The 144,179-nt window shown below is 38.5% G+C and overlaps 4 protein-coding genes, 1 long non-coding RNA gene and 1 other non-coding gene across 7 annotated transcripts; 3 read left to right on the forward strand and 3 right to left on the reverse strand.

Moving 5' to 3' along the window:
* Positions 1–2,227: 2,227 nt before the first annotated feature.
* LOC140949811 (peripheral plasma membrane protein CASK-like) lies at positions 2,228–33,726 on the reverse strand. Its single transcript, XM_073398942.1, has 29 exons — positions 33,530–33,726; positions 33,211–33,323; positions 32,555–32,605; positions 29,637–29,691; positions 27,620–27,697; positions 24,382–24,454; positions 23,594–23,696; positions 22,891–22,974; positions 22,273–22,364; positions 21,500–21,622; positions 20,918–20,998; positions 20,543–20,582; positions 19,992–20,020; positions 19,145–19,187; positions 18,122–18,243; positions 17,442–17,528; positions 16,252–16,335; positions 15,479–15,661; positions 14,297–14,375; positions 12,906–12,991; positions 11,492–11,560; positions 10,378–10,574; positions 9,762–9,808; positions 9,271–9,339; positions 9,056–9,136; positions 8,841–8,921; positions 6,935–7,137; positions 6,156–6,272; positions 2,228–3,459 (listed from the first exon to the last, which is right to left on the reverse strand). Exons 1-29 carry the CDS (start codon positions 33,577–33,579, stop codon positions 3,283–3,285), a joined length of 2,697 nt encoding a protein of 898 aa, XP_073255043.1. The 5' UTR covers positions 33,580–33,726; the 3' UTR covers positions 2,228–3,282.
* On the reverse strand, positions 13,341–13,489 carry LOC140951359 (U12 minor spliceosomal RNA). Its single transcript, XR_012167277.1, has one exon. It is a non-coding gene; the product is annotated as a U12 minor spliceosomal RNA (small nuclear RNA).
* A 2,959-nt stretch (positions 33,727–36,685) lies between the features above and the next one.
* On the forward strand, positions 36,686–70,114 carry LOC140949840 (ubiquitin carboxyl-terminal hydrolase 25-like). Its single transcript, XM_073398980.1, has 24 exons — positions 36,686–36,835; positions 39,379–39,459; positions 40,605–40,676; positions 41,901–41,919; positions 42,057–42,104; positions 42,305–42,381; positions 43,074–43,105; positions 43,346–43,517; positions 44,335–44,412; positions 44,969–45,067; positions 46,667–46,723; positions 47,097–47,182; positions 49,218–49,276; positions 50,037–50,185; positions 51,333–51,460; positions 53,989–54,084; positions 54,305–54,603; positions 55,617–55,687; positions 57,079–57,424; positions 57,984–58,311; positions 58,804–58,876; positions 59,964–60,043; positions 61,344–61,666; positions 68,529–70,114. Exons 1-24 carry the CDS (start codon positions 36,803–36,805, stop codon positions 68,705–68,707), a joined length of 2,985 nt encoding a protein of 994 aa, XP_073255081.1. The 5' UTR covers positions 36,686–36,802; the 3' UTR covers positions 68,708–70,114.
* A 3,993-nt stretch (positions 70,115–74,107) lies between these two features.
* LOC140950173 (uncharacterized) lies at positions 74,108–93,212 on the forward strand. Of its 2 annotated transcripts, none has more exons than XR_012167154.1 (3): positions 74,108–74,634; positions 75,672–75,819; positions 90,685–93,212. It is a non-coding gene; the product is annotated as an uncharacterized lncRNA (long non-coding RNA). The 2 variants fall into 2 exon arrangements; XR_012167155.1 differs by having other exon boundaries at positions 74,108–74,574.
* An 8,278-nt stretch (positions 93,213–101,490) lies between these two features.
* Positions 101,491–117,014, reverse strand: LOC140949567 (uncharacterized). The gene is made up of 10 exons (XM_073398724.1): positions 116,903–117,014; positions 116,330–116,458; positions 114,954–114,982; positions 111,827–113,940; positions 110,370–110,573; positions 109,198–109,306; positions 107,795–107,847; positions 107,019–107,192; positions 104,921–106,662; positions 101,491–104,230 (listed from the first exon to the last, which is right to left on the reverse strand). The coding sequence occupies exons 2-10, from the start codon at positions 116,338–116,340 to the stop codon at positions 103,690–103,692; spliced, it is 4,977 nt and encodes a 1,658-aa protein (XP_073254825.1). The 5' UTR covers positions 116,341–116,458; positions 116,903–117,014; the 3' UTR covers positions 101,491–103,689.
* A 6,883-nt stretch (positions 117,015–123,897) lies between these two features.
* Positions 123,898–142,894, forward strand: LOC140950172 (transmembrane protein 145-like). The gene is made up of 18 exons (XM_073399369.1): positions 123,898–124,063; positions 124,168–124,242; positions 124,548–124,619; positions 127,425–127,551; positions 130,069–130,139; positions 132,857–132,932; positions 133,385–133,456; positions 133,979–134,047; positions 134,379–134,459; positions 134,961–135,039; positions 136,570–136,663; positions 137,829–137,903; positions 138,872–138,969; positions 139,401–139,460; positions 139,734–139,794; positions 140,167–140,226; positions 141,638–141,805; positions 142,760–142,894. Exons 1-18 carry the CDS (start codon positions 123,959–123,961, stop codon positions 142,856–142,858), a joined length of 1,542 nt encoding a protein of 513 aa, XP_073255470.1. The 5' UTR covers positions 123,898–123,958; the 3' UTR covers positions 142,859–142,894.
* Positions 142,895–144,179: the final 1,285 nt, after the last annotated feature.

Below are 144,179 nucleotides of genomic sequence, written 5' to 3' on the forward strand. Positions count from 1 at the left end.
TACTGTTCAAAAATCCCAAACTGTTACGAGTGCTACTTCATCACAGGCAACTGTGAATAGGTCATTTTCGAGTTCTAAAATCTCTTACTTTCAAAACGAGGTTAAGTGCAAGACCTTTCTTGTGAAAAGGAGTGTTATTTGCAGGAAAATAATTTTAAAAAAATCAGTTTCATGTCAATGGCTTCGCACCTAGCCTCGCTTTGAAACCGAGTGGCTTGGGGCAACTCGGAAATGGACTACGGATGATTCGACCATCGATCACACTACAACAGGTTTTTCGGGATCCGGGATTTGCCTTATTAGAAGGCCGGGATTCTACTGGGATCGAAAGTTTCCAAGGGATGTGGGATGCCGAAAGCAACCATCGGGGTTATGGGATTGAGCGAAGATTTGGGTCGGAATGACGGGATTGAGAGAAGATTAGGGTCGGGATGACGGGATTGAGCGAAGATTAGGGTCCAGATGACGGGATTGAGCGAAGATTTGGGTCGGGATGACGGGATTAAAAAACCCTATTGAGAGTCCTCACTGTAGTGCAACGCCTGTACTCTGGGGTGGGGAAGAGAGTTTTAAGACTCTACTTGTCTGTACTAGTTGCGTGAGTCGTCACTTTTTCCGTTGAGAATGATAACTACAGAAGAGAGTTGTCCAAAGACCAGAGCTTCTATTTGCAGGTTAGCTTATTTTGAGTAATAGTTTACTGGTAGCTTTATTACACCCAGCTCTTTATTTTCAATTCATTAACCGAAGTGTTCACTTCACATAATCAGATACATAATTCTTCAAAAAGGACATCCTCGAGAGCGTGGATTCGTATAGAGGCGGATGAAAGAATGAGTCAGCGATCAGGTTTTAAGTACTTTATTGCACCTGTACAAGTGTTCCTCTATAAAATTTCACCATTGCAAAATTGTACGACGCAAAGCAACTCCCCATCTCACTGCCCACCCTACTAATTTACATACCACAAGTAATACGACGATCTGTATTTAAGTGATTTAAGATATCTATTGTAGCTACTTTCTTATTTGACTACGAATACGCGATCAAGTACGAATACGATTTGGAATTTCAAGCCCGATTTGTACGCAATTTGTCATCTTCTGACTAGCTATAGAACATAGAGACGTAAGAGATAAAATTACTATGACAAGCGTTAATCTGAGGCGGATGAAACTTGTCGTGGTCCAATCTAAAAGTAAAATTCGCCCCCAAAAAAGCGCCAGCGGTAGGCTACACTACAAGTACAGTCGAACGCCGTTTGGCTAAACGGACACCCGCTTATTACGAACGCTTCGTTATTAGGGAAATTTTTGTCCCCGAGGTTCAGCGATTCGGATGGGAAGACGATGGACACTTTTTTCTTGCCCAGTCAAAAGATTCTCATAGAACACTTCACATGCGCCTGTAAAAATCACCTCCCCGATTAAATTCGTTTCATATCGTCTTCAAAACTCTACAGGAACATTTTTGGCATGGGTAAAGATGCTAAGTAATGAATTCAGCACAGAATTCAAATCAAAGGAGCATTTTCGTTTCTTGGAAACTGCCAACCTACCCCTCCCATAAGCCAACACTTAGGGCAAAATGTTGGCTTAGGGGAGGGGTAGGTGAGCAGTTTCCCAGAAACGTATGATGACTCCTAAATCAAGCAGCAATATCCTCCTGGCATAGCCCCTAAATAGGAAAATTTATCTTCCTCACTTATTTGAATTCGATTCGGCACATGTGAAATGCGACGTTAAAACCAGGCCAATCTTCGCTGATACCCTCCAGGTTTTCAAAGGAACAAAGTACAGGTACAAGCCACCCCTCCCACGGCCAAGCTGTAATAACCGAAGGAAATGTTTGTTTTGATTGGCTCATTCTCGTTCCAAGAACTGCGATCCTTTTGGTCAGCGCCGCTGATCTGAGAACAAGAAAGTGAATTGGCTCTCTAAATCCCACAGCTTTCCGGCAGTGCGCACGACTGCAAATAGGTTAAAAAGCCAAGGCAAAGGGGCGAGAACCAAGAGAGATTTGATTGATAAGAAGCTCTGCAAGGTCTAGCTGATCTTCTGCGACAAGGGCAATTCAAGCCCTACACCCATAGCCACGTTAAAAAAAAAAAATTATATTAATAAATATTGTGTCATGGGATTACACATATTTTAGCAAGGTTAAATCAACACGGTTTTCTGGGGCAGCTATAGCCATATAATAGTAACAAGAGAAAAAACGCATAACCCAACCTGAACGGAACTAATTTTTAGTCTTCATTTTGCTTCAAAATCACTCATTTAAGATACAAAACCAGTCTGCTGTATGTTTAGATTACATTAAGGTAGCTTAAAGCACCAAGTCAGCACCGAACTTATAGAATCTCTGACCCTATGTATAAGCGGAACCACGATTTATTTTTTATCCGTTATGATTTACCCGCAACAAACAGCAATCCCTTTTCAATTCTGCAATATCAGAAGGGCTAACTGATTTATAGTGCCCCTCGCAGCCGTTTTTGTCGCGTAACGAGGAACGTTGCGTGACTAGACAAAAAACTAACTAATTTACAGAGCAAAACGAAATCGTACGGTTTGTCTTACGCGAGTGAATTTGACATTTCCTTTCAATCCTCTTCTCTAAGAGAGAAGCAGTAATTCTAACATTCTAAAATATAGTGACAGCAAATAAACTGATATAAAACGCTTAGGAGAGCAGCAATATAGAAAATTGCTCTATGACAAAAATGTAAAAACAAACAAAAACAAGAGATGCAATACTACGTCTGCTTTTTCTTCTCCGCCAATAGATAGCATTATCTTGAATTGTTCAGCAGTTACATACATTTTGATTATTATTGAGTTCTGGCCCTCTTATAGTGGAGGTTCATGAGTCAGAGGGCGTGGTCAATACTCCACTCTGGCACCTACTCCCCCTTTTTAAAACACAGCGTGATTTCTTGGCGATGTGTGATCAGTGCGTGTGAAACGACGCGTAGTTCCATTGGTATAACTCCCCGTGAATTCAACGTTACAATGGCACCCGTACAATAGTCGTATTTTTTGCGTGAAGTGTGTATTCAAAGGAGTGAAGCTGATGTCAAAACAGCACTGCATTCATTTATCAGCACTGACATTACGTATAGATGAAGCAACTATACAAGTGACTCTGTCCAGATACTGGCTTAGGAGCGGGATTAGGACTAGTGACGTCACGTCTGTTTGTATTCGAGGACTACTCCATGTCAAGTTCGCATCACGTGACTTATCCCATGCGCGAACCTTTACAAGGGGTAGGGTGAGGCTAGTAGACCCAAGAAACTGGAACCCACTGGGGAGTAGTTCGTAGCTGCTCGAAAGAATTCTCTAGAAGGCGAATAGTATCATCGATGTCGTTGTTCACGATCGTGAGGTCGAACAAATGGCCATATTTCTGGCGAAGGTTATCCGACTCTTTAGCCAGCTTCTGGAGACTTTCATCCTGCAACAGAGAGCACTCCAAGTTAAAGCGGCTGCGTCACGACATTTTGAAAAATTCAAACAGTAGGAACTATGATTAAATTGAGTGAAACAAATACAAAAGGTTAAAAGAAGGTATAAATAACACCGCAAATAGAAAAGGAATTGTGGTTTTTGAAAAGTTTTTAGCCAGAACAGTTTTTCAAAGTTCACTTTTGTCGTCTGTAACGTTTATGCTTAGGAGACACAATAGCACAATAGTTAGCATGACACGTTGCTGCGTTTTGTCATTCGTAAGTAATTTCTCAAATTCCATAGCGAAAAAGGAGAGGACGCATAATTGAGATTTGACAAAAGAAAATAAACTAGCCAGCCACGACACGGCCCCCTTAAATAAGGCTTCCACATAAGAAGGTATCGTAGACTGCAAAACAGTCAAGCTTTTTTCCCTGAAAATCGGTAAAGAAATCGGTAAAGCGTAGCGCGAAGCGCGCGAGCCTCACACTTCAGGGCGGAAAAACGTTCTGCTTAAGCTTCTGCGCATCCCTTATGGCAGGCTCAAGGTGGGCTTGACTGTGTTTGTTTGTTGCTGGAGTTCTGAGTGAAATGCACGAGGTGAGAACGTTTGCTCCCTGTAAAGCATTTTTATTTGACATGTTTGCTTTTTTTTCGTCGCTTGAAAATTACTTTGGATTCAGAACAACCAATGTTAAAGGGAAAACGGATCATTCCGTCAGTCTAAGGTGGAATAAAAGGTTTTGACCATTTCTTAAGAGGCGAGTATTTTTCTGATTGTGCATCCGATTAATTTATTAGTTGATTTCGTTGGGTTCAATTAAAACCCGCTTGTATTCTTTTATTAGTAGTTACGGTTACTTTTTTTTACATCCCCAGATTTATTACCTTTGCAGAACCAGCTTTATCTTTGTCTTCAGTCAAAGAACCATATTGCTGTTATAACGCATCAGAGTGAACAAACTTGTGCGCTTATTAAACTTTCTCGGAAATAGAAGGCCAGCAAGCTTACTCAAGATCATTTTTCTGTTGCTCAAGTAATAATAGTCAGAGTTTTTTTCATTTTTCATTTCATAGTTTGGTTTTCCTGTGCACTCTGAGAGTTTTGTTCTTTATAAGAATCACTTTCTGTACGCAAATTGTCCTTTTCACTCGCTGTGAAGTAGAGAACGACAACTTCCGGCAGTGACTTCAAAACAATTGACTCTTTTCCGGTAAACAATTGCTGCAGCTTGATTTGACAGAGGGGAGCAAAACAAACCCTTATGTGCAATTTTCTGTATTTTCTAATGATCGGCTGAGTTTAATTTGCTTAAACGAAGACCCAGCATGGACCAGTCAAGCTTATTGAAAATAGCTACATGGTGAATCATGGCTTGGCTGCGAAGTTGCAACTGATCTTTTGCTTTTAGAGATCTTTAGGTAGGTTGTTTTCGTACAGAAAATTCATTTCTTCATTGTCAGCAAGAAGTTTTTGAAATAATGTAACTTTAACTTTGTTTGAAGGAAATCCTATTTACGCGTAGGTTTTTGATAGATGTTATGCGTGTTCAACTTGACAACACAAAGCAAAATTTATATATATCTGCGCGATACGAGCAAGTTTAAAAAAACTATAGTTGCCTTGAAACCGATTTTTGGGAAGATTTTACTAGATAAAGATTGACCTTTTTTCTGCCCACATATATCAACCCAATACCTTCTACATTGAGGATTTTGCTTATATTTTAGTGATCTGCGAAACTACGAGTGTCCGATCGAGCCAGGGTTTTAAAATATCAGCTCGAGTGCGACAAAGTTCAGTGACTTCAAACACATTGTGGGCAAGCGTTAATTTTTTTGGGCAAATCACTGTCGAAAGGTATGTTGTTTTTGTGTCCACAGTGGAGCTCCGGACCTTATATATCCAGGAACTTTCTTATATGAACACATTTTGTGAATGCATCTTGAAAAAAATCGGACCTACGCATGCACATTTCCAGTACAACGCAAGGAAATTAATGTCGTTAAAGTCCGTTTTACTATGAGGTATTCTTCGAGAAAATTAAGTAACGACAAGGTTATAACCACAGCTTGCAACTTTTGAAGACAAATTGCCTGTTCTTTCCAGGTTATGAGTGGAAACATTTTATTTTTAGGCAAAAAAAGTTTTGAAATCCCACCATTTTTTCAAACCCGGCCAGGGGATATGGGCAAAAAAGTTCACGCATGCTCATTACGTTTTTCCGCCCTGAAGCCTCACACTCCCCAGAAGGCAGATTAAGACGCCCTGCTCCCCAGTCTCCCTCTCCGTTTTCAGCCTCGCTCCAGACCTTTTGTTTGACTGTTCGCGCGTACTTCAATACGCAAAAAAAATACGGACTCTTTTGCGGTCTAGCTGTATGAGTATCGCGGGATGGAAACATATTTTTACCGAAATAAAGCCATCCTTTTATTTTCTTCATTCTGTATCTTAGAAGCCAGGGATGGCGCAATAGTGAGAGCAGTCGCCTCCCACCAAAGTGACCCGGGTTCAAATCCACACGTCGTCGTCATATGCTGGGTGAGTTTGTTGTTGGCTCTCCTCTTTGTTTCGAGACGTTTTTCTCCGGGTACTCCGGTATTCCAATTCCATCAGCAATGGTAGACGAATGTTTGCTTCTAAGTCCTTATTTATGTTATTGTGAGGTAGCTTGACTCAATTAATTTATATTATATACTTACAGCGACGTCTCCGTTCGGTGTGGATGGGCTCTTCATACCGTCGTTTGCAAGAATGGAGGGAGCGGAAATAAATACAACGTACGGAGAGAATTCAGCGGTGCGAAGAACCTTTAAAGCCTACAACAAAACAGAAAGGCCACTATTAAGTTAGACGTAGGAAGCCTTAAACCAAGGTAATTACTTCGGCGAGTTACAGCAGACATAGAGAATCCAGACAACCGTGCTTGGTACTCCTTGTTCAATACGCGGCGCGCGTGTCTCTTGGGAAGGAAGCACATATTTTCCATTACGCCTTGAACGGTTTTATTGCGCGCAAGTGTGGCACCTGGGGACAAGCCAGAAGGGTGCCAATGAGAACTTAATGCTTACCGCGGGAAAACGCGAGAAAGTAATTTACAGTTGGTTTTGTTTTTGCTTCTGATTCGCTGAAACACTGCGCGGCAGGATTTGAATTAATGATCTACAAATCTAGAGCACAATGCAACGAACGCTGAACCTAGCGTCAAGGACTCGACGCGTATAGATGGCTCTAGTGCACGAAACCAATTCCTTGTAAACACGAGATGGATCCGTTCTTTCACCGTACATCTCCCAAGAAAACACTACATATGCCTACTCTTACCACCCTCCTCCAATACAAGTCCAAATTCCCAGATTTTCACCCTTGTTGGGATCGATTGGAAGTAACTGATACAAGGTTTAACCGGAAATTGCTTTTGTACTTTTAAAAGAAACTGTGTTAGAAAGGGGTATTCTACAGAGATCGAGGGCCTCTTTACCTGGGGTTCTACGTCGAGTATGGCTGTGAGCCCCTTATTGAGATTGTCCCTTATGGTGTCTAGTTTAGTGCCATACATGGCTCCTTGGTGAGTTCCGTACTCGAGATACTTGTTAGCTTCTATGTCAGCTAGCATGTCTTCCGCTGCAACGAAGAAATAGTTCTTGCCATCCTCCTCTCCATCCTTGGGCTCACGAGTAGTATCTGACAGAAAGAGTTTCAAAGATTGATGACTTATGTCTCTTGATGCAATAAATATTGACCACCTGATTAACCCTTTTAGTTCTAATAGTGACTAACATCCAATTTCTCCCAATTATAACACTGCCTGATACAACCAACAGGTCATGAGAATGAATGGAATAATCACCTAAGATGAAATGTCTTTATTCTTGAGCAAAATAGAGTTTTAGATTCTAAGACGAGAACGACTACGAGAACAAGATTTCTCCAAAGACTGAGTAGTGCGCGCGCGAACCAACGTCATTTTGGCGGGAAAATGTGATAGCCATTGTTGTTCTACTTCGAGTTTTAGCGATAATGTCGGGGTGGCGAAAATAAGTTATCAAATAGTAGGAATTTTATGATTTAGAGAGTGGGAGATGGCTTTACCTCCTTCAACGGAAATAAGCGAACTAACTTTTGTGGTGAAAAATAGTACAATGATACTTCCCGGGGTGTCTATTTTAAGAGAATAGGCAAGAAAACGTAAAATTAAATGTCGTCCTCGAATCTAAAGCTCTATATCATCTCAAGCAGTACCACAAAAAATTTATGAATCTCACTGTGGAGAATATACAAGTTGTTGCTGGGGATTAAACTGTTAAGTGAAAGCCATTTTGCGGTACGTTCAAGTGATACTTCCCACAAAATTGTTTTAAGTCTAGGTCGACTTTATAAATGACCGAGAAATATTTCTCTGTGATTCGCTGGTTTATCATGGTGTTAGACTTTCCACTCACAAAGGACTGATGGACTCTTGCAAGTGGTTCTAATTTTTGAGTCTGAGTGACGAAATCCTACGTTGTGACCATTCAAATGAAACCTCTTTCACATGGTACTTTTTTTTTTATCATTTTACAAAATAACATTTAGAAACGACGAGTTTTTACTTTGGCCAGTTATCACTTATTTAGCCCGAACGGTAACTATTCAAATAGCATGGCTATAAAAGCCACTGAGCATTGCCATCCTGTAGTATTGTTTTTACGCTGTGTAAGACTGTTTAATATGCCAGCCTGTGGACTCGTCCACACGTATCCGGATATTTTTGTAAACGGAGATTTTTTTCTCCGTCTTCAAAACATATTCGCTCCCGCACAAAGCGTATTCGAATCGTTTTAAAACGCGAAAGCGCTAAAACGATGGAAATACTATAGCATACCTTACGGAGCATGCGTAAATCTCGTTCTATATGATGTATGACATCATGGTATTCGAAAATCTCCCTTTTCGTCCGTTCACGCGTAAACGAGAAGCCGGCGTTTTCAAAAATCTCCACAGTCTGGCGAGCGTTTTTGAAAAGATGCGTTTTCGGTGACCATTTTCCCCGGATACGTGTGGACGTGGGCTAAACCAGAGGGAAAGAATTTTCGTTTTCAAATAAAAACGGATACGTGTCGATGAGACCTGTATAGCCTTCGAACCGCGGAGTTATTTCCGGTTGCCGCTTCTGAGAAAGAGAAACGACGACCGGAAATACGTCTGCAGTTCGCAAGCTAGGGCTTGTAAGGCCTGGGTCAAACGTCAAACTTCAATGTGCCCAAACCTTACGCTAATGAGCTAGAACAATACATTTTGCTTAATAGCATTTAAGTTCGGTACCAAGCAACGTTCGACCTTTGACCTGGGTCTGAGAGACAAAACGAGGGAATCACAAAAGACGAGAATTTCTTTTTTATACTTACGAGGTATTGGATATGAAAATCTTTCTGGATATTTGTTAATAAGCGTGTTTTTAATATGTCTTCTCCCGACACCGTGCGCACCTGAAATGAAACAGCAAACCTTAAGGTGGATTTCCACTGTCGTGATATTTTTACGTGCGTAAATAAAATAGAGGCAACATATGGAAGGTCGCGCGTTAAGTTGAACCTCGCGTGGCCTTAATCATCCAACTTACCAAGAAGAACCAACGTTTTTCTTTTAAAGTAATCCAGCTTTATAACTTCCTCATAGGTCACAAGATCAAGCTGATCAAAAACTAAAAAAGAAAAGGGAAACAAAACTCGCTCATATCATGTTGACTCGCCATAACATAGTCCATTTAAGATATATTTGGTAAAAGGAACGCGACTTGAAGTCTCTTCAATCACATTGGTGTCAGTATGTACAGACCTGCGTTATGCTTAGCAACATATTTATCCCGGCTACTTTTCTTCTTCTTGCCGAACCACATACAAGTTGCTGAAATGGAGAACAAAGCAACAATCCATTAAATTATATTTCTGTGCTAACAACGAATGCACTTTTTCTGGTTTCCAACCAAATGTCGATAGCTAGGCGGCTGTAAGTAGATAGCTTGCCGAATTTGAATAAACCTGACCACAGAATATATACCGAAGTTATGAATATATGAAAATCATATACGAGAACTGCGGGGAACATAAAGAATATATACCTTTCAATATAAGCTTGATTTTTAGTGGTTTCACAAGGTTGGCTCCTCGCTTTTAAATGGAGACTTAAATTGACAGAGATGCGAGTTAAAGCAGATGTATTTTAGCGAAATTCTCATAAAAACGAGAGGATTAGTACTGCCGTAGTTAGCGTCGTCAGAGATCGGGAACAATTTGAAAGAAAACTAACTAAAACAAAAAACAACTCACCTCCATTTTGCTTTCTGGCTTTTTCCGCAGCTATACAAGAAATTCGCCTGAAAAAAAGAAAGAAGAGTTCACATGGTAAATCCTTAACAGCCACTCCAGTTTTTTTCAATCAAGATTTAAAACATTGCTCAACCCACACATTAATAGTCGTAACTATTGCAGCATTTGGTGTCCACGCCTTGTTAATTTCTTCTAAATTCTATGGTTAACGCAAAGGGGATAGAACTGTGTTCTCAATACAATCTTCTATAATCTTCTTTCATAAGCCTCCGTTTTGGGTCATTTAAATGTAGAAAGCAAAGCCAAAATATATTTAACAACAACGACAACAACAACAAGAAAACAACAACTACAATAACAAAAAACAAGCCAAAAAACGAAACGCACCAATGTAGAGGGGATCTAAAATGACATATTCTCCTTGAAGAAAAAAATACTGTAAAACGTAAAGAAATTGCACAAAAGTATCTCTTAATAAGAGTAATACTAGAGAATTAAAAAAAAAAAACGATTCGATATTTTGGGTCTTGATATTTTCAAAATTAAAATGACCTTTGAGTTTCTTTTCCAAACATTTAAGAAAATAATAAAAGGAATTGGTTCCGGACATACTCACCACTCTTGTAGTTCGGGCGACGGAGCAAGTCCCGCAAAGCCTTCATTATCACCCTCCTTGATGGCCTGCCACCAGTATGGGTCAGCTTTGCTGACAATCTGAATGATTTCCCCGCAGGTGAAGGATAAGCCGGCCTGCTGACACGGTATCAAGTCATCCCCTCGGGGATCGTAATCAAACAGGGCTCTAACATACACCTGAAACGAACAACAATAGCTTGGTATAGACACGTGACGTTAACTCAAGGGAAGACCGCTTTCCGCAACTGGAACACTGTCGTAAACAGTGTAGGCTTTCTAGAGAGCTTTAGATTCTAAGACGAGGGCGACTATGAGTCCGAGATTTTCACAATACTGAGTATTGCTCACGCGTGAACCAGCGTCATTTTGGCGGGTAAACGTGGTGGCCGACGTTATTCTACTACGAGTTTTAGCGAGAATGTCGTAGTGGCAGGAACAAGTTATCAAATATACGAAGTTTTATCATTTTGCTATCGGGAGGAGGCTTAACATCCTTTAGTGTAAATAACCATGCTAACTTTTTTGGTGAAAAAAAGTACAATGAAGCTTTCCGGGGTGCCTTATTTTTGAGAGCACGCGCAAAAACTTTAAGTTAAATCTCGCGCTCGTACTCGTTCTCCTCCTCAAATCTAAAGCTCTCTATTTCTAGCCTGTATAACTGGTGAAATTGATTTCGCGAGTGTGAGAGTTTTGGCGGCAAAGACGCCATCAAAAGGTCTCTTCCCCATTCCCCGCACGGCTTCGCAGCTCCTCTCCCATAACTTTGCTCGTGTTCACGATCCCACTAACTACGCAGGCAAGCTTATTTCCAAAGCATCATTCTCAGGCTGCGTTTTCTCTAGGGGAGGTTTTTCTGGATTTATAAATGTTGGCACACATTACTAAATCCGAGAACATTCATTCAAACCAACCACATCGGAACATTTTCATTTCGGACTCACGTTTCCGCGTGCAAATGGCAAAATGAATCGGGCACCAAAATGTTGAGGATTTGTCACGAATCAAATAACAAGACACCCAACCTTTATACAGCTTTGTTCTACCAAAATGTGCTTGTATTAGCAACAAAAACGAAGTCCGCACAGGTCTCTTACCTCAGAAACTTGATTAATATTTCTTGAACTGGGAACAATCTTAAAAGTGACATTCCCGCTCGCCTCGCGCTGCGAAGGAAAAAAAAAATAAAAAGAATAAAAATGAACAGGCGTAAATAAGTTATGTAAAGTACTTACGTCTACCAAAACTGGCATACTTGTATGTGTATGTTATGGGAACATTAAAAGTCATAAGCTGAGAACGCGTATGATAACAAACCGAATTGGACTCCACTCAGTCCTATTACCTTTATTAATCATTTGTGTCAATAACAAAATGCGAGAATCTCAGTCTTGGAATATTTATTAACGTAAATAAAAGTCACTGGACCAGTTAATTTCATCCATTTTTCTTTTCCAGTTGAAGCTGGACAGCTTACCTGGTCGCTATTTTTTCTATTGATTTTGATTGGTTATCATGTGCTCTGGAGTTTTACAGATTTCATCGGCTAGTGGCTTTTGCTACTTGATTTTCATTGGTTCTTTAAGTGTCCGACTTGACCTGTCTGATTACAAGCTCCTGATAATCGGACAGGTCAAATTGGACAGTGTTGGAGTTACAATAGCAAAATTAAGCTATAAATATGGGCTGTCAAGAACCAATCAGAATCAAGCATTCTGTTATTGACACAATAAATAATATCATTTTTATCAATGGAGATGTTATTAGTTTTAATTTGTTTTATTTTTAAATATTTCACCACTTGCCTAATGATTAATTCACTGCGTGGGTAAATTAAGTTATTGTGGTTGTTATTGTTGGTTAAAATGGTTGTGCACACGCTAAAATCAGGGGCGGATTCAGGATTTTTCTTGGGAGGGAGTGTACCATTAACTGACATGGTGACGAATACCAGTTGTATTAGAAAGCAGCAGGTCAAATCAGGGGGGGGGGGGAGTGCGCATACCCTACACCCTCCCCCTAGATCCGCCCCTGAAAATACGAGAAGATAACTGGGGCGAGTTAACTTTCGCAAAGACTTCTGGGACTGTTACCAGGGACAAGGAAAAAACTGGCCAATAGCTGACCGGCACGTCACCAGTAACCATCCCAGAAACAATTGCGAGACGCATTTCGTCTGCAGATCCCGCCTCGTTTCCAAAGAGGCGAAATCACTGTTAGCCTAGTTATACTACTACATAAGAAATTTCTGCAATCTGATTGGCTCAGAGCAGTGGTATTTCAGCTTAATTTGAAATACCTACATGTGAAAATTACAAACATTTTGCAGGTAGTAGTATAAACAAATAATAGCATGATTTGTACGTGATATTTGGCATAAATACCACTCGAGATATTTCAAAATTGTCTCAAATTTCACTCGCCTAACGGCGCGTATTCATGCCAAATATCACTACAAATCATGCTATTACCTATACTAATGACTACGTTGTTTCATTAGGCATCACTCACAAGAATGGCTTGTAGATTCTCCACTGACTTATCTGCCACGTTAATTCCATTGATTTCTCTAATCTCGTCACTAGGATGGAGAGTTCCTAAAACAAGAAAACGGAAGTTAAGCTTCCAGTAATAACACTAGTATTAAATTTAAGGCGAATCGACTGCTATCGTGTTGTGTCAATATCGACAATCGGCTGCAATGATGTATCGCTCATTCAAAAGTGGACGCTACCCGTGCACACACTTTCTAGCCGAAGGCAATAACACACCAGGTCAAAAACAGTATAAACGCTCGTGCCGGCTGACAGGAGGGCTATCAAGTTCGTTAAGCCTGCGTAGCAAGCGTTTTCGCGCGAGTTCGTCGAGAAAGTTGGAACGAAAGCATAGAAGAGGAATGAAGGTATATCCCGTTTTCGATCTTTTACGTTAATAGTGGGGTTTTGATGCGGAGGCCGCTACAACCCGGGCATCCCGCAGAAGTAAGCGGATCACCCGAGGGCAGCCTGCACCCCGTAAAAAATTGTAAGTGACACTTGCCACTAGATCTGGCGTCACCCAGATCGTTATTTTCCTTACTCATTAGTTTAAGGCAAGGGGCACTGTGGCCACAAATGATTACTTATACGAAATGCATACAGTACAATTGTGGGAGTCGATTTATAAATTATTCTTTATTTCTAGATACTCTAATACCTAAAGCAGAAATCATCTTTAGACTTTTCCCATGACATGCCCCTTGGTTATGTGTTTTTTTCACCATGATAAAAAACATACGCTCAGAAATTGAAAGGTTGCCCCCCAGAATACTTACTGCGCAAGCGCAATAGCGGATAACCTAAAGCGCGATTCAACGGAAGAAGACAATGTAATCAAGTAGGTATGATTTGTAACACATGTAAAATTCCGAAAAAACATCCCCTCCGTATGTGAGAATTGCCCTCACTTCAAATAAAATTGATAAAGCCTCTTTTTGTGAGAGAATGATTTCAAATAATGAAGCACTGTAACAACATGTAAACAAAAATGAACCGGTCCGTGAAAACGCTGTAAAAAGCCCAGTGTGCGAATTGATCGCTCTGGGTTGTGGGCTTCTCGTTCCGCACATAAATGTAGACGCTGCCCTAAGTTTATGACAGTGGCTCTAGTTACTTTAAAAGCGTTTGCCACATCCGCAAATTTACCGGGAAAGTATTCGGTATATATGTCGCCACCATTTCTAACTATTTCATCGACTAACAATGTTCCCAGATCATGTGTAAGTGCACAGCCCTTGGTAATGGTTCTAGCTATCTACCTTAGCCTTTCCATGAACGCGACAAAGCATCCTAGTAAACCGATGTAAAGAAGACTTCGGTGACTAAAATTTCGTGTGCTTTATTTTAGTTTTAGAAAATACAAACCTTGTCTGTGAATCATGCCACCGTGCATAATTCTCGCAACGATACAGCGTCCTTCTTCGTTCAGTTTTAGAGTGATACCCTGGAGAAAAAAATAAGTAAAAATACTTGAGCAAAATCAATGAATAAAAATATTTAAAAAAATAATCAATCATTAAACCAAAATTAGAAAACCCTACATCATAAGTCAACAGTTGCTATTTTTCTGCCGATCAATTTTAAGCATCATGAAAAAAAGCAAAAGTTATTGACACCTTTTTTAATACAGTTGACTCTCGCTAACTCGAACCAAAATCGATTTCCCCTAGATTTCTTTCATACATTTACTGTAATTTTACCCTCGGTAACTCGAAGTAATTTTTGTTTCCCTTCAGATCATTTGTATATAATCCTTCCCTCAATAACTCGAACCAAGTCTTAAGGGCGTGACAAGTCGAAAAAAAAACCAGTGTACTAAAGTCCGAAACATTGAAGAAACAAAACAATAAAAAAAAGTCAAAACAAGAATTCTTCGTGTCAATTCTTCGTTTTTACTTTTTTGTCACTCTGCCCGGTTCAAATTCAGTGTCCAAACAAGCTTTGTTCCTTAATTCCTTTTTCAAATATTAATCTATGTCTCTTGCTGCCCTTGAAGTGAAGTGTGCATGATACTTGCATTTCCTCCCATTCCGTTTGCTTATTTCCTTATTCCCGGTTATTTGCTTCGAAATCCCGATAACTCGAGCTTTTTTCGATTTCCCTAGAGGGCTCGAGTTTTCGGGAGTCGACTGTACATGGCTGAATCGGCGAGCGGGCAAGATGAAGCGAGCCCTGTTTTCCAATTGGCTACCGAGCGGGTAAGACAGGCTCATCTTACCCCCTCGGGATTTCCCGCGGTGGTCCAGCAAGAACAAGTTGTCTTTTTAGGCATATAATAAATCCCTTAATGACCAAGCTTGGTCGTTTTTTTAGCGTTGTTATCGACCACGCCTTTGTCTTGGTCAATAAAAAGGCAAAAAAGAACTTGGCCAATCAAAATTCAGCTATCTTGAACTCACGCTTGGTCAATAACGCACATATTTACTGAGGAATGAAATAAATCTCAACAAGTCAAATCAGGAAGAATGTTTTCGTGCTTAAAGATGGACCACTCAGTTCGCCTGTTCGGTTTACAACACACACATACAACTTACAGAGCAAACTTACCATCGGTTCATTGGGATGTTTGTGGAACTGTACCAGCCGCACCCGGGTTAGTTTTTCCGGCCGGTCTCCGACAGAGTCATCCATCTGTCTATTGTTATAGCCGGGGCTCCCTTCAGATTGATATGGATTCACTTCATCACTGGAAGAATTCTTCAGGACTTCATCATGTGCTTCAAGTAATGCCTAAAGGGAGAAAATGGATACTTAAAAAGTGGATTCAATCGCAGGATTGTGACGAAAGGGGAGGGGTAGGTGGTCAAATGATCCGTTGCAATGTACGCGTATTCCCTACTCCAGAAGGAAGCTTTACCATCGACGACGGCGACGGCAGCAAAAACGTCACTTTTAAAATAAATTCGCTGAAAATGTCAACTGTAAGCGAATCTCCCTTGATTTGTTGATTTCTTAGGAATCGCACTAAAGTTTAGAAAAAGAAAGAAATGTTCATCGTCGCTTGTTTATGTTCTCCATAAAACGTAAAATTAGGCATTTTTACGTCGTAGTCGAGCAGTGTCGGCAAGAAATGTACAAAAAGGTGTGATGCACGTGCAAAGTTTTTGTCTTGCTTAATAAACGCATTGCTTTTTTGACTTTCTCGTTTTGTCGCCGTCGTCGGTGCTACAGCTCCTTACTGTATTAGCGAGGTGCAATGGGTGCAAGTCGGCGCAATGATTTCTGGGTGGACAAGGACTGTTTCAGTCGGCCCACAGTAATTCTTGGCTGATTAAGCTCATAAAACATTAATGTTAATTTGGAACTTTTAAATGACTTACCGCGACATGTGGGTCCATCAAGATGTTTTGTAGCTCGTAACAATCGTCATCGTCTTCTGCTTTGTATTCGATCAGGTCAATAACCTGAAAAAAGAAGAAAAAAAAGATAACATTCAACATCTTAAAGAAAAGTTAACAAAGAAGAAATAAGAAAGTTATAAAAAAGGAAAAAGAAAACCCGATGAGAAGATCGTCCATAACAACGTGTACTGAAGGCATCGTCTGTACATGCTACGCATAATTAATTACTTTGGATTTGCTTCATCAATTCACGTTCCTACGAGCAAACCCTATTAAGGTCATTCATCTGAAATGGAATCTACAGGGAGATTTTTGTCAAACTTTCCCTCCGTGAAATTCAGTACATGTGGACTACAGAGATGAAATTAAAAAACGGGGGTCCCATGCAACCTATTGTGATATGGTGAGTGCAAATCACCCCCCCCCCCCGCCCTTCGAGTATTTGTTGTCAATTTATACTCGAGTTTTAGACTATAGTTATCTCTGCGACTATGGAATTTCAAAATTTTCCGGGGAAGCATGCCCCCAGATCCCCCCGGCCCAGTGAGCCTTGCCAATTCTTTGCCTGGGTGTCAAACTCAGTTGCCCTCCCGTTCAAAACCTTAAAGAAACCCGTGGGAGGTGAGTCGTACTAAACGTAGCTGGTCGGGTGCGGTTAGAGCGCCCCGCTCCGATAACTGTTTTCCCCGCTGTTTGTCCGGCGCTTTACAGCGAATTTGGCAAGTATAGTGGGCAGGTTGTATAAAGAGAGGATTTCAAACAGTGTACGATTATTGTACAGCAACCAAATCTCTCTAGCTAAGTTACTTAAAAAGATTCTCGCTAAGCAGATTTATAGGCTGACTTTACACCATTTTATCACACACTGAAACGGCAGAGAGCTTTATAAAACCAAGAAGAAACTCAGTTTAGCTTGACAATTTGCCTGAAGAAAGAGTTCTTGTAACAAACATTATCAAGCTTAGAAAGGTGTGCTTCCCGCTAACAAAACTACAGGAAATAGCTTGAGCCTTTCCAAAAAGTACGTTACAACCAAACTATACTCTACTATGATAAAATTGAGGAAGACACTGTCAAAAAAAGATCTTTTATGAGTGTCGTTGAAAAGTTTTTAAAAGGAACGCTTGTGTATAAATTCTGAAAAATACAAAAATTCGCAAAGTAATTACCTCTTTGGCGTCTTGTACGGCGCTGGGCGAGGATGATAGCGGACAAGTGCTGTTCTCATCAGTCCATTCTTGACTTCTATCATAAACCTGATGCATTACGGAAAGAAAGTCGAAGTAACAAGCTCACCTACGATATTGCCTCAACTTACACTGATATAATATGACAAGCGAAATCAATTATTAACCACTGGAATAAAACATTTGAATATCACTAAAAACCGCCAATCTAGAACTGATGAAATACTATTTGAAGACTCAACCCAAGTTGTAAACAGCACACGCCACGGTTTTCTGTGCAACGAGTTACAGAGCCTTTAATTCTCAGTAAACATATAAAACAGAAAACAAGTGACATCAATATTTTTTATCTATAAATACAGAAGAAGCGAATCGTGAAATTAAAACCTCAAATTACTGGTTCTGCTAACGAAAATGAAATATTTAAAAATTACTTTGCGAGCCAGTTATATTTGTGTTCTATTTGCCACTGGCATGTTAAAAAGCAATTTCATTTAATAGACATGATTAGGAAGCAATGCGTGACCTTATTAAGGGGTAAATGAAGAAAAACAGCTTAAGCTGGTTGTCTGTACAATTAGGAGAGAGCAAGACTTCAAATCACTGTAACCTTACTAAGTTGTAGTCAGAATTTCTACAAAGAAATCAACCAAGCTTCTCACCTCCAGTAATGCCTGTAGAGTTTGATGCTCGAAAAAGTTCTGTAAAAAGTTAACGTCGGCATCGCTAGCCCCGGTAAGGACTTGAATTTCTTCTAGTGAGTCAAGGAGCTGACCTATAGCCCCTGAAGAAAATAAAGAGCAGTACAGTTGGTTTCTATAGGCGAATCCTTGTTTGCATTTTTTACCTCATTAGCATAGGCTTATCATTATCTGATGAAGCTGATAACATGAAATTTCTGAATATATATATTTCAATTTCTGAATATATATCTTTCAATTTCTGAATATATATATTTCAATCATCTCTGAAAATTTGAGCCCAACATACCAGATAGTTTCGGGGAAATTCTCCTTGACAAAGAATGTATGAGCTCATTAACGTTTTGCCACCCAGTAATTTTGATAGTAGTTTTTAACTGCTGCAGCTGCTATTTTCTTTGTTACTGACTGCAAAGAGCTGAAACTGTCACAAACTGTATAAATCAACGAGCTCTTTTAATTTTTTAACCTAATTGGTATATACGGCTACATCTGCTCGTATGCTAATGAGGAAAATAGTAAGCAACGAAGTCACGATGAATCCACCTATAGAAGCACTGCAATTAATGTTAACGATCTCGCCTTGCGTGAAACCCACGTTACGTTACAGGTCACAGTCCATAGTTACACGTCACTTGAAACATAAAGTACTTCAATGACCTAAACTACAAGTAGTCCATCATCTTCCCCAGGGATTGCACAGCAAGTGAAATACGTGAGCGCGAGTAAAATTTTCACTCGCGCGGAAGGTGACACGCGTATCAGCTTCCTCGCGGGTAGCAATTTTCACGCTATGTCGAGCACTTCCCTTGCTCCACTACCACTGAGAAACAATAGGGACCATTCGTAGTCTAACATCGTCCCTTTCAGCAAACCTTTTGACCTAACATTTTATGACCCTACAAGATACTTTGAGATTATAAATGAAACGCTTCAAAACAGTTTTTTTATCACAGAATGGGGGAAAAATTCTCGAATCCGTACCTGATGCGGTAAGATCATCATCTTCGTATTCAAAAACATCATCCTAGGAAAAGACGGAATTTTAAGAGCAACTCTGTTAGCGCTAACAACATGGTGATTAAACTTGACGTCAGCATAAGCCAGAGACTGGCCACAAGTCTTTTGCGCGAGATTCATCGGATCCCCATCGGATCATTCTACGTTTCTGGGAAACTGCCCACCTACTCCTCCCCTAAGCCAACATTTTGCCCTAAGTGAGAAGTAAGTGTAATGTTGACTTAGGGGAGGGGTATGTGGGAAGTTTCCCAGAAACGTATGATGATGAAAACTGGGCCACACTAATTGTTTCGCAGCGGCCGATGGGTTGTTGAGGTCAGGCCATTACATTAACGTTGCCGCTGGTTGCTCGTGCTTCTAGCGTTTTTGTTCCCTACCCAGCCCTCCCTTTGGTAATTGTATGGTAAGTAGGCTAGGTTCCACTGGTAGCAGTGTGACGACGCCTGGGTGGATGCCACTCTCAGGGTTGTCAAGGTTACGCATCGGACTTGGCTGCAGTTCTTGGCCCCACAGCCTCTTAGTTTTGCCCCCACCCTCCCCCTCTCCACGCTCATCTGCTGATGAGGTTAAACCTTTAACCACCAATATCCGCATACAAATTCTCCCTACTGAGTCACTATACATTTTCTTAAAGAATAAGTTGAGAGAATTTGTTAAAAGATCAGATCATCTTTCCTTAGTTGATCTTTCTGTCAATTTTAACAACTTTATCACTTGATTATGTTCTGGAAATGTTAGGAGAAAATTGATGTTGGTCACTCTTGGGCCTAAGGGTAAACAGATGAACATGCAAATATGAATAATGAAATACCTGAGCCCCAACGACATCTCCATTAGCCACTAAAACGAAGAAAAAAAAAACATTGTATTTTTAAAATCCCCTCTGTCAATTATTTTATTTTGAATGATAGCCACTAAATTAAAGAAAAAAAAGAGCAACTGTACTATAACTTACAGACCATCATACCAAAGGTGCGATAATAACAGTAGGTCATCAGAAAATGTCTGACTAAAATTGGCCTAACAACATCTTCACTGTGGTCAGACAAGATGTCCAGACAAAGTCAGTACTGAAGATTATCACTTTGAATATGGTGAAATCTATCTTGAACATCTGTGGATTGTTGTACTAACAAAATTAGCTTAACACAGTGAATATGTGAAAGCAATCATTCTACAGTGTTGTGTTGGTTATTCACAATTTTTGTTAAAAATGTGTTATGCATCTTTAATTGCGTTTTTTGTGATGTCTGGCACCAAAAAGATGCCTTCGCCAGACATCTGTCCTTTCGAAAAATTATTTGCAGCTGTGTTATGCTATTGTTCAATAGACCTAAAAACTCTTAGATTTTTCAATCTTACTTGGAAATTTTCTGCTTGCAACAGCAGCCAAAATTGCCCCCTACAATGAAAGAAAAATCAGACTCATGTAATAAGCAGTGAAAACCAAACCCTCCCTTCTCTGAATAAAATCAAGAACAATGAAATGTGAGAAACCTTGCCCATCAGCATAGCACTTAGAAACGATTTTTCAAATAGAAGGATCTTACCACAGAATATCATTGTGATATAAGAGCAAGCCCCCTATTCTTCTGGGCTCCCCACCCTCTATCTTCCCCCATAATGGTGGTAGTAGTAGCAGGGGGGGGGGGGGTGGGGGGGGGAAGGCTGTTTGAAGTACCCTAGGATGCCCTCTAGCCATTCCCTTGTTGATTTTATCACAGACCTGCACATTACCTTTAACTTCCTTCTGGCATTAAACTTCTTCATTTCATCAACTGAATCTTGAAGGTGAATTCTTTGAGGAACTTCTCGATTCTATGTGAAAAAAAAAAATTGTTAAAAAAATTAGTACCTGGCCAAGTTAATATACCCATTATTTTTATAGTTACTTGACAAGGGACTCAGCAAAGAAATCACAACTGAGAATAATTCCTAAAACATTTATGTAAATTGTTGCAAAGTAACCACAGTTTTGCACACACCCATGTAAATTACATATACCGGGTACTTATCCTATCAGAAGCTTTAAAAGTAATGGCAAGAATTAACATATTACTTTTGCGTAATAATGTGCCAAGTCAAGAAGAGCAACTGGTTTCAGGGCTGAAACAAAAAGAATTGTACATGCTTCTGTTTCACCAATAATTGAAGGGGTGCAAGGAAAACCTACTAAAAAAAACATCTGTTAAATTTTTCCTTTGGTTTACAAGCAAACAGACAGCAATTTGGAAAGGGATTCTAAAAGTTTACTACAGGTTACATTTTTTCAGACACCCCTTCAACTACACTATTTTACTGTTGAAGTTATCTTTGTACCCTTAGCCATGGATGCTCTAGGGCTTCATGTGCCGTCAGTCGTTCATTCTGGTCATTAGCTAGCATCTTCTTCACTAGGTCCTTTGCTTCATCAGATATGTTGTCCCAGATTCTAGCTCTCATCTGTAGAATTCACAATATTAATAAGGAAGTGAGAATCAGCCTTTGCACTTGTTAATACTGTAACAGTCACCACGGTTTTCACCAGTTGGGTGCTTGTGGATACCCAGTTGGAGAAAAAATAGTGATTTTTTGGACATCTTTGTTTTTGAACTGCTAGGGGGATATTGGAGCTTGATGTCAACTAATCATTTCCTGGCTAAAAGTGTGACCATCACAACTGCCATTAATCATTTAGAATAATTATTATGTGACCACTCAGGAAGACAATTCTCAGACCTTGAATCCCTTACAGTGCATATTTTCCCCCTGTTACTAAAGCTCATCATGTTTCAAATACAAAATAACAAACACAATTTGATATAAAAAAGAAACCCAAATAGGGAAAACTGTGTTCCCAAAAATCCATAAGACTGGAAATGTATTGAGTCCAAGAGATCCTGGGTAAAATCTACAGTATTATATTACTGTCTACTGTAGTAAACTTGGTTTGAAAAAGCCAGATTTGATTTTGCTCATTATCAGCAGGTTTGTCACATGTGAGGTTTGATTTTTGACCCTGGCCTTACTGTACTCAATCTCATACACCCTCATAAAGTCAAATCTAGCAGACTCTACTGTCTAAAAGCCATGGTAGCAACTTAGTTACTCACCGTAGGAATCCCTTTTCGGATAGAGTCATATATTTTTTCCCCGGTGCCATGGAAAGGGAATGAACCACTAAGAAGAATGAACAGTATTACACCTAAAAGGGGACACAACATCAGTTTACATCATATAACTCTGGTTGTTTATAACACTCTTGAAAAGGAATGCATCATCAGTGCAATTATTTGTTTAACTGGTACATGTATTTATATCAATAGCACAGGAAATTCGATCTTTTTACCAGGAGTTTTCAAGGACCAGTTTTGTTTCTCCTTGGACAACCATTTAGATTAAAAGCCTACTTTCGGGGCATAATTTCTCACAAACAGAGCCGCCAACAATGTCATGACATGAAATAGTTCATGCACATGGGTATGGAAATTATCCATGTATGTACATATATGTACATACAGCTGCTTGTTACCTTGCCTGTGGAATGGACGTCTAGCAGAAATTCAGAAAAAATCAGGAATACTCAACCACAATTAAGACTGGGGAAAATTCAAAGATTTTTCTGGGACCTTAAAGAAATTCAAGGCCATGTCGTGGGCTTCCTTGGAAATTCAAGGACTTTCACATACATGTACCAGTATAACAAAAACATCAAAACAGAAAGTACTAACCACATCCCCAGACATCTGCAGGTTTTCCATACTGTTCCCTGTTAACAACTTCTGGCGACATGAAATGTGGGGTTCCTATTCGGCCTAAGATAAGAGATAAGTAAATGAATGTTAAATCCAGCAAACTCCAACATGGGACCACAACAGAATGGTTGTCATGCATAGTGAGCTTAATATGTGAATATGACCACTTTACCAGGTGTAATTTGATAAGTAGGTTGAGTATCATCGTCCTGGTGAATGTTGTCCTGAATAAACTGTTGTTGTAATGTTTCACTATTTATGTGAAACACTCTAGTTGGCTGTATTGTGCTGAACAGTTGTGATTTCATTTAGATCGCTGTGAAGCTTCAGAGAATTGCATGAATATCCTTGTTTCATAAACAACAACAACAACAACAACAACAACAACAAACATCCCTACAATTTCATTGGCCTAAAATTGTTAAAGTGCAAGAAAACCCTCATTATTACATTAATTTTCAAATTATTAATTTTTTAGAAACATTTTGGCACTCGAGTTGCCCAGAAGGTGATCTTGCAAAAGAATGCTTGATCTGCTGAATTCATAGTCTGAACATGATTTTCCTTCTGCAATATTGGTGAAAACCATGCGTACAGTTGTACTTCTGCTAACAAAAATAATAATACTAATAATAATAATAATAATAATAATAATAATAATAATTTCAATTATTCTTACCACTTGTTACATAGCCTTCTTCTCCAATTTCAGTGGCAATGCCAAAGTCAGCAATTTTGATTGGTGCCGAATTCTCCTTACTTGCTAAGAGAATGTTATGAGGCTGTAATGAGGAAAATTTAAACATTTTTTTCATTGTATATAATATATATCTTTTTATTTTGACTTACTGCATCAATTAGAGATTCCTTTAGCTCAGTTCATTACCACAACACAAGACAAAAAATAATCATGGAGGCTACAGAATGTGTGCAAAGAGCAGTTTAGCCTTAAACACTGTCAGTGGTCAACAAGCATCTAATTTCTCCTTAAATAAAAACAGAATTCTATTTTCTTCACTGTTTCGACTTGCATGAATTCAGTACTTGTCTTGTGAAAGGACTTTGGATAAGTCAATTAAGTAATGTAGTTAAAGCATACATTGTTGATCAACTAAATTGCTAAGAGGTCTCCCTAGCCTTACTTTTTAACAACTACAGGTAGAGCATCAGGGTGTTAATTAGGAGAATTCTCTGTTTACTACACAAAAATTCTCCAGCTAACATGTTATAGTCTATGACTATTTTTCTATTCAGACATGGAGCGTCTTTCAGAATATTCTCCTGTTGAGTTACACCTTTCACCTGCTACAAGAATTTTTTAGTGAAAACCCCGGAGCATGGCCAGTCAAGAGGTCCGCCATATTTGCATTTGGTATTTAACATTTCTCTTGATGATTTATTGATGTCATTAGAAAATAATTAATTGGGCCTTACAGGGTTAACTAATTATGTAGGGTGAAACTTTACCTTGAGGTCGCGATGAATAATTCTGTTTTCATGACAAAACGACAGAGCCTCAAGAACTTGTCTGAGGTAATGGCTGTAAAAATATACATGTATGGATACTGCTTTTAAAACAACAATAGCAAGGTTTATACTGTTTTAATACCATTGAACAGGGCTCGACTTTCAGAAAAAAATCTTGGGGCCAGCTGGCCTCTAAGTTTTCATTTTTGGTCGCCAGGACAAGTATTCTAGTCGCCAAAAATTATCTTCAAGAAAAAATAGCATACAATATACTTAAGGTCTCTTTAACCTCAACAAAATCTTCAATAAGTTACCTTCTACAAAACAGGCTACATAACCCCTACAATGGCACTTGTTATAAAATTCATTTTTACGTATTTATGTATTCCGTTACTGTTAAACTAAGGGATAGCTAACGGCTTTTCTAACGCTCTAACGGCTTGTCCCAACGCTCTAACGATTTGTTCCAACGGATTGCCCTGACGATCTAACGGTTGATTCTTAGCAGCTAACGGTTGATCAGTCTACTTGTAAGAGAAAATCACCAGTGATGAATTCGATTCGACGGAAGTCTTTTTTAAGACTTCCGTCAAAATTAATCGGGCAAATCGATCGCAGTTTTCAGCAGGTCCCTTGTTTGTCCGGGAATAAATTTTAGCGCATCGATTAACAATAATTCCTTTATGTCGAACATGTATCTAGATTGCGGACTCGATTGCAGATTAGTCTGATAAAAACTTAAGAGAACAAACGTCTATCTCGGGCTTCTTGTAAACTACTTTTTTATGCCAATTTATGTTGACATTTGAGCCCTTCGCGACAAAGCGTTACGTGACGACCCAAGTGAGAGCTTTGCTGCATTTTATTGACTTCTAATAAAGTATCGTTGAAGTCAGACTTCTTGAACAGACTTCTAGTCAAATCAACTTTTGCCCAAAAATACTGACGATCTGTTTCTTTGTTGTGAAGGAGACTTTCGATCATGTGCTAGGCAACGAGATAGATCATGTTTCACCGATGTTCATTTCTGAACATCAATGCAAATATGGAACGGCAAAGCGAATGTTTGCAGAGTTGTTTTTTCATAGCCCAAATGAGTTTTTTTCTAATACAAAAAATTTTTTTAACTGCAAGTGTATTTCATTTCCTGAAGCCTGAATAACTGTTTGAGGAAATTTACGCTTCAGTATTTACCTTAAGAGATTTTGGACGCCGCCCGCAGGTATGTGAGTTGACCGATGCTGTACGATGCGAACGGACATTAAAACGGGCAAAAATCGTGCGAAAGGAAGCCTTAAAACATCGGTTACAAGCTCTTACAGAATAATTTTTCTAAAGCGATGGTGTTACAGACCCACTAAAAGACAGTCTCCGTTGCCCGTTGGAACTTCTTCAACAGTGTATTTCAGTAGAAGATCGACGGACGATCTAACGGATACAGATGAGTTGCTAGCCTAAAGACTGAATTGCCAAACGCCTCCAACGATTTTTATTGATCTGTCTAACGGATGACTGACGGATAGCTAACGGTCTAACCATTTAACGGAGTATCGTTAGTGTACGTTTTCCCAAAGAAGGTCACAAATATCATGGGGGCCAGCCTGGCGACCAGGCGTGAAAAGTTAGTCGCCACTAAATAAAATCAAGTCGCATTGGCAACCCCAGGGGTCGCAACGTCGAGCCCTGATTATGAATTATATGACTTTTCATGACCATTTCAAATTATGCCTTTTTCCAGTTTTCCATGACCTTCAGTATAGCCTTCAAATTCAAAACTTTTTTAAATTACCGTCAGGGCTTCTGATCGGTTGTAGAAAAAAAGTCAAATTTCCAGGGATTTTCAGAGACAGATTTGCAGAAAAATTGGCTGATTTCGCGGGAATTTTGCAGAAATTTTCAAGGCTTGTTTCCCTGAAAAACGGTTGGTAAAAAACGGCCGATTTTGTGAGAACTTTCTGGGCAATTTAGCTAGAAATCAATCAATTTTGTGCTGATTTGACGAGCGTGTTTTTTAACAAATCTAATCATTTGCTATTTTAACGACAAAGTGCTCGAGAAATGAGCCAATGGCAAAGCTTTTAACATCATGACTAGTACCCAGTTTTTCATAACATAATTTACGCCTGGTAGTTTTGGGACGTTGTTCGCTCTATGTGTCGATGAAGTTTCAAGATAAATTTGCAAGATTATGGCAAGTAAACAGCCCCAATAGCAAAAGATAAGTTCCAAAAAATAATGTTGTATCGACATGTATTTGATAAGATTTCCAGCGAATTTCGCGGTTTTTATGCTTTTGTTGGTGAATTTCACAGCACCGCGACCACGCGAAATATCAGAAGCCCTGTGCAGTGCATTGATCCTTGTTTGAGGGTAATTTTTAAAATGTCTCAGTTCAACAGACAGAAAAGAAATGTGCCAGTTGTGCTGTTAAATGACTTGTCCTTATATTACTAACTCTTTGTCCTTGATTTGACATTTGCAGTGATTAATCTACCTTAACAAACTATAAATTTCCTTGACTTTCCAGGACCAACAATAAATTGATTAATTTCCATGACTTTCTTAATCTTTCTAAGCCTTGAAAATGAAATTTTCCAGGTCCTGAAAATCATGACCATGATTTCCCATGACGCTGTATAATACTCAATACTTAGTATGAGCTGATTGCAACACCAAACTAATGTATGTAACATCAGTCAAAAGTAATATTATTATTAAGTAAAATGTTATTTTCCTTTAATAGACCTTGTCACGGTTTTCGACACCATCTTGACGAGTAGGCAAACGCGTGAGAAATTACAGTGTTTGTATGAGAATCTAATGTCGAATAATTTCCGTAGAACGGCTGTTCTAAAAAAAATATGATTTGTAAAATAAAGCTTCACTCCCAAGGATTCTACTGGAAAAAACTGAGGGCATTACATGCACTGGAAGACCTAGAACCGCTTTTTAAAATTTTCTATACATTTGTCTGTAAGAAAGTCCCGGGAAAATTACAGACAAATGTATGGAAACTCTAATGCAAGCCTCTGGAGAAATTTAGGGACAGGTACGCCTCCAAAATTCTTTAGGATAATCCTTTGCTTGGTAGCTTTAATTTACAATTGATATTTTTTTCAGAACAGCCGTTTTACTGAAATTATTCGACATTAGATTCTCATACAAACACTGTAATTTCTTACGCGTTTGCCTACTTGTCAAGATGGCGTCGAAAACCGTGACAAGATCTATTACATACCTTGCCACAGCTTCACTGTAAACAAATCCAGCATTGACACGGTTGACAATTTCAAAACAAAGGTCAGCACCATCCAAGCTATAGAGCAGAATAAAGATTGAAAAAACATGATTTTTGAATCAAGTGCTTTGGCTGTACAAGTAGCTAATTTGGTGACTTCTGCTGCAATGTTGGTCCCTTAAATTGTTTCTACTTGTGGGTGGCAATTAAAGTTGTGGCAGCTTGGAGCTCTGCAAAGGCATTGGTTTTCATAATATTTCAGTTTTGTTATTATGTGCTGTACCTGTGATAGTCACTGAGGGGATTGCTCTATACACTTTAACTACGTAGTAATCAGACACAGTTTACAACTGTCAAAGGACAACGCTCACTTTTTTCTTTAAGATAATATAAACTACAGGTACAGAAACTGATGTTTGGTGAAAGGTTTAACTTATTGATCAGACAAAATGTAACAAAAGTTACAATAGACCACCATGGGAGAGGTGGGAAGGTAAATCGATGCCAGTAAGAGCTGCACAAGAATGATCGCGTACATGAACACAGCGTGCAAAGAAAGTTGTGTCCAATAGCCGGGAGCTAGTGGATGTTGCAATCAGGCTGGTGAATTCTGTTCTTAACTTGCCCGAAGGGCAAGTGAAGTTGTTTGGGAAATTCAAATTACAGAAGAACTGTAATCAATGTTGCCTGCGTGCAGACGTCTCCTATTTGCTTTGCTGCACGCGGAAAAGGGACGTCTGCGTAACGCCGTCGCTAATCGTGTTCCAGCGTCCCGCTGGCAGGGTATTCTATTTCGCATAAATTGTGAAATAATATCCGGTTAGAAATAAGAGTTGACAGGCCAAACAAAACATCATAAGCTAGTGATACGGGTGAAACGTGACCTTGAGAGTCGGCTTGAACAGGGGTTTTTCTTCTTTTCTCTCTCGCGCGAAGATTACAAGCACTACACAGTGCATGTAGCATTCTAACCTTTGACTGAGTAAATCTCATTTTTGCCGCGCTAAGTCTTCCATTTAGAGGTCATGAAGCAGGTTTGTTACATGCATACTGAGTAATCATTTCATGTGGTTTATGCTTCTGTGGGTGTTCCTGATAGGATTTGATTTCAGATGCAGTTGTAAAGGGTTTAAATTTTCTTGACCTCTGTTTGGTATGGCTAAATAAAGATTTTAGTTTCTTTGGCTGGCTTTCTCCGAAATGCCTGCCTCGTGCGAAGTTCACGTCGCTTTTGTAGTTTTCTCAGACACTGTTTACAAATATGATGTGATGTGTCGTGCACAGTAAATTGTAAAGAAATAATTTCCTCGTACACGTTAAATTTTCCGCGTCCCCGCACAAGATTTCGATCGCTCTGCTTTTCGATCGACGAAAAACACAGCACACAATCGCACATGTTTTGATTTGTTTTGGTTAGAAAACCCCGCTAACATAAATCATTTAAATCACCGCATACATTATCAGACCACATTCGATATCAACCAATCAGCGTTAAGTCAAACAATGCGCACTGTGTGTCAGCCTATCACAGCGTGTTCCCAAGATCTTGGGAACCCAGCAGGACGCTGGAACACGATTAGCGACGGCGTTACGCAGACGTCCGTTTTCCGCGTGCGACAAAGGAAATAGGAGACGTCTGCACGCAGGCAATAATCAATGCTGCCAATCAAAAATTTTGTTCGGCTACTTAAAATACTCTTGGGCTAGCACACACTAGCAACAACTTGCCCGAATGGCAAGCATGAAAACCGGCTTTCTTTGCACCCTGTGAACAACAAGAATTCAAAAGTACACAAAGCACACAGCACCAAGGATCACATCATTTCCTTGCATGGTAATCCTTTAATTACACATGATCACTAAGTTATCATAATTATCACAATATTATTATCCTCATAATCCCATGGCACAAATTGTTGTTATCAATAGTAGCGTGTACAATATGGAAAATGATGAAAGATATCATTAACTACTAAATTTAAGTTTAAAATAATAAATATTAAATGCTATTACTTACTACTCAAACACCATATACATATAGCCATCCATTGAGTAAGCGCCAAGCATGTCAACTGAAATAGATCATGGAAAAATGACTGTTATTTCAGACTGAGTTCTGATGAGTAGGTTTTGTGTCAGGCATTCTAGATGCAATTCCGAGAGAGACTGGAGCATACATTTTGACTACTGTGCTGATTGATTCACGCTTCCTTTGTTGGCTTTGTTCTTTTATTTCACTATGAAACAACAACAAAACCTAAGTTCATTTTTTACACCAAAGAGAATGGCAGGTGAACCTGAAAAGCATGAAGATGGGCTGGACAAGGATGGCAATGAAGCTGGAGAAGTCAATAGATAAGTCAATGAAATGACATTTTTAATAGCAAAAGTAGTTCAACAGAGTCAATTTTCAACAGAGTTAAACTTCTATTGCAAGAGCATTAAGAAAAACACTGCACTTCAAAGTGACAAAGACAAGTAATTGCTTGCATGCAATCACAAAATATCAAAATTGGTTAAGACCCAAAATACATTTCTGCATTTATATTTTTATAAACCCTTTGATATTAATGTAACTGGAAATAACTTATTACTATTATTATTACTATTATTATTATTATTATTATTATTATTATTGTTATTATTATTATTATTATTATTAGTAGTAGTAGTAGTAGTAGTAGTAGTAGTAGTATTACTATTACTTTCACTACTTTATTGACCTCAACTCAGTCCAGTCAGTCTCAGTCCATAAAAAAGAAAGATCTTGGCAAATAGGCCACTTGCACTAAGAAGTCACAAAACCAACGCTTTCTTTAAACAGTGAGTTGGAATCTTGCTGATGCCAAAAATTGACACAGCACATAAAATTAACTAAATATTATTACTATCTTACACCCGCAATTTGAGAGGAAATACATTTAAGGGAGATATTATATGGCACTTTGATTTTACAACAAAGTAGTATGATTTGTATTGGTTGTGATGTTGGAGAGCATACTCTTGCCCTCCAAAATAACGGCAAAAACTAGTTTTTGCTTGTATCTTTGTTAAACGTTTGATAGTTACACTCAGATTTGCTGTAAACGTTACCACATCATCTTTTCAACATTTTCCTTGACCTGAAAGTTCAAAATTTGTGTTCAAAAATGGGTAATTCATAATTTTGCACATCACATTTTGGTCACATGACCAGCTACAAACTTACTCATTTTTAAGAAAATAGTGCAGGTTTGAAAAAGCCATATCACTGTTATTTTGTTTAAGATATGACCCACTAATTTTTTTCGAAGGAAAAATCATATAACTTTCATTTTCATAAAAATGATGTCACATGAACTCTTAGTGCAATTGGCTTATATTCAGCCATCTCAAACTTATGCAAAAGTAAGCAAAAATAGATCAATAACTCTGATCACTTCATTTTTACTTTGTTCTTGTTGGTTTTTTTTTTGGTAGGGGTGGCAATTTATACAATCATTTAAACTCAAAATTATTGTCCCACAATTTAGTGTACAGGTACACACTGTACTATTGAGTCCTGAGAAATGTATGAATTTATAAATTACTTCCATAACATTGCACTCACAAATTTTTCAACTAAAAACATGATTGATATTCAGACCTTCACTAAGTTTTGTCACCTTTTATCATACAAGTATAATGTAAGTCATCTAGATGACAGTGGTATCAAGATATGTATCACGAAAATTGTTGTATTGTTACAGCAGCTCTGCCAGGAGGCACAGATTAATAACTTCCAATTGAATGTTCACAAAAATGATTTTAAAATCACAGCCTCAGATAAAGAAAAGAAAACTTACTTGACTCTGTTAACACTTATTTTAAATTTTGCAATCAATTTATTCTATATTTCACTAAGCTTCTGGCAGCCTCGTCCAACCAAAATATTGGGCAAAAACATTCACCCTACTTAGTTGTCCAATCACCCTTGCCTTTGGGTTTAGGCAATACAGACAAAAAGAGTTACGTTTAGTGAATGTGGAGATCTTCTCAACTACACAAGGCAACTGATAGATGTTTAAAATATGCCTCCATTGAAAAAATAGACTGAATGTAAAGATCTTCTCAATACAAGACAACTGACAGATTCACAATTAAATATGCCCGTATTGAAAAAAATAATTGAAAAATAATTAATTAATTTCTTTAGACCAATCACAACAACCCCTCATTCCGAAAAACATACGTAAAACAGGAAACATTTTATTTACTCAACAAGGAAATATATATTCAGCTACATTTGTAAAGGTAAGGTATGACATCCCACCTTCATAATATTTAGGAAAAAGTTTCTATGTATTTTTCTTGGAAGTTTCCAATATTATTTCAAACAAATAATTTTGTCAAAAAGCACTTTTTTTACAAATGAGTACTCTGTTAATTCAAAATAATGTCTTTTTTCTTTGGGTTAAAGGTTTTTTTGCCTTTATTCAGCTGCCAAAATTTATTATATGCAATAATTCCCTTATTCAATAAAATGAAACTTTTCGAATCTGAATGAAATAAACAATTTGCTCTATTTTTCCTGTTAGGTTGTGCAAAATTTGAGATCTTTACTTTGTGGTGAAAAAAGCGAACAAGAATTACAAGAAAACCAAACTAATTCTGTGACTTTTGTTGTTCTTTCGGCTGAAGAATATTTACTTGACTTCAATCCAGGAAAGACTTCAATTTTTAATTTGATATACTTTAACGCTATTCTTATCTTAATTATTTCTAGTGATAAAGCTAAGTTTTTAAATATAACAAGAATTTTTCTGGAGACTGCCACAGCCATAACTACTCATTATTCCATATTTACATAGTTAAGAATATGGTATTCCAATTAAAATTGCTGAAAATTACAAACAGTCTCAAATAGAATTACTATATGATTACAAATGTTATGTCAAGGGTATTTGATATCCATACCTATATGGGGATGGCGCAATTTCTGACAAATGCGGGCTTCCCTTTGTAAATCTGTGAAAACAACAATCACACATTGACAGAAATTATAAATGTGTTTGACTTTCGGTTCTTGAAATTTACACCACGAACGCTTGCTCGAAACGTTAGTCAAGCAGAAACACGCGAAGCGAAGCGGAAAACATCAGCATAAAAATATACCAGGTCGATCTCTGATTTGATAATCAACCTCTTCAACAATGATCTAATAACGGAGGAAAACAGGTCTACCTTCGCTGTGTCCAATATATCATAACAAAGAAGATCGAACGAAGCTTCCATCTGTTGGAATTATCGTGTTCTTTGTGGTTTGCCTATTCCTGTCCTAAGGGACTTTTGTAATTTATTCTCCTTGAGTGTTTATTTTACAACAACAAAAAAAGGCATAAGAGAAGTTATTTGCCTGCTATCTAACAGAAATCTGGCCGTATATTCACAGCATGATAGCAAGCAAACCCCTTCTATGTCGCAAGATTTTGTGACAGCTTTTGCGCACATGCAATATAAGGACGCATAGAACCAGTAATAAAAATCTTAATTGTCGAGAGTTAGCTTGTAAAAAATCAAACAGGCTTGTTCGAGGTTAAATATTACACTCATTATGAGATATAGTTTCCTACCTTCTTCTGTGAGGCCACTTGAAGAAGTCATCTTTGCCACATCTACAATTTTCACAGCACAAACTCGATCGCTCCTCTTGTCGAAACATCTTCGAATAACACTGAATGTACCTCTGCGACAACATTACAATTTTGAATTACTCGATCCAATTTATGACAGCAATACAAAATACAAACCATCAAAATAGTTAAACGAGAAGATAAGAAGTCATCAAAGCAAGATAATGCAAACAATCAAATCAAGGTGATTCGCAGTTTTGCTCACAACTAACAGCATACGACAGAACAGCTTTCGCGCACCACCGCGCGGTATACTAACTTTCCGATCTGTTCCTGCAACTCAAACCGTGGAGGAAAGCCTTTCTCCATGGCGGATTTGAAATCGCTTCTTTTGGAAGAAAAAATTCTCGCTGCCGAGTTTATGATCTTGCTGTTAATACCCTTTCAAACATGACTAAATATATATACATAAAATCAGACGGCCGGGCGAAAGTAGAGTGCCTTGCCCAGATCAGATGAAATGACCCACAACAGCTGGAAGCTTGGTTACTTAGCTCGGCTATAGCCGTGTAGCCGCCCCGCTTTTGAAGTGTTCATTCCGGATGGAGAGCCGGATGTTTGTGGGTGCAGAAGAGTCGACCGCAGAGGAATCAAAATGTATTTTTACAGCAGGAGTTCCTTGGATCCCGGTAGCGTGTATATTAAGCCTCCAAGCAACCGAATAACTCCTTTGTATCACGCAATCTTGGCTCGAGTAGGCGATGGGGGCACCCGAAACCCCCTATCACCCCCTATCTCAACGTTCCCTTATTCTCGGACTCCCACAGGGATCGCACCTACTCTTTATGTTTCCGCACGGGCTCTTCTTAAACATAGCACGAGTCGAGCACGGACCCAGCTTGATAAATAATTTCATTAGTATCGCCATTAGACAAAAGACACCGGAAAACAGAGAGCGCTAGTATGCGCTAGAGCGTTACGGATGATAGAGCCCATTCATTAGGGCACCAACCCCCTACGAAGGGTACGCTATTTTTTAACAATTTAGACCAAACAGGTTTATTTCAGATGAATTCTGATCTGCTCTAATGGCTTTCTAATTACCTGCTGTTGGGTAGGTGTTATCAATCGAAAATTGCACCAGTGGACAGGTTCGAAAGCCACCTTGCGAGCTGAGGTTTTTAGTCTTGCATGTCTTTTAGCGTTTACGGAGTCGTTCGCGTGACTTGTCTGTCAAGCCACATGCCACCAACGACTGCGTATGCAAGAGAGAAACCTCTGCTCGCAGGCTAGTCGAAAGCCAAAGAGGTCAAATTTTCTGTTGTGAATATTATTTATTCTTTTTTACAGTCTCTTTTCGTCCCTCAGAGTAACACAGCACCAATTACCTTTCTTTTATTTTTTTGTCTGTGTTTTGTTTTGTTTTGTTTTGTTTTTTTTTTTCAAGAAAATAATAATTAAAATTTAACTGGATGTCAAGACCTTTGTCCGCGCCCCCAGGGGCCTATTGCATCATAATATGCAAAGCCTTTTAACCCGGGTAACTGGCTCCTCGCGCTTAACATAAAATATTATCATTGAGCTGCCCAGCGAGCAGAGTCTCCTTCGATCTTCCTTATCTAGGAAGATCGGCGGAGACTCTGCTCGCAGGGAACCATTGAGCGGAATTGGCCAGAAAACTGGGGTCTATGCTCAACGCTACTGTCGTCAGTTTTTTTCTATTTTAATCAGGAGCCTCCTGTTTACCTCCTGTTTTAATTGATCACGTGACCTACTAAGAAAACAGATAAAACTGCACTGCAGTAAAGCAGGTGTGTCCTGATTTTAAAATTTTTAAAAACGCAGTTAAAAGACTCTATAGCCTGTAAAGACTAACTAGACGTGTTCTGCGCTGCTGCAAGACGCACCTCAAGTTTGACCTAGAAATCTGATCAAGCACAATTTTAAAATCATATATGACCAACCAAGGGTGGTGGATACTGCAGAGTTTTTATTTTTCTTTCTTATCAAACCATACGCACAGCAGTGGCACGGTCGTTTTATCCCTGGTATTACGAGAACGGACGTCTGGACCCGGGGGGGTACTTTAGGAATTTCTGGGTGGGGATGTGCCGCTGGGACCCTGGAACCCTTAACCTATACCAGAGCTAGTTCAGCTGAATTTTGCTACCCTATACTAGAGTAAACTCCCCCAAATCCCCCTATCCTAGAGTAGCTGTTTCCCTAGTCCAGATAAAATCTTCAACCAACTGATCAGCTTCCTGAAAAATGTACCCTTTTCTAGACCCAAACGCTCTGATTTATATACCCTATCTTAGAGTAAACTGCCTGAAAACCATACCCTTCGCAGCGGCACATACCTATATAGCCCATATATGGCAGTACCCGCCCCCCCCCCGGGCGTCTGCAGCTAGGGTGATGGATAAAGGTAATAGGGAGTGGCGGTCAAATTCGGTCTGTAATCGTCCGAGAAGCCGTGTCTAACAAAATCGGACGACCGCGAAGCGAGACTTGGCCGATTTGTTCTACAGACCGAATTGCACGACACGAAGTCCTGTTACCAATTCGTCATAACCGTTACAATTTCCGAGAAAATAAATGCATAGATCTTTTTTGGTGAAAGAGCATTTGAATACCAAATGTCCAAAATTCAGTGAAAATTAGGGAAAATATCACTGGCGAAGACTATGTCTAGCGTTACAAATTCGTCCATTTTGGAAAATCCCCAGTTTGGTAGGGTAAGTGTAGTTGTTGCTATGGTTTTTGTGATAACTTCTGTGATTGGTCGATTTAGCTGAGTGCCTTAATATGATTGGCTAATGTAACTGTCCGATTACAGGTGTCCGATTACAGCCAATTGTCCGATTACGCTGCCGGATTACAACCCTATTAGTGAAAGATAAAGCAGTTAATGCACCAATCAAATTTGAGGAAAAAGTATTGGTGATGATTAGTAATAGTAACAGGACTGAGTGGAGTCCAATTCGGTCTGTAATCATACGAGTGATTAACAAAATCGGACGACCGCGTAGCGGGAGTCCGATTTGTTTAATCACGAGTATGATTACAGACCGAATTGGACGACACGAGATTCTGTTACCAATTAATTATAACTTTAACAAAATTTGTGATATATAGGGCTCCTTTTAAATCAAAACACAAGAAATTCCAAGATTTTTTCGCTAGCTATGAAAAAAAAAAGCCCTTTAAGCGCGCGCGTGATGGCGCGTACTGTCCAATTACTTAGGCATGACGCGTACTGTCCTATTAAACTGTCCTATTAAGGCTGAAATCAGGGCAGTTGAGAACCAATCAGATTTGAGAATTTTGTTATAGTTATGATTAATGATGAAATCGCCCGTGGTCCTTCACTAGACTTTCTAAAAAAGCGCGTTTCTTGCATCCTTTCAGAGTGACTCACGGACTCCTCCCCTACACGCCATGAGTGTTTACTACCGATGCATTGTGGGTAATATTCTGTGACTAAAATGGCGGCTTCACGGACATTTCGAGCTAAAGTGATGAGAGTCCTTTTGACAGCGATGTGAATGGCCACAAGGCAGCGTTTTGCTGCCAACGATTTCTGACAGTTATGACCGTTGAACACCCCTCATCGGCTAAAAAGGTAATAGTTTCATTGACATGACTTTTTTTACAAAGTGGTAGTAAAAGTTAACAGCTTAAGCTTAATGTTGAGTAAGCTCGTAAGTCATTTTTAGTTTAGTCATTTAAAGTTGAGTTTACTATTAGTATATAATGACTTATAAAACACTAAACCTACATTATTTTGTCTTGCAAGAGAAGGGAGCTTTTTCCTCTCACATTTTTCTCCCGTCAGTATTTATAAAACCAATAACGAATGATTACGATCGATAAAAAAGCAACGTGTTCGGGTAGGTATTTAACCTCAAACAAAATTTGCACGTTTTACTACGTCTGTAATCTTAGTCTCTGATGATAATGAGAATCCAGTGAATGATCTTTTTCCGGCTGTCGTTGTAGTTATACTCTGCAGTTCTTTGTGCTTAGTGTAGACTCTGTCAAACTCGTATAAGGAAGTATGAACTCATGGCACAAGTGATTTCATTCATCCAAAGATTTGAAGTCTCTTTGGCCCTTTTCTCCTACCAACCAAATACCTGGGAAAAGAGGCCTCTGATAGCAGGGAAGGTTGCCTGATATTAAGAATTAGTGTTTAAATTCAGTCTCAGGAGATGGAAACAACTATCTCAGCAAAAAAAATTTCCAACAACATGTACCCTGCGAGCAGAGGTTTTTTGCGGCATGACTTTTAGCATTCACAAGGTAGTTTGCATCACTATACTTTGCGTAGTTGGTTTGTTTACGCCCCCAAGAGAAAACTCTGCAGCAAACCATCTGTGGTTTCCGTTGAATATGTGCCATGCCAGGAAGAAAATGTTTTTTAAGAGCATTATCTAGTACAAACAATAGAAAAAGCACATGACAACATGAAAAGCAAAGAAAAATCCTAGATTGTCTCAAAACCATCTCAACAATAATTGATCCAAAAACAGAAATTCTGCATCCTAGATATTTGAAAGAACCCTATTGTGTCAATTATTCAAGACTGAGATTATCTACAATGAAGGACAAAAGTGTTGAGACACTTCTGTAAAATGGCCCCTTTTTGAATAGTGGACTTACCTATCCCCTTCCTTGTCTACCTCCACCCCTTCCCCCTAAAATCAATGTTGTATTTTGGACCCTCAAGTCTTCCTTTTACTTCAGACAACATTGATTCGGGGGGTGAGGGGATTTATGGCGTTTAAAAGGAATGAAATAATAAATGAATTAAATGTTTGACAAAAGCACCCATTCTAAACAAGTGTGTCAAATACTTTTGTCCCTGATTGTAAGCCTTAATCTTTCTGCCAATTCCTAATGAATGAATTTTTTTTTTTTGCATTCAACTTTAGAAAAACAAAACTCCTAGTCTTGGGCTTTTTTTGAACAAGTTTGCATTTTCAATGTTAGTCCGCCTTTTCAGCACTCTGTTGAATTACTGGTACATCTTGGGCAGACCATGATCCTGTGCTAGGCAACAAAAATAGCTCACGTGCAGCTTGTTTATCTTCCTTTTTACCAACCATGTCGGCCGAGATGTTACACAGAATTTCAGTTAATGGAATAGAGGCCTTTTGCAGTGGTTGGTCACATGCTCAACTCTCTGTAAACACGAAAACAATTCTTTTTGTAAATTTCAGCCATATATCTCAAAAATAATGATTGCAACTGCCACCAAAAATTAAAAGGATGTTTTTGGGAAAAATAACTCTTGCTAGCCAATCACGCCTCAGTGGTTTTCCATACAAATCCTTGTAAAAAATTTTAACTGTCGTTGAATCTTTCCTGTGCACATCATGGGCTCAGATTGTCCTTAAGAAAATTTGAGCCCTGTAATGCTTAAGGGAAAGATTTTAGGACTGCTTGAAAATTTATCAAATAATTACAATGCGTGGATTTCGTAGATATCACTAAATTTTACTCCGTGGCATTTCTATGTACATCCAGTCTAAAGATACTCTATTCTTGAATGCACTCTGTAATCTATGAGTACTACTACAGTAGAAGCCTGATAACTTGAACTTCCTGCTAACTCGAACTAAGTCCATTTTCCCTTGGATTTCACCCCACTTTTCAGTCATTTTTTCTCAGATAACTCAAGCTCGGATAACTCGAATTCCCTCTTAACTCAAACTAAATTTCCTTTCCCTTGATAAAAACAGTCACTGAAAATTACCCTGATAACTTGAATTCTGGTTCTTGAAACTCTAAAAGGATGCCATTCCTTTAGCTCTTTTTGTATGTATAATCAGTAAAAACACTAATCTAATACCGGTTAACACTTAAAGCAATTTGATTTTGATTGGTGCAACGAACAGATCACGTTTTGTCAAAAAAAAAAGAGCTTAATCATGTTACCATTTCTGATAAAATAACTTGCACCGCAGAAGCACTCTACGCTGCCAGAAGTGCAGAAAAATTAGTGAGTATCAATTTTCAAAACTAAAAATTGAATTTTGCAAGCAACCCTGATAACTCGAATCCTTGCTAACTCAAACTGTTTTTCGTTTCCCTTCAAAATTACTGGGGTTCTGCTGTAGTTACAGTGAACATGTAGATAATGGCTATTTGCCTGTCATGCAGGTTATTGTTAATACTGAGGTGGTGAGTCAACTACAAGAAGCAACAGGTGCATCATATGAGGAGGCTAACCAAGCTTATATTGTAAGTTGTTTATAACAAGCTCAGAGGTGCCAACCTCTTCAGACCTGTAATCTGCAGAGTTTTCTTTTAACACTACTCCCCTGGTCTCTCTTAATCAGTTAAACCCATCGACAATAAATGAGCTTGGGGAATGGTGACTGATAAGGAAAGGTGGAGTCACTAGGAAAACTAAGCCGAATGCTTAGCATGTCCATGACAACCCTGTGAGTGGCTACCACCAGGCACTGTCACACTGAAATAAACAGTGGAACACATACTTACCATGCCAAAGGGATGGGTGGCCCATGGGTTAAATCAGTGAGAACTGCTCAGAAGTGAGAAACAAAATGCAGAATTATTATTACATTTAGATGCATTTAAATCCAATTTAAAGGAGTTAACAACTAAGAGTGCCTTAAGTGCCTGAGGTCAGCGGTCTTTGGCATGCGCATGCCCAGTAGCTGGTTACATCGATCATGTGATTCATCGGCGCGTTCAGTTTCCCTTCATGCTAGGTTCTGTCAGCCATTTTCTTCCCCTTCCGCCCTCCCCCTACGCTTTGTTGGTTTTTCTCCACTGATGTTTTTCAGTGTGATGGGTGCCTGTTCCTTTCCTTTGGTGTGGGGGCTCATGGTTGGGTTGTACTGTTGTGCCAGTCATGGGGGCATTATTTCAATCTAGGAGCTGGCTGTCAATAGTGGAAGCCCCTTGGTACACAAGGCACCAAACCTCCATCTTAGCGATGCAGTTATTAACCACATGTAACTCTTCGTACCCCCAATACTCACATGCTGAGGTTCAAAACAAGTGCCACATGAAGATACTGATGTAGTGACTCAAGGCTGTGCTCTTAGAAAAACTAAAGGGAGCCTTGTGAAATATAGAATGCCCAGCAGAGGGTTTCTACAAGAAAAAAAAAAGATTTCCTAGTTGTTTCAGAGCAAATGTAAGGCACCAAAGGCCACCGGGTGCTGTTAAAGCACAGCCATGAGACTCCAAAGGGTTATTATTGACAGAACTATCCTCTCCTGATGCCCTTCAGGCATCATGACACACTTTATATTGTCAAGTATTTCTGTGTGTGTGGAGTTTATAAGAGATTAATCTCAGTTAAAGCACCTGTGTCAAGTTTGTTTGTATGTCTAATCAATATTTAATTCTTGTAGGCTAGCAACCACAACTTTGATGAGGCCTTTGGTTTGTTGACTGATCGTCAAAACCATAATGGTTCATATAAGGTGTGTTCAGTAGACTACTTTTTTATTGATTGCATTTTTTTGTTGGTTCTCTTCTGTGCTCTGAGAGGTAGACTGTGCTTGGTTTGTATGTGTAATCAAATGGTGAGGAGTGAAATTAGGAAATAATTTCAAACATGTGTTGTCCAAATCCATTAGAATTTGGACAAAATGCAAGTAAAATTATTCCCTAATTTGACGAGCATACCATTTGATTGCCTATTAAAATATCATGGGTGACAAATTACGTGCGCAATTGTAAGGTTTTGACATTGTTCATAAAATTTATTATTGATTGAGAACTCCATGCAATGAACAGCTTAGAGCTTGAGACGGACTCCAATAGGAAATTGAGTAATTTTAATTTTCAGTGGAGCAAAACTTTGTACCAGAATAATTTAAACAATATGGCATTCTTTTTTACATTTTAGGGGCTATTTATGTAATGAGTTATCTTTAATAAAACACCAAAGAAAATTTCTTATGAGAGCCCAAGAAAATAGAATGTCAAATTTCACAAAGTGACATCTTACACATGAAATTTTCAGTCACACTATTTTTGAAAAATTTTCCTGTGTTTTCACAATTATTGTGAAATTTGACCAGCCTTGTACCTAGGCCAGTTCGCGCTATCCGAGTTACCAGAGAAGGCTGGGAACCAAGTGTGATAGCGCGAGGCGTCCTTGGCGAATTTTCCCGACAAGCTTGATAGGTGAGGTCACATATGAAATCGCTAAGGATGACTGGGACGAGACTGAAATTTGACATTTATTTTCTCAGGCTCCCAAGAGATATAGTCTTTGGTGTTTATTATTACATCTATAGCCCTTGAAAAAGTTAAAAAAGAATGTGATATTGTTTAAATTATTCTGGCACAAGGTTTTTGTCCAGTGAAAACAAAAATTTCTCAATTTGCTAAATAATAAATTTCATCTTAAATTTTGCCTTAAGCTCATAATTTTCAGAATTTTTTGACAAAATTCCTGATAGAATCCTTCTTGATGTGCTCTTTCATGGTTTAGGTTTTCTAAACCATCATTTAATGCCCTGACATTTTCATGCATAACAGTTTAAAACTTTGCTGCCGTCTCTATAGCACTGACACGTGGAAGGTTGCCATGGCAATTTTATAAATTGCACCTGTGAAGTTATAAATTAATGCTGAAATTTTGCACCAAAATTGTCACCCATGATATTAAATAGCATTATTTTCTTTATCTTTTGCAGGGTGAAGCTAACCAGACAGGTATGTGTCATGATGGGTAATATTAATTTTTCTTATAGACTATGCTTGCTTCTAACACCAATTTTCTCCCAATGGCATCAATATTTAATCAAGAGCAAATTTTATGAGAATTAATAAAATGAAGCTTTTTTGTTCAGGAACTCAAACATTTATAGGACCACAAAATGCTCCTGGTAAAACAGAAGGTGAGTGTGATAATTTTCTTTGTCTGTCAGATCAGCAAAATGAAAATGCCTCTAAGATGGTCAAATATAAAGCAATATGAAAATGACAAACAACCCAGTCTAATATGTAGTATTTTTATAACAATACTTTAAAACAAAAGGCTGAACAAAATTGGTCCTTAGACTAATATATAGTGTTTCATCCAAATGTTGATTTCCAGCGGATGTTATTGATCTGACAAAGGACAAGGATGATGACCTTGAGAAAGCCATTGCTCTCAGTCTACAGGAGGCACAGGTACACCAACTTTAATTGGGCAATCTTAGTGGAAAAAGCTGAAATGTTGTCTTTCATTTCAAATGTCTACATTGAGCTTTGTTTTGGCACAGAAAAAGAAATACTTACTCTTTGCTTTTTGTTAAAACTGGAGCAATAAAAATTATACAGTTAAACCTCCATGTGCTACCAGCTTTCATAAGTGACTGCCTTTGTAAAATGCCAAAATTTCTTGGTCAAAGCCTTATACTGGTAGTTGGAGCCTCTTGTAAAGACTGCCTCTTTTAAGTAGCGGCGACCGCTTCTGATGGTGACGACACATGTCCTGATCTTTATGTTGTTTGAAGGATGTGCCTCTTATTTGGGGGCTGTTCTTTTTAATATTTCTGTCCCTCAATATGACACTTATTCAGTGGGGGAAGGGAAGGGGGGCACTTTCTGGCTCATTGGAGGACAGCTCTCTTTACAGTAAATAAGGTTGATGACAATCAAGGCTGCACTGTAAGGGGGACTTCCAGGAGCCTTAAAATTCTAAGCTATGAATCAAAATCAGATGCACCTAGCATGCAAGTTATTGTGCCCAAATACCCCAAAAGGCAAAAGTAAGTCACCAGGAGCCTCTGAGTGTTGTTGTAGCAAAGCCTGGCTGCACAATGATGTACTGATTAATAAATTATATTTCATCTGTTGTATCGATATGGTTCATTTTCCAGGGAATCACTGTGGAAGAACAGGATATTAGCAGGTAGGGTGAAAATAGCAAAATGATACTGTAAGACATTATTTCCTCACTCTGAAATTAGAATAATAACTTCCTCATTTAGCTGGAAAAAATGTAAGACCTTTTGCACTTTTCTAAGTCTTCCTCAACCTGTACTATTTTGTAGGATTTTTATTTTCTGTGAAACCAAATACAGTCAAAAGTCAGTTTATTCAAATGTATTATTTTTGTTATCATTGTGAAACTGTGTGTGGTTTGTGGAAGGGTTTTGGAAGCAAGTTTAGCAGAAAACAAGTCAGGGCTGAAGCGAAAGAGAGGTGATCCCTGGGTCAGGTTTGTGGATCCTGTGAACCCATATGAGCGGCAAAGGCAGGATGGGTGTCCTGTGGGCCTCAAGAATGTTGGCAATACTTGTTGGTTTAGTGCTGTCATTCAGGTACAATCACTATTACTAATTTCTCTAAACTGGGGAAAATATTTTTATTAGTATATGTTAATGGAGATAAACATTATGAGGAGTGATGATGAGTAAAAAAATGAAAATGGCAAAAGTGTGACGTCTCGTTATCATGGTAGCAAAATTTCTGGATCACAACAATTAAAGGAGCTTAAGCAATGACGGCGGCCACAGCAACGAGATCAGTAAAAAAGCAATAGGCATAGAAAAACAATAACTTTGCATGTTCATCACACTTTATTGTACATTTTTCAGCTGTCGTTGCACGACTGCAATGGGAAACTTCCCAATTTTACGCACCTGTGTTATGGAGTATGTGAACATGACACAAAAATTTCCTTTTTCTTTTTCTAAACTTAGATATGGTCCTTTCGATTTCAACCCCAGGCAATTTAAAATTAAAATGGAACTGAATAACATCGATGAAGGTTGAAACAGTGCAAACTCACTTTTTAAGTGACAGTTTGTTGTCATCGAGAAGTTTCGCTACCTTGACAAGATGACGTAACGACTTCTTCTTTCTATTATACATGTAGGTGCTGATTACTGTCATGTAATCATGATAATGAATAAAAAAAATGGTATAATGAACAAAAAAACGGTACAATGACAATGGACTGCTGCAATGGCCTCTTTTTTGGAATGCAAATGCACTTGGAAAAAAACCCTTGACTGTTTTTGTGAACAAAACCTCAGTTATGCATTGCATCCCTTCAATTGGGTTAAAAAAGCCTCATTTTTCTTCACTGTCTTGTTTTAATTGCGTGTCTAATTATTGGTGTGCTGTTCTTAATAGTCGCTGTTTCATCTTCCTGTCTTCCGTCGACTTGTTCTGAATTATATTCCACTCACTGATCCCCCAGACAAACAAGAGGTGAGTTTTATTGCACCGACTTATTTAAACTAGCAAAATGTCCTTTATCACAAAGCTGACAAAGCTGATGCAATAATATAATATCGTATGATGACTCTTACTGATCAAACTTCTTGTACCTGGTCTTGATCTCAATGTGTGATTTACTTCTTGAGTGTGCTACTTTGTAATGGACATCCTTCTTCCTCTAATGGCTATCTAAAGCAATGCTCTTCGAAGAATTAGGAAATGAGTTTTATGCACAAGGAAAGTTTCTCAAGTCACCCATAAGCAAAGGGCTTTTGTGGACTTAAGAATGTAAGACCACATGTACGGTACTAGTATTTTACTAAGATCACCGAGATCACTAGATTATACTGAGTAATTTTTAATTTACTATTTTAAGGAAATTTCAATAGAAGACTCTGATTTTATTTTCAGCATCTTGATTTAGATTATTGTGTTTGTGGTTTATTTTGCCTTTTCTTTCCCATTGCCTTGTGTCAGAGAACAGTTACTGTGTGTCTGTTGTGTTGTGATTGATTTTGCTTTTCTTTCACAATGCTTTGTGTCTTAGGACAGTTATCGTGTATCCTTCATGACTGAGCTGCGAATTATATTTGCGTTGATGCTCGGAAGTAAAAGAAAATATGTTGATCCTACTAAGGCAGTGCAGGTATATTGTGTTTAGTGCTGTTTATAAACCTTCTCAGGGTGCAAAGAAAGTCAGTTTTATGGCTTGCCATTCAGGAAAGCTGTGGCTAGCATTTACTAGCCCAAAATTCATTTCAACTAGCCCCCAAAACTTTTTGATAAGCAGGATTGATTACACAGTTCTTCTGTAATTTGAACCCCTCAAAAAACTACACTTGCCCATGGAGCAAGGTAAGAACAGAATTCACTAGCCCAATAGCAAAATCCACTAGTCTTGAGCTATCAGACACTACTTTCTTTGCTCACTGCTTTTTTTAAGACTCATGTACAATCTGATCTCTCTTAATGGACACCTCCCTTAAAAAGGATACCTAGATATTAGTGTTGGTCCCAACTTTTACGTAAAAATGGTGTCTCAGAACTGGGCTGTGCTCTTATATAGGAGACGGGTTTGGCCCCTGGTTACTTAGTTTTGCCTTTGGGTGGACAAAATCTTAAAGCTGAGCTCCCTGAGTTTCAAAGGTATAGAGCTTTTGAGCTCCTGGTAATTTTTGTGTAAGCACGGTCTTGTAGAGAATGGGGAGCAGCTGACTGTATAGTAAAAGAGTAGGGTGGGTTATGGACATCTGTATAGTAGGATGACACCGTGAAGCTGAAGATGATAATGAAGTTCGTTGCTCATCAGAACAGCAATTGTCTATCATTATTAAATTAAAAGACTGTGTTGAGGCTGAATGAGGCTGAGTATCTTATAACGAATTATGGAGATCTCTGAGGGTGTTATCCGTCGAGGCTGTAGGCCGAGGCAGATAACACCCTCCGAGATCTCCATAATTCTTCATATGATATGAAAGCCGAATTCAATTAACTGTTTTATCATTCATCCCTAGTTTAAAAACATAACTAAAACATGCTTACCTCTATTGATGCTAAGGTCATCTTCAGTAGTGCACGTTTAGGATTGTTCAGCTCCGCAAATATTCTCCAAATAGCAGATGTCGCCCTTCGAGTTGTCTTCTTGCTGTTCTTGCCATGTTTTTAGCTATTATTTTGCCTAGTTCTTACACTTGAAATGAGTGAAATGTCTGCCTTTTTTGTTTTCACAACCAAAACAACTCAACCTCATCCCCTGGTCTTCTTGGTTAATGGTGCATTAACCTGCGAGAAGGCTGCAGTTTTGACGTCATTGGTTCATTAAATGCAAAATTCTTCCAAATTTGGTCTTTTCTTTTCACCAGTGTTTCCTTCTTATGTCCACCAGGCAAAAGTCAAGTAGAGTTGATTGACTGACTGACTTTTATTTGGTGACAAATTTCCCATCTCGTGGAGAAGTGATGATTGATATTAATATTTCTCTTGACATAATTATCTGCATAAAAGTCAAGTAAGCATGTACCCAAGGCCCCCAGGTAAAATGGATGACTTCTGACTTCACTAAGTCTTGTTTCTCAGAGGAGATTTCGTAATCAATGCACTAAATGGATCATTCTATCTTTAATGCAGTGTTCTATCATCTAACATTACTGTAGTCTATAGCCCTCAATTACCACATTAGGTATAAGAATAATTCTTATTAATTTCCTGTAGGATGGTATAGTAGTAATATATTCTTGGCTTTTAGATATTAAAGGAAGCACTGAAATACAATGGCAGTGAAAGCAACCCTGGCAATCAACAGGTATCTTGAGCTCTACTGATCAGAACTTATTGCAGCTAATCATTTCAAGTAACTTCCCCTATCTATCAGACCAACTTCCCATTTTAGCTTTATATTTTCAATAAGCCTCTCTCTGTCAGGTCTTCTCCCCTCAAAAAACTACGGAAGACACAGCAGCTTAGGTTGGGCCAGAATAACTATTAATAACCAAAGGTTAGGCATCTAGTCAATGGTCAAAATGCTCTTGCCTCAACGCTGACGCTCTGTATAACTTTCATGTGATAGAAGGTCAAAACACGTGATCAGATTACAATTTTTTCAAGGTACAAACTCGCTGATAAATTTGGCCAGAACCAGATCTCTTGCAGTAACGCTTCTGTTTACTTTCCACTAGGATGTGAGTGAGTTCACCCACAAGTTACTTGAATGGCTTGAAGACTCATTCAAAGAAAAGAAGACTAGCAGCTCTCCAGCAAAAAGGTATGTTGTTATTTTAAATCCAGTTGGTAATTTACCAAGTCATATGTAGAGAGCACAATCCATAAAACATCAGAGCTGCAAATAATTTTTTGGATGTTGTTGGAAGGATGTATGACTGGCTAATTTAGCATTTTGGTAAGACAAAACAAAAATCTAATCTGAGTCAATCAAGGGCACATTACAAATTGTGCAAAAAAATTGTTTGTTTCCTAATTTCAAACCCAGAGGGGCTGGGTACATGTCTGCTTATTATGGGATGAACAACGTAAGACCCACACGTTCAGAAAGAGTATAAATCTCAAGTTTGGTGTTTATCGGGCCTATCTGGCAAGCCATATATATCGTAATAAATTTTCAAGTTTTGAGCTGTATCTTGCTCAATATTGGACCAAACTTGAGATTTTCCCTTAACTTAATGTGCTCTTTCTGAATATGTGGGTCTTTTGTTGTGTATTGGTTTGAAATTAGGCAATAGTAGGCTTGGGATTCACAGGTAGACTGATTATTTCCATAATATTATAGGTGACGAATTACTCCTTAATTTTGGCGCGAAATTTCAGCGATAATTTGTAATTTCACATGTGAAATTACAAAATTGCCATGGCAACCTTCCGTACGTCTCAGTGTCAAGATGGCGATGCAATTTTAATATGCCGTGAATGAAGATGTCAGGGCACAAAATGACGCTTTAGAAAACCTGAACACACAAGAGAACATCAAGAAGGACTCTAAAAGGTATTTTGCCGAAAAAGTCTGAAAAATTCTGAACTTTACAAGCCAAATTTAAGGTCTAAACATTTGAGAGAGTGGAGTTCTCGATCGATATAGTCCAGGATAAACATGTCAAAAATCCAAGATTGCTAACGTAATTCGTCACCCATGATATTAATAGGTAATCAAAGGCTCGGGAAATTATAAGGATGTGGACAAAACGCGCATGAAATTATTCCCTAATTTCACTCGTCACCATTTGATTACACATACTTATTGTACATTGTACTCATTATCTGTCTTCTCATTGGCCAAGAGCCTACAGCTCATTTTGGAAATCAGTGCAACCTACAGATTAGTTAATTATCTACCAGCAGATAACTAACTAATCTGTAGGTTGTGCACGCAAAGCATGATTGCAAATAACAATTGTATCAATTCAGGTTCCTTGTGACAGTGTGTTTGTCATTATTTTCTTCAAAACAATGTATAATATTTAAAGCAATTATTTTTTATTTACTTATTTATTTTTTTCTTTTCCAATACAACTTTATTGAACATTCACAAAAGACAATCTACAACAAAACGAAAACTACAAGCAATTTAAAGCAATTATGGGAAGAGGTTTTTGTGATATCATAAATAATCAAGGCGACTCATCCTTCAGTTTGGCTGATAACACTTACCTCGACCTTGATTATTCCTGATATCACAGAAACCTCATCCAATAATTGTTTATAATTATATTCATGGCAACAATGTTATTTCACTGATACAACAGTTTACATGCAGTCAAGGTATTTTTAATTTGTCTTTTGGTTTTAATTAAACTTTGTCTGGACATCAGTCTGACCACAGTTAAGATTTTATTAGACATGGCCCAATTTTATTCGGACATTGTTGATGACTAGCTGTTATCTGCAGCTCTTTACAAAGGTTATTTAATATTTAATTGTACAAGTTCTGGGTATGAAGGCTTGAAATAATTCCTGTCCAGTAGTTTCCATTGCAATTGGATTGCCTGTGGGTGAGTAACTTCTGATGCTCAGTTGTCCAATGATCAAGGGTATGCCCAAGTCATCTAACTAGGCATAAAAGAGGACAAATTATCATTCAGTGACCTCTGGCCAGCAAGATTTGAGAATTGCATGACCAAAAAGGACAAGGTGGCTTTCAGGTTTTTGGCAATCCCTCGGTGCGGCAAGTCCAAATCGAAAAACGTTGTAATAAATAGAATTCAAGGTTAGCAGTTGCATTTGAGCTACTGTGGCTCTTGTCCAAATTTCTAAAATCTACCTTCTTTGTCTATTTTATTTTGGTATAGGCTTAATCCAGTGGTGGAACTATTTTTTGGCCAAGCCAATGTGGAAGGTGTTTATGAAGGTTAGCTCCTCTTGAATCTCTGTGTTATGCCTATCGAGGCAGAGTGCTCTTTTGGTTAGTGCATTGAACTTAAGGTCGTTGTTGTTGCCTTTAAAAAAACACTTTTCCCACCCTTTCTCTCCCCTCCCCAGATGTGAAAGTGGGTACTAGCATAACAATAAAATCAACTCTGGTTGGTGTGTGTGTGGGGGTGGGGGTGGGGGGGGGGGGGTTGGGTTAAGAAGGTACGTTCTTGTAGGCGTCTCATGCCGCAAATACCAGTTTAAATTCTGGTCATATGGTCACCCTGTGGCTACAGCATGCCACAGGTCACCAAAACTTAAGATTTTAATTTTTCATGCAGATATTTATTTATAGTGGTCGCCGAATTAAATGTTGAATATCATTCCCAAAAACATTTTAATAAAAGGGTTTAAGATTTCAGGCAAAGCGTCCTTTCATAACCATATCACTCCTAGACTAAGATTGGTGAGATGATTTTTGAACTTCTAACTTTTAAGTCTTAACACGAAGTCCCATGATGTTGCCACTCAATTGAACCCTCTTATCTTTGAATTTTTTTTTTATAGGAGTTTGCAAATTGAAATTAATAGTAGAATTTAATGTAAATTTTAGCTTTGACCATTATTAGGAGTGAATGTGTTAACTCATTATGAATAAATATTGAAGCAGTGTAGGCTAGACAGGAGTCTTTTCATGGACAATTTCGTAGTCAGGTTTGAACTTCTTTTCACCAGTGTTTCCTTCTTATGTCCACCAGGAAAAACCTTCAGCAAAAAGGAAACGTTTGGAGCGTTTCCTCTGCAAGTACAAGGCTACAGTGACTTGCATGACAGTTTAGAGGGAGCCATGGCTCAGGTGGAGATTGAACCGGTTGGTTCTGAAGGAACACATAAATCAGGACAAGAGGTACAACTAATTCAGCGCCTTGATCAAACGTAGCTTGAGAAAACAGCCGACTTTTCGCGACGCCGCCATTGATTTCCTCGCAAAATTACGTCTCAGGAACGTCTGCAAAAATTCCATGCTGATGTCGTCTTACTACCCGGATCTGGGGCTCGTTTCTCGAAAGGCCTGGTAACTTTTCGGGCCGAGAAAAGCTGTTTGATGTTTGCCGTGTTTGCATTCAAGATCAGAGTTTCAACAACTTTGAAAATGATACGATGAAACTATCAGTTAACGAAGCGAAATTGAACGGTTTGTGGGCAAGGAACTGTGCTACTATTCAACAGGTGTTGATTTCATATTTTGCCTTTGGACCCGAAAAGTTACCGACCCTTTCGAGGCACGGGCCTCTTGAACGTGCTTCTGATTGGATGAAGCAAATTCCCAACCAATCAGAAGTACAACCCAGATCTGGGTAGTAACACGTTACCAGTATGGAATTTCTGCGCTCTTTTCTCAGACGTCATTTCGCGGGGAAACCAGTGATGGCGTCGCGAAATGTCGCCTGGGTAAAACGGTTAGATTTTGTCAAAAAACGTAGAGGGTAAACCACGTTACATGTCCACCGCGGACGGTTTTGTTTTATTTAGTAGGATTTCGACATGATAAAAGAAATACCTCTCGCGGCTAGCTGTGCAAGTTTTGAGCTTCTTTTTGTTGCCAGGATTTCTTGCCCGAGTTCATCGTCATCCTTTCACAGGTTTATAACGAACCAATTCAACGACCTGCTCTCAGTTGGCTTGTTAGCTTAATTGGTAGAGCGCTGCACCGGTATAGCAGAGGTCAAGGGTTCGAATTCCGTACAAGCATGAATTTTTTTTTTCAGGCTTTCTTTTCGCAACTGCATAAGTTGCGTATATAACTGCGATGATCTTCCTTCAAATAATTAGATTGAGCATGTTGACAAATAGCGCCGACAGTAACACCATTTTCAGGAGGCTTTCCAGAGGTTGAAGAAATGAAAAGGTTACATTAATCTTTAAAGAGTGATAAAACAACCTTAGCTTTAAACTACTTTGCCCAGATTTTGCAATCGTTTGAAGGCGTTGAGCGTTACATGTCATCACAATTTACCTTTGTGAGTTAAGTTGTGAATATACTTTCACTCCAGCACTGGTTCACTGGCCTTCCCGTAGTACTCAAGTTCATGCTGTCAAGATTCTTGTTTAACCAATCAACTGGCCGAGCAGAGAAGATTCACGATAGGCTACTGTTTGACGGCGTGATCTATATGGATCGGTAAGATATGAATTATCAGAGGATATGTGATTGGCTCACAAATCTCCTTCCACATTTTCAACCAATCAGAAGTTGAAACAAACCCGCGCAGGCGTGCCCTGTGCGTACGCTTTTTCCGCGCTTGGCGCCGGCTGGCGAGTTCTGATTTATTGATTGGATATCACGCGTTTTACTATTGGTCAGAGGAAAAGACCTTCCAAAAAATACCATATACTCTTCATTCTTCAATGTGCAAGCTTAGCCTCACCTGGCTGCAATAATTCCGGAGACCTAAATTGATCCAATAATTCTTAAGTCCTTCTCTAGAGTGCGCGATATGAATTCAGGGTAACCAATTTTGGCTCTTAGGGACTGGTCAAAAAGTATGGGGGGGGGGGGGGGCCGGAGCAGAGAGGGGGTGGGTCATGAGGTTTTGAGCCTTGTGCAAGGGGTGGGTCGTGCAATTTTCAGCTACCCTTTGGGGGTGGGTCACCCTATTTTTTTACTAACTATTAACGAGACAGTTGACTACACTTGTTATAAAAAACACAGCCATCTGGAATTATTGCTAAAATACTCACAAACCTGTTGTGCGAGAAAATACAAAGGTTGACAGGCCGCACATCTATACGGGCGTGGAACCCTCCGTCAACCTTTTTTTTTTCGGCTCTAACGAGCATGTCCTTTAACGATTTTCCTTTTTTGTGAGGAAGTGATTAGTGGTTCTTTTAAAAGTTATTGAAGTTATAGTTGGTTTTGTATAAGATTCCATTTTTTCATTCAAGCTTCCTTTATAGTAGACACTGAGGGCTGGTATTGCGTCACGAATGGCAATATTTCTTTTTCCTCCTTGTTGTCTTGTTTTAGGAGTTTAGACTCCCTTTTGTGAATTTTATTTCTGATAGTAGGTTTTCTATCAAAGATAGGGGGCACCCAACGAGAATATGGTTCAAAACCACTCAAACATAGCATTGTTAAACGTATTTTAGTATTTAAACAGTAGATATAGGCATATTTTTATCCCCTCAAAATTTTTCATCTGTTCAGATCTCCTAGCTGAAAGTCTAGTGATACGAAAATTATAGGAATCAAAACTTACCTTTTCGAAAATTTCAGCCAGAAAAAAGGCTCCCGAAAATTCAAGGTGACCTTAAGGTCAAAATCCGTTAAAAATGGCCAATTATACCATTTTTTTAGATGTTCGAAAATCCTAGGAGGGGCAGACAAGCAAGAAATTTTACAACAAATATTCCGAAAATTCTAGATCTCAAATCGTCTCTTGAACAGATATTTTCCGAAAATTGACGTTGGGTGCCCCTGAAAGATTGTGGGTAGCCTCCGTCCGTCAAGCGTTTTTTTTTTTTTAAATTTGAATTATTTTCCTCAAAGGTTGTTTCAGAGGAGTTTTTTCATAGGATTCTTAAGGCTTCACCTTTGACAAATTCTTTTTTAATATTTGGAGGGTGACACGAGGTGAAATGTGTGTGCAAGAAGCTTTCCGTTTGTTTAAAATGTGTCTTTGCATCAAGGTTAGATTTTTCCTTGAATCTTGTGCCTTTGTATACAACCGTGCCTAAAAATGTAGTCTCAGTGTCAAATGTTTCGGCCGTGAATTCAACAGTTAGGTGATGTAAGGTTGCTTGTTCAATGAAGGCTTCGATGTCTGGTTTACTCATGTCCCATAGGGAAAAGATATCGTGTATGTGGCATTTCCAAACTGTTGTTCTAAAGACAGTTTTGCTTAGAGTTGTTGTGTCAATATATGTCATGAAAATATTGGCAAAGGAATCAAAACTGCTGTCTTTGTGCCCATTGCAGTTCCATGGTTTTGTAGGTAGTGCTTTCCACTGAAGTGGAAGAAATTTTCTCTGAGGATCGATTAATCTACGCATTTCCGGCAAGTAATGTGTAGGAATGGGTTGTCTTTGTAGAAATTTTCATATGCTTTGTGACAGATAATTTCAATATACCCTCGTTTTGCTGTATATTTGTGTCAAGACTCATAGCGTCCATTGAAACAAGAAATGTTCGGTTTTTCACATTCGTCTTTTCAGTGAAAGGTATGATTTCTGTGATTTTGATATTGCTTGTAGCAGTGGATCAACAAATTTTGTCAAGCACAGAACAAGGTTTTATTGGATTATTAAGAGGAAACCGAACATCCATGTTTTAACTAGGGGGTGGGTCATGCAATTTCCAACCTTGCTTTAGGGGTGGGTCAGTCATTTTTGTGCCAAAGGGAGGGGGTGGGTCAGGTGTTTTTTATCAACCACATTTCCAAATGCTCCGGCACCCCCCCCTCCCCATACTTTTTGACCAGTCCCTTACTCAACTTTATCAGTCATTTGAGGAACCTTCCGGCTTTGATGTAATTTGAAAAAATTTAATGTAATTAATGTAATTTTCTCAAAAACACAGGACTTGAACTACATTTTGCCCATTAAACAGTATTATGGTATTGTTTTTGAAAGCTCTATTTGTTTGGTTTTACGACACCGGATCTAAAACCGTTGCAATCCAAAAGGGTAGTGTTTAAATTTTTGTTCTAGGTACATGGAGGGAAACAAAGAAGTCACAAGAGCGCATAGAGAGGAAGTGAAGAAACTCAAAGAAAGAAGAGCTATGCTTAAAAGTAGCCTCGAAAAGTAAGTGCATGAAAAAAAGAATCCATATTACAGTTGTATACTGCGCAACATCAGTACACACGGGTCAGGGTTTCGTGCCCATGCAATCGTTTAACAGTGGGCGACGATTGCTTGATGCTCATTTTAAGCTTCGCAGTGGGTTTCCGCAGCATAGCTTTAATACATGTTAATGACGTTAATAGATGATGGCTTTTGTCAACCTATAAATTGCTTCCCGCAGATACCTCAAGTACGGACAAGGCTCCAAACGCTGTCCTATCCAAGACGTTCTAGAGAGTACCCTCACCTTTGTACATAGCACAGCCCCGGCCAGTGATGAGCTTAGCTCTGATGTGGATATGAAAACCCCCATGTCTGGCTCACCCACCCCGATGAATACCAATCAAGCTACCCCCTCGCCTTGCCCCTTGTCGGAGGTCCGGTGGAGCCCTGCTCCGCGTCACGTGACAGAAGCAGAAGTAGCCGTGTTAGAAGAGTGCTTACGGAGATGGCGGCGAGAAATGGAGCAAGATGTTAAAGGTAGCTAATAGAAGGCTAGCGTTCTGATTTTTTTAGTGAAATGTGATTAATGTGTAGTCTTTAATCAAGAAATGTTTTGGAAGGGGGTCTTTTGCACACCGCAAGTGGGTAGAATTACACATATGATAAGGCGTGCATTTCTTAAAAAACCCCCAGAGACATTTTACCCGAACACTATCTTTAAAGTCTATTATTTGCGACAAAAATTAAGTTCTAATTGTCCTTAGCATAGGAATAAACGTTAAGACGCAGCGAGACAAATTGGCCAAGTTGTAACTACATAGTAAGAACTGCACTTCAAATAGCTCATGAACTCATGATATCTTCGTGAACTTTAAGAAACCAAGGTCTTCAATTAGGGGTTCTCCGCAGTTGCAGCAGTCAAATTGCAATGCAGGCACTCTGATTGGCCTTAAAAATATACAGACAAACAATTCTCTTTAACACGGACACCAAAGAGCCAGAGCCAAGTGTTCGCTGGAGAAAGGTGTGCATAGAGGTGGGGGTTGTAATAAGTTCGTTATCTTTGAGGCCAAGAAAAGCGATTTTGTAGACTTGTCAACGTGGCGCCGTCATTAGGAACTCTGGAAGTGATATTATTGTTGCATTCCTATTTCCCTCCCCCACCCCCACTCCCTTAAAGGCCCACGCCCACCCCATGATGCATTGCATTTCATTTCATCAACCGGTCAGATTGCAATGATTAACAATGCAAGCTTTTCAGCGCAAAGCCCCTAAATTCTATAGATTTTTCACGCGCGGTTTCTGGTTCAATTTTGCATGCGACTAAAGCCGCTCCTCATCGCTCCCCGTCGTTGGGACATTTCGCGAGAGAGACTACCGTCTCTCTCTCGAATTGTCTCCAGGTTCCAGGTTCGACTCCGAAACATTCCGCCGCGCGCGAGACGCGATAAAAAACCTGTGATACACAAGGTATAGGATGGTTGGCTAATCCGAAATATGACACCGACGATAATCACTTAAGTAACTTGTTTTTCTTTTTTCCTTCAAAGATCTTAACGCTCATCTTCGAGATACAGAAGAAAAAATTTCCACAATTTATGACGATGCTAGTCTTAAAAAGGTGAGTACGTCCAGTAGCTGATGTCTCAAATGATAAAATGTGTACAATTCCTTTGATAAAGAGTTGAGTGTAGTGAATAAAAATTGCAGGACAGTCTACCCTAGCCTGATTTTGAATCTCAGCCGAAGAGGTCGAGTGCTGCTATCACCATGGTCGCCTGCGTAGCATGGCGGTTTTGTCGGGCGCACTACTGAGCGGCGAAGCGCCAAAAGCGCGCGCGTACGAGCGGAAAAATAAAAAAGCCCCCGCCCCAATCTCCTCGCAGTTCACTGCCCTTGCCCACCTTCGCCCAACTTGGCTTGTTTACGCGCCCGACCAAAACTTCCCGATTCAACGTTTATAAGACTCGTTGAAGAGTGAAAATTTTAACTCATGGATACGCGCAGAATTGACCACTCCAGAAAATACCATTACATACCACGATGCTCTTTGTTTGTCAAGCCAAATTTTGGATAAGCATTATTTTCAGTTTCTCTTGAGGCCATTTTAACTCCCAAGAGAAACTGAAGACAATGCTTATTCAAAATTTTGAAGTGACAAACAAAGAGCATTATGGTATGTTATGGTACTTCTGGAGTGGTCAATAGTAGCGAATTTTTGAAGGCACTCTAATAATAAGCAAATGAGTCACTCACTCATTTTTCTTGGCCAAGTTCGCTGCGATCAAAGATCATTCTGAGCGTGCGTCGTGCGCACTGTTTACATTGTGTTGAATTTTTAGCTTTTCACTACCAAATTTAGCCAAAAGCAAATTTCGACCAAATTGTGAAAAACAAATGCAGTAAAAACCCGCAACTAAGAACCTACATTTTTAGGAGTTAGCCTAAACAGGTTCTTATATAAATGGTAGTTAACAGAATTTTAGGCTACTTAGGTTCTTAAAATGGGTTCTTAATCGTGGAGAAAAAGTAGTTAGTATGCTTTGTAAGTCTACATATCTTGCACTCATTTTTCTTTAAAAAACATTTTTACAACAATGGCAGTCTGCTTTTTTTGCTTCAAATATGATTCTTGCAATGCAGCTGTAATGTACTGGTTTGATTTTAGAAAATAAGAACCTGTTTTAAATTTCTTAGGCTAAATAGGTTCTTGTTTAGAGGGAGTATAAATGACCAATTTTAGGCTAACAGGTTCTTAATTTTTAGGTTCTTAGTTGCGGGTTTTAACTGTAGCACCATGTGAAAGTACAGGCAGAGAGCTTTCATTTGAATGGTCACATCATAGGATTTCGTCCACAGACTCAAAAGTTAGAGTCACCTTACAAAACTCCATCAAGCACTATGGCAGTGAAAGGGTTAAGCTTTTCCAAGACAAAGAGGGTTTCTATTAAATTCAAGAGGGATACGCCATAGTCGTACTTTGATTAATCGAAATGTTTTGTTTCTATCCAGTTACCGTATCGCCTGCACGCCGTTCTTGTGCACGAAGGTCAAGCGTCCGGTGGCCATTACTGGGCCTACGTTCAAGACCCCAAACAGCAGCGATGGTGCAAATTCAATGACATCACTGTTAGCGAGGTTACTTGGGACGAAGTTTCCCGTGAGTCGTTGGGCGGTTATCGTCACGTGAGCGCCTATTGTCTCATGTACATTGACGCTCGGCGCGAAGGCTGTATCGGCGCCGGCAGTGCAATTCAGGAGCTGCCAGCGGATTTACAGGAGCTTGTTGATAAGGACAATGCTGTGTTTGAAAGTGAGTTGAGAGACTGGGACGAAAAGCAGCTGAATAAAGTTACAGGTAATTAAAGTTGTCATTTGATTTTATTCTTATGAAAGTTTCGTCTTCCAGTAAGCTTTCAATTAACTTTAATGCTTGATTAAACAGCGGTAATGCTTGTTTAATACTGATTCACTGACTACAGGCTATAGCACCAACAAATTGACCACAGCACGACCTACTTATTACGGACATTGTTTTTACCTCCCACGCTGGAGGCGAGATCGCCATTTCCTTGTGGAGTTCCGTCTGGCCGTTTGTAGGGCAAAGGCAGAACCTCCTTCCTTCCTTCCTTCCTTCCTCTTCCTTCCTTCCTTCCTTCGTCCACCCTTCCTACCTTCCTACCTTCCTCTGACTTCCTTCCTTCCTTTCATTAGCCCTTACGTGTCTTTTTTGACGTCTTTGTTATATTGGTTAAACCTTGTGTGAGTGTTTGGAATGATTTTTTTTTGTGTTTCGTTTAATTTGGTGGCCAGGACCTTGTGTCTGAATTGACTAAATTTCTCCGCAAAGTCACTTTGAGGCAAGCTGTCCGCTTGTATTTATCGTAGTTGACTGACTGATACACTTTACCACGCAGAATCTCAATGTAAAGCCATTGTCCCCAGGCCAGACATTATCGTCGATGCCGAGTCTGTACAAACGTCTGAAAATGACGAAGAATCCGCTCTTAACTCCTTGGCCGAAACTGCGAGGAGCCTGGGAGTGGAGGAAGCGCTGACACAGTGGTGCATTCAACAGCGGACCAGACTGGAGAGACTCTCGCGGGAGTACACACCCGAGTACCCTGGAGATGTGCGCCTGGAGCACTTCGGTATCTATCTGATGAAGTGCAAAGCTCCTGAACAGATGATCAGCGTGGCCATACTGGAGCAGATTGTAGACGATATCAGGACACAAGAAGAAACGTGAGTACCCGAAGAGGGACGGGACAAAATGGGAAGGAACGGGACGGGACAGAATGACATGTGTGGAAAGCACGGGATACAAAGAGAACAGGGGCCTGTTTCTCGAAAGTCCCGATAATGAACGAGCCCATAAAGCTGTTGTTGTTTACGTTCTTGATTTCGGAACCGAAAAGGTTTTTTTTTTTTTTTTTTTTTTTGGGGGGGGGGGGGGGTGGGGCGAAAAGGAACTAGACGAAGCTGCCCAGAGAAGTGAAACGATACTCTCAATTAACGATTACAGGGTTGATTTCAAGTTGCCGGGTAAATACAACAAGTAGAGGAGGAATTAAACAGCTAGGGATTTTTTTTGGTCTTGAATTTCTTCTGTTTTCCAATAAAAGTAGCCGGAGGAAATCCCCGGTCCCCGGCTCTTAGTGACGGCCCTGCCTGCCGATTACCTTATCTCCACCGACTTATATCTCCCCACTCCCATCTCCCGCGTTTTTATTTCAGTCTCCTGATGGTTAAGCAGAGTGGACAGAATCGATTGATTGCTGAGCAAGTATCATCTAATCTTGAATACCAGGTAATAATTCAGTTACTGACCAGGGTTTGGAAGTGTTAGAGCTTTTTGCACGTGACTACTGCTTGTCCTCATTTGTGTATTTGTTTTAAGATTCTAGCTAGGAAGTAAATGGACCAAACCAGTCGTTTACGTTTTGCTGTTTCTGGCACATTGCCCAACTGTGCGTAGATTCATTAAACCATTTAAATCGATAATTCTAAAGTTTTCCTATAAACTTTGAAAGTGTCAATAGCCAGTCGTTACGTCACTTGGAATTTATTACTTATAATTTCAAAGGTAACGAGTCGTGTGTTGCTTTTTCATGGGGTAATAATTCATTAGAATCTTTCCCAAAGGCTTTAGAGAATTTGACAGGCCATCTGACCAAGGCAAAAATGAAAATCTATACAAATCATAGTTTAAACAGCAAGAACCTGGTCACGGCTTGGAAGGATAGGATAGGTGGAGGCTGGGAAATGGTACATCCTCTCTTTGCCCGTCTCCCGCTCCCTTGTACCCCGTAAATCCTCTATTAAGCCCCCCTCTCTTTTAACCCCTTCCCACCTCTATTCAGGGGAAGAAAGTTAATAAGCCCCCCCCCCTCCCTCGTATCATTCTTCACTAAAAAATGTTGGAATGTATTAATTAATCACGACTGTAAAACTTCGAGTGGACTGATCCGGAATGGTTTACATCAACTGGAAGATCGGATTTGATTCTGATCCTCGGCCGCATGACCTCCAATTTCTTGTATTTGAGCTTTTCCACTTTGTATTATGGTTCTTTATCGAGAACTAACACAGTCGTTTTTGCTAAATTAAATAAACCCCCGTCTCTATTAAGCCCCCCTCAAATGTGTTTGAAATAAATAATCACTCGGGGGGCTTTATAGAGGATTTACGGTATTATGGTAGGATTATCAGCTTGTTCTTCCCAAGGCGTATGTAGGCTGTTTTTTTTTTTTTTTTCGATGAAAACACGTACATTTGTAAACCCGCCTTACTGGCTGCCGATTAACTAGGTAGCAAGGCTTGCATTTTCATTGTGTCTTTGCGAACAGTTTGTTGCATGTTATTGCGTCTTATCTCCTTGAATTCTATTCCTTTAGAGCTGGAAAGAAAAATACAGCCTGTTTATAAAAGTCAACTCCTGTTTCCTCACGGGACTTGAAAACCTACAGAACAACAAGTAAGTGAATAGCTTTACAGTTGACTAAAATAGGGACCTTAAACAACGACGACGGCAACGTGAACGAAAACGACAAAAAAGCAATAGGTTTAGATTGGCAAATCAATTTTGCACCTGCATCACGCTTTTTTGTTATTTCTTTGCCGTCACTGCACGACTACGGCGTGAAAATGACTGATTTCACGATTTGTCGAGGACGGGAACACAAGACAACAACTTTCCTTTTTTGTTCCTGCAATATGATGCAGTCCTTTAGAATTTAACTCCAAAAAAATCGCCAATATTTGACGAATTAAACGAGATGGAATAAGCGCGATAAAGTTTGAAGCAGCGCAAATTCATTTTTTAAGTGACGTTTCCATAGCCGTCGCGGTCGTTGTTGCTTAAGCTTCGTAGTAGAGACCTTTAGATTCTAAGACGAGTACGACTAGGAGTACGAGATTTTCTCAATACTAAGTATAGTGCGCGCGTGAACCAGCGTCATTTTGGCGGGAAAACGTGATAGCCGTCGTCATTCTACGCGAGTTTTCGCGCGAATGTCGTGGTGGCGAAAACAAGATATCAAAGTGAGAAGTTTTTTTCATTCTGGGATCGGTAGAGCGCGTAACCTCCTTCACTAAAGGTAACAATGCTAACTTTTCCAGTGAAAAATGGTAAAATGAAGCTTTCCGGGGAGTCTATATTTTGAGAAGACGCGAGAAAACTTCAAGTCAAATCTTGCACTCGCAGTAACAACCTGAGAACAGAGCCTTCTTTTGTGTCCTTGATCAAGGAGGAGAAAACGAGATTCTGCCTGAATCACTTCAAGCCTTTGAAGTCACCACAACCCCTACTTCTGGACCGGTCAATCTTGTTCTCTCTCGTCAAACTGATTTTTTTAATGGGAACATCTGTTTATTGATAATCCGATGGTCACTGTACCAAGTGCATGGCTGTTAGGCCTGGGTTCTAAACTGTATCCAAGCTACGTGCAGCGCATGCTCAACAAATATTTTAGTGGAAGTTGTGGAACTGTAAGCAAAAGATCCTAAACGTCTGACGCGCGAGGCGACACCGCTCTCTGTACACCTAGCGCCAGTTGTTCCAAAGCTGGATAGCGTTCTCCATCATTGGTACAACGGTCGCCTGGAACAGACTAGTGGCCGGTTAAGGTTTTTTCTTAGTCGATGCCCAATTTTAGATTTTCGGTCTCACTATCAACACAGTGTCGCAGATTTTTTTTTAAAGTCATTATGATTGCGTTAAGAGTTCATCTAGAAGAAGGACTCATCAAGATTCTGGTAAAAATCTAATGTTTCAGATATCGCGAAGCATTGCCATATTTGATGCACGCATGCAAACTCAATACCAAGCTTCTGGACGCTTCTAGCAACGTCGGCCAAGCCATGGACGAGCAACTGCTGACCCACTGGCGGCGCATTTGCTTTTCGCGTCTGAATGAGTTAGCGGTAGAAATGTTCAACAGTAGTGACTGGAAATCAGTGTGCAGGGGACTGGAACTAGTCAGTGAACTTGTCATACCTTGCATACCAAAGCTAATTGTCTCGGCCCAGGCTGCTGACGGTCTGGCCGTGGAGCAGGTCAGAAATTGCTGGTGTAACTTCCTCGCTTCTCCTCTTGACGGTAAGAAACCTGAAATTGTAAACATCTTAATATTTCACTCCCCTCTGGGCTTTTCAGGGATAATTTTTAACTCCGGTTGGGGGACTTTTGCCAGACTGCTTATGATACAGTTACAAGTAATGAGGAATGAGTGTTGATGACCACCTATGTGAGTGTGAATTTGCGAGAGAATACCACACCGAGGACTACCTCCCCAACTCTTTACAAGCAGGATTTATTATATGCGCAAGGGTTGTGAAACGGGGCCTACGGTTTATCGTCCTTGTCCGAGAAGACTAGAAAGTCTTACCGTTTGCAGATGTCATTACAAGGCAGCTCTTTAATAATATAAATAATAGCAATAATAATAATGGAAACTTTATTTGTGTTTTTGAATGTAGAATTGTAAATCTCGCTATGTATAGGCAATTTACAAATGCTGCTTGAGATTTGATTATTAAAAAGAAAACAAAAACAAAACAGAACAAAAGCCAAAAAAAACAAAAAAATCAAAATTGCATTAAGTCTGGGCTATCCCAGTTCCTTTTTCTACGACAAAAGATGTAGTATGTTGCTCTAATGGCTGTATTTATCATTTTCTTGATTATATAACGTTGCTGCTTTTTGTCAATGCCAATGTCATTCATCATGTCTAAGAACGTGGAGCATTCATAATAATGATAATAATAATAATAATAATAATAATAATAACAATAATAATAATAACAATAATAATAATAATAATACTAATAATACTAATAATGTTTATACAGGGAGCCCACTTTACAAAGACTGATATCCAGTGAGGCCCTGTACTGTAAAACAATAGAAAAAATAAATGATCTTAGGTAAATGAATACGTAATAGTAATAATAAGTAAAAAGTAAAGAACTAAAAACTTAACTAATATAAGCTACAGGTTAAAAATATTACAAAGTCAGATGGACTCCCATTTTTTTAGGGAAAATCCCTGGGGACGAGGTTGAGCTTTTAATGCACTGTTTAAAAAGAAGAAGAGAGTTAATTTCTTTAAAAGATGCGTCTAAAAAGTTCTATTCCTTAGCGCATCGTTAAAAAATTCTTTGCTTTCCGTAATTTCTTTTAACGAGAGGAAGACGGAAATCGTTCCTTCTTCTAGTGTTTGTCCTAAGATGTTTAAAGACCCTGAGTGTTGGTCCGGCCGATGTTTGAACCAGCGGCCTCCCGCTCGGCTTGGCAGACTGGCGCTTATGTCGGTCAACTGAGAAGGATTTTAGTCAAACCTTCGTAAAACGGACACCAAGGGGGAAAACCCAAGTGTCCGCCGGCATTACAGAGGTACACTCACCAGGATGTTGGAACCCCGGTTGGGTACGCAAGGGACTGGGTGGAGGTGTGCCACCGAGGCGCGCAAACCCCGACCCTGTTGAAGACAAAAGTTCCTCATTTCGCTACCCTGTTTAAGACAGGAGACACTACTTTCCGACCCTGATTTGCTTTGTTTTGCGTAGAGAATTAAGTAGTTTTTCACACTAAAATCGTGGAAATAGATGTTTAGGAAAAAAATTACAGTCGAACCTCTCGGTACGGACACCTCTCTATTACGGACAGTTTCCTATGTACCGACAAAATTCTCGTACATTTCCTCTAAAAAACCTTTATAATACGGACCCTCTCTAATACGGACAACGGACACAAAATCTCGGCCCTTGGGAGAAAATTCATACAAACTTAACCTCTCTATTACGGACACTCCGGGGCAAGGTGTCGATAATTTGTGGTATATGTACCATTTCCTGTCGGCACAAACATATGACACTTTATCAGTCAGCGATACCAATACCAGAACATGTTTTAGGCGAAGTCTTTCGTTTTGTTCCAAAATTCGTATGTACAGCATGTAACTGAGAAGTACAATAACATTAATCAATTTAGATTCAGAAATTAACAAGACACTGAGTTTTGGGCTTGATTTTACAGTCGAATCCCGGTAACTCGAACCCTCTATAACTCGAACCTCCCGCTAACTCGAAGCAATTTATATTTCCCTTCAGATCGTTTTCTATATCATTTTACCCTCAATAACTCGAACTCCCAACAACTCGAACTTTTTTCTATTTCCCTTGAAGGTTCGAATTATCGGGAGTCAACTGTACTTACTGAATACTGTAACCTGTCAGTGGGGTCTTAAAGTGACGTAATCATAGTGACCTCTCTAATACGGACACCTCGCTCTGTCCCTTCGGTGTCCCTATTATAGAGGTTCGACTTTATCGGTATTGCAAATGTAGTTGATGGGCTCCTGAGTCCGCTCATCGCAAGTCTTCACACTCTTTGAAAGGCTTCCAGTCCAAAAAGACACCATGTTCAAGACGCTTAATAGTGAAATTAAGACTCAAGACCTTAAAAACCATACCCTGTTCAGTGGCACATACCCGCATGGGCCAAATAAGGGAGTCCCCCCTTCCCCCGGGGATGGACCTCGCCTTATCTTTGGAGCTAAGTGAAGTGTCTGTAACAGAGATTTATCTGCATTAATTTCATAGAGTTTTCCCGCGTTAGTTAGATTTTTAACTGTGCATGTATCGTTTTGCCGAAAATCATCTGGCTGTTACGTTAGATCCATGGATTCGGATCTTGGATTATGTGGCGGAAGAAATCTAAAACGAGGACACTGTTTGGTTAGTGAGGGGGGAGGGGAAGGGAGAGGTCGGGGGGGTTTTGGCGCAATTGCTTCACCCCTCTTTATCCCCTTCTCCCTTCCCCTCACACCCACTGTCGGTACCCGGCGTCGAAAGTTAGTAGGGAGCTTAAGCAATAACGACGGCGATCAATTCGTCAAATGTTGGCAAATTTTTCTGGAGTTGAATTTTAAGGGACTGTATCGAAGTTCACAAAAAGGAAAGGAAAGTCGTTGTCTTGTGTTCATGTCCTCCATCAAGCGTGAATTTAGGCATTTTCACGTAGTCGTGCAGTGACAGGAACGAAATGTAGAAAAAAACGTGATGCACGTGCAGAGTTGTTGTTTTGCTAATCTATACCTTTTGCTTTTTTGCCGTTGTCGGTGACGTCGCCGTAGTCGTTGCTTTATCTCCCTAGTGTCTACATAACTTAAAGCGACAACCCAACGCTTTTGAGCGCAAACAACAGGGAAAATAGTCAATAGAGAGACTGTTCTTGGTCTAAAAGCTCAGTTTAATTAAGAGATCTCAGCAGTCCTTGTAAGTCCGTGAATTTCACCATGATCCTTGAAAAGTACTTGATATTTGCGGGTGGTTTCGAAGTGCCCCTATAATTTATTAAGTATTTTGTTTGCGTGCACTGTATAGCGTATTTTCTGACAAACGTAGCTTGAACGATGTTGTCCGTTCAGACGTACTTCGAAACTGTCATGAAAGAATGATGTTCTTAATTGTTGTTGAGGAAGTCTTGTGGCGTCCAAAAACTAGAACTCCGTAATAGTTATTTGCATCTGACTTCTCCTAACGATATCATTGCTCATTCAAACAGAACGGTTATGAGAATATAGAAACGATCACAGGAGCATCATAAAGAAAATGCGCGAAGGAGAGTGTGGAGAATTTATGTGTTGGTTAAAGCGCCTAAAGGATTAAAAACTCGTAATTTTGGATTGTCTAAAGTTGTACTAGAAATGGGTAAGAATGACAGCAACATTTGGGATGATTTAATTCAATTTGCGATAGTTTCCTCTGATTATTTGACCCACTCGCAGCGAAAGGAGAAAAGGTTTCAACTTTCGCTACTTCTCTATCTCACAATGCCCTTGAATTCCACCATGAATGGATCATCCTCAAAAAGTACTTCTATTTCTAAACAACCTTGAAGTTTGCAAGTGCTTTTTTTTTTGCTCTCATATCGTTGTTTGTAATCAAAATATTTATACTCGGCGCGTTGTTATCCTGTTTCCGTTTACTGTAATCCAATTTTCACTGATTCTTAGGCTATGTCTACCGCGTGTCTAGGCTATACCAGATAGCCTTGAGGCTTGCACGAAAGCCATATCGTATAGGGCTTTCTCACACATAAACCGTCAGAATGATGATTTCAGAGCAGTTTCTGTAACTGAGCGATGCTGCTCCGCACAGATCATGAGAGTAGATCGTCTAATATCAGAGAGGTTTCTGGTGCCAGTCTTCTTGTAATGTGAAGAGGCGTTCATACCAGGCTGGAAAATTTTTCATGTCGACGTGATAAGCTACCCGGCATGGTGTAAACATAGCCTCGGGCATTGCTGTTAAAGTTAGAAATGAATAGAAAATTCACGCGATGTTTTGCATTTCCCTGTTTTAGTTTGCATTACCGGCAATAGAACGTCGCGGTTAGCTCGAACTCCCACTAACTGGCGCTAATTTTACTCTCTCTTTTGGTCACTTTTTAAGTAAATTTTAACCCACTTGAACTCCCGCTAAGTTGAACTGTTTTTGTTTGCCTTGAAAGATCGATTTAGCGGAGTTGTACTGCATTACTACTAGTATTGGCCAAATACAACATTAAATTAAAATTCCATATTTATTTCGATAAAAGTGAAAGACATAAAGTGTATTGCAGTTTTCTTTTGCACGGTTCACGTAAAGATGCGACTTAAGACGAAACGCGATAAAAATTCCAAATACGATTTTGAATAAAGCGAAACACAATCATTGCCACCGAAAAGCGCTGCCAAAGAGATTTCATTAATGCACTACATTACATCGCTTGATAATCGGCTCTGGCTCTCCCCAATCGTCCTTTACTTTCGGTGAAAATCAGTAAGTCGACCATACGCTCGGCCGAAAATATCGCTCTCTGCATGCTGTTGGTCAGATCTAAAGGTCACGATTTTCAGACGCAGTTTTAGTCGTAGTCTCCATGTAATCCAGTTTGCGCGTAGTTGAAGTGCAGTTTCCGATTATGTCTGCGCTGTAGTTATAGGGGCGACGCCACGCTATTTGCTATCTTTTAGATAACTCAAAATGTGTCTTCGTGTCAATTAAATTCTAAAAATAAAAGGCATTGAAACTGTTTCCTGTCTTCTGTTGCCACGGATGGCAAAGATAGACATGGATTGAAACTTGAAACAATTGGGCCAACTTTTTCAAGTTTAATGCCATGACTGCATAAAATCACCCCCAGTGGTGCAGTGCAGATCCAGACCTTCAGATAAGGGGCTGCGGTCATCCAGACCCTGAGATAAAAGGGGAGTTGGGGGGGGGGGGGGTGGGGGGCGGAATCCAAAAAAATTATTTTCGGCCCTTCGGACCTCAGTCTGGTCTAAAAATGAGTGGGGAGGGGCCGAGCCCCTCCCCTGGATTCCTCACTGGGGTAAAGGCACTAACCAATGATTTCAGCACAGAATTGACCCAAAACAGCAACATCGGCCTCGTGACGTAGTCACTTTAAGTCCTACAACGATATATCTCGACGCAGCGTAGTTACTGATTTTCCGGTGAGTTGTAGTGCAATTTCCGAATATTGTCTGACAGAACGTGTAAGGCAGGGGATGATAAGAACTTGACGTTTTGTCAGCCAGTTTCCGTTAATCGCCTTACACAACAGTTTGGTGAGAGGTTAACTTGCTGAAATGCAGTTTCCGATTGTTGTTCGACATACGTTTTCAGCCAAAGATTGACGCATTGTAATCCGTTTTTCCCAAAGTAATACTTTGACGTGGTTTTTTTCTTTAAGGTAAAGACCATGTTATACAGAGGCTCTATGCCTTAACTCATACTCAGAATATAGGCGAAAAACTGATTCCTAACAACGATGCATATTTAATCAAATCAGATTTTAAAAAAAGAACAAGCAAGTATAAGCTATAGACTTGATGACTGGCTTTTAACACAGGGTTCGAGTACGTGATATTTTTTATCCCGGAAATATATTAAAATAAACATTTGGCTCTTTTCTTTTCTTGAGTGAAGACATGGCATTTGACGTTGGTTTTTACACTTTACACCTTGCTCTCTAAAGTAACCGGTTGTATGAAGTTGTTTAAGTTCTGTTGCATGGTCTGACTGATTTTGCGATTTTATCGATGTAGAGGATGGTATCTTTTACTTCTTTGAAGTGACACTAAAAACCGTGGAAATGCCTTGTGATGTAATCTGGTTTCCGGTAGTTGTCTGGTTCAGAGTTTCTAGACGCGTTGTTAATGACTTGTGAAGACAGCTGAATATTTGCACCCTCTAAGCGATAAATCGATCACAACATCATAGTAACATTAGGGCCATTTATACGAGGAAAAATAAGACGCGTCTTACGTAGGACGCGTCTTAAATAAGACGCGAACTTTCCGTCTAAACGGCACATTTCGAGGATTTCTAAAATAAGACGCGGCTTAGCTAAGACGCGTCTTATTTTAGAACAGCCTTACATAAGACGCGAACGCATAGTAGGCGTGGGTTAATTTTTGGCGCGCCACGTTGGATTGTCGTTGCTACGGGCAACATTCACATGAAAACGAGTCAAGAATAGAAATAGGACGCGAACCATTTATTCGAGCTGTTCTCGGCTTAGATAAGATATGCCCGTATAAATGGTACAGTTCGCGTCTTATTTAAGACGCGTCTTATTTTTTCTCGTATGAATGGCCCTATTGTCTCTATTGCCCGCGCTCCTTCCCTGAGGCGGACTGGACCAAGGCGGACCCGAGAGAGCGGCGAAATTCTAGCCTAATCTTCCAACTACTTGACATCCACTTTTATTGTTGTAAGATGTTGAAATGCTTAAACGTTGTCCCAGAATCCCGGCTCTTACTACTGTTGTTCTCCAAATGTTGAAACTGTTTGAACCACTTTCTCAACGGACCTGTTTTATGGTGGGGGTGTTTTGCCCCATCATCTACTTCTATGAACATTTGCTTTTGTTAGGGTGAATTTGACGTTTCCATTTTCATTTCTTCTAGATCGTCACCGCGCCAAGCTTGAGGAGTTTCTCCCCCAACTGCTTGACGTTCCAAGCGAATCGTGTCCTGAAATAAAACCGCCACCGATCATGCGCCCGCTCAGCTCTCGTGAACTTTGTGATCGTTTTGTACAAGCGATGGGACTTGTCAACGCAAACCAGGCTGTTTTTAAGACGTAGCAGTGCTGCCCGGAACACTTGCCAATACCTGTGAGGAACTCTTCGACACGTGGCCATGGTGTGCCAAGCGTTTTCTCTATGTTTTGCCCCCACGCACCTGTTCTTTGTCTCGTCACGCAACGCTGCCTTTGCAGAGGAGCGCTGCGTGATGAGATAAAGAGCGACCGCGTAGGAGACTCTCCATGTCGAAATTCGCCATTTTCACATAGACCATAACGCACCTAGTTTACCCCCCGAAATTTTGCATAACCATTAGAGAGGTTAAGCGTCACGTTTACGTCAAACGTCAAACGCGAATTTGTACCACGTGACCAAGTTTCCTCTTTACTTGTCGTTTACTCTTCATTATTTCTACAAATAATTTCGTAGTTTCACGCAATTTTTTATCCATAAGAATTGGTTTGAGCTGTTTTTCTATTTTGCGAAATTCTCAACTCGAATCTGACGTTTTCCGTTTGCCGTATTCTTGGTTTGCAACCACGTGACAAGGCGGCCATGTTGGGGGTCAAAACAAAAAAATATTTCCTCGAAGAATTTGCATGAAAATAGATTTTAGTTCCCAGAGGAGAGAAATGCTTTTGTTCTTGACCACCAACATGGCTGCCGTGACGTCACGTGCAAACCAGCAATACGTGAAGCTTAATCTGTCTATTGTAATTGATTTCTCTTGGGACGACTGTAATACCCAGGAGAATTTGGAAACAATAATGGTTATGCAAAATTGTGGGGGGTGAACAAGATGGATTATGATCCATGTGAAAAAGGTGAATGTCGAAATATCGACGAAGCATGGCGCAGGAAACAAGAGCAAATACTGAAAAGTCTCCGAAGCCGGCCGTTCAATTTTCGTAGTATCTGAAAATTCCCGAGCGAAATATGCAACGATAATTGGTTTATCTGTTTACCCCTCCCCCACCCAACCGTCTTTTGTGTACGCAGTGTCTACTCTACCAATTAATTGTTTTTTTTTTCTTTTTTCACATAGCCTTCGTAGCTCGCGGGATGGTTATGCGCTGGGTACTTCCTTGGCGGAGGGGCTTCGAGGAATTTTCAAGAGCGGAGAAGCTGTGAGTTGCTCCCAATCTTCTTGCAGCTCCGCTCCCGCCACCCCCTCCCCCACCCCAATTATAATAATAAAGACAGTACTCGCAGGCTAAACCCACCTGCTACGCACGCTATTTTTCATAGTTTAGCTTTCAAAGGTGCTTACACTGTACGTGTTCCCGTAAATGGCAAATGTGCTTCAGTACTGGCTGCGTTGGCCTTGAGTACACTGTTTTTTAAATTGTGCAGGTTTTTATGTACATACTGCAAAGTTTTGGAGAGTTGTATTTAAGAATTTTCAACAAAGCTCGTTTATTTGTAAATGGAATAAACTGCCTTCTCGTTTAAAAGAGGCCATGTGAATTCTCTATTTTCTAGTTTTTGTTGTTTTCTTTGTAACAACAACAATGATTAATTGAACCATCTGTTTATACTAAAAACTAATCTACTGTCTTCCCCGAAAAAAAAACTGGAAAGCTAAATATATTCTAGTAGACGAAACTTAGGCCCCGTCCTCAGGTATCCGAATACTTTTGAAAACGGAGATTTTTCTCTTTGTTTTCCAAAAAAAATACGCGTCCACACGTAGCGTATTCGAATGTCTTCGCTCCCGCACACGAAAACGCTAAAACTGTGAAAATACGATAGCATTACTTATGGAGCATGCGTTATGCTAGTAGTATATGATGTGAGATATCGTATTTGAAAAGCACTCTTTTTTTGTCCGACCACACGTAAACGAGAAGCCGGTGTTTTTAAAAGTCCCCACTCTGAAGATCAGTTTTGAACAGATGCGTCTTTGGTGACTCAACCGGATGAAAACATTACCCGCTTTCAAACAAAAAAGGAAACATCTAGACGGGGCCTTAGGCGCTCACTCATTACTTATCATTTTGGGCCGCACTTAACCCCCTTTGTCCTAGGAGTGACCAACATCAATTTTCTCACAACAATATCCATACATTACCAAGAGGAAACGGGATGAGAATTAATAAAATTATCACTTAAGGGAAAATGCTTTGATCTTTTATCAAATAGACCTTTTTACTTCCTATATTTTGTTTTCCCATTTTAGACCGCGCGTCGACCACGCGTTCCATCAAGGAAATTTTCCGCTTCTTTCTTTATAAATTATGCATACATATGCAGGTGGACAGGACGAGAACAGTTCTCTGGGGTATTGTTACGTGGTCCGAAACGAGAAATTAAAACAGGCAGAGATGAAAACGTCTATTTAGTCCAGTGATTCTTTAAAAAAAGAAGTATGGAGATCAGCCCGTGAAATTTGTAAGTGAATATTAGGGCTTAATTAAAGGGTTTAATTAACAATTATTCACCGAAAAGGAAGTAGCTGCGTGGTGAATATTTACCGAAACGCGAGTTGTATAGCTAGAACATTGTTCATGAAATTGAACGACAAGCTGATGTTGGGTTTTCAAAAAAATCAATCCTCTTTGCACGTTATATTAAGGAGCTATCAATTCGTGTACACTTCACGTGACTTGCTGAAAGCATGAATTAAAGGGGTGGTGGGGATGGCTGAGCTCATTATCGGGACTAATTTGTGAAATTGTTAATTCAGTTGGTCAGAAGAATTTTACATTTGTCAGGTAAAAGTCAGGGAATAGTCAGGGAATTTCAGAAACTTTCCGGCTGTGGCAAGCATGAGTTAACTTAACATCATCGTCCCCATGGCTTCTTGGTTTTCAAAATGGCAATTTGGAAAAAGGAGAAGAACCTGGGGACGAAGTTAGACTCGAAAACAGTCCGTATTTTTGCGTATTCAAGTACGCGCGAGCAGTCAAACAAAAGGTCTGGAACGAGGCTGAAAACGGAGAGTGAGACTGGGGAGAGACGCTATTAATACTCTTACGCCGCGCTTTACCAATTTCTTTACTTATTTTGAGAAAAAACCCGACTGTTTTGCAGTCTAGGACGAAGTCTGGTACCTCAACAATTCTTGCTGAGCAACCGTGTTGTACGATCATGCGCAGAACAAACGAATCTGCGTTTTGGCGAGCCAGCGCCAGACGCAAAGAAAAGAATAAAAACTGAACTCAGTAACCATCACATTCTCAATTTTTCGTTACGTTTACAAATTAAATTAACTAACGAATACACATTTGTACATTCTGCGCATGATCGTGGAAACTTTTCACAGTCGAGTGAATGATTTCACAACAAAAACCTCGCCTGTGAACGGACGTCGCCATTATAATTAATGGCCATCTGATCGTTTTGTCTCTTTTTTGCTATTGTTTCTGTGTCCTTAGTCAGAAGAGTCTAGGTCTCCATCTATGGCGGCTTGGGCCGTGGAGTGCTGTGTATGGCTGATAAACTAGAAACTGATCATTACATTTTGCCCTAAGTGAGAAGTAATTGTTAATGTTGGCTTATGGGAGGGGTAGGTGGGCAGTTTCCCAGAAACGTGTAATGATCCCTAGTAACTAGGGCAACATGCATTACACAGTAAAGAGGTCCACTCAACGTGTAAATAAAACCAACTGTTTTTTTTTTTTGCCGGATCTCTAACTTAGAGATGCTAATGCCAAACGTCACTTGAAGTGGGAATTAAAACAAAACTGAATGCATCGGCAAAGGGCTGATTTATTAAAAGCCAATATTTCGGCTAACAAAATGAACCTTTCCCAGGGCCTTAGCTACACTGGAAGAGAATACTATGACGGCTCCGGAGCCGACAGACAGTCGAGTGGTGCTGGATCTCTTGTAAGCTATTTAGACGGCAGGTCTGATTATTATCATTATTATTATTATTATTATTATTATTATTATTATTATTATTATTATTATTGTTATTGTTATTGTTATTGTTATTATTATTATTATTATTATTGTTATTTATGAAGAAGAAGAAGATATATAAATGAATGAATATTAGGGAAAATCGCTGGATTAATTTCATATTCCCCCTTCACTCTGTTCTACGTGAGAAAATAAAACCTATTTAACTCTTCCTAAAGTCAAGTGGATACCCCCCAAATCCTCCGACCCTCTGACCCCCACCCCAAAGGAACGGAAATAATGATTGGTCTTTTAGCATACCCTCATTTCGGTTTTCCTTAATTCAAGTGGTTCCCCCAAGATTTTCCGACAACCCTACCACCTCCTTGTAGAGTCGGAAACTAATGATTGGTCTTTGATTAAACCCCATTACTCTTTCTAAAATCAAGTGGTTTCCGAAGATTTTCTGACCACCTATAACCTGCGATCAGACGGGTCCTTCTTCGAATTCCCTTTCCCCATTCGCCGACTTTCGCGCCTTTCTCGAAAAAAAAAGAAGAAACGCCTGATCGCAAGTTAGACTACCTAATGTTGCGCCCACCACTTAAGAAAATAAAATCGTCTAATTCTTTTAAAAAACTAATTAAAGATTATGTTCAGCCGGAGAGATCAAGTTTATTACTGTCAGTAGTTCTCAGTTACCCATTATTTACTAAATGTGTTAAAAACCCATCTGCTATCTGTAATAGTTAAGTACATTTAGGGAATCTCCCCAGTAAAGCTCAAGAGAGCTTGCCGAGATCCCAGTGTAATTCATTTTAGGGTATAGAGGAGTTTATGACTTGCTACTCCAAGTTTTATGGTAAATCAAAATTGATACAGCAATTTGCCTGTATTTAAAAAACAAAAAATAATAATGACTGGCGTTTGGTCTTAAATAGCCAAAGCTTCAGATCAGGAAAACACAGGATCAGGAGTCTATTATCCATGAAAAGCGGCAAGACGTGTTTTTTTTTTGGCGATACCACTTGCAACAGTCTGCTGGTCACAGCACGATTGAGTAAACGCGGGTCATTTGTATCCTCCTTCACCCCTCCCTGTCTACGCCTTTTACGAGGGCTGAAGATTGTTTTGGTATTGTATAACTCAACGTCGAAATTAAGTGTCGCGGTACAATAACTTTTACATAAAATGGCGTGACATGACGTAAGGAGCGTGATTTAAGATTGTTATTATTCACGCTATGTTGATCTCATATTACGTAGGTGTCACGAAAAGCAAATACGCGTAGAATTTCTTTATATAGAGAGAAAACCAGTAATTAAACCTCCAAGAAACCCAAAACGTGTTATCTTTAAATGGAATCAACCCCATCAAACAATTACAGTCTCATTTTACATGGCGAGACTTCGAAAGAACGATTCTTTCTTGCTAGGAAAACGCTAAGTGGTAGCGGGCATCGCGTCTTCCTCACGCTTGTACTTAAGCAATCTTGGACCGGAAATCATTTTGTTTCACAGATATGCGTCACGATTTCTTAGCTCTGACATGTGCTTGAAAAGACCGGCTTTTACTAGACCGGTCTGTAATATCTCTTAGCAGAAATGGATTAGATAATGGAGCCGTGCGTAATACAATTATCAGAGCCAGAGGTTATAGGTTTGGATCTTTCAGACACAATGAGTCTGAGCAGCTAAAGAAGCTCGCTTTGTTCTTCATTTTTATCAATTTCTGTTTAGCTGCACTCTTGAATTTCGCCGTGACGTCTCGTGTAAATAATGTTGGACACCATATGAACTATCGGATTTCACCGTCTGAATAGCTAACCCTGACCGTCTGTAGTTTCACCAGGTACTTCGATCATTTTACCTGAGAATTTTCAAGCAGCCTCCATATGGAAGAAGCGCGTTCTCAACTCACGCTAAAGGCAACAGCATAGAAGTAATTGGCCCGAAATATTTGAATTACTTATTTACTTAAAATTTGCATAATTTCCAGCCTACACAGACAGTGTCATTTCCAACGGCTGATATAGCCCAAGGCTGTTGTTACGTGATGAGTAAGATTTTTTCGTACGACAGGTAAGAGGCTATGCTGTAACACGATAAAACTAAGAGAAAGACGAATACTCAACCAGCAAGGTAAAGCAACTCGGTTGATTTTTCTTTTTTTCCCCTTTCAAGTTACGACAGAGTTTTTTCATCCAGACGCAACGGTCGAATGTTCCGAATTTTCCCTTGCTTAAGCAAAACGTCATACTAAGTTGTCTTTTCTCTCTGTAGTGGAAAACAGCTTGTCGGCCAATACTTGAAAAGGTTTTGCTTTACGTTAGCGTGATAACTCACCACTGAAATGTACAACTTGGACGAGAAAACCAATTTACTGCACGTGCGTAAACAAGGAAACTGATTGCATATCGATCAAGTTTTCGGTGGACCGGATTTTAAATCTAAACAAGCTCGAAGCTAAAAGCATTGAAGATAATTGATCATAATTTTCATTAACTGGTATGCATTAGTAAGGTCTTTTCAATCTTTATTCTTTGATGTGTTAATCAATGTGATTTTGACCCACTGGCAAAGGGGCTCCGGTCGCATGCGCTGAAATAGAACACGATCAAGTCTGGTCAGCCTTCTCTTATCTGCCTGAGTACCAAGCTAGAAGACACCTTTGTATTCAACCTCTGTATCCTTTTGTACGCCAAACATTGGAAAATGAGTTACCAATGTTACAAGAGAGCTCTTGTCACATCTGGAATCACTTGCTCTGCTACAATTTGCCACTTAACATGAAAGATTGTGCATGACACAACTCTGTTCAGTGTTCTGCCAATGTGGTGATCTCATTGTTGCTCAGGTCCTAAACAAGTTGGCTTTATCTTAGTGTTGCTGTTCTAAATTGGAGGCAAAGAAGGCTGGAAGAGCTGGGTGCCATCTATTTGGCAGAAATTTTGGGCTTGACTAATCAAGTCTTAACCCACGACACAATTAGCTAACGAAGTCATTTTGCGTGTCTTCATCGTCTCCTTCCGTCTCCCTCTCTCGATCTCCTACTGACAGTTCTTACGAGGTCAACAGCTTTTTTTGTCGTTACCATCTCAAACTAAGACATACGTGTTTTCTCACTACATCTCCTTTTTTCAAACTTATGAACTAATGCACTTTTGTGTCTGCTGTAGATAAACAATACGGCCGACACGACCAGCCGATAGAGAACCGGTGCGGAGATGATGACTCGACAAGCACGCGATGGCGTGCTTGGACTTTCCACCGCTCTAAACAGGAGTTATATATACCTTCAGTTGTTGAGACTTGGAGAACAATTAGGTGAGTGTCATAACTCTTTTCTTCAATCGCATTACTCAGGCTCTCTGCAGCGTTTGTTGCTGTAAGACGGTTTAGTATTTGCATAACCCAACGTGAATGTCTGGCAAAGCACGCGGCGATGAGTCATTCTTCGTAAGACCTTATTGTAACTATCGACCCACTCGGTTTTTTCTGAAAGCTAAAGGAAGACAGTTTTCTTCATACCGTTTTTCGTCACCTTTACATTGACAATATGCCACGAATTCTCCATGAATCTGCCGTGATACTCTCGGAAGGGTACCTTGTTGTTGTGTCTCGGCCTGTCTAGCTTTTATGCAAAAGTTTCTTTCTGTATTCAACATCACGATCATTCAGCTCTGCCTAACGGCAGGAACTGTCGATGGGCACCCAGAATATCACCTATTTAAATCTAGGTTTGACTTTTCTACTGCATAAAGCAATTAGCTTTCTTATGTGACATGTATTTCTAAAAAAGAAAAGACACAAAAGAGTCTTGCCTCAGATAAATCGCCAGCGAGCTATTTCACAAAATGACGCCAATCTATTGTTACTTTTACCAGCTTGGCTTTGCAAAAGTTACATGGATCTCTTGTACGATTTAGTCCTATGAATTAGGATGAGCATCTCACATAACTAGATCCCAAAGATTTTTTTAGATGCATTGATTAGAACAGACTAATGGCAGCTTCTTGACTAGAGCAGAGATAACAATTTATCAACCCTTAGAGCTTCAATCAAAAGCTTCAATACACGATTTTCTAAATTTGTTAAAGCAAGTTTCAGTTTAGCACAAGGCTACATTAAAGCTTATTTTATCATAGAGCTGCAAGGTATGTTTTATATAACAAGGAAACTGTAATTATTGAAGAGACAACAGTTCAAAGACATTAGTCTTAAGTCCTCAGAAGTAAGATTTTTTTTACCTTTTTGAATTTTCTCATTGCATCTGTTATTTCTTGTCAATTTAAAATCATTTACTATATATCAGGGAGGGGTTTTTTCAGCTGAAGCAGGGCTACAAAATCACCAGACTTTCAGAATATCTGCATTAAGCTATAAGATCAGACAAAAATCGAATTGTAATTTAGACATAATCTATGTGAGTGCTACAGTTTAGCATAAGCCTTTGAAAAATCACAGCTCTCTCAAACACTTCACAGGAGAATAAGGTCATTGATTTCTTGCCCCAAAATCTGTTCCTGAGAGGCCTGCCTTACCTCCACTGCACAATGACCTACTTTTAACAGATTTCTTTTGTTTGTAGGCTCTCAAACAGCTAGCAAACTATTGTACCTTGTGGAGACCCAAGGACTTGTTACTTCGCGTTTCATTTCCCGAGGGCTTTTAATAATGTCAATTAGTTTTCCATCGCAGATCAAGTTGTTTTTTGTATCGTTTTTTTGACGAATTGAACGGAAATTCTTGTTAATTTAGGCAATCATGTTTTTCGACTCTTTGTTGAGTTTACATCCGGGAACTTTCGTCTCGTCTTTGCCCCACGTGGGGCGGGGTTTGTGTCTGATTAAAAGAGTGGTCACATACGAAGACGGCCGTTACGTTAATTTTAGCTTTAGGGAAGTGCACATTGCAGAACACGCTTTTCAGGTAACTAACGCTTCTTCTCCTTATTACGTTAACTCTGTCGGCCTTTTGGGGGCAAGAATTTCACCAAAAACCGTATAAGGAACTTTGTCTCAAGGTAGAATCCAATCTGAACCCACAAGAAACCTGTTAATATATTTTCTGTCGCGTTCTGTTTCTGCATTCTCTTTTCATGGTCAAAACCACAGCGATTGTGGCATGCGAAGATTACACGTGTTTGTCAGCACGGTATACTGCAAAGTTCATCTTAACTGGCCGATTTTCCAACATATTGAGAAGTTAAAATCGAAGTTCGTTTGGTACTTACTACAGCCCTATAACCCGGCAGGCTGGGATACTGAGTGTGTGTGTTTGTTCTTAAATAGCTGAGTGCTCGTCAAATTCATCGCTGCATAAGCACGATTTTTACCATAAAACGTTAAGTTTCAGTTATTTAACAGAAATATAAGAACGGAGAAAGCTTGATAGTTAAAGTTGGGCTTTCACTTTTATGCATGGAAAAGCCTTTACACGATGTAGTGTGATTGTGTTTACAATTTGTCTGGTTTTATAAGACACGCGACGCGCTAATAAGTCACGATATGATTTCCTTGTGCTTCGATTTTATGGAACCAAGAGAGAATGATGAACCAAATAATTGGCTCAATAAATCGAAAATATTTCATGTTTTAGTGAAGACATTACTTCAAATTTTCGTTAAAAGTCTGTTGTACTTTCAAGGCATGATCAATAAACTCAATCTCGACAATTAGCATAGAATTTTTTACTTTATTTCTTGTTTTAAAGAGTTGATATCCTACTTCTTTTCAGGAGTAAAGAATATAAACAAAATAGAAATATAAATAAAGAAAAAATACCTGCAATTCTAACAGTTACATCAGAAAAGAGATGAATTGCTATTCACTTACTAGTCTCTCTATGGGGCTTCCACCACAGGCCAGAAATTACAAGCCCATACCTTTGCTAAGAGGTAAACCATTTCTTTGAAAACTCACACAGTTTTTTTCTTCATCAAAACACGTAAAGGTTCCACATTTCTTCCCTTACTAAAAAAATCGAATGAGATGACCACAACTTCTTGGACAAGAAGAAGTTTAATTTACTGTCTAGCACATACACCTAAGCGTTTAGCAACCAGACTGTCGCGTAACTTCGAACACTGTCTTAAAATTTTTATCGGTTCGTGCAGAATATCGAGTTTATTCAAGTCTATACCAAAATTTAACTTCTTTAGGCAATTTTGAGTTAAAGAACGAAGTTTTATTGCATAGCTCCAGACCTAGTTATCAGGTTTGGGAAAGACATGTTTCTATCGACTAAGAAGAACTATCCTATTGCTGGCCCCAACACGAGTACAGTTTGGGAAGTTAAACGACACATTTTGAAATGTTTATTTTTTTTCACCCTCCATTTTCCGAGTCTTTGTTTTAATACTAACTTTAAAGATGATTTTGAAGCAAAATCTCGGGGTAACTATACTAATCTCTTCTCGACTCGAAAGCTTCCAGACACACCTCAAGAATACTGAATACAACCGAAGTTACATTTTTCAGTTTGAACTTGAGCAGAACTGTAAGCAAGAAAAAACTATTTTTTTTCTTGACTAAGGATTCTTGTTCTTCATCAAATTGTTCTATCTAAAAATAATTGTGCGCTTAAGAAACTCCAAATGGAAAATTATTGTTGTTTAATGGTTATTGAATTATAATTCTGGGGGTGATTTATATCTGAACACTTATCATTACAAGGACAACAATTCTTGGTCATCAAGCTCTAAGAACATACAGGAAGCCTTATGCAAAAGGACTGAATTACTATTTTTTTTATAAAAGGGAGCAAATTATTCTTTGCATCTTGAAAAAGGAATAGAGAGTGTAGCTTGTGATGTATGGTCGTCATCCTTTAATTTTATGGGCCCGGGATGCCTTCTCAACTCATTGAAAAAAGTCGACTACCAAAGCTACGTTCGGATAAAAAAGCGAAAATATTCTAAGGTTACTATGCGTTTCTTAGCCTTAAGTAATCATTTTACTACAGATCACAACCATTTAGAAATACAAGCACATGATTCTAGAGGAGATAAAATGTGAAAGATTTATTTTAACCCTTGTAAACACCTTTTAATCTTGAACATAAGGTTATTTCTCCGCTCGCCTGCTACCTCACTGAAGTCAAATAAACATCTTTATGTAGCGGATTTAGCTCAAAATGGCTATTCTCTTAGAGAGCTAGAGCGAGGGTTAGAATAGGCCGCCAGTACAAATAGTACTTAAGGCATTAGTTCTTACAGATGAAGAAAAAGATTGTAGCTGTGAGATCGATTTGGTGCAATTTTCAAAATGATCTTAGTTAGTTAACAAATGATCGTCAGAGAAACCAAACGTAGAAAGTACAAAATTTAATAGAATGTTATATGTATATTTTGTGATCTTTTGCTTCAGAACATGACATTATCGATTGCAATACAAAAATATAAAAATAGGGCAAAAATTTGCAGGTGCACTTGACACGCTTTGCTTGTGAATTAAACTTTGATTCAAGCCGAGCTATCCTCGGTTCAATCTTTATTCTAAATCGTTCCAAACATGTTTTAGTATAGTACATCTATCTAGGTAAAGTTCAAAAACTAAAACTGTAGGAAAAGAGCAGACTATATGCAAATGCAGTGACAAAATTACGATAGCGATTTTTTTTGTCAATCCTCAGTTCGAACACGTTGTGTAGTTGGTTAACTTAATTAATTAAGCACCAGAGTTATTTTCTTTACCAAACGTAAAGTTAAAGAAGAGGTTTTACAACATCAAGTATTTTTGTAAATTTTTTCATGCTTCCACTAGGTAATACGTGACTGGGCAAAAAGGATCATCAGAAAATATTCAATTTTATTTCGCTTTTGTCCGCACTGTACAGTTTGCTTTTCGGACAAATCTATCAGGATAGGGTTTGCATGTTCATGATAATTTAGCATCAGAGTTTGGCTTTAATCTTCCACCATATCAATTCTTGCAGGCAAAAAGGTGAAATGTAATTTTATTGACACACAACACTTGGATGATCAGAAACTGTCTACCTGCATGTTTAGCCAAGAGCGTTTCATTTACTATGCAAACAAGATTACTTTTCTGCTCTCCTTTCAAGACTCATTAAATCTTTTTTTTTCCCTGTTTCTGCTGTGAGTAAACTGTTAACATTTGATACAGTTTGTACATCAGAACTCTTTAGCTTTTATTGTGGTGAGTGAATGTGATTTTCTTTTACTGAGCAGTTAATTCCTGGGTCATTCAATTTTGTTCTGCTGTCAAGGTGTTTCTAACAATTGTATTTCTGGTCGAAAGCCTTGAGTGTGAATTTGCAAAGCTTTTCTTCCCAGCTGTGAGGTCTTTAATGCTGCACACGTTCTCGGTACTAACAAAGTAGAGTCCTCTTTGCGTTATGTACTATTCGTGTATTGTCTACTTGTCTAATACATCATGGAAAAGGAGACACGTTCTGCAAGCAGGGATCGGAGTGCTAGCATAAAACCTCTGAAAATGAAATCTTTATAATCGACGTAATACTTGAATTGTTTCAAATAACATCTTTCTGCCGGACCATTTATTTTTAATCTCTTTCTCCATAACAAATTATTCAAGAAGAATAGGAACTCCGAAGGCTCTCAGGAGAATAAGAAGGTGAATTTTTCGCAACTATAATCAAATAGCCTTAAAGAAATACAGAGTACTCTCAGTCCACCAATGAACTGGATTGTGAACACTAGAATTGAAAGAATATAATAGGACGTATTTAAAGTGTTCTGAAAAGGATTTAATGGTCTTTTAAAATTTTAAACAAGATGCTGCGATATTAAGTAAGAAAACAGTTTAAAATTTAGGTCACTACCTAGAAAGTTGTGAGATGTTTTGCAAATCATCGGAAGTTTTTTTTTTGATAACTACCATCATTTCGTCTCTTGAGAAAGTAAAATATCACAAAATTATCAAAACCAGAGACGAAATCGATCAGGTCAGAAAGATACCATCTCTGAGATAATTACAATTTCTCTACTGTCAAGTTTTTCTTCCACTTATATACACCACCATAATGGTTAAAAATTACATTTGATAAAAAGCAACCAAACAAAGAATCGATTCATTGTGCCAGTCTTTTAAAGCAGGTAAATTGAAGTCTTGTGTGCTTCGTATGAATATCCAACACAATTCAAGCCTAGTCTGCCTTGATAAGTCTCAAAACTGAGATTTTGTGTTCTCTACCCTCTAAGAAGAAGATTATAGGAGAAGTGATTATAATCATAATAGTAGTTATCTTATAACTAATGACGATGTATCTTCATTTATATGATATTATACACATCAAATGCTAATTCAAGTAAAAAACTCTTTTAACAACATTGAAGGTTGATTTACTGAAAGGAGCTATCAGAAAAATGTGCTTAAATACGGTTAAGACAATAGCCTAAAACATTTGCAGTAGGGAAGTGGCATGACAAAAGCCTAGCTGAAAAATAACTTATCTCCTAGCGAAATAAAGAGATTTTTAAGGTTGTCTTTTAGATTTCAGAGTTCACAGGGCCAGGGTTAAAACCTTAAAGTGACTGTTTATTGTTTTGTTCGGTTCTAAACACTTTTTCTAGCTTTGGATGCAAGGGGAGTATTTTTTAATTAATTCCTCTTCATTTTAATATTTACTAGCTGGCGAACTTTGAACCTTGTTAGCGAACTTTTTGTTACTAAAATTTGCCAGTTCAATTGTCCGCGATCCTTCAACTCTAAAGGATGCGTTTTCCATTCATATTCAAGCTATTTACAACCATCTCTTAAACGTACAAGTCGGAAGTGTTCGTTTTAATTTGTTTTCCTATTCTGGTTTGAGTTCAACAGTCCGGAACTAGGAGCTCACGCGACACGTGGGCTGGGATGGTCGGTTAGATATAACAGAGCGGTCACAAATAACGCAGCTACATTATTTAAGGCCAGAACTAGGAGAAGTCGACATTGCCGCACACACGTTTGAGGTATTTGGTGCCCAGCTTGATAATATAATCACCTTGTTTTCGCTTTTTAGTGTAAAAATCTCTCTGAAAGCTTTTAAAAAGCATAGAATTATTTGAATCGATATGACACCACCTAATAGAGCTTTTGTCGGGTTCTGTTTGCACAGTGTACTTTCCTGATGAACTGAGGCACTCACTTGGCTCGTAGCATGTGAACATTACACGTGTAAAAGCGTACGCGAAAAGCTTTTTTATCATTCGTCAAAGTTCATCCAAGTTAGCCACTTTTTTTACACTTCTGTGAGAATTCAAGAATTCAGGTAACCTCGGATTAAGCCATGAAATTACATACCGTAACAATTTTCCTGCCAAAGTGTTTCTCGAATCATGGGTGTGCAAGGTTGCTGTTTGAAGTTACAGCACCTTCACTTTTACGTAAATAAGTTTTATTCAAGAATTGGGTTTCAAGAGTACTGTTTACATTTAGCCGTATGTAAAAGCTTTTTACATTAGCTGCATGGTTTGAAACCCTAACTGCATGATTGTGTTTATAGTTCGTCTGGAGTTAGTTTCACACGCGACACGCAAGCGATTAAGGTCTTGCTTCTATTTCGATTGTGTGTAGCAAGAAAACTAAAAAAGCCTGGTATAAAAATCACTTACTGTTGGATACAGCAGGAAGATTTTTATCAAAATGTTTAATCAAATTTTACGACAGAATTTCATCAGTGCAGACAAACCACATGGTAAAGAAAGCCCGCTTCGTCAGTAATTGTAATGTATTGAATATTCAACTCTTGTTTGTATTCTTTTGGCGAAAATGTTTTAGCTTCTTGTCCTTTCAGAGATGAAGAAGAGAATTTAAAAAAGAATTAAAGACTTTTACAGAGGGAAAAACTATCAGCGGTGCACGATAGCGCTGCTTAAGAGATGTTCAGACCGGAGAGGATCTCAATTCTCAGACTAAAAAGATGGATAACTCCTTCGAAGAGATATGTTTCAGTCGAAGGAATGAAGGCTTTTAAATAAACCAATGTTTTAGCAAAAACTGTGTTAAGATTCTAAAAAACATAGCTTAAGCAATACTGAAAAAACAGTAACGATCATTCGCTTTGTACTATAATCGTTCAACAAGAACAATACTCAAAGGCGTCCGGCTCAGTGCTAAGAATCTCTTCGGAGGCTGTAAACAAGTCTTTTATATAGGTATGCCTTTCCAATCGATTCAGAAGTGTAGAAAAAATGGTTATTTACGGATATAATTATTAAGTTTTACTTTTTTAATTTAAAATTACGCATTTTGTTCTGAAAGCTTGAGGCTGAAACAAGTTGGCATAATAGGACTAGAGATCAGTATGAATCAACGCAAACACTGGACGAAGGATCTGAATTTTGATCATTCACAAACACGTGCTTTGAAAGTAAAACCACGTCGTTTTCTGCACAATTTTTTAATCTTTCCAGCTTCTTGATTCTTCGTCTACGTTGTTAGGCTAACTTTTAAGATGACTGTATGGAAGAAATGTAAGGCTATAAGTACCTTCTCGATCAAAATATTTTGTGCACTCTGAAGGAAAGCCAAAATGATGTAGTTCACCCAGTAGAATAGTTCACTAGTCTGGAACTATCACTTTAGACCTATATATAAATGTTCCACACTCCTTAATCACTAATTGAGGTTTTCACACTTGCTAAGAAACGAACTAAAATGCCTTTTGTATAAAAAAGAGAGAAAGATATTTTATTTTGTAAGCACACAACAGTTTGATGGCTCGATCTTCTGATTCCACTATTTGAACATGCAATGAGCAGCTGCACAATTTTAACTGCAACTTGCTATAACATCTTTAAGTTCATTTTGGAGGAAACATTTAATAGATAAAAAGGCTGTTCAAATTCGGATTTCCTCTCTTAAGGAAAAATGCAAATGATAAAGAAGGAGTTTCACGACTGAGCGTTCTGTGCTGTGTGTTTACTTTAGGAAATTGTGCCTCGCCTTTTCAGTACATTTTACCGGTAAAACACACACTTCGTTACTTCGTTTTCCATAAAAGAAGTTTTGCGGTTCTTTGAATCGTATCTGTGAGATCTTAGTAATCATTTTACTATATATTTCTACAGAGTAAGAATTAACAGTTTTGAGATACCAGCACTCAAATATAACAAGGCGAGATCAAAAGGAACCCTCGATCTCCTTGTGGCTGGAACACAACAAGTTTAAGTTGTACAGTTATTCATGTTTTGAGAACAAAATAAAAGGAAAAAAAAGGCCTTCAAAAATCTTTTACAAGCAAAGCTTCCTTTTGCATTGAAAGCAAGGATAAGAATTCGTAATTTTATGGAGGAAAGGTTACCAAATGTAAGACAAATAGCTAGAACTTAAGTCAAGAATTCAAATAATTAGTTATTGAGGGATCTCGTTTTTCTTCTCAGTTTTTGTAATAAATCAAAGCTCTTATAAAACGGACTATTTTAGTTGTTTGTCTATAAGCAAAACATTCTCTCGCTATAAGAAACTGGCCTTGTGAAGATCAGACGAAAAAGATCAAAGGCGATCAACTTTTGTTTGTCGGGAGGTGTGCTCTTGGCACAACCTTTAGTGATCATAAACGTGAGTTCAAGAGCAACTCTTGAATCTTTTTATAACTTGAACACAATGCAGTTTGCACAATTGTTTCGTTCATTTCTAAGCAAAAAAGAAGAAGAAGGAGAAGGAAGGGTTTCAGAAAATATCTACAAGCAAAGCTTTTCCCTGAATTGAAAGCAAGGAATGGTCTATTAATTTTGATTTTATGGAGAAAAGTAGCGTGTCATGCAAATGGTTCTGGATTCTAGAATAGAACTAAGTCTTCTTCTTAGTTTCTTCTCCTCTTCTTACAAATCAAAGGCTGGGTTTTATAAAGAACGTTACTTTAATAGTTTATCTATTAGCAATAAGTTGCTACAGCCGGAAAACTGGTCTTGGAAGACCAGACGAAAGAGATCAACGAGAAACTTTGATTCATTGTGTGCTCTTGGCACAACTTCTACTGATTATCAATAAGCATACCGAAATTGTATGTCTCATTCCTTTCGGGACCAGCAAAGTTGGAAATACTTCCATTGATCAGCAGAACCATATTATATATTTTACTAACATGATTGAGGTAAAAGAGTTGCAAGTATCATGCCTGATGACTCACTCGATTTCAACTGAGTTAGTTAAAGAGAAGTACTTTACATATAAATTTTTGGAACATAGGAGGGAGGTAGGTCAGAATGAAAATACCATTTCCTTCCTGTTTTTCTGCTCTTCGTAGAGAATGGGAAATGTTTTGATCAATTTTTTTCTTTGAAAGACCCACTCTCCCTGCTGGTAAGTTTCTTCCAAGTTATGTATATGTTGTGTTCCAAGCTAAAAAGGTGAATGTTACAATTTTTCCTACATAATTATTTTAAGCACTTCAAACTTGCTGTGGAATTTATAAATAAGAAATACCAAAATGTGACCATTTCGGCAAAGGAATTTTACAAAACAATCTCTTTTCATATTGTTTGTTGTGCTGTATAAGATACTACGACCCGCAGTCGCAAATATTGAACGCCGGAAAACCTCTTTGGAAAACAAAGCGACACCTACATGTACTCAGCAAAGCTTCGTTCTTTTAAGGTTGTTTATGCGACGTATAAGGTAGTTTTAGCGTTTGAATATATCGAAAGGACTTCAAAGCTGTTATCAAATGAATTTTTTTGGAAAGCAGTTTCGTTGGGGATGTGTCAATATTCCCTCTCCGTCTTCGGACCACACGCTTGCTATTGTCTTTCGCTGTCCGCGTAAAGACAAACGATATGTCACGCTTTTAAACAGGCTGTTTAGTAGTATTTCAATTCATAGGATGGTAATTTCCTGCCTTTAAAAAGGAGCTAAGGAAAATTTAACAGACTCTTGGTTGACCATTATGCCGGTTTTCGCCGTCAGTTAAGGTTAGTTCCGCGCTAATATGGCCGTGTGATATTTGCCCAGAGAATTTAAGATCAAATCTCAGTAAAAAAGAAAACGGACAACATTCAAGTCACTGTCTAGCCTAATTTCTGGCATTTTGCGGTTTCTCAATCATTATTTTTTCCGCTTTTCCTTCGTCCAAAAAATTTCATCATTGCGGAATAGTTAACCGGGATGAAAGCTACACTTGAGTGCAAAAACCGAGTCTCTCGATCCCGCACGCAAAAGAGATCAAGAATGGCACCTTGTATTACTTCTGGCGTAAAGAGCAGAGCTTTGTAGCTACTGTATATAGTCAAATTTGAGCGTTCATATGTGCTGGAGGTCCAGCTTGCTAAATACACGACAAGGTGAAAGTACTATTTGTCTGACGCTTGGAATACTACGCCGTTCAATGAAGGTTCTTTCAAGTATGGAACTGCAAGACCACGGTTACATGGGTTAAAATTGCCTTGCTCAGCAGCATTATTTCAGGTGTGAGACTAAAGGAATCGTAACAAAAAAGGTTAAATAAATCGTTTTTTTCAAATGAAAAACTTTTAGATTGAATATCGTGACAAGAATACAAGAGAGTTCGGTCATAAGAGCAAGATTCCCCAAAGCCTCAAACAATGTGTTCCGTCTCGGCGGTGTTTCTTTGCTAGCAGTGTAAAAACTGATCAAGTAGTTTCTTTCGATTTTTAAATATCTCTTATTTTAATGCGCATGTTTCTACTCTTTCCAAAGAGGGTAAATTGTTATAGTTTTGGAATACAAGAATGAAGTGAAGGGAAGCAAGAGGTTTCGTTCAGTCTCACAGATAACGTTCATGGGATAAGCTAGTTTAATTGACTATACCCACAAACCCTATGATTTATAAAATTTTGTTGCTGTTATCCTAGATAGAACTAATAAGCGTACAAACTAAATTAAAAGAAATCTTAGAGGACGAAGGAAGGTAGGCTAGATCATTTCATTGGTTACCTCGGTGCTAATGGTCTTTTTCAGAAAAAGAGGAGCCATTGTAATGCTGAATACATGTGGATTAATTTTAAAGGCCTCTATGAGAGCTCGGCGATTCCGGTGCACTAGATGCAAGCTTTCAAATGATACTGAAAACTATTATTCTATTATTTCGCCCCGAATAAGTAAAGTGATGTTGTATGTTCCTAATATTTTCAGGTCTAGTCTTTCTTTCGTTGGGAGCGTTCGTAGTAGTATAAGTTTGACAACCTTTGAACCTTAGCTATTGTCAAAATCTCGGTTGTAGTTACTAAAAACGTCACTAAACTTCGTTTGTTTACAACAAAAACCCTAGTCTAACCGTATTCACATGAACCTATAATGAATTTTCCATCAGCCTGTATTAGTTAATGCGTGAAAACATTTTTTCTCTAGTCGGGTCTCCAGTCTGCAAACTACACCCATATTACATGACATATAATGCTTCCTTGATACTTTTACCAAAAAAGGTGTGCTCAATTGCACGCCTGTTAACTTTTTCGCTTCTCAGACTCGATTTAGAGGCAGTAATATCCAAAGGCTGCTGCTCTGAGCACATTGTAAGCCGAGGTTAGTTATAATTTGTGTTGTATATGAACCATGTTTAATTTTTCTTTATATCGTTTGCTCAAGTCTGCGCACTTTCACATCGTTCAATTCAATGAGCTGTTGTTTCACAAAGGTTAAAACCGCCCTTTTCCCGTTGTTGATTGGGGATTTTTCGTCAAGGTCGAGCAATGTATATGAAGTTTTTCTAATAGGAAAAATTTGTCCTTAAATAGGTTTGTTTCGTTGAAACCGTTTCCCGAATTGATAGCTGAACCTTTGCATGAGATACTCGACAAGTTGCCATCATCGTGGCCTACTGTGGATCATATCCGAGTCAGTAAAATCGGTTTTCAAATGCTACGTGCATATGTAAAGAAAAATTTCAAGCTTTTGCTCGTTTTTCATTCCTTTTGCAGAATTAAAGTTTCGAAAATTTGTCAGTATTTTTGTATTGAAAAGTCGGTTAAAACACTGTGGATATTTTTAGTTGGTCTTAATTAAGCGACGGCACGCCTTATCTCGGTTTAATAGTTTGACACGGAAGCATTCATTTTTCAACAAAAGAAGTTGATCTTGGTGACTTCAAGTTTATGGCCTTATCAATAGAAGTACAAACTCGAATTGCCAAAGAAAACAACACATTAGTCTGCTTAATTTCGATATGAAACATGGTAAAACCTAGGGTGCATTTGTATATTCGAACTTAAATGCACGGCTTAATACAGTGGAACCTCGATATATTAAACGAAGTGCCAATGGACTGGCAATATTTGTTTGCTATAACGAAGTTTCGTTATATCGAGGTTTTTTTCCACATATTTTACTATTCCTGGGGTAAAGAAAATCGTTCGTTATACCGAGGACCTCGTTATATAGAGGTTCGTTATATCGACGTTCCACTGTACATAAATAACGCCCCGAATAAAGATCTTTTCTCAGTATGGCTTTGATAGCTTCCATAATTCACTCAAATTAAAAAGGTTAGTGCCACAGCTTTACCCAGCTGCTTAAGGCCTTTTAAAAGAACGCTTTTTATGGTTGGAATCAACATCGCCCGTTTTCTGCATTTTACAAATAACAGGTTTGAAGAAAAGAGAAACAAACTTACTTTCTATAGCACATTTAGCGAGCATATGATTATCTGAGGGAGTTTAACCCTCTGGACACTTTATTTTATGTGGTAAATAGTCTACATATGCGTAGCCATTACCGCTAGTTCACAGATATTCTTCGGGTAAAATTAGGGCAAAAGTTAAATACAAAATTTAAAATGTGGATTACTAACTGCAAAGACTATGAGTTAGCTATGATATAATAATTTAAAATACAATGTACCTTAACCAGAAATATGTTTTAATGACAAACGTTATAACAATTCTAAACCGTTCATTGCAATCCAATATTGAGCTGACATTCGAAGGGATAAACCTGTATTAAACAACTAGCGAAGGATACATCACAATATTTTATATCAGACTCAATACTAAATCATGCACTCAGCTGAAGAGGGTTATCTTTGTTATTCTCACTTGTATTTAGCTTTTTGTTTCTAGCACATTGTACGATAATTTTTTTTCGATAAAATATTGGAAGATTAGGTTTAAGAAGTTGGCGTAATTTTGTGTCAATTTGCAATCTGTTTCCATCCTGGCTGTCGAAAGTCAAAGACATACACCTGCACGGAGTTGAGAAGAGTTTAAAATAAAACCTAATGATTAGCGAGTAATGCCAAATAATCGCGACATAACTCCTTTGCACTTAGCAGTTTTAGCGCTCCACTCAATCTACCTTTCTCGCGTTTAACCTTTCACTCCCAAAAGTGTACAATGTAAAACTTTAACAAAATTTCCAAATCTCGTTTTGTTTAGTGTTGAAAAACAAATAGCAGAAAGTTAAAGTACTGTCTACGAGGTTTCCCTTTTAATTAATGGTTACAATATAGTTATAACCACAATTAAAAAGACCCGTTATTTCATTCAAAAGGCCATCATCTTCTCAAAGAATCAGTGAAGGTAGACCTAAAATCATGACAAAAGTCTTGAGACACTTTTGCATTTTGGGGACTTTTCCCAATTTACACAGGTCCAACCCCTCCCCTCACCCCACAAACAAAGTTGTTAGCCTGTATACAGAATGTCTTCCTACAATCATGGACAAAAGTCTCGAGACACGTTTGCTTTTGGGGGGCTTTTCCCAATTTACTCAGGTCCAACCCCTCAACTCACCCCACAAACGAAGTTGGTAGCCTGTATACAGAATGCTCTCTGAGTTTCAACTTTGTGTAGTCTGGGGGGAGGGAGAACTACAAGAACATTTCAAAAAGGATGTACTGTTTTATGAGGGAAGCCAGATATTACAGAAAAATATTAATACTGGATTACTGTCCCGAGGACTTCTGTCCATGATTGTAGGTTACGTTTGGTTTCAAAAACCTCTTTCACACTCAAGCAGCCTATTCAAGGCAAAGGGTGCAGATACTCTGCTTGCTTAGCTTCTCTTTGCGCCTTTCCACTATCTTAGAACCCCTGGATAAGGCTAGCATTCAAGTAATAATTTTATCTTTATAACCCGACAGTATTTAGAAAAAGTTAGGGCAATGAGAATGTCTTCACCCTGAATGAAACATTGCTGAGGCAAGAATTTGGAAAGATCTTTGAATTGAGGCTTCTCTGACCTTACTTATCTGACTTGCAGTTGAACTAAGTTTCTATAGATCCAAATTTAGTAGTAATTCTTGAACTTGTGATTTCTTTTCCAACAGGCAGGGAGTCATCGTAACTTGGCTAGGAAGTCGCAAAGTGGTTTAAAATTCTAGCAGCTCATGCGATCCCGTAGATCCGAACTTGTGGGTATTTTCTCCACAGGTTGGGCTCTACGGTCATATGTGCTGTAATATAACATGATGAGGAACATCTTTTCTTCGTTTTCAAACGAGTAAATGTCGTTTGTTGAGATGTAGACTGTCTGTAGACCAGCGCTGCTAGGACCAAGGGCACGAATAACTATAGTGGGGATCTGGGGGCATGTCAACACAGAAAAGGAAAGAGAGTAAATGCAGTAGACGTGGAAAGCGCCTCGCCTTGCCTTATGTTATAGCTATAGCTGTAATTATACAGTACTATGTATCCATTTTTAGTAGTTTCTTTGGTTATTTGTAAAACGGAGGAACTCTTTTTAAACCATGTCAGGGGGTATTTAGATATTATAGTATTCAGATTTATCCCACAATGGATTTTTTATTATTTTGTGTAGAAGCAATCAGAGTTCCCCCAAAGTAACACTCTTGCCTATCTCAATAAATTTGATCAGTCGTAAAGGAATTGAACATGAAGCGTAAAAAAATTTACTTTTGATTTACCTTCTACCATCAAATTTTCTCCCTTTCCAGAGCAATTTTTAAACATAACAACTCCATTTTCTTTCTCATTTAAAACATTCTAAGAACCATCCAAAAATTCGTTTCAAAAGTTTAGACGATCCGGCTTTAGAATGAAATGAATGGAATGGAAAAAATTATTTTTTTAGACTTATGCCATGAAATTCAATTTTAGGAATTTTTGGATGGACTTAAATCTCGGGAGAACAGTTGAGAGAAATATCCTTCTTTAATGCTCTTTTTGAAGTCGTAAAGTTGCTTAACCTTTTGTAAAACATACTACATCGTTGTCTTGCATTTCTAAAACGGGAGAAACTGTGATTGTCATTTTTACGGGTAAAACTTAGGAGAACGCTGAATGTGTTAAGATTCTGGATCATTTGGGCAATATATAGTCAGTGATGATTTGAACTACATCCATTACTGGGACTTTTTTCTTGAAACTTTTGATGACTGTCGTTATTCAATGTTTTAGTCCAGTGTTCTCCATTGAATAAACAGTAACACGTAATAATAAATCGCTGCTGAGGACTGTATGCTTGGCTACATGCCATTTGAAAAAATTGCTGTTTAATAGAACAATGCCTAAAATTTTCTTAACCTAAATGAGAAAAATTTTAAATCTTTTCATTTCCTTTTGTAGTGCTTGTAGAACATCCCACGTTTTGACAAATCTTCATATTTTAAAGGACCTTCAATGCAAATGAACAAAGTTACACGATTTCGTGAATAAGGATTTTTTTTATGATTTAAAGGCAAATTTGCAATAAAAACACCTGCAAAAAAATAGTGATAACTTGTAACTTTGTTTCAAAGCATCGCATGCGTAGTCAGATGTAGAGACTTAATTAGTTTGGAAGTGTTAATGTGGTTAAGTAAATACAGTAAAAACCCGCGACTAACCCGCATTTTCCTAAGTTAGCCTCAACAGGTACTTACATTACTTACATTAACCTTTTCACTGCCAGAGAGGATGATGGAGTTTTGTAAGGCGACTCTAACTTTTGAGTCTACGGACGAAATCCTGTGATGTGACCATTCAAATGAAAGCTCTCTGCCTGCACTTACACATGGTGCTATTTGTTTGTCAAAATTTTAGAAATTGAAATTTGGAATTTTGGTCGAAATTTGCCTTTGGCCCCATTTGGCAGTGAAAGGGTTAATGTTAATTAGCACAAATTTAGGCTATTTAGGTTCTTAAATATAGGGTCTTATTTTCTGAAGAAAAAAATAAATTGTAGCTAAGAGCATTTAGTGGTATTCAGCTTATTCCTTATAGGAAAACTGCAGAGAGGATCCTGAGTAGTGACTTATCATATTTGCCCAGTTGTACAGAATTTTTTCAATATACTAGATTTTAGAAAATAAGGACCTGTTTCAAATTTTAGGCTAAACAGGTTCTTGTATAGAGGGGTTAATTATCCTGACAGGTTCTTAGTCGCGGGTTTCTACTGTGTTACATTTTTTTCGGAATCGCGAAATAAAGAAATGACAAGAAATACAAAGACAAACTGCAAAAATTGGTTGCCAGTGTGAAAACGGATGGAGGTACTTAACGTTCCATGCATTGTACTATACTAATGTGTTCTTAAAAATATACTGTGGTTGTTGTAAAATATGGGCTTTCACTGAACAGGTAAAACAGTTATAAAGGTATTTTCAAGTCAGACTTTGACATCGATCACTCGTTTTCCGGTTTATTACCACTATCCTGTACTAGACGCTTAGAGCAGGTTGACTAGAAATGTTTCACTAACTATTCAATTGGTGATATTTTCTGCAGCAACAAAACAGTACAGTTGCTTCCATTGTATGAGAAATGGGAAGGTATAGTAGGTTACGATTTTCCATTGTGATGAATGCCAGCCTGTCTTGTGAATCGTAAGGCAAAGTGTGATTGTTAGATTCTGTATCGCAAGTTTTTAAATAAATATGTGAATTTTTTAACTATTCGTGTCGTGTTTTGCTTATCGTAAGTAAGGAATTCCTGATATCTTTACCGGATCATTTTACGTTCCTGGGAAACTGCCCACCTACCCCTCCCCTAAGCCAACATTTTGCCCTAAGTGAGCTTCTAAGTGAGAAGAAAGTGTTAATGCTGGCTTAGAGGAGGGGTAGGTGTGCAGTTACCCAGAAACGTATGATGTCTTTACGTTCCTTTAGAAGGAAAAGGAAATGGCCTGTCTAATATGATGTTTGTTGCCTGCGTCCCCTAAGAAGTAGACTGCTTGCAATCTGTCTTTTTCATGTCTAAAAACTGCCGCAGAAGGAAGCAAAAAAAGCGAACGCAACAACGTTTTATGCGAGTGGTAAGCATCGAAGCCGTGGTTTGTTACTGGCCTCGAGTTTTGCGGGTGCTTGCCGCTTACCTATCGTGCTTCTTTTTTGCTTCGCTCCACAGATTTTGGAGCAAAAGCGAGACTGGTCGCAATGGGTTATCTTCAGGCGTAAAACAGGATCCCTCATCACCCTCATGATTCGTGTCTGTTACGTAGCGGTGGCTACTGGACCTTATTTCAACTTTTCGTTTTCATCCAGGAAAGGTCCTAAGACTTTTCCAAAAAAGGAATCTTTTCTCCGGGTACTCCAGTTTTCCCCTCTCCTCAGAAAACATAATTTCCAAATTTTAATTCAACCAGGAATATGGTAGAATTCTTTCGAGGTTGTTATTATTTAAGTATTAATGGAATGAAAATATTGAGGTCTTCGTCTATCAGAACGTATAACAGGGTCAGGTGATATGACGCGTGATCAAAAATTAAAAATAAAGGAAGTTGGTGAATCGGTGGCGAATGTTTTTTGTGTGATTAGATAAAATTGCGTTTCTGATAAAAGAGGCCATTGAAATGACATTTTACGTCACGATTTTTTTTCTGTGTACCAAATTTTGGTTCAGTTACACCCTCTTTACCAAAGTGAACGCTAACGAACCATTTTTCCCATTCACCTTCAATTTCAGGTCTTAAATTGAACTTCTTGTAATGAAAATTTGAGAGGAAAATGAAATTTTTTGAAGCCAATGAAAAGGCGTCATTTTTAAAAATCATTTAAAACAGATCTCCAGCGCGGTTTGCTCTCTGCTCTGTGCAAAATTTGGGCAGCTCTTTGGCTCACCTTCCTTCACAGTGAACACTGTACACAATGACTTAGCTTCAAGCTAAGCTTTTACCAAAAAGTACGCGGGAAACATGAAATTTTGAAGGGTGTGGTGAATCGAACCTCCAGCCTCGTCCCCAGGGCGCTTTCCGCGCCCCACTTCCAAAGCCAGGAAAAAGCGCCCTGGGGACGAGGTTGTGGAACATCGATATAACGAACCTCTATGTAACGAAGTCCTCGGCGTAACGAACGCGTTTCTGTACCCTAGTGAAAGCAAAACATGTGAAAAAGAACCTTGATATAACGAAACTTCGTTTTATTATTTAGCGAACATTTTGCCAATCTCTTTGCCCTCCGTCATATCGAGGTTCCACTGTCGTAAGGTTCTGTTTCCAGCATCATGGATATCAAATGTGTTTCTTATGTAACTGTTAAAAAGAGGAAAGCAATGTGACTGAGCTATAAATAGGGCGATATTCTTTGCTTGTTTATTATTAGATTTCTGTCATCATTGCGCGTTTCAGGTATATATGATACATTATTTAATACTCAACCTGCTTTTGTTGAAGCAAAACAATTCAGGAGCTCCTTCTTTAACTGAAATTTAAGAGAACTTCAAAATATTTGTTTAGTAAATTAGCAGAGAGATTATAGGAAACTACAGGGATGTTTCAAGAGGAGGAGACCAAACTCAGGTTACAAATAAACGATCAACGTGACAAATTTAGGCTAAATTTTTCAAAACACACAAATCAGCGTAGCTCTAACGCTCAAAACAAAATCAAAATATATCTTTATTCTACATATCAACAGCACATGCACAGTAATGCAACTGAAACAGTACTATTTCTTTTCTTATACTATTTGTGATCGTTATAGATTATCAAAACAGTGAAATTCCTAAATGCATTTCATACATGTTTCTAGATCTGTTTTAATCCCCTTGTCTGATCAAAAGATTTTTTACGGTCTCAATCAGATTTCACACATTACAAGCAAACATAACTGTTCCGTTAATTCGGGTGGACCGAAATGGCACCTTCTTAAACCAAAGATCAACCTTTGATGAAGTTAAATGAAACATTCCTTAAGTACGTTAGATTTTAAAGCCGGTTGTTAAATCTAATACCTTGTGCTATTTAAAGCACTCCAAGTTATTTGAGGAAAGTTATAAATTCAAGGCTGTAACCTATTTTAGTTGCTGTTAGTGAAATCTCTTCTTATAATAGTTGATGAAATATTTACCAAACATCATGAGTCATAGATATGAATTGCCTGACTTGTTTCTTTACTAATTCAGCGTCATATGGTCTTTGTAGGATTGGCTTAAGGCGATTTAGGTGAGCTATTGTTCCGGCCCCTCAGATCAACGGGTGTATGTTACGTTGGCTAGCCGTTTACTATTTTAAGTGACGTTAAGCTATTTAAAGCAACCTCGAGGAACAATATCGCTTTTTTCTAACAAATGTTTGAATACCCAAGAGTAATCTTAAATAAATTGTTCTAAAATTATATATACTCCATCTTCTTGACTGCTCACTGAATTCAAGAGCCAGAATGTAACGGAAGAGGTATTGGTTACTCGGCGAAAACTGACCTCGATGAGGCCGGAAGTGGTTGCGGGCGGGCGAGGAGAGCGGTGCCTGTCATTCATATACATGGGACGGGGATGCTCCTGAAAAAAACTTAAGATACCGTTCCAGACCTAGACTACGAGCAGTCTCTCTTTTTTCTTGGTCCATCGAGCAAAACGCGCGAGACATGCAAATGACCACGCGGGTTTACTGAAGGCGCGAGACAGGAGAGGCACGAAAAAAGAGAGACTCTCTTTTTTCTTCTCGGGCTGCCGCCCTCGTTTCTCGAAACTCGCGGCTTCGCCACTCGACGCTCGCGCGCGTGTGCACTCCCCTCACTAAATCTAAAGAAAAAGAGCAGTCTATTTGAGACCAGACAGCCCTAAAGGGATGTAGTAATTTCTAGTTGCGATAAAGAGGTTGTCATTGGGTATTTTTTCTTTTTTTCTTTCCCTTTCGGCCTTGCCCTTCCCATTTTTCTTGAACAGTCCTAGGCAATACCTTCTTGAATCGAAATATTGTCCTTCCATCGTGGAAATCCTAAAATCCTAAACGAGATAAAGTACATTCCGGTCATTCCCGCTCCTTTTATGTGTGGGTCCCCTCCCCTAGTGTAATGACCTCGTTCTCATAGAGAGATCACTTCCTCGAGCTATTGCAGTTATCTATATAATTCACTGAGTACTTGAATTTTGCAATTGGTCTCGGCTTTCAACAAAATAAGCGGAATCTTTTCCCGGGAATCTTTTGCCATGTTTGCAGCGACCGTTACTAATACTGAAGACTTATTTATAAACGGCCTCTTTAAAAAAAATACACAGACTGATTCCAATCATGTTAAGCTCTTTGTAAAACCTAAGATCACTTAACACCCGTACGACCTCTTTATTCATTTTTATCATTGTTGTCTGTTTCGCATTTTTAGACTCCTGGCACCAAAAGAGGCGGGGCACGTGTAAATTCTTCGATTTAAGGTGGCCTGAACCTATTTATATGCGCGTTGGTTATGCCAGTTTTTGAATCGCGTTTTGCGGCAGGAATGATTTAACCGATTTCCATGATGTTTGCTATCCTAAACAAAGAATGGTCGAACTTTAAGAAAATGTCATTTATTTTCTTGTAGGTATGAAAGCGTTTGAGATATCGGCACATGTTTAAAATCTCGTTTTCACAAAAAATGTCAATAATTTCGAAACCCTAGGACGGATTTTTCTCTAACTTCGGCAAAAAAGCCTCGGAGCTCTTTAGTTTTTTATCTGCAAGTTTGAAGTTAATCGTGACCGTAGACCTCGCTGCACAAATAGCTGGTCAAATTTAACCTTAAAATGCAACGCTAATACATTTGTGAAAGTTGACGCACGAATAGAGGGAAACTCTCGGCGGACTATCTCCTATCCGCAAGGGTATTCTTGCCCAAAACTTCAGTTGCAAGAAACTGAGTAATCAGAAACATACAGCGAATACAGTTCGTAATGCAAGAAGAACAACTTTATTCTGAATGCTGGGCAAGAGAAAATTATTTCTGTTTATCAAACTTACTTTCTGTTTGTCCCTCTCTTTTCGAAACCAATCTTAAAGAGGCAAATTATATTATCTACGAAAAACTCTCAAGAGTTTTTAGCGTCGCAGGATTCCGTTCAGCGAGGAGAAGTAAATCCACCAACTCCAGTACTTCTAACCGTCCATTTTTCAGCTGCACTGAAAGCCCTTGTACTTGGTAATTTATTCAAAGTTTTTAGACTTGACATCACATTCGCACGGGACGTTTGCCACTTGGGGATAAAGATGAAGAAAATATGACAATCGTCTTGTTCTTTTCATTATCCCCAACGGCAAAATACCCGTGCGAATGTGATGGCAAATCTTTCAAACTTGAATAAATTACCTAATACAAGGATTTTCGTTGCAGCTGAAAACTGCAACTGGAGTTGGTGGCTTTATTTCTTCTCAAGACGGGAACCTTCACCCTGAACCTTCAGTGCTAAAAACTGGTAAGAGATTTCCGTAGATGTTATTTTGTGCTTTGTTGAGATTTTTTGCGAAAAGAGAAGGGAAAATACACAGTAACTTTGATAAATAGAAGTTATTTAATCTTGCCCCGCATTCAGCATAAAGTTGTTCTTCTTGTATTGCCAACTGTATTCGCCGTAGGTTTCTGATTACTCAATTTCTTGCAACTGAAGCTTCGGGCAAGAATACCCTTGCAGATAGGAGATAGTCCGTCGGCAGTTGTCCTCTATTTATGTGTCAACTTTCACAAAATGTGTTAGCGTTGCATTTTAAGATTAAATTTGTGCAGCGAGTTCTACGGTCACGATTGACTTCAAACTTGCAGATATAAAACTAAAGAGCTCTGAGGCTTATTTGCCGAAGTTAGAGAAAAATCTGTCCAAGGGTTTCGAAATTATTGACATTTTTTTGTAAAAACAAGATTTTGAACATATGCTGATATCTCAAATGTTTTTATTCCTATACGAAAATAAATAACATTTTTTTAAAGTTCGACCATTCTTTATTAGGGTTGCAAAAAATCATTGAAATCGTTTAAATCATTCCTGCCGAAAAACCCGACTCAAAAACATAACCAACGCGCAAATAAATAGGTTCGGGCCACCTTAAAACGCGGGGAAGGTGATATCATGATGACGAAAAGCTATCCGATAAATGGTCGGGCGACGCAAGTCGTTATCGTGCCGGCGCGGTTGACCGAGAGGGATTGGTGCACTAAGTTCTAGTCCTCATTCCTGAATATTTACTTCCGTCTCGGTGGGTTCCAGGCCTCGCTCCTAATTGTTAACTGCCGCGACGGACCGAATATTGGTGTTCACACTGCACAAAAGTATGACACAAACCCTAACCGATTGTTGAAGCGTTGGATAGCGCTATCCACCGAATAAATCACTGGCGAGTGCAACATTGGCGAGTAGCAGAACGAAAATATAATCCAGTAGTAGAGTCATGGAAGTATTAAATGAAAGAAACCCTTTGAAAGAGATGTTTGTCTACTCCAACTAAACCTCCCGCAAAAAATAGCAACATTCGCCTCTCGGAGACAGCGTACCAGCACAAAGGAACGAGGAAGAAGTGCAAGAAAAAATCAAGCCGTCATAATTCAGTGACAGCGGCAGTGTCTAATGTACAAACCACATCGCAAGCCCTGACCAAAGTCGAAAACAAGCGACATTTCTAAGCAGAGTCCCAGTCCACTGCATCACACCTTTTTGCTCGGACGCGCTCGTTTCACCGCCCAACCTTTATCCGCCCTGGTGTTGGCCGAAGGCCGAAGCCTCGAGAAAAACTCCACTTTTCGCGCGGGTCACTATAAAAACTTGATAGAAACCGTAAACCTCGCTAGAAAAGTCTCTGGCACCCAGGGTACTGAAGCCGGGGCCGGGTTGAGATAATCCAGGTTAGTGCCAGAATTGAATTCAGATGTGAAAACTTAAAAAAGAAAATCCAGGTTAATCATTTTTTTCTTCATTTCGATGCCTGGATGCTCTTAAAATAATAGAGAAAATTATCCCAGAAACAAATTTTCAACAAAAGAAAAAGAAACCCGAATTAAAATCTCACAAAATATAAAATGTCAGCAAGTCCACAGCGACAAACCGTTGAGTGGTGCCGAATCTCCCAGTTTTAGACCTGGATCAGTACAATAATAACTTGTAGAAATATAAAACGGCAAACTAATCCTTACGGCAAGGCGATGAAGAAGTAAACAGAAGAATAAAACAAAAAATATATATATTCAAACAAATTTGCCAATATTTCGGTTTGAAAGACAAACCTTCTTCAGGGGCTAAAAGAAAAAAAAAACGTGAAGCCAAAACTCAAACAAACACGACGTCTGTACTTTTTTCTGTATTATTTTACTGGGTAAAACTCTATCATCAAGTATAAATCTACTACGACCAGAATACTTTACGTTTTTCCTTTCACATTTATATTTGGTAATCCCAGGGAGCATTAAATGACAAAAGCCCTAATTCGCACAAGAAAACAAAACCCTGAAGGATTCTGGTCGTAGTAGTAAAATGACGTCATCGTGCAAGTGGCCTATTGGGAAGGCATTGTGTCCAATTGCATTATGGGACTGTTTGGTTAAAACTGTCCCCAGTTTCCTGCGCAACTTCGTAATAGCCAATAAAAGAAGTGAAAGTGTTCCCCAGAACAGTCCCCAGAGCCCCATAATGCAATTTGACATAAAACTGACGTATATTCAGGTTTAACGAAGAAAACACCCCTCTACTTTGGACATCTTGAAACATTTTTCGTACCCTAATTTTGTCCTTCACCTGTCAAGAGAACATAATAAGACACACAGGGAGTATAGGGGCGTTGGTCGGGATATCTTCATTTCAAAAACGTCTTCCGGTTCCGGGAGTCAATCATTTTACCGGAAACTGTTTTCGCATGGTCGACATAGTTTCTAAAAATACCTTTTTTAACTCAGATAGGCTCCCTCTGTTCTATTATGATCTCTTGACTTGTGTACTTTTTACAAGGAAAGACAAAGCTGCTTCAGTTTAACGTATAAGTTGCTATGGTCACAATAAGGTAAATTGCTCTTGTGCATAGAAAACTTGACGAGGTAAAAAGGGTTTGTTGTTCCTAAATTTAGCCACAAAAAACACAAACAAAGTTCAAAAGTCAGTGTACTCGGATATAAAACGGTAGAAAAAAAATAAAAAAGCGATAAAGCATATAAAGCATAGAAAGATAAATAATGCTTACAAACCAGTTTGGCACAAGAGCGAATCACCTGGAAATGCGAGATTCCCCTAGTTTCTTATACACACCCAAGACTAGAGAAGGAACTTAGTATTAAAATGCAAATACAAAGATTTCTTCTAAAGTCACTAAGTTAATTACATTTTAGTTTTTGGAGACTCGAAAGCAGCGATTGGCCAATAAAAAATTTAGATGCCCTTATCACTCTTTTCTGAAACCTCGAATTATGGCTTGGTCACGCCATCTTAGATGATTTGCGCGTAAGGTGTGGTTAGTCACGCAATAAGAATCAGTGTCAACGGCTGAAATCCTATTAAGTGTTTTCAAAAAAGACTTCAAGTACCTGAATTATTCAAACCAAGGCAGTAAAGTACAGAGTGGCACGGTTTCCCAAAATGGGACTATTGCGTTTGGAAAAACCAAGATACGTGACCAAGCAAACCAAAGACGTCATCGCGAGTAGAATAGTAGAGAGCTTTCAAGACCACCACGACAAAGGCAGTTAAAACATCACTGATAAAGATAATTCGCTTCCTTTCAGGTTTCATCAGTTTGTTAAATGAAGACGAATTTTGCACAAGTTAAATTCTTAAAAAAATGCACCCACGTTAGAGCGAAGAAAGGAAAATTCGTCGTCCTGCGGCCACGTCCTCTAATTCCTATACGCCACGTGTTCATCTCCCATAATGCACCTTATCTGCCCCCCTAAAATTTTGTTTTTCATTTCTCCTGGGTGTTACAGCCGTCCCAAGAGAAACTGAAAACAATGCTTACGCAAAATTTAGGGGGGGGGGGGGGGGGAGCAAATAAGGTGCATTATGGGAGATATGCAAGTTGCGTATAGAACGTCACACAAAGTTGACATTAGGTTAAGTTGCGTTACATTTGGACGACAAAAAACGTGTACAAAAACGTGTGATGCACGTAGAGAGTTCTCCTTTTTATTGTCGTCTTTATAACGTTGTCTTTGCTATTGTCGGCGTCTTCATAAGCTCCCTAGTATTTGTTTTAAACGCATAACTCCTTAAACACCTGTATCAATAAATTCCCCTACGGCTTTTTTTCACTGCCACTCAGGTTTGAAATGGATATTATCCTTAAGCTCTACACTATCAACGTTAAAAAGACTTAAACCATGATATATACAGCTGCCATAAAATCACTCTATACCCTTCTCAACACTATCTTACAACTATACAGAACGTTAACTCAATAAATAGGTACACTACTACTATTAAACTGCCGCGCTCACATCGAAACGCGTCCGACACAATCTCGTACTTTGCCGAAGTTTTCCGATGACATCTCAAGCCTCTCGCTCGGACCTAATCGTCGGAATTGAACTCCACGACAGCGATAAAACACGAATCGATATGGCGGGGTTGCTCTTTTCAAATAACTTACAAAACAAAACAACATAAGTATTACCTTTTTTTATAAATACTGCTTATAAACCAAAAAGCAAACTCGAGTTTCTAAAAGAGTCTGTTAAGAAACTCTTATATACACTATAAACCCTCACGCAACACTTTGATGAAAGTCTGATATTTCCAAGTTAATTAGAGACCTTTCGTACTACTTCGAGTACGAGATTTTGACCCAGCGTCATATTTTGGCGGGAAAATGCGATAGCCATCGTCATTCCACTACGAGCGGAAACAAGTTATTATTCATCATTTTGGGATAGGGCGGGCTTAACCTCTTCTACAAAAATAACCGCGCCAACTTTTCTGGTAAACATAAGTTCAATAAACCTTTCCGGGATATCCTTTTTCTGAGAATACGCAAAAAAACTTAGTTAAATCTCGTCATCGTAGTCGTCCTCGAAACTAAAGGTCTCCATTATCTTTCAAGACTTAAACAACGTTTGTTTTTATTTTTAGATTCCCAACACCCCTCTATTCTACTTTACAAAAATGCGCTGCTGTATAATGCAATGCCGTCTAATATTTTTTCCAGAGCTCTGTTGTATTTGTCAGACCACTCTCGGTCCGAACGAACCGATGACCGGAAAAATTACAGCGCAACTTGACTCGTAAACGTGCGCGCGTTCCTTAAAATTACCCAAATTGTCGGGCACGAAGAGTATTTGGGACATCTATGAAACACGCGTTACCTCACCTTCTGGAAAATCCTCGGTTTTCGGAAATTTCGTGACCTAGTTATCGCGCATAAAGTCAAATTATCAAGAAAAATGTAGAATTTAAGCGCATATCTCTACATGTAAAGAAAAATTTTACACGCCCAAAAGGAATGTCGAAGAGTAAACTCTCGACAACAAGAAGCAAAATGATTAGTAACATTCTTGTCTCCCTTGAGAGAAAGTTTTAACATAAGATAAATTTCATCACTCAACTGGCAAATTGTGAGAACTTCGACTCTACTCGCTTCCAGTTACTAGAATAAAAGTTATCTGAAACAAGTTTTAAGAAAATCATAGAAATGTGCCACGCGACCTAAACATGTGTAGCAAATTGAAGGTTTCTCGCCAAGTACCATTGCAAAACCTTCTTGCAAACGGATTTTAACTGAGCTTTTCTTTCACTTTAACGGAATCTTTTCGTCGAGCAGTGGAATAAAGAACAAACTTACATTTTAGTAACATTTTATCGGCACGATTTATTTTAACTTCAGCGGGCTTTTTCGCTATTTTGCAGCGTTCAAAACTTTCTTTGACACAGAAGGAAATCTCAAAACATCACTTGGGTAGAAAAGAACAACCCAAGACATTACAGTAACCTGTAAACGAGTAAATCGCTGAGGATGGACGATCGATGTCAAAATGGTTTGCAATGGAGAAACTTGACGAAATAACGTTTTAAATGTTCAAGATATTTATGCTACGACTTAGCTCCTTTTAACAGCGTTTAAACATAACTGTACTTTTTTCTTATATAAACTCCATGAATACCATGGTTTCCATTGCAAGCCGGCCATATTGAATGCAAGCTTGGTGAATGGAATGCTCTTTAACTACGAAAAAAGCGTCTTACTTGTTAACCCCGCCATTATGCATAATCTTCTGTCTAACTTCACGAATCTTCAATTGCAAAGCTGCTTTCGTCGGGAACAGATCTGAAAAGCGCTGTTGAAACACTGAGGTGACGCCATCAGACGGGAAATACCCGTGTTCCTGGAAAAGCTGAAGCACCACTCCCCGTCGCTGATCTATTGGCTTCTTGTGAGCGGACATTGTAGGACTGCTTGGTTCTTGCTGGCGTGAATCCCCTTTGTCATCTTTAAGGACCTCTGTCAGTCCATTGCCATGTTCCAAAGAGGCCACTTCTGCCAGCGCTTCAAGACTCGGCATACTACTTGCTCTGATTCCCACCGTACGGCTAGCATCACAACCTAAACTATTCTCAGACGTCTGTCCACTTCCATCCGATGGGTGTGGTCCACCCGTTGTTACAGGACCTCGCCTGTTGATGGATCCTCCGTTATGGCTCTCCCGTGTGCCGTGGCGTTGCTGAGGAGAGTATTCAGGAAGTTCAGCAAACTGCCTCTCAAAATTGACCTTCGATAGAACCCTAAGAAAATGAACAATCAAATCTTGTTATCTTAATTTCAGTCCCATAGCGGTAATGGGTTTTCTCTACTGCTTAACCCTAATTTAGTGAGTCGAAAAAGCATGATAAACAGCATCACAGGAAAAGTGCCTCTTAGAAGCTTTCAACTGAATGGTTACAAAAAAATCACGTTAGGCCAGGAAATCAAATCACTCGTAGACTCGTCCCCCGGATGTGAGAGAACCATGGCAACGAGGTTGATAAAGAGTGACCTTTGGCGAGAGAAGTGGACACATTTGAATAACCAACTAGCAGAGAAGTGCATAAATGAAGAATTCTTTATAGTGTCTTCTCGATTTGGATTTTTCAAAGAGTCTTTGAAAAACCCAAATCCAGATTCTTGAATTCTCTACTAGAATCCGTAAATGGATTGAAAATTTTAAAGAGTGGATTTATATCGTCAAAACTTTTAAGACTGAGATAGGATAAGTTAGGGTATTCGGTTAAGGACACAAAAAAGAGCATCTGGCCACACGGCTTCTTGTGAAGACACGACGCCATCCAAATTGTTGTCACGCTGGAGAATCATTTGGACTTTTTGTTAGTTCACCTTCAAATCAAATCCTGGTAATTTGAGATCAAGAGTCTAATCTAGATTTTTCCGAAGAACTGAACCCTGAGTTTAAATAGACTCTAAGAACGAACACTTACTCTTCCATTCCGTCAGCTATGAATCTTTTCAGTATAGGTTTGACGTACACTTGACCTTTAGATGCACTATCCTCTAGACACAGCTGGGTTGTCTGTGCATCCACAGTCTGGTTCTGTTCGGCTTTCATGGCCTGTCTGTTGGTATTAATAGCCCCTGTGTGATCTCCATCACTGGAAGGTAGAGTTCTTGGCGAAGTAGTTGGAGCAGCATGGTTGTCGTTTGGATAACATGGTTTTGCCAATATTTTCACTCCTTTAGGGGACAGCTGGGAGGTGTTAGATGCAGCAAATCTTGGTGAAATTGGCTGGGTAGTTGGTTTTGGTGACACAGGGTGTGGTCTGATTGAAGGCCCTTGGTTGACTGGCTTTCCAGGGCTTTGCAAGGGTGCAGGAATAATGCCCTGGTGTACACCAAGTGACGCAGGGTTTACGTTATAATACCCCAAACCTCCAGGTGAGAAGGGTCCTTGCTTTGCATTTGAATGTCCCATTACTAACCCTGAAAGGGGCGGAGGCTTCTTTGCGAGCAGCACTCGTCCAGCTGATTTGTCCCCGGTGGGAGATGCAGCCATCGGTGGGGGCGACAGAAGTGGCGCAATAGGCTTCTGCTGCTTCCCTTTGGTGCTTGGTGACAGAACAGGAGTAGCCTTTACAGACTGGTGAAATGGAGGAATGTTATGAGTGGCCACAGACACTGTTAGAGGTGCCAAGGGCGCGGGCATAGAGCCCGGAGACCATGATGACTGCTGACCAACGGCAGAGGCCGTGGAAACTGAACTAGCCACTTGTGGGGTTGTAACAGTATTAAGTGGCCCTGATGGTGTGCTTGCAACACTCTGGTGTTGAAATGGGAATCTTGAAACTGGGGTACTTTCTCCGAATTGGCTGGAGCTAACTACAGACCGTCCATGGCTGCCCGCTTTGTATGAGGGACTGTTGGGTTTCACTTGAAATGCCATCGCTGGATAATCTGTCGGGTTGCCTCTTGCAGCTACAGTGACCCCAGGCAAAGGTTTTGTGACATAACTGGAAAATGGCGCCGACTGTGACGAAGCTGACGAGCTCAACACGGTCTTCAAAGAACTGTCTGAACCAGGTGAAGAATGCAAAGTGGTACCACTAGATGACGGCTGGCTTGGTCTAAAGACAGATCCAGTAGGCTGAAAGTAGCCACTTACAGTGAGCCCAGGAGAGTTACTCTTTGTTGTTGGCAATTTTGGACGGACAAACTGACCACTCAATGAAACTGCTCTGTCAACTTTGTCACTAGAATTACTTTTGCTCGAGAAGGGCAAACCTTTGGGTGCCCTGAAGCCAAAATCTACCATTTTGGAGAGTGGCCTGCAAGTACTGTCTGCCTGTTCACGAGAATGGACTTTGCCAAGCATTTGCTCGTACATATTGGGAGTTACTGCCCTCTTTGGGGGGAATGCAATGGGTGAGTATCTGATCTTGCCAATGTCCGGCGTTTGACTCCGTCTCACTGTAAATGGAACGGGGGAGAATTTTTGCTGTGGAAACACCCTGTTCGTAAGTTCTTCATCGTCCGAGTCATCAGACTCTTTGTCATTAACGTCAATGTTTTCATTACACATCAGCTCTTCTGAGCCAATATCGTCATCTTCTGACTCACTGAACGTATCATTAGTGTCTTGTTCAGATGTGGTGGGTCTTTCCTCAGATAATACTGGTCTGCTATCAGTTACAGTGGACACTTCTCCATTGTCAAGCTCAGAACACATCTAAAAATAAGATGGAATATAATATTATTACAGGGCTCAAAATAACGTCTGGTCAACGTACAATGTCCGGCCAGAATGGTGACTTGACTGGCCAAAAACTTCACTTGCTGGTCATGTTGACCGATCACACACACTCTTGTTCTTGAACGAATAGAAAAATCCTCACCTGTAAGTCATCTTAGGCTATCTTTGGTTAAGTTTTAAGTTCACAGGCTGTCATTACTTCTTTTCGTTATTTTGACCGGTCAGAAACAAGACTTGACCGAGCAAAAATTTCTTTGGCTGGTCATTGTGTCCTTTCAACTGAAGAAACATTTGAAGAAAATTATTTTCAGCTTTGTCAGTGGCTCAGTTACCTGTGCAAGTTCTAAGAGTGAGTGTTGTGTTGGAGGCGAAGGCTGTGGTGTAAATGGCCGAGGCACATCCTTTAGACACGATTCCTGTTGGTGTGCAGGAGTGCTCTGAGAGCGTTTATTTCTTAGCATTGGTTTTGCATCCGTGGTTACATCGCAGTCATTATCAAAGACACCCTAGGAATAGAACATACGTTCATCTTCAAAAAGGGCTATTTAATATTAGTGAAATCTCCTGTAAGCAACCAGACTAAATTCAAAGATTTAGTAGCTGCAAGAGGTGGTGACTTACGAGGATCAAACCACAGGAATCACTTTTGAGAGAAGGTCCCTACTCATCTACTTTTTGAAACACAATTTGTTGCAAACAAATGGGCTTTTCGTAATAGTTGGCAACGTGATCAACTTTCTGTAAACACAAAACAACTATTTTTGGAAAAATGATTTAGCAGGAACTGAATTAGTATATGAAAATTACAGTGTAGCTAACGCGTAAATTTTCAGCCACTTATCCCAAAAGTAAGGATTACAACAAAATTAGAAGGATTTGTGTAGGAAAAACAACTCTTAACACACCATGCAGTCATGGTGATGGGTTTTCCGTACAAATCCTTGTAAATTTAAATATTTTCAAACTGTCGTAGGCTAAGAAAAAAAAGAATTTTCACCACACATAATACAACAAAACAACTATAATTAGTGTGGTTTATACGTTAACTGGTTTAGTGTTATGGTCACCACAGTAGACTATTCACACCAAAAAAGCAACAAAAACATACCTCTTGCTCTTCACTGCCCACTGTGACATCAGCGTGAAATTCAATACCATCACCTGATGACAAAAGACAGAAAAGAAGGTTGGTTTAGGTGGAAATTCATCCCAACGGAAAAACAAACTGGCTCCTGGTCAAGAGATTTGTGGTTCCTTGTATCCAGCTGGTCAGTTTTAATGGTAATAAGACTGAGTGGAGTCCACTTGGGTCTGTAATCATACGAGTATGAATAAGAAGCGATTTTGATAGACTTTTCTAACTTTTTCATCCAACAACCATATGGATGATTAACAAAATCGGATGACAACATAGTGGGAGTCCGATTTGTTCCATCACGAGTATGATCACAGACAGAATCGGACAAAACGAAGTTCTATCTATAACTATAACAAAAGTAATTTTTGGGATGTTTTTGCCCTCTAGAAAATAAAAAACAAAAAATTCCAAGAGTTTTCTCGCTAGCATTTGAATGTGTGCACGCGATGGCGAGTACTGTCCAATTACATAGACATGACGCATGCTGTCCTATTACACTGTCCTATTAGTGCTGAAATCAGGACAGTTGATAGCCAATCAGATTTGGAAATTTTGTTATAGTTATGATTAATACTATTATAGTATGACAAATCACTGTGATATTTTTTGACATACAGTAAAATACAGCATTCTCAAATCCTTGGTTTTTTCAAAACTCCTGAAAATTCAAATCTAACTTCCCTTGACCACTCAAACACTATAATTTTACCCCCAATTTTTCAAACCTCTTGATAATTCACACCAATTTGCTTTCCCCATGGTGGTTTGAAAAATCAGGATTCCATTAAGTTCTGTATATCTCAGACAACATCAGTACCTAGCTATATACTGTCACAGACCTCCTGGTGGCAATAAAAACTACCATCTGAGAGATGTTGATACTTTATTATACATAAGTACAGTCAAAGTTATGTACTACAAGCAACCATCTAAAGTGCTAATTACTAAAGATTTACAGGTCTCTTACCAGTGCTGGATCAAAAGAGAGGTCTCTTACCAGAGCCTTAACAAGTCTCTTACAAGAGGTCTCTTACGAGTCTCTTTGAGAGTACAGGGAGGCCCTGCCAGGGGGGGTCCCATGTCTCCCGTCTGAATTTTAAAACGTCTCGTGTCGGTGTTGATAAATGCTTGTCGCTTATTGTCGGCTTTGCCGTCACTGTCGCAATTTGGCCCAGGGAGGTTGTCTGTTGTGGCGATTTCATTTTATGCGCTGTCGCTTGTTGGAATTTACCCTGGCAGGCCCTCTACAAGGAGGTCTCTCAGGAGAGCTGGATCAAAATGTCTACGTGGTGTAATAATTACTTTTCTTTTTACTTTTACTTTTTCTCATCTTGAAATTATAGTCGAATCATTAAAAATAGATGACAACATACTCATTGAATCAGCAGACTCCGTTACATCTGAACCTTTTCTTGGGGATTTTTTCCTGTCTTTTTGGCACCACTTCCAGTGTGGATAAGTCCTGAAGTGCTCCTCTTTGACCTGAGAAAAAAAATACTGGTACAATGAGACCATATTGGGGTAAAACTGTGACAAGTGATGTGGCCTTTAAACAGCGACATAAGAGTACTAGATGAAATGGTGACAAACGACATGAACATGGGTTGAATAGGTGAATCTTTGCTGACGTCATTGCTAATATTTGTCCTCATTAGCATACAACTTAACTCATAGAAGCCATGGTGGTATGTATGAAATAAATGCAAAAGTTGAAAGAGCTGATTAAGTTGAGCAATTTAAGCAATTTTCAGCTCTTTGCAAGCAATATTGAAGGAAATATCAGCTATCAAAAACTGCGAATTTGCTGTGTGTTGAAAAAGGAAAATTTTGAGTTTTTAGAAGAGAATTTCTCCGAGACCATTTGCTGTATTGGGCTCAAATTTTCAGAGATAACTGATTATGCCCTTTCAATATTCAGAGTTTTTATTCTATTAGTGTCATCATACAGTGATATGCATATGTTAATGAAGCAAAAAGTGTCAACAAAGATTTGCCTATACAGACAAAGACATGGCCCACTCTTCAAAACACGAAATGACTGTCTTTGAAATTTAGATGAGGGACATACATACACCCCCTTAGGGCCAGGGGCCTCTACAATGGAAACTATACACACCTTACATGTAAAATAAACTAACAGCTATTACTATAGGAAGCTCTTTTTAAATATCACTCTGAGAAGGGCAAAGGGCGAAAAATTGCATGTATTAAATCCCAAGCTCAATTTTAATTTGTGCAACAGAAAAGCTTAAGGGGACATTCCTTTGGAACAATGACGAGGAAGCCTGAACTGGAAGCCTGGGGCTTATATGGGATCCAGGCTCCCTTCTAGATTAGTTAAAGTCAAGACAAAACATTACAGAAAAGATGACGTGATTTTACAAAAAATAAACTACAGTATAAACTAGGATACAGGAAAAGAGAAGAATAATAAAACTTAATATACAAAAATTACTTACAAAAATAGGATGATATATTTTAATTAGAATATTTTGATAAAAGTTCACATTTAAGGGAATTTTTAAAATTTAACAATGAGGCCCACCTGTGCTGCAAGATCTACATATTTCTGCTTGTCTTTTGGGCTCAGGTTGTACCACCATTCACCAAGTATCTTGCTCACTGTTCTGTTGTCTTGGTGGGGGTGTTTCTGATGGACAAGGGCTCGGTGACGTTTGCTGAAGATCATAAAGGCATTCATTGGCCGGCGGATGTGTTCTTTCTCTTGTTTTGCCTGATTCCCAGTGGCCTGAAAAAAAAAATATTGAACTCAAAAAATTTATATTAAATTAAACTCATCTACAGAGACGAGCATGGGGGGAGGTGCCTAGGAGGCCGGTGGAGCCACGAACAGCAGGCGAATGCAATGCATAACCTTGACAATTTCCCTGTGAGTGGCATTTACATACCCAGGCACCTTCAAACTGCCAACCAGTAAGACCTAATTAATATCCTTAAGACCTGCCAACCCCTGATAAAGGAAAATATGGAGACTCACAAGTAAAAATCTGGAGATTCTAAAAAAAGTAGTGAAATTCTTTTTTTTCCTGATCATTTCCATTGGAGGGTGAGGGAGGGGGGGGGGGAGGCATCTCTGTGATGCATGTTTGGGTTTTAACCCCTTTGGTGTTTGTCTTACAAAGGTTTGAATTCAGCATATATACAAAGTGCCACTGCATACGAGATGTTATCAGGGATTGAAAATTGACCCATTTTCACCAACCCCCACCCCCCTCCCCCCTGTAACCACCTGTGCGGATCCTAATCCCATGTATAACCCATATATACAGTGGTCATCAACACCTAATTTACAGGCTGTACAAAGTAAACGGCAGGGCTGAAAATGATTTTCTCTCTTGAAAGGACATAACAAATTGTCCGACTTAAGACACCATCTTGGTCGGACAAAACAAAATTTTGGTCAGACATCACCAAGAAAAGGTTGAACTTTATATCGGGTAAAACAGAGGACATACTACACTTATGCTGTTTCGTGACTTTGAGATGGTCCTAACATGTCCTAAGATTTACTCAAGGTAGTCAAGATTCTTAGTCTTCCTTACCATAAAATGATTTATGATAAAAAAAAATTATCCGGATATTATGTCTAAACACAGGTGGGATTTAGTCAGACACTATGCAAATTTTGGTCGGCCAATGTCCAAAGACCGACTGTTACTTGCAGGGGGAAGAAATCTTTTAGAACATACCCAAATAAGCAGGGGTTTAATTAACTGCTTATTTCTTTTTGACTTATTCAATATCAAACTATAGTTCCCGAAAATATCCTACCCTTCCATGTGGAAGATTTCCCACTTAGGTTTAATTAGTAACACATTGTTTTAAATTTTTGAATCGTTGAAAGCACCCCACCCCCCACCCCCCAATACCTAGCCTAGGTTTTTGGAACCCCTTCTTTAGAGAGAAAAAGAGAGTATGGATATTTTCTAGAACTTATCATATATATTTTTAGAAAACGGTTATTATTTCAAGATTGCTTACCACTGTTTTGGCAGCAGGCTTTCCATCGCTACTAACAGAGACAGAGCGAGCTCTTTTTCTTGTATTTGGCCCAGTAATTATTGTATTGCCAGTTCCATTCCTTAATTCTCCTGCTGATGAATTATCTTCTCCATCGGCAGTCTTTAGTGGCAGCAAATTTCCACCACTTTCCAATCCATTTGCCTGATTTAAAATATTTTTTTGTACTTCCAGCTGTGAGTTTGAAATGTTACTAGTGCTTGTTTGAGTCAAACTGCCTGCAGGAACATTGATCAGTTGTGGGACTAAACACTGCCATGGGAAGACAGCTATCTGAATGGTATTTACTTGCACTGGTGGAAGCTGAGCCATGGTAATTATTTCAGTTGAATCAGCATTGTGCTGATCAGTCTGAGTATTTTTAACCTCTGTGCATGCGGCTTTTAACTTCTCATCATCTTTTGACTCAACAATGTCCTTAACAGCATCAGCATTAGAAGCCATTTGTTGATCTTCATCATTTCTTTCATCAGCTGTTTTTTCATTATCTTGGGATTTTTTATTCGATTCTTGTGAAAATGGCACAAATGTGCTGTTTGACGTTACCGGCAGAGGTTGGGTGGGTATCGGTGAGTACATGACTCTGCCTGTTTTATCTCTAGGAGGTGTAATGGCAGAAGGTGCTGGGAGTGACACAGGACAAAATGTCCGCTTTCCTGATATTGCAGGAGGGGTGCGAGGTATAGGAGAAAATGAACGATAGGCTGAGCCAGCTGGAGGAGATATGGGTGAGAATGTTCTTTTTGTCGGGGTGATAGGAGAAAGTAGAGGAACGGGTGACATCAGAGAAGAGGTATTACTTGCGCGACTTCCAGACTCATCTCGACAGATAATACCAGAATCTGGACTAATCGCATTTGATAATGAGAATCCATTTGGGAAAGGTGATAGAAGCTCAGCGCTTGACGACCGCCCCGAACGTGGTGTTGCACCCACCCAAGTCCTTACTGGAGTAACTGACCGATGCTGGCCCGGAGTTGTGCTGCGCGTATTGCCATAACAGCTGTACGGGGAGGGTGAGGGGCATTGACCAGGTGAAATTGGCAAAGGCGTTGCAGGTGTAGCACACCTTGAATTACTCAGAGAAACAAGTGAAAAGGCTGCCTCTGCTTCTTTATCATTGAGGTCAATGTTATGATGACCAGATCCCTTGCTTGAAACCTCTCCCTCTACACTTCCTTCACTCTCATTCCCAGATTCCCATGTAAGTTTTTCCCCATGCAATTTCCCCTTCTTTTGTCCTGGAATCCCAACTCCTTTTGTAAGCGTCTTTCCTTTCAATGACAAGTGCCGTGAACAATATCCTCGGCGCTGCGACTCCTTGTTGCATCCTTCCCTGGAGCATAATCGTCTCCACTGTTTTCCATTGAATTTTTTTCGAACACCGTTCTCCATCTGCACAATATCACCCTTCTTATATTTTTGTTGAGTAGGGGTGGGAGTCCGAGAAACTATATTTTCTACTTGACTCCCACGGCTGGGTTTTTTCTGGCTTCTCTGCCTGCTGTTAAGTTTACCATATACATTGGCACCTTCAATTTCTTCATCGGATATTGCGCTGTCAGTGTTTTCGTCTTCCATTAAATTACTAGATGTGTTGGTGCCATTGAAAAATGCCAAGTGCCTAGCAACAGTTGAATTGTTTTCTCTCTTTAAATTGCCACTGATGTTTAAATTATTTGCGCCCGAAACATCGCAGTCACTTGCAATTTTCTTAACTGAATTCCCTTCATCGAGGCTTTTTTTCCTTTTCTGTGGCGATTTCGCTTTGACATTCTCAGCGATGGAAACAGCTGGTGTCGCACATTTCGGTGGAACAAAAGCATCACCGAGGTTATCTTCCTTTGAGCGGCATTTTTCTTTCCATGAATGGTAGTTTATTCTTTCCCGACCAGATTCTTCCTCTATTTCTTTAGACAGATTTCTTTTCACTGTGTTCCTTGACAGCTGATTATTTCCATTTAAAATGTCTTGATTATCACATCCCACGATCTTTTCTAAAAGTGCAACGCCATTTTCATTAAGTTTTTTTGGCGGATTTCCACGTCGAATCTTTCCTTTTCGATTCATGTTTTCTAGAAAAAAAAATAAAAAATAAAAATCAGCATTTAAACCACATAGATTTTTACGACCGCTATAAATCGAGTTGGGATAGAGAAAAGCTAATTTTACTCATGAATAAACATTTGTTGATATCGTTCAGACAAATAAAACTTAACATATTATTTTTTGAACTCAAAGAGCCAGATTGCTAGCAATCAAAAACAAGATCGAATGCAAAACTTTAGACGTATTGAACTTATGAAATATGTAGAAATATGGGCATAGTAATTTAAAATTCGAGGGTAACTAAAATTGTCAAACACAACACGATATCGGAGGTAAACACAAATAAAAAAATTGTAACAATAAGAATATAGTTATCCGCTCGAACTCTTTAGACTATGTAATCCCGATATGATTCTACTGACATTTAGCGAAGCGGAGGGAAAAATACTATAAAAGAACAGAAGAAACAATTTCCAAAAAGATCTGCCGGGAAATTACAAATAAATGTATTCGAGGGCACAAGGTTTGAGACCGAGATATAATCTGAATACTGCATCAAACATGAATATTCGAAAAAATTAAAAATAGGAACTGAAGAGAGAACGGAACGCTGGTGATCCGCAGATCTTACGGAAAAAATCACCCTGACGGAATCTTGAGTCCGAAGTAAGCCTGAGGTACAGATTGAAATGCACTTTGAGTGAAGCAGAAAATAATTTCCAACGCCAAGAGTAAAGTTACAGTAGTCGAGAGTAATGTTGCCAAAAAAACTTACGGACCCAGATGACAACCTTGGACCCTTGTAATCACTCGATTGCTTGTCAGAGTCGTGTTCGAACAGAAAAATCGATCAAATCTTCGATCTACCTCGCTGAAAGCAGTTCTGTTTCGTTCAGAAGTTGTGTTTCTGTCGGTTTCGCTACAATTCCTTAACACAATAAACACGATCGTCAATCGGAACAAAAAAATTTCTACAATAAGCCCGGGCATGTCCGCTCGAAAGTAAATTTTCATCTAAGTGAATTTTTCTAGTATTTACCTTCAAAGTTCAGGATTTCATCTGCATACCTGCAAAAATAAAATAGAACCGTGTTAGTTCAACAGAAGATTGGACGATCCGGCGATTGGGAAATATGAGAATTGGACGGGATGAAAAAGTTTACATGTTATTTGCATTTAAGCTTACACACGACGTATTCGATCGAAGACAAATCGGCGATCGTGAGGCAAATTTCTTGCTGCCGCAGATGCGAAATGATAATTTTAACTGAAAAGGTGAAAGATCTATCAAACGTAAGGCCAAGAACTACCTTGAACGATCGTTCCCGATGGAGAGAGAATTCGAAATATAAACTTACAATCTGCTTGCCTCTCGTGAATGGAACGGTTGTCGTCGCTGATTGGTCAGCGATACAACTCATTCACATGTGTAAAGTGTGACCTATCTAAAAGCGGTGGCGTTGTCAGTTCTAAACAACGGCAGAACCAATCAACGAGCGAGCGACGGATAAATACACGGAAACTCAAAACAGTGAATTCCTGCCGAACAGCGAGCCCATCGAGACGAAATATTGTTGGGTACTGTTCGAATCACATAGCATAGAGAACGAAATAAGTCAATTAATAAATTAAAATATGTGAAATGTATTGCTTTCGTTTAAATGACTGTCGCTAAAACGAATTCGAATCGACAGCTTGTCAAAACTGACAATCATAAATAATTCTAGAGACAGAGAGCTAAAATATTATCATATGCCAAGGCAAGCTAAGCTTTTTGTTCTAGACGTCCATCGTAAATAATTCTCTTTGAGTAAGAAATAAAATGCTAAAAAACCTGATTTGTGAATTTTACGACTAAGATTGGAGAAAAAATTGTAATTTTATGTCAGGAAAATTTTTACCCTACCGAAAATATTTGCGAATGTGCAGGGAAAGCTGAAGGTGCCAGAAACAGATTAAATGCTTTTGGAGTCGATAGGTATGGTACTCGTGGTTTTTAGATGTATTCCCACGCTGTGAACATTTGAATAAAAATCGCGCTGTAATAGTTTTTATCTGAAGTGTGATGTAAGGTTTCTGGACCCCCCACTAGCATAGCTAACTAAAACTCTTGTTCCGCGCACGGAAAAGATTTCGAATCCAGCTAATATTTTCATTGACGACTGTTCGATCGAGCTAAAATTTCTAAACCCAAAACTGCAATACTTTCAGAAATTTTTTAGACTGTAACAATTGACAGTAAAAAGATTGTCGTCTGGGGCCAGGGGCGGGTGTATATAGCAGTTATTATGATTTGAGTTTTCATGATATTATGTGTTTTACAAAAACCAGCAAAATATAAACAGATCGATTCTTTTCTTTTTCTAAAATCTGTTTTGCTGCTCCGTGTATGGGTTCATGATATATTTTACTCACCCTGCAGCCATGCTTTACTCAGAATTGGCAAATAAACCAAAACATGAATAAAATATCACATGGGTGGCAGTGATTCTTTCGCTTTTCTTGACCAGCGCAGCTTTGATCGTCAGTTCGCCACGAGAAAAACTAAAACCAGACAGATTGAAACCATTATATAGCAGGTCAGTTTTAAGCAACACAGCTTAATTTTCTTCTAGTTGAAATTGAGCAATGTTCCATCAGTTCAATCGATCACACATTTGCTATTGGGAGCTGTTTTGAGCCATGCTTGTTTTTCCGTTCAAGAAGAGAAAATTACTGGATCATCACGCAAATTGAACAAGACAGATTTATATATACTCTCTCTATATGTACGCATGTTTTGTTCCAAAAAATTCTGGTGAGATAAAAATTTCAGCTAGGCTAAAAAGGGAAGACAGAAAACGTTGCACTCAAACGGTATTTTCTCGAATATAACCGTCGAGTTATGGTTTATAACGACCAACAATGAAAATCCCTGTAAAGCTATCGCACACTACGTTAGGCTATTGTTTGTTTATAAATCGCATCAAATCTTTAAGGGCAATTTACCTGGACTGGTGCGACGCTAGACTTTAGAAAATCCACTAGAAAAGAATTTTGTTTTTCCCCAGTTATGCGAGATACAATGAATGCGGTTACGATATCAACAGCCTCACAAAAGTGAAACGGAATATATTAACAGTTTACCTTGACCCAAGTTCATTCGAGGTTTTTGCTCTGTCAATTTCAGCTGTCTTGAGCTGAAACTATATGAATAAATTAAGGTTAAATTTTAATTTTAAAAATTGCAGCTTTTGGCCGAGGCTGAGTAGTTTTTCGTAAAATAACGGGAACGTTAAATTTTCAGATTTCGTGGAATAGGTCGAAAAATAATGGCTAAAAAATACGGGCATATTTGACTAGTTATAGAGTACCCATGCCATGCTTAACGTGCATGCACAGTCAATATTTCATTTATTTTCCTTCAGAAGACGTAAATCGCCACAAACATGACTAAGACATAAAAATATCCGTGATTCATTCCTTGAAGTATGTTAATTTTATTTCTGGTGTTCACGACAACCATTTTTCCGGAAACGAAACCTTAAATATGAACTGATGTAACTTTTAACAAAACACAGAGAAGCAAGGCACGACGAAGCAGCTGTTGGTCGTGTTTCTTTTCACGAGGTGAACGAAAATTTTTGAGCGTCATAAAAACAGTTAAAGCTAGTAGAATTTTGAAATTGACAATAAATTCAAGGAAATAAATTAAAATCTCTCTTTTTTCACTGAGTTTTTGGTGCCGTAGTGACAGGGGAGAATCTTTATCAGGAAGCAAGACTGCTTTGACTAGAGGCAAATATATTTCTTCAGTTTTACATCCAGGAGGCAAAGCTTTCATGCTAACCTTAGCAAATATCGCTCGCACGGCTAATGCGTATGTCATTATAGAGTCTTTGTGAATTTCAAACCGACTGCAAAAGTAAAACAACAATAGCCTCTAAAATCAGTTCTTAGATCACATTAATACATTTTGACAAGGAAAACCAAGGGGTACTGAAAACTCAAATGATATTATTAAAACTTTGAAGTTAAAAATGCCAGGTTGTCAGTTCACACTATTTAAATTTGACTACAAATCCTTCTCTGTACTTGCGATTGTCTTCTGAGCAGTCGCACTTCAACCAACTTCCCGCTGTAAAAAAAACCAAAAGCTCGGCCGTGTACTACTGATCGAAGAGAATGGAACAAAGGTGCTAAAATTTGGTTTAGTACTTTGAATGTATCAGTAAAAGTGGTCACAACACGGAATTTAGTTTGACGGTTGTTTGAAGGAACTTATATAGCAAGTATCGAGTTTCATTTCAGATTATTCTGACGCGCATCGTTTTTAGTATTTAAATTTTAATAATGTTGAAAACTTTTCAACAACGTTTTAATACTTTTTGGAGTTTTTAGTGGTTAAGTTTCTTAGAGAACAAAATTAAACTATTAAGCGTTATCGAGGTATACCCCCCCGCCAATCAGAACCTCTTTTTCTAAGCATATCTTCTTTGCGTACGAATTGCAGAGATGAAAATAGATTAACTGAAACCCTCGACTAAGAACCTGAATTACTTTCGCAATAAGTTAGCCTCAATGTAGGTTCTTAAATAAATGGTAATAAGCACAAATTTAGGCTATTAAGGTTCTTAAATAAGTTCTTATTTTCTGAACAAAAAAGTACGTTGTATTTAGTAGATTTTAGTTCATTCACTAGGTGAAACCTGTATACCATTACAATTGCAGTGTCTCCAAAGAGTATCCTGAATGTTGACTTATCTTATTTGTCCAAGTGCACAGAGTTTTTTTAAGATGTCAGAAAATAAGAACCTGTTTCCGGCAAATTTTGGGCTTTACAGGTTCTTGTATGAAAGGCCCCTAACTGGCAAACTTTATACCTAACAGGTTCTTAGTCGCGGTTTTTTACTGAATTCTCATATGCAGAGAACTGGGTGAGTCTACGTTATAGAATTTCCAAACCAGGGCCAGCACGAGGAATTGGTAAACATTAATCAACACTGAAACGTTACTTAGCTACATATATATCAGAGTTGTAATAATCAATACTGATATGAAAAATCATATAAAGGAACTGCGGGGTGAAGAATTATATGAAAGAAGATCATCGCAGTTATAGAGTAGGCATTCTTTGCATTTTTCGAGAAGAAAGCCTGCCTTGTCGCGCGGCACAATGACTTAATTCTCAGTCTATTTGATTACGGAGACATTATTTTGGGGATAAGTACAATGATATTTTAATATCAGAATTGCAGATCCTTCAGAGTGAATAAAGCTGCTACAGTTCTCCTGTGACACCCGCCTCGTAGCTCGTCAACCGAAGCTAAGAACTTAGATCTGAAGCCACTGTCTACGGGAACGGGATTTTGTATCGGCGGCATTGCAATCCGCAAGTGTCTGATTAGAGAAACGGAGGTTAACTTTAATTTTATCAAAAATCAATCTGTTTATTTATATAACATCTTCGCGACGATCTTCGCGACTTTTGGTGTACAAATTGCATATTTTTAGCATCAGACCAAAAAACGTTTTTGTTTTTTCGAGCAACTTTTGAGCAACTTTGGATACAAAAACTTTTGACTGCTTTTTGAGCAACTTTTTGGAAAATCTCGAGCAACTTGTGGAAAGCCCTAATCCTACGCATCACGAGTTCTCTGTGACTCGCCTTTTTATTGGGCAGTTCAGTTTATTTACAGTCATGCGAAAATAATTTGAAACAGTTTACGCGCGCCACAATGTGCGAAACTTCGCGCAATTAGAGTGCCGCGATAAGAGTGTTCTGATTTGAAATTACAACGCTGGAGATACTTGCTAAGAATCATCCTGACAAACGTATATCTACTATGGAGGTCAGAAGTGTAGGGACCTTCCCAGTGAAAAAATGGCGACCTTCCCCCTCCCACCCTTAAACAATGCTGAACTTTGGGCAAAAAAAAGAAAAAAGAATCGGACATGAGTCCGTTTGGGGTCACAACAATGTCTCGGTGAGATGAAGGGAAGAACCCAAAGAAGATCTATAAAAATTGTCATTAGGAGTCCCATGTAAACCCCTTCATATGGTTGCGTTACATAGACGACATCTTCATGATATGGACACGATCAGTACAGGACCTCAACACATTCTCAGTTCCTTTCTTAATAATATTCACCCCACCGTAAAATTCACATGCGATTTTTCCTTCACATCCATACCCTTTCTCGATGTCAACGTCTCACTTCAAGATGATGACAAAATCTTCACTAACCTTTACACCAAACCTACCGACAAACACCAATACTTATTATACATTAGTCATATCATCCCATACATACCTGTGTACCAAACGTGCTATTTTTTTCAGTAGCTTTTCAGTCTTGGTTTAGACTCCGCCGCATTTGTTCAGCCAACGAGACTTTCACACTCCGCACCAATGAACTTATCGATTACCTTTACAAACGTGGCTATAGCCGCTATTTACAACGAGTTAACAATATCACACGAACAGAAGCACTTATGCCCCATGACACTTCCACACTGGACAAAACAGAACGTGTTCCCTTCGTTATCACCTACAACACAGCCCTTCGTTCCATCTCGCCCATTATTCGCAAACATGTACACTTTCACATCCTTATTTCATCACCACGTTGCTATAACTTCTTTAAAGCTGCACCCATTGTAGCTTATAGACGTAGTAGTAACCTCAGTGATTTTCTAGTTAGGGCCAAACTTTGAAATCTCACACAACACAACCAGCCCTGGGGCTCATACTCATGCGGAAAAAACTGTCTTACTTGTAAATACATATCTGACGGACAAACTTCATACACAGAAACCAGACCTATCACTTATCACATCGCCTGTAACTCAAAAAACCTCATTTACACGTGATACAATGCAACCACTGCTTTAAACAGTACATCGGTGAACCGAAACGACGACTCAAAGACCGATTCAACGAACACCGCAGACTAGTTGACAACCCATCTTAGTAATATCGCCAAACTCACCACAGTCTCGGAACACTTTCTCACTAATGATCACTCTGCTAACGACATCACACTTGTTCCACTAAAATCATCAAATCTAATAGAGACAGTGTACGAAAAGCTAGAGAAGTATACCTTATCGAGAGGGGCATTACTCTTGAACCATTGAAAAATCAATATGAAAGATGAAATGTAATACATTCGTATTTCTTCCGTTTGTTATCATTTCTTTCTGATACTATTTTTACATTTCGAATTTCTTTCCTATCACTACTTCAACAGTTTTTGTTTTCATAGACTTTTAACGTTCACTTTCTTCTTATTTAAATTTTCACGTGTTATTATAGTATCATATTTCACGCTATTATTTATTTTAAATTGTAACGTCTTAGCTGGGTTAGCTTTATCATTGTATGTAAGACCCTGGAGCAGGGGCACCCAACGACAACTTTCGGAAAAATATCTGTTCGGAAGACGATTTGAGATCTAGAATTTTCGGAACATTTGTTGTAAAATTTCTTGCTTGCCTGCCTCTCCTAGGATTTTCGAATATCTAAAAAATGGTATAATTGCCTATTTTTAACGGATTTTTACCCTAAAAAGGTCACCTAGAATTTTCGGGAGCCTTTTTTCTGGCTGAAATTTTCGAAAAGGCGAGTTTTGATCCCTATAATTTTCGGATCACTAGACTTTCAGCTAGGAAATCCGAACAGATGAAAAATTTTTAGGGGATAAAAATATGCCTTTATCTACCGTCTAAATACTAAAATACGTTTAACAATGCTATGTTTAAGTAGTTTTGAACTATATTCTCGTTGGGTGCCCCTGCCTGGAGGAAGGCTACGCCTTCCGAAATACCGTAAAATTCCGAAAAGAAGCCCCGGGGCTTATATTTTTCAAAGGCCCTTTTTGAGGGTCTTATTTTTGGAGGGACTTATATTCGGAGGGGCTTATTTACGGAGGGAAATTTGAGTTTACAAATCGATTGGGCTAGCCTTATACTTCGAAGTAAATTTACCGTTTTTGGGTTGTTTTACTTTGTATTTGAGGGCAATTTTCCAAGTACAAGCCCCTGGGGGGCTTATACATGGAGGGGCTTATTTTCGGAATTTTACGGTATTGGTAAAAGAAATATATTATTCCCGACATGTAAAATCAGCCTTGCTTTTTTTGTTTCTATATTTCCAAATATAGCTGCATTAGATCCTTTATTAGGATCCAGTCGTTCTTTTTTGTAAGTTGGACATTGCTTTCAAGATTGAATTAATTGGAAGCATTTTTCACCATGTAACAAGTTCGTTTACCCACTAAACAGAGACAGGAAATCCAAGGAGCCACAATATTTCCAACCACTGTTGTGCTGCTTGGGGCCAACCTTTGGGAGCTCGAATAAAACATGACAAATGTTCTTTTATTAAATGTCGTCACATGAATTGCGCGCGCTCTAAGTAGTGGGGGTGTGTTTTTTAAAGCACACACACGTGACTTTGAGCGTGCTTTATGACATACGCCCGTGCCTACAACTGAAATCTGAAAAATTCATATTTTTGTTTTCTGAAAGCATTTTTTATCGTTAAATCGGGATGATTGACAAATCTTTCCCATCATATTATATTAGCGTCTTTGCCCGTCTGTAATCTCCTTGTTGGCGTAACTGCTTAACCGCTCTCAGCCTACCGATCACAATTAAGAGGTAAATTAAACAACTTACTATTGCATTTTTCTTTGTATTTATTTAGTGAAAATTTCCTGCCGAAAAAAAGCGGAAAATGGCATTTCTGAACCCCCTAAACTGATTTGAATGATAATTATCTGCGGGAGCATGCTCCCGGAACCCCATGGTTTGAAGTACCTTTGGTGGTCTAACTTTTCTTCCCGTGAGTACAAGTTCAAAATCTCATGCTACGCCCCTGGCATGTACTTCGATCTTTGACTCAATTTATAAAGTACAATTAGCTGACTTATATATTAAGAAAAGTTAAGACATAAATTGAAGGTCGAGTTTAAACAGCATCTTTACGGATCAGCTTTTATAGCTTTCCAGGCTTTCTTTACTGGACAAGATTTAAAACTTTTAATCTGAGTTTTTCTGGAGTTCAACAGTAACCACAAAAAATCATTTCCCCTAGCCAACATGATTGTAATAACAGATCTAAAACCTCTGGCTCAAGAAAAAAATGAAGGTATAAATAAGTTTCAAATAGTTTTTCTCGTCACTGTAATTTAGCCCTCTATACTGTGAGAATTTTTAATAATTTTACACATTAGTTTTCCCAAAAGATCTCAACAAAAAAGTTTGCCGAGTCATACTCTGTTTGCTTATTTCGTCTTTAGTTATTTATCACCTTCTGAAAACGTTTATTAGGAAAAAGACGGTCTGTCCTCTACTATAGTATTACAACAAAAACAATTTTTTCATTATTATAATTTTTTTCATTTATTTACAGCCCGAACTATGAGGATTTCTTCTGGTAGACTTTGAGTTAAATCTGGAAAAAAATTTGGTTAAACCATAAACTTCATTAAATATGGAGGAACACAACAATCACTTTGTTTACAAATGTATCAGTTTTCTCCCTATGATAAACTTTAATTTTGTAATTTATAGTTCTTAGAGTTTCATTTTAAAACTTCAACAAGACCTTGAAATCTGAAAACCTTGAAAGTAGAGACCATCCACCTACCCACTTTTTTATCTCCCTTAAATCGTGAAGATGAAAATAAGCTTAAAAAGAAAAAAGAATAGAGCAGAAAAATATGAAAAAATATAATAATTTCCCCTTGTTTCAGGAAAAAAGGTGAAATTTTTTATTTTGTTTAAGTTGATCTAATGAGGTATTCTCATTCCCAACTCTCTAAATAGAACGGTTTTTTAAGGTTTCTGAGCCATATGAAGAAATTGATCGAGTAAATGGAAAAATCGATCATAAAATTGAACGACTTTACTTTAATTTTGTAATTTAGTAGTTCATCCGAACGGATGCTGTGTTTGTTTGTCTTTGAAAGGTTACCTAGCGACTTTCAAGCGCGCACATCATACGAACAATAGCATTTACTAATCGTCTCGATTTCCATACTGTGTGCTCGCAAAATATGGCGACGAGGATGCGGTTTTATCTGTTACAGCTTTGTATTACGTTACTTTACGTTAAAGGCGTTTGTCCTAAAATCGTAGAAGGAACGTTGAACACGAAAGAAGTAAGAGACTCATTTGTGTGGTGAAGAAGTTTGAGCTTCTGCCGTATGTAGTTAAGTCCACTTTTTGTGCTAATCATTTTTCCCCGTTTATTTCCTCTTGACAGGACTGGAGTTTCTTAAGTAGATTTTGTTATAAGGATTCTATAGGACGTCTAAGATATCATTTTGAATATCCCTTGGTAAGTTAGGTTTGGTCATTTTGTTGATGTAAGGCTTTTTCGTCTTCTTCTGACCGCAAATATAGGTACATCCGCTCTTTTCCTTGTCTGCTATCTCAACCACTTGTGGTTGAATGAGAATCCCCGATAAAATTTGTTTACAATAACTAACAGAGCTAAATAAATGGCTCTATGTAAGAAACTAAACTGTCTTTTCAGAGAAGCTCTACAAAGGTGAATTATATTACGTTCGAGAACACATGATCGAATCATGGAGAACGGATATTAACATTGCTTCAAACTGAAGTTGTTTATTTGTCTTTCAGGCATACGCTACGCAGAATATTTTTCTGTATTTTGACACACAGTGGCCAAATGTGTACCCTAAACCCGGCATGGTAAGATCTTGCTCTCAAAAAGCACTGTTTATTTTTCCAAGCCCTTTTTTTGTGATTGCATGTTTCTGAATTGAAGCTCATTGAATTGAGCATGTTCTCTGAACCCGCACTCTGTTAAAGGTTACATCAATGCTGTCATTTCTACTTGTGGCAGAATACCATAACTGTCACAGAAGATAGGGAAGTTAAAATAGTGATCAGAGCTTTGATCTTTGCTTTATATGGTTGCGTCGAAACTTACTTGAATGTTGAAGGTTCATAGGGTTAGATTTAATACAGGTGCATACATGTATGCTACCATATTAAGGTAATCTTAAAACTTCAAAATGACTCCTGTTCTCTCTTGACGAAGTTTCCTTATTTTCATAGCTAACCAAACTGTGATAATATACGCTTATGTCTTTAACTTCTCTGTCGTTTTAAATAGTTATCATCTTATGGGCACTAGCACATGTTTTACTGTTAAATTATGTTAAAGCTAGTGAAGTGAATTTTAGCCATGTCATGATTACAGCCCAGTGTGACGAACATAGATGTTATGGTTCAGTGCAAACCACGCAAGTGATATATTGATTCTTCCTTATGCAATTGTAGAATGCCTACCATTTTCCATGCTTAACTAAAAAAAAACTGGCTATGTGGCAAAGTAGGGAAAAATATAATACAAGAATTATTTTTCATATGTAGCCATCCAACAATATACAATGTATATTGTTGTGATAAGTATCAATAGTTAGTTGCAGGACTCCCTCTTAAGTATAGACATACAATATTGAGGACCCCATTGAGTCAGCCTAGGAGGGTACTCTAGATTTCAAGTGATGGAGATAACACTGGCAATTGAATTGGGGCAAATAGGAAAACCCCCAAAAATCCCTGGACTAAAACTTAACTCCCAAAAAATCCCATGTAGAAGTCCTAAGCCTCAAGAATTCACTACAGCATTAAGGGAATTTCTACCAAGTTAAGCCTGGGCATCAACACGGTAGATAAGAAATCAACTAAATAAATTAAATACAATGTACTTGTTTGATACACCGGGGAGACTTTGCAGAGTATAATAAATTAGGCAGTTTTGCAGAGTCAGATGTAATGTAATGCATCAACTTATCAAAACAACTGCAAAACAAGTTTGGTTCTACTTTATTAGCAGAACAGTGTGTCCAGGATACACCGACTCCGCCGCAAGTCTTTTGAATATCTGCTTCTTCTTCTCCTACTTCTGTTAAAACACATAAAAATTACTTACCAAAGTTTCCTACCACCCAAGATGTTATCCCGCAATGGAAAACATTAAACCCCGAAAATTCTTTAAGCATCCGCGTTACTAGAAAATCTGAAGTAAACCCCTGAGAGAATCTGTAAGTTTTAAGGACTGGGCATGCAGTATGTGGAAATGATAATAATAATATTAATTTTGAAACAAAACAGAAACTTAAATCGTGGTGAGCTGGCTAAGTGGTACATGTTGAACAGTAAACAAATTTTGATACTGGAAGCCGCAACTGTAGGAATCTCAAATGTTGGATATATGGTGTACAAAAGTGTCATGTCCAATTCACCAACCACAAACAAATAAAATGATATTTGTTTTTGTACACTGCATACAGGTGTAGCTGGTTGTCAAGAAAGCTGCCAGTGTAGCAGTGTACTGTGTGTGCTACTGCTGTCAAGCCGTTTTAACTTTCTTGCAATGCCTCCCTTTTTAATCAGCTGATAGTAAATACATTGTATATGATATACACTGTCCTTTTACGGTAGCAGCTACAATTATTTCCTTTGTAATTGTTAAGTTGATACTTTACTTACAACTGTAGGGTTATTTCTTTTGGAAAATCCAAATCCAAAACAGGATTTGGGGTGTTTTGAATTAATTCCAAAACTGAATTTTGAATGCTCACAAAAGGATTCAGTCAATACATCTGTCAAACAGTTTTTTGGCTGAAAATATGAGGACGGCCATGTTTATGACAGTTTGCAACAGTGTTGCTGCCAAACTAAAGAAATTTGTTCCTTTTGTCATAATGAAACTCAAGTCTGGTTTTCACTAGAGACAGAGTTGTAAGCAGAGTCGTAAGAGCACTTATGACCCAGTGAAAATCAGAAGTCGGAGTCATAAGCAGAGTCATAAGCACGACAGAATTGGAGTGGGAAGAATCAGAATGTGTCATTTTCTTCCGATTCCGCTTATGACTCTGTTGCCTATGATCTAGTGAAAACAAGATTATCTTGGTCAGAAGCAGAAGCGGAAGAATAGACCGATCAAATTGCTCATTCTCACGCTTTGTGATTGGTAATAGTTCTTCTGCTTCTGCTTGCGACTCTGATAACCTAGTTTTCACTAGATCGTAAGCGATGGAGTCGTAAGTGGAGTCAGAACGATGTTGTCACTGGATTGTAAAGTTCTACACGTCTGATTACAACTCCAACTCTGACTCCATCGGTAGTGAAAACCAGCCTTAAAGAATCTGAGATCAATAATAATTTGATCTTCGTGTCTCCTAGAGAAACACACCCTAAGTTTTATGCTTGTCTTTGGTTAATACAGTCATGTTTAATGTTATGTATTTGAAAAAATAAAGGTTACTGCATTAACATTAACATCTGAATTACCTATACTGCCCCAGGGAGAAACAAACTTCCTTTATGATACCCTAGGGGTATAATAATAACCTTTCCGTAATTATTATAGAGTATTGTGTGTTTTCATCTCGAAGTTGCCTGATCGGCGAGCATAATGGTTGTTGATCTTTTCAAATAATTATCACACTTCCTAATCTATCATTTTCAATTTATTTTCTACAGAAATGCATCGATAGAGAAGACAAGGTGTATAGAGGAAATAATCAAGTTATCAACCTTACAACAAATTACATATGGTCAGGATGCATTGAGAAGGAAGTGGTGGGAAGAAAATACCTAGTTTGTGATGGTAAGAAGATTGGTGTTTTTACTCTATACTAATTAATTATTAATTATCTGTCTGGGATATGTCACAAAATGATCTTATGGACATGCTCTCTCAAATCATAAATGCCTAATAAACGCCCTTCCTATGTTTTTAAGTTTGTATTAGACGTACTCTCTCTCTATTAAATACCCCCCAAGTCTAGTAGATGCCCCACAAATGGGAATATAGAGCAAAAGCATTTAATTCTTTACTCAGTTTTTTGCTTGATCTACAAGAGTTTGTGCGTTGCATCTTGTTCAATGTCAAGTTCATAGTGAGGATTCTGACATTAAAGTTGAGATTTAAAAGAAGGATGTGAATCTGAAAATGGTTTAGCTGTGTCTGAATGTATCAATTATTGATGGACTGGATATTCTGCTTTTTATAAATCGTGGTGATATATTAGTTTTGTGGAGTTTGTTACAGCTATGACGCTAAATGCCTCTCTCATTTAAACGTCTCCTTTCTATTCAACGCCGCCACTTGGGCTCCTAAAATTAAAATAATAGATGCCCTGGGTGTCTATTAGATGATTTACCATCACTTTTAAACACCCTATTTGGCTAACAGTTTGATTAGTTAATACCGCCACATGGTTAGTTTTGGTTGGGTCCTTGATTGTGAAGTAGTTTAAGGCCTGTGTTAAATTCCCAGGTTGAACAAGACTGGACTCAGGTTAAGTTCTTTTAAAAATAAGTGAGGAGAAAGTATTTGCTTTGCTTTGCCATCTGTACATGGTCAGACTAGTTTGATAAGGGCAAAAAAAACATAGACCCCATCTCAAAGTATTCTCTAAAATCTGATAAACCTGTGGGGTCTAGGGTGTGAACTAAGCACCAGGGACAAAACCCTAGCAGTGACAATCACCCCTCAAATTCACAAGTGCATCTCGAATTCACAGTAGAGAACCTTATAATTTCTCATTAGATCATGAATTTTTTATGCACACAGTCTTGCAAAGCCGCCAAACCGTTACAGTAAAAACCCACAAGTAAGATGCACCTTCACCAACTGTAAGATTTAAGAACCTGTTAGGCTAAAATTTGCAATTTAGACCTCCTCTATATAAGAACGTCCTTGGCCTAAAATATGGAGAAAGGTTCTTATTTTCAAAAATCATTTAAAAACATTTACTTAAAGAGAAATGGTATAATAAATGTATGATCAATCTGGATGAGTAGTTGCTACATGTCAATTCTAATGTTAAAAATTATGACATGCATATAATTATTATTGTGTTTTACAATCATGTATATAAAGTTGTTTTGACTCAAGAAATTAAAAGTCATGTGAGAATAGATCTCTATTATGGTCATATTAAATGATTGCTTAATGATTGCTGTTATTTTTAATATAAGCAATCATTAGGTATGCAAATTTAAGGGTGCTGATCACTAAAATCTTCTTAGCAACGACATAATTTTTTGCAGGAAATTAAGAACCTATTAAGAACCTAGATAGCCTAAATAATTTAGGTTAACCACCATTTATGTAAGAACCTGTTTAGGCTAACCCTGGAAAATGTAGGTTCTTAATTGTGGGTTTTTACTGTATTTTAAATTATTATTGGAATGGATAATGACGGGATATATATATACAATTAGTATGTAAGATTGTTGACATTTACCACATTAAGCAAGGCTGCTTATAGCAGTTACATAGTAAATTTCAATTTATTGCAGCTGTGGCCATGGGTTTAAACTTGGATGGTGGAGGGGAGGGGGGAGGATTTGTTGGCAGGTGTTGTTTACCAAAGTGGAACCAAAGATGACACTATTGAAAACTGACATGCCTTTTTCTTGCATTTTAGTCTTCTATTGCATGGCTCTATATTTTGCAGCCCATTGCATGGGATGGTAGCAGATTAGAATTTATAATATTATTATTTTATGAATTAATATGCACAAAACTGGGAATAGGTAGACTAAATAGCAGCTAAAAATACCTGGGTAGTTAATAAGTTTTATGTTGGATTAAGTTTTATCTCCTTCATCTGAGTAAAATCTTGTGTACTTCTTAGCTGCCTTCTAGTTTTGTGTTAATCATAACAAAACTGGTTTGTTTGGCCAAGTTCATGTTTCAGCCCAAGCTGAAAAGGGAATTAAGCAGTAAGGTTTTTTTATCCCATTTAATCACAGACAGGTGAAGACCCTAGCCCCTTTACCACAAACCAGACTTAAACTACCCTATGAACAGAAGTTTCTTTCTGGCATGGTCTCTAGCATTCACAAAGTTGTTTGCTTGGCTTGTCAGTTGTGTAGTTTCTCTCTGGAGCATAAAAAAACAACGAAGCGACTGACAAGCCACGAGGATGACTTCATAAAAGCTAAAAGCCATGCTAGGAAGAAGGCTCTGCTCACAGGGTAGACTTAAACTTGTCTTGCTTAATCTTGCAAATTTCTTAAATGAGGCATTTTTCCAATGAGGCAGGCTGCGGTTTCAGCTTGCGCTGAAATTCGGTAATTGACTGGTTTACTGATATTTTTACTTGCTCCTTAGGCGATCGACGTTTTAAGTCAGATCGTGAGAGATGGTGGTATATAGCTGTGAGTAACTGTGAAACCACAAAGGTATGAAAAAGAACCTGAAAAATTTTGAGCTTTGGTGGATTAGCATTTTCATGAACAGCTACATCTCTCATCGCCCCTTGCTGCTGGGAACATTTTGTCAGAAGGGATATCTGCGCCTCAGCAACAGAAATTCTGTACTGATGACATAAATGAATGTTCACATACACCTGTAATAAATCCAGTTGCCATGGGGTTCCAGATGTAAATTTGTTTGATTTTATGACTTTTATGTTTCTCCTGGTTGATTAAGTTTTGTGCTCTTCGGGGAACGAGCTCCAGTAAAACTTAAATGCTTCTTCTAAAGAACAATACATGTATATGTTACAGGTCAAAGTTATATCCAGGTTAAATTTTTTTTACCTACACCTGTAGGTTGATTCTCAACTTCCTTTGTCTCCTAGCCCTAATCCATGAATAATTAGGGCTAGGGACATGGAAAGGGATAGAGAATCAACTTTTGACCTGTTACATATACTGTACAGTCAACTCCTTTTATAGCAGACACTGTAGGGACGTCGAAGTAGTGTCCTCATTAGCGAGAGTCTGTAATAGCGGGAGTTTATTTCAGTTAAATGTCTGTAATTTGTTTTTGCCAGGGATGTAGCTGCTGTCTGTCTTATCAAGGTGCCCATTATGGCAGGGTGTCTGCAAGGCAACAGTTGACTGTATTCCACGAGTATTGACTGTTTTGCAGTATAGATTCATCGCATTCTTCTTTGACTTTTGTGACCTTTTGTCTTTTGTCTGTCGTTCGTAAGCAATATTGCTATAAAAACAGTATAACTACAGTTGACTCCCAATCACTCAAACCTTCTAGGGAAATAGAAAAAAAGTTTGAGTTGTTGGGAGTTTGAAGAAAATAACCAAAAATAAGGAAATAAAAAAATGATGGAGAGGGGATGCAAGTATCATGCAAACTTTACTTCAAGGGATGCAATTAAGAGATATAGATTGATGTTTTGAAAAAGGAATTAAGCGGCAAAGCTTGATTAATATAGAGGAATGGACACTGAATTTGAACTGGAAATTGACACGGTTGCTTCAGAAATAAACTTAATGTTTTTCCTTGACTTGTCACAATGTTAAAACATGGTTCAAGTTATCGAGGGTAAAATCATACAGAAATTGTCTGAAGGGAAACAAAAATTATTTTGAATTAGTGGGAGGTTGGCCATGGAGTTATTGTGGGTTCAAGTTATGATTACTGAGGATAAAAGTACAGAAAATGTATGAAGGAAATCCAGGGGAAATCGACTTTGGTTTGAGTTAGTGCGAGGTTTGAGTTAGCGAGGATTCGAGTTATCCAAAGTCAACTGTACTACGTTGAACAAACAAAGCTCCTAACCAGATTCCGGAAAGATTTTACATCATCAGTATGGAATTTTTGTTGCTGAGGCTTAGACATCCCCTCTGGCAATATATCCCTCACAGCGGGGAGGAAGGAGAGACGGCTGTTGTCGGCTAGTCAGAAGGGAGCTGAAAAAAAGGGTCCCAAGTGACTTCAAATAAAATTAATTTCTACATTATTAACCCTAAAAATTACCTCGTATTTTAACATTATTATTGTTGTTTTAAAAGAGCAGAAGCGGAGCTTTTATTACGGGCCATAACCCGTAACACCTGTGACAGCTGAGGCCACTTGATGTTTCAGGTGGTCAGTGTACGTGGAAGGCTAACGGTGACCCTATAAATGTCTGTGAGATGTTATGGGTGAATCCCAATTTGCTTAGCTGCATCAAAACTTTATGACAGCCCTGAGAAGGAATTTCGCAAAATATCAAGAGTCACTTGGGCCCCTCAGATATTACTGGCTGTGATAACTAGTTAAGTGAGAATTGTGGACTTAAGTTTTTGTCCATAAATAAGGTTAAAGGCAAAATATATGTCACAGGTCAAATCTAAATTTTGATTTCATTTTTTAACCAAAGTTGATTCTCAATTTTGTTTGCCTCTCCTAACCTTAATTCACAAATGATAAGAGCTAGGAGACAAACTAAATGAAACTGAGAAGCAACCTGTATTTAATTTTGACCTGTAATATGCATGATTTGTCAGTAGCAAGCAGTATTATATATAATGTTTTTAATTTTCGTCATAATGACACCATGTTTATAGATGATTATACTGCTGATACATGTAGCTATGTTTCATATTTTTTTGTTGTGGTACTGATCCATCAACTTTGAAGGACACCTTGATCCACTTTAGTTACCTGCCAACGTTTTCTGAGTCAAATGTGTGAGGTTTTCGTCTTGTTGCTTGAACATTTCCAACAATACTATTTTATTTTTGAACATTGCCAAAAATGTCCGAGGATGTTCCAACGACCTTTGAGCACTTTCAAAGCAATTTCATTGGATAAAGTTAAGTGCCATTTTGGAATATTTTCGGGAATATTGAATTTAATTTTTCTTATTAATCATGTGTTAAAGAACAATTTGTCCAGATTTTTGAGTCAGGCATGAGAAGTTGCCCTTGAAGGAGATTAATGTCTTCAGTCCATAAGCATGAGATTAATGCATACATGTGTAAGGCGTGAGAGTTGGCAGGCATACTCCACATATGCTTTTATTCCTTGCAAAAGCAAGTCTATAATTTTGTTGGAATTTGCAATACGCATGACTCCCACAAGGATCGCAAGCCAGGCCATTCTCCCAAAGTGCTCCGCGAGGTCTTGTGATTCTTGCTATATTCACTGACTGACTGTGTTATTTTAGGGATTACTACTGGAGTACACTTTGGAAATGACAAATGGTGATGGCTGGGGTAAACACTTCTCAGCTGATGAGAGATGTATGTATTGGTTATTAGCTCACCCATATTTGTTTAATATATATGAAATGCTATTTAAAACTGCCAATACTTATAAGTTACAAAGAAGAAAACTATGCTTTCTGTTGAGATTCAGGGGGTGGGATGGGGGAGGGTGTAGTGCAAAATAGAGAGTCTCCAGATTTTAGATCCCCAGAGATTGGCATCTCTGTAAGCCATAAGCTGGATTGTCCTGGGTTGTAATGGATTCAAATCCCTGACCCCGCTTGTAAACAACCAACTGAAAATGGCCTCAACCAGATGGGATTCTTAGCCTTGTTTTGTTTCTGCATCAGTGATTTCCTAGGTCCACTGGCCTTAATGCCACAAAAGTTGCCAATGGGGAATACAGATTATCTCTATATTATAACATTATTTTTATCAATGAAATATCTTTCTAATGATTATTGTTCTTTTCTTTTTTTTTTAAACAGATATTCTTATTATGGATGCAGTTTTCTTTGGTGCATTTATGTTAATGTGGCTTCTTTCTGTCTATGTAGCAAGTAAGCACCTATTGTAACCTTTTAACAAAATGTCACTTTCACCAAGACATAATGAGAATGTTGCTTTTTTTATTCTTTGACATACCCACTTTATATCATAGTCAATTGACAGCTGTCAAAATGAGGTATCTGCTAAGCAGTATTATTGGCTGTAATATGGGCTCAGGTCCACAAGCCATTCACCACTTTCGAAACGAGGAAGCAAAGCCTTCTGGGGCTGTTAGTGGGGACAGGGAAAACAAATTGGTCAATAGCGCGTCCTTAGAAACAGTCCTAGATGTCTTTGCGAAAGCTGACTCCGCCCAAGTTTCCTTCTCATTTTTAGAAAGGTGAATTGAGGTTGCACATTTTGGAAAGTTTTCCTCTGACTACTGTATAAATTTTATTGAATCAAAGGGCTCAAGTTTGTCACTGTTTTGTGTTAAGTGACAGAAGTGCATTGGTACCTCATTGCTTTATTATAAAGTGTTCATATGTTACATGTAAGTAACATTATTGTTACACTGCATTTGTCTGTTGCAGATTTACTTTCAGCGCGGAGACTTTTTCACTTTTCATACAAGTTATTTATGGCTTCAATTTCATTTGAAGGTGAGTAGAACTTAGTGTATTTACAATGAAACCTCTATAAATGCAGTCACACATTTTATGTTATTAAAGACTCTTACCCTCTGGGTTTGATTATCCTGGCTACATTTCACATTTTCATGCAGTAATTATATAGTACATTTTAATTTTTGTAAGCCTTTTGACACTCAAAGTGACAGTGGGTTGAATGTCACAAGTCGAGAAAAAGTAAAATGTTGTCGGCAAATAATAATTCTTCCAGCCAGAGTTTATTTTGTCACATCCCTACTAAGACATTTGCCATCTAGGTTCATTGTCAAATTTAATTTATTGCTATTAATTTTTCTTTTGTCAGTCATAAGCTTGATTTTCTACATGATATACTATGACATGTTTAGAAGAAGTGGAACAGAGACATATGGCTGGAAAGTTGCAGGTAGGTCTGTTTTACCCTTATTAGACCCTTTGTAGTAACTGAGGTTTGCATGCATGGGACGGATAAAAGGTATTATTTTATTAAAGGGCTGCCATGTTATTTATCTATGGTCTTTTGCTTTATGGTAATATAATTATTTGAAACTACCAGCCATGCTGCTTTCATTCCCTTTACTTGACAAAATGCAAAAAAAAAACTGTCCAAAAGTTGGCTACACAATTTGCTTCCCCAGAGACAACTTAAGCCTTGCATTGTTTTTCTTTCCTGCCTACGGTTTTTTCCTTTCTTTCTCCTTTTTTTGCCTCAAACCATGAATCTACCCTGTCCTTGTTTTAAGAAATGAAAAACTAAAAAGTATACTATGGGTATTTGGTCTGTTTCTGATCACTGACAATCTCATTTGGGCATGAATTGAGATTATTAAATTCTTGTGATACTAACACTTAAAACACATCAAAAGTGCTTGTTTTAATATATATATCTTGATAAATTTCCTTTTAGGTCGTGGAAGTCATTTCATTTCACATGTAGTATTTCTTGTCATGTTAATTTTGATGGCAAAAGGGTGGACTGTTACAAGGTTGGTAAAATCTTGGAGGATTGAACCATAAAGTTTATTAACTCTTATGATATTGATTAATCAACGTACAATGAATGATATATTTATGAAGGTGAAAAATAAGGCAAAGAATTAGGAATTTTAATATAATCTAGTTTATTGACCAAAAAATATAAAACATTTCTTTGTTGAACTCACCAATAAGCCCCCTCCCCCATTTTCAAGCCCATCTACCTCTAAATAAAAAAATACATGCAGTTATAAGCCCCCCTCAAGCTTGTATTGAAATGAATTCGACTTTTTAGGGTGTTTTGAAGCTTAACAAAGTGATCAAATTCAAAAAGTATTTTGATAAGCACTGCTACGTACCTTGCTTTGAAACACTTTTTTTAGTCTGGTTATTAGCCCCCAACCCCCCCCCCCCCCCCCCCCCATTACAAACCCTCCTAAAAATCCTTACAAAGTTGTATAAACCTATGGCTTATAATCAGGGCTTCTGATAATTCGCGGAAAAAAAAGTCATATTTCACGGGATTTTGGGGGACAAAATCGCGGAAAAATCAGTCAATTTCACGGGAATTTTCAGGGTAAACTTGGCCGGAAAGCAATCGGTAAACAAACGGCGGATTTTGTGGTTATTTTCAGGGCAAATTTCGCAAGAAATCGATCGGTTTTGCGCTGATCAGACCAGCATTTTTAATGTTTTTCTAACAGAGGACATTACTTGCTCTTTCAACAACAATACACTCTAGAAATGAACCAATGGCAAGGCCTTTAACATCATTTCTAGTACCCAGTTTTTCGCCACATAATCTACACCAGGCCTGAGTTGTTAAAACGTTGGATAGCGCTATCCACCGGATAAATCAAGTGTTAGGGAAACCAATTGCACTATCCACTGGATAGAGATTTATCCGATGGATAGCACTATCCAGCCTTTGAACAACCGAGGCTTGGTAGTTTCGGAACGTTGTTCATAAATTTGTGAGCTTACGGCAAGTAAATACCCCCAGTAGCTGAGACAAGTTTCAAAATTGCTGTACAGACATGTATTTGATAAGATTTCTTCCAAATTTCACGGTATTTTGCGTGTTTTTGTGAATTTCGCGGCTCCGCAACTGCGCGAAACATCAGAAGCCCTGTATAATCAGAAGTTTACTGTATTGCAATAATACTTTAATTTTGCTTTATGTATTTATTTATTCACTGATTACTTAATATGTATTTCGCTGAACCATCTTGTGCATATGAACACATTTACAGTAAATATATGCATTATTGTTATTATTATTGTTATTATTATATATTACTTTTATTGTTGTTGTTGTTAAAACAAGTGGATCTCTTACTTCAGTATCTGAGTGCTGCATTTAGTTCATAGATTCTTTGAACATGATCAAAATCAGTTTAATCTGAGGTTGAAAAATTTTAAGGGTGTCAGCCATCTTTCTCAATGATCATGTCAATAAGTGTTAATCACGACAATAAATTAAGCATGCAATGTATTAGGGTAAAATCTTACTGTGATTGGTCTGATGGTTTACTTTGCAGAGGACGTATCAGTTCGTCTGGTCAAATCAAACTAAGTGTCTTTGGTACAGTGTACGCAGTGTGTTTCGCCATTCTCTTCTTCTATGAAGCATCTGTAAGTATTACATGATCAATGTTAGTTCAATTGAAAAGTTGGGCAGAATTATTGTTACACTAGCACCTCATAATAATCGTTTTTTAATTGATTATCAATTTACATGATAGATGAGAAATAAGTAGCACTTATATTCAGGCTGCAAAATAATGATCATTTTTTTTGTAAGGACTGGTTTCAAACTATAAATCGTCATTTTGGTTGAGCAAGTTGGACAAAAATTTCGTCAGAAAATTGTATAAGGCTTGTAAGGAAGTTACGATAATTATGTTTAATAATTGCCCAAGACGAATTTTATATTCCTGTTTAAAGTGGTGAAGTCATTGATGATTTGTTGCGGTTGCTATTTCATTGGACATGGGCAAATTTTTGGCAACAGTTGTCCAATGACTGTCATTAATTTACAACCTTGCATTCAGAGGGTTCATTAGTATTTAAACTATCGCTGGCTAATTTGGGAATTTAGAAAATATTATCCATGTACTGTTGGAGAAGCAAGAATGAGACTGTTTCCCAACATTTGAGAACCAAAACATGGCAGACGCTCAAGGGGGAGACCAGCAACAACATTATTTTATTGACCAACTAGAGAGTGACACCAGTCTTTTAAGGCAGGATCTTGCATCTGTCATTGCCAACAGACAGGAATGGGAGAGATTTCAGTGCGGGTGCACCCGAAAATGATATATAGATCCATACACTACAGAGAATATATTATTCATAATCTTAACAATCCCAGGAGAGAATGTTGGAAGTCCGTTACTCTTAGTGGGTAATTAGTCTTTCACAGGCAAAAATGGTTAGTATTTATGAGCAGAGGGGTGAGCAAAACTTCACGTGGGAGGGGTAAGGGTCAGTGTAATGCCATAGGGATATTTTAGGAACAACACAATTTCTACTAGTAATTCTGAAAGTGATCAAGAATTTGTGGCAATACATAAGGAACTTCACTGTGGCCATTTCTTGCAAACATAACACTAATGCTTTTAAGTTCGCATAGAAGAAGAAAGCACCCTTGTGCACATACACTGTAATAATATATTGCTAGAAAAAATAAGCACCTACATTCTCTGCTCATCCAAAATTTGGTGATAAGAGTCAAAATTTTTCTATTCATCTTTTCTTTCTCCGCTGAACTCTTTGCTATTTTCCCCCAAATTAAAAGGTTTTTGACCCTGGGCAAGTTCTGTATATCTATGAGAGTGCAGCGGGAATTGGAATCTGTGTGCTGAGAGTCATTGTGAGTATTTTTAGTCGTATTATTAATTTGCAATTTTTATAACTCCTGATAATGTTGGTTGATTCATAGTGTAGTTTAATAATATTATTATAATTTGTATGAGCTCAACTATAAAGAAAAGTGTTTAGATAATAATATTATATTATTTAACGAGGAAGCAATTCTTCTTTTATTAGATTGCACCTTTTAGTAGAGGCATTCCAGACTCTATTGGAGTCATTGTAAATTGAAGTTTACAAAAGTACTTGTAACTTAAATCTCACCAAAACAGCTTCAGTGTGGACTCAGAAGCAAACATACATGTCAGTAATTTAATTTAACCAGCTATGTGGATATCAGCAGTGCAAAGGACTTTGAAAATAATTCTTAAAATCATGCCAGATAGAAATCTCTGCTAGCACGGTTCATTAAAGTTGATGGTGTCACATGGTTAATGAAAGGTGGATCCACTTAGGCCCTACCCTTAGAGCAGAGGCTACATTTTCACTGTGTGAGCTGGTTTGCGAAAAGTAGCCTCTGCCAACAACTGTTCAAATCCGTCCAGATTTATAAATTAAAAAAACGTTTTTTTCCTGTTCTTCACCTGTTTAGAGCATTGCGTGAGTCTTGTGTGAGTCTTGCTTAGCAGATCAGAGTTGTTGCAATTTTTTTTTCTTGCGAAACTCATGCCATTTGACGACAGACCTGAAGATTAATTTTGCTTGTGAATCACGTGACAAATTTAGCGCATGTACAATAGAAAATTGAACGATAGTCAGCAGAGGCTACTTTTCACACGACAACTCACACAGCGAAAATGTAGCCTCTGCTCGCGCAGTACTTGGGCCCTTTTGTGCAGTTGAGTTGTGAGTGATTAAAATGTAAGGGTTCCAACATTTTTCCTAAACTAAAAGTAATAATTTATTACATTTACCATTGATAAAAATGCCAGTGCTGTGATCGATCTAAATTGACTTTTTATATTTCAGGCATGGCTATGGTTCTGCTATGGAACGTTTTTCACACTCAAGCATTTTCCTAACAAGTGTGGCTTTTACTATCCATTCTGGTTTTTCTACACTGGATGGTAAGCTATCCAAATGTATTTTGTTTTTTGTACATTGATAAATATAACAATTTTCATTATACAGTCAACTCTCTCTTAACGGACACTTCTATAAGACGGACACCTTTGTAAAACGGACACCTAGAGTTGGTCCCTGCTTTTCTTTACTCCCCTTATTTGACTCTCTATAAGACAGACATCTCTCTGAGACGGACACATAGTACCGGTCCCAAAGGTGTCCGTCTTAGGGGGAGTTGACTGTAGTATATATGCATGCATGAAACAAAAATGCCAATATTTGCACCACATTTAATAGTTAAGCCAAAATTGTTTCTTTATGTGCAACTGCACATATGTTGCATCCCTCTGACGTGACTCTTATCACCAAATTAAGCTAAGCACAATTCTAAACTTGACATGGTATAGTTTTTTAACTAAAAACTTCTTTTCAGGTTTCTTGCTGGACCAATTGTTGTTGTAATAGCAACATTTAAGATACCAAAGTGGGAAAGGTGAGTTGAAATTTCATATACTCAATATAACCATCATAATGAGGGGGAAAAAACCTTTTGTCGGTAAAATAATTTATTGTCAAAGTTGTTTATATAGTGGAGAATTTGCAAGTCAAGTTTTAATTTTGACCTCATCTAAAATAAGAAAAAAAAATGGTGTAAAAGCTGACTTTTAAAGATAGCCACTCTCATTTTACAATTTGGTTTATAACTTTATGCTCAACAAAGTAACCATATTTACAATTGAAATATGTACATGTACTTTTTGTTCAGAGCTCAAGTTGTCAATGGCATTGATTGGACAATTTCATTCCTAGCACACTTTGCTTTCTTGGTAAGTTAAGGTGGCTGAAATACATAATTGTACTAATAAAAGCTTTTTAAAATTTCTCTAGACAAAGGTCAAGAATGCAATCCTTGTCTGGTGTTGGGTGTGCTTTGCATATTTTGTCAGTCAATTATACGTTTTGTTTTCTATTGTTTCAATTTCATTATCATTCATTGCCATATAACACCCAAAAGGGGAAAATAAAATAATACGAAGGGAGAAAAAAATATATTTTTACTCTATCTCTTTCAGGCACCAGTTTAGCTGCCCCCACTATTGACGTTTTTTATCTGTTAGAAAATTGATAACCTTTTAACACTGCCAGAACACTACAAGCAATTCTTACATTATTATTTTGTGGAACTTTTTTCATTATAGGTTATAACAAGACCTTCTGCTGCAAACAGTAATTTTCCATTTCATTTGAGAACCAACCAGGTAAAAAAACTTTCATTAGAATTTATCAGCCCTAGTAGTCCTATATCCATCAAAAACCATTTCAGACTGAGGGGTTGGGGGAGGGGTACAGGAGGGTAAATCTCCCTCCTCCCTTTTTTTTAAGCCAATTCCTCCCTATTTTGGGGGGTAACTTCTCCCTTTCTGCCAAAATATTCTGTGCCAGCAATGAAAATGTTTTGTTGGTGTTTAGCTTAGCTGATTGTACCTTGGAAAAGCAACTCTTGACTCAGGAAAATTGGATCTAGGTCTAAGTTCAGTGGGTTCTAATGTCTTTGAGCTATAGGCCGGTTTTTGCAGATAAGTAAGTGATAATTTGTGGACTATGTTTCGTTCAGTTTGTTGTCTTTTCCATGCAAAATCCTGTTTTTTATGGGACCGCGGAAAAAGTGGTGTTTTGCTAATTGGCTGCAGTTCACGCTACTTGAAAATTTCTAGACTGAAATGACACCAGTTTGAAACTTCGCGGAGTGAGATTACTGAATAAATGTTGTAAAATTTGTGTCATTTTAAATTTGGACTCGTTGAAATGCTTCCATAGGGACCAAAAACTTACTGCCCAGTGTCAGATAAAGGCTTTTAAGCAGCCTTTGAATGATTTTTTATTGTTTTAAATTGCCAAGTAGTAGAATGAGTTAATTTTTTGCTAACCCAGTTTTCAAAAATCTAGGTATAAATATAACCTGAAGAATACACAACTGTCAATACAGTAGGAAGTGAAAAACATTTAGCGAGGAAATACTGTTTCGTGTAGAATTAATCGCCTCCTCATTCTTATCTAATTTCCAATTGCAAGCAAGTGAGATTTACAGCTTTTAAGAGCGTTCTTTTCTAATTTTTTTAAATTTAAGTTTTTTCTATTTTTCTCTAGTCTTCCTTATTAGCTTTTTTTTTATGAGTGCAACCACTGCTCATCTTGACTCATTTCTAACAGCAAACATATTGTTCTTTGTGCAAAATTTTGTTAAGAGTACAAATAAACTGAACTTGAACTTCAGATGTTCTCATAAAGTAGTGCTGAATATGTTTCGCATGAATGGCTACTGTAAAGAATGGACTAGAAGACCCTTGTATAATACATGTGGGAGCAAGGGTGGGTCAGTGGTGAAAGCACTTGCCTCTAATGTGCCCGGGTTCAAATCCTGGCATTGAGGCCATAAGATAACTATGTGGGTTGAGTTTGTTTGTTGGTTCTCTCCCTTGCTCTGAGAGGGTTTTTCTCTGGGTACTCCACCTTCCCCCTCTCCTAAAAAAAACAACACTTCCAAATTCCAATTTGATCTGGAACATATGGACACATTTCAATGAGTTCCTATGAACTCGTAAGTGCTCTACGGGTAAACAAATTACAATTTTTATTTGCAAATTCAATGGACGACTTCAATCATTTTAGATTGGCATCCAAGAGAACCTTCCCGCCGCAAGACCTGCAGAGAATGGCACAGCCTACTACACCCCGCCGCCCCCAAATGCACCACCGCCATACTACTCACAACAAGAAGGTCACTTCACTGATATCACATCTATGTTTTTGGGAAATGGAATAGCAAATGGCAACAAGGTAGGATTTGTTAAATCACAGTTTTTTCCGCATTACAGTTGAACCTTCATTAAGCAGCGGTCCCCTGGGTACTGTGAAGTGGCCGCTTAATAAGTGATGGAGACTGCTGGCCAGCATTGTGTCATGTTTAATGTCACCTCACCATTCTTAAGCTTGACCACCCACCCCTCCCCTAAGTCAACATAATCACTTACTTCCCACTTAGGGCAAACTGTTGGCTTAGGGGAGGGGTAATTGTAGGTGGGCAGTTTCCCAGAAACCTAAATTCATCCTCTCTTTTTGGTGAAGCTTGACCTGAATACTTGCAGCTGCCTAGGCACAATCCCCTACATACACTGCGCTATAATGAGCCTGTAATAGAAAGTTCTCTAGTTTAGGATTCTTTCCGGGACTCGTTAGCGACTTTATTCGGTGCCCTACCCACAAATGTACGACAGAGTCCAGACTTTAATACTTTTAAAAATAAATTGTTTTACAATTTTAATGAGTTAAGGGCCAGCGTGCACCTAAGTTTAACCTCATAAGTTGTCTTGATAAGACTGTTTCTTAGTTGTGGTTACTCATTGTATTTATAGCATTTAGATTTTACAGTTTTAACAGTTCTTAAGTGCATTATGTAGATTAACTTGGATTCATTTTTTTTTAGAATTATTTATAGCTTTTAGTAGTTTTTGAGTAACATTTTTTTAGTTAGTATGACAGATGTAAAGCTACCATGTAGAAAAACTGTCAATAAATAATTGTTGTTGTTGTTATTATTATTGTTGTTGTTGTTGTTACATTTAGCCATTTAGTCTGTGACTAGTGCCGTCAAACCCCCACCATGCATCCAGATTAATTTGTCATACTAACTATGCACAGAGATGAATTGTTTTGTCCTCACACATTACTACTGCATCTTATATCAGCAGTATTTGTGTGCTCAATAAGACGTTTTTTTTACTGATTCTGCAGCCAGGCAGTTCACCTATGAATGGAATGCATAATGGCACAGCCAATGGCTACCCCATGATACCACAGTCATCTCAATCAGCTCCCTCAGCAAGATCATAACAGCAAGCAAATTATTTTGTTATAACTTCATAATAATCAAATGTACAGTAAAATAAAATTTTCAGGCTTACCATCAACAATGGCAAGTCATCAGGTGGCATTTACAGTCAAGCCAGGTCAAGCATATTGGCAAGCTATAGATTGTATTAATAATCATAATTGAATCTCTTGGTCATTACCACTGTACTCAGGTGTTAAATGATGTTCACGCCTGCAGTCATGTATGCATATTGGGCAAGGAATGTTTGGAGTACAACTTCTCTGGATCTGGTCAGATTGAAAAATCTTTGTCATGAAACACGTTTATACATGAGTCAAAAATAAGCTGATGAGCTGACAGAAATTTTTATGACCTCGCATGTGGGGGTATACTTGACCTAGTTTGACTGTAAAAGAATACGTTAAAAAGAATCCAAGATAAATTAAAAAGAACCCTTGATCTTTGGTGACAGCAGTGCTGAAAGTGTTTTTAGTTGATTATGATAAATTTTGAAGGATCTTAATTAAATTTGCAGTGTCTAATTATTATGTAGGTTATTACTGCTGAGGGCAGCTATCATTAATTTTTACAAACTTATATTTTGCATTTCAATTAATATTAAAATTTAAGGTAAGAATGACAATTATTTTACGGCAAAGATAATATCTTGATCATGTTTGCCACCAAGAAAGACTTATGGATATGCAGTACTGTCTGTGGTTCATTGAATAATGTCAAAGAATTCAAGCATATCTTAATGTACAAATTTGTTTTGTTAGTTTTAAATCATATGCATTCACATATTAATGTCATAATACCGTGTGTAAGTTATACGTCCATATTACTACCAGTCTACCGCTGTGCTTGTAAAAAAAGTTGTGTATACATTAAGTTATTTTTCTATATGGTTAAAAAGATGTAATATTAAGTATTTAGCACAGTAATATTATTCTTAGTATAAATGATATGCCAGGTACAAACTGTAACTTAAAAAGGGCCAACATTCATCCTCCCCTAAGTGTAGAAATTTTAGTTTTGGGTTTTTATGAAAAGAATGTCTTGTTAGTGTCTCATTGTTCTATTCAAGAGTCATCTATTTACATACAGGACTCTAAAACAGCTTGAATATTTCCAGCATATCATTAACTTTGGACAAGCATCTCATGTTTTGCTTGCCCGGGGCAAGTTCTTGCTTGTCTAAGTTAACCCCTTAAGCCTTAAGTGTGATCAGCATCAAATTTCTCCTTGTAATGTCAATAATGCTTTGTAAAACAGAGTGGTCATGAGAATTACAGACATGCTCACACAAGATGAATTTGCTTGATATTTTATCAACTTTTC

Source organism: Porites lutea, chromosome 10 (genome assembly GCF_958299795.1).
Source record: "Porites lutea chromosome 10, jaPorLute2.1, whole genome shotgun sequence".
Classification (NCBI taxonomy): domain Eukaryota; kingdom Metazoa; phylum Cnidaria; class Anthozoa; order Scleractinia; family Poritidae; genus Porites; species Porites lutea.

Excerpts from the sequence above, each read along its gene's own strand:
- LOC140950172 (XM_073399369.1), top strand. The coding sequence starts at position 123,959 with ATGGCGACGAGGATGCGGTTTTATCTGTTACAGCTTTGTATTACGTTA. Across the intron at positions 136,664-137,828 it reads TCTTCTTCTATGAAGCATCT|GTTTTTGACCCTGGGCAAGT; the intron begins GTAAGTATTACA and ends CCAAATTAAAAG. Across the intron at positions 137,904-138,871 it reads TCTGTGTGCTGAGAGTCATT|GCATGGCTATGGTTCTGCTA; the intron begins GTGAGTATTTTT and ends TTTATATTTCAG.
- LOC140949811 (XM_073398942.1), bottom strand. The coding sequence starts at position 33,579 with ATGGAGAAAGGCTTTCCTCCACGGTTTGAGTTGCAGGAACAGATCGGA. Across the intron at positions 9,340-9,761 it reads AGCCAGAAAGCAAAATGGAG|CAACTTGTATGTGGTTCGGC; the intron begins GTGAGTTGTTTT and ends TCTCCATTTCAG. Across the intron at positions 9,137-9,270 it reads TGTTGCTAAGCATAACGCAG|TTTTTGATCAGCTTGATCTT; the intron begins GTCTGTACATAC and ends TTTCTTTTTTAG.
- LOC140949567 (XM_073398724.1), bottom strand. Across the intron at positions 109,307-110,369 it reads ATGTAGATCTTGCAGCACAG|GTCAAAGAGGAGCACTTCAG; the intron begins GTGGGCCTCATT and ends TTTTTTTCTCAG. Across the intron at positions 106,663-107,018 it reads CACTCTTAGAACTTGCACAG|ATGTGTTCTGAGCTTGACAA; the intron begins GTAACTGAGCCA and ends TCTTATTTTTAG.
- LOC140949840 (XM_073398980.1), top strand. The coding sequence starts at position 36,803 with ATGACCGTTGAACACCCCTCATCGGCTAAAAAG. Across the intron at positions 42,382-43,073 it reads TCAGTCTACAGGAGGCACAG|GGAATCACTGTGGAAGAACA; the intron begins GTACACCAACTT and ends TTCATTTTCCAG. Across the intron at positions 55,688-57,078 it reads ACGATGCTAGTCTTAAAAAG|TTACCGTATCGCCTGCACGC; the intron begins GTGAGTACGTCC and ends GTTTCTATCCAG.